Here is a 119,535-nt window from a genome sequence, read left to right on the forward strand (position 1 = left end):
CAACAGTAGGAAGCCAAACAAACATGCAAGAGAAGCTGAAAAGTGTGGTTCTTATTGCAAGCCATAGTGGATGCTCAGAAGCCACACTGCCGTTGTTCAGAAAGAGAACAGATATGGGCCTTGTCTCTTCATCTTGCTTGTTGATGGGGAAACGCTGCCTGGAACAGTGACATGCTGGGGACCCGTATCGTGCCTTTCACAGACACACAGAGGTTCCCTCCTGCCACTGCTGGTAGAAGGACCCCAGCTGAGCCCCATCCTTCTGTCCTGGGAGGGCTGTGCAACCCCAGTAGGCACCACACGTTAAGGGTTCTGAAAGGAAATTCATAGAAGATAAAATCTTCCTACACACAGTTTTGATAAAAGAACGACCTGAAAAAGTGAAACAAAGGGACTGAAATGTATAATTTTTCAGATTTTATTTCAATACATAAATGCTCAGGTGCAATTACACGAGAAGACGTGAAGAAGCGAGCAGAAGCCGGGAGGCAGAGAGAGAGAGAGAGAGAGAGAGAGAGGTCTTCCATCCGCTGGTTCACTCCCCAGATGGCCACAATGGCCGGAGCTGTGCTGATCCAAAGCCAGGAGCCAGGAGATTCCTCTGGGTCTCCCATGTGGGTGCAGGGGCCCAAGGACTTGGGCCATCCTCCACTGCTTTCCCAGGCCACAGCGCAGAGCTGGATTGGAAGTGGAGCAGCCGAGACTTGAACCGGCGCCCACATGGGATGCCGACACTGCCGGCAGCGGATTTACCCGCTACTCTACAGCACCGGTCCCAGGCAAATGTGGTTTTAAAGCTGTGCAAAGAACACCAAGTTTATGTGTAAGGCAGAGCCGGGTCCTGGGCACAGAGCGTTGTCGCCCCCGGGAATGCCCACTTCCGGGTGTCAGCGTGGGTTCCTTGGGCTTCCCTGCAGGGCCTTGTCCAACCTCCCTGCCCTTTTCTGTTCTGAGAATGAAGACACCCCTGGGTGGGGGGGGGGCACTGCCTTCGGGGAGAAGCAGACAGGGACGGACCTTGGTGAGACCATAAGGAATCCCAAGTGGCTGGAGGACGATGAGACCCCCGTCACCCTTGGTCACCGGGTGGCACCTGGGTGGACGAGGTCCGCTGGGGAGTTTTCAGCAGGGCAGGCACCTGGTCTGCCCTCGCTGCCGGGTGTGAGACTTGTTCATTCCCTGTCCCCCAGAACATGGCCTGGTCCCATGGCCAGCATGGGAGGAGGTGGGCCCGGGACATCGGTAATGGCTGTTGCATCGTCTGACGTGGGGGGGAATGGAAGCCCGCCTGGGGCCAGAGGGTCTGACTTCTCGCCTCCGGCACAGGCCAAGTGACACTGGTCATCCCCGCCTCCTCCCCTGTCCGACGGCCCCTTAACCCGCCTTGCCCCGCACACTGACCGTGGGGAAGCCCGGGGTTGTGGGCGGAGTGGGTTAAGTTCCAGGGCAAGGCGAGTTCCTCCTGGCGGGCAGCACTGGCACAGCCGTGGCTCTCCATAGGCAGGGGTCAGGGACGGGGCAGCCCGTGTCATCGTGCAGGAGGGCTGTGTGGACGTGCAGGAGGGCTGTGTGGACGGGGCTCCTGGGCGTGGAACGTGCTGCCACCTCCTCCCCCTCCCCAGCCTCCTTCTCCACTCCTGACCTCCCCACCTCCTGACTGCACCCCCTCCACCTGTCCTCTGTCTTCACTCACTTCCTCCCTAGCTACCTCAGCCGCTCTTTAAGAAAAGGGGAGGCAGAGAGGCACAGACCCTCCCTCTGCTGGCTCACTCCCCAGACTGCCGCTGCAGCCTGCGCTGGGCCAGGCCGGCGGAGCCAGGAGCCAGGAGCCGCATCCTGGTCTCCCATGGGGGTGGCAGGGCCCCGAGGCGCAGGAGCGGGAAGCTGGCTCAGAAGCGGAGCCAGGACTCCACGCCAGGCACTCCGATGTGGGGTGCGGGCGTCCCACGCAGCCGCTTAGCCACTGCCTTACGCACGGCCCTAACAGCTTCCCCCTTCCCCACACCTGCTCTCACGCCCCAGCTCGCTTCCCCCCTCCGTTCTCGCCCCCACCCCTCCTCTGGCTGCTCTGCCATCTCTCACCAACTCTTCCCCTTCCTCCCTACCTCTGACCCCACCACCTCCACGCTCAGGTGCTGCCAGCCCCTTCCGCCCTCACCTCCCACCCGCACCTCCACCTCCCTCTCTCTCCGGCTCCCCTCCCGCCCTCGCCCCGCCCTCGCCCCGCCCTCGCCCCGCCCCTGCTCGCCCACCTGGCCCCGCCCAGGCCCCGCCCCTGCGGGTCACGGGGTCGACGGACGTGCGGCGGCCGTAGCGGCCCTGCCAGTCACGTGGTCACGTGACGCGCTCCAACATGGCGGCGCCGTGGAGCCGCGGCGTCGCTTCCTGACGGGGCGGTGCGCACGGACGCGGCCAGTGCCGGCTGGGACGCCGGGCCCGTAGCTTCGCTTGCCCGTCCTCTCGCTCGTGCCGCGCGCCCGCGGGGCTGCCAGCCCCCGCCGGGCCGGGGCCATGCAGGAGAGCCAGACCAAGAGCATGTTCGTGTCCCGGGCCCTGGAGAAGATCCTAGCCGACAAGGAGGTGAAGCGGCCCCAGCACTCCCAGCTGCGCAGGGCCTGCCAGGTGGCGCTCGGTGGGTGAGCCGCCCCGCGCCGGCCTCCCTACGCCGGCCGTTACCCTGCCCGGCCTCCCGGCCTCCGCGTCCCCTGACCCCGAATCCCACCCTCCCGGGCTGCTCCTGGGGATCCCCCCGGGGGAGCTGACGCCGGGCTGCTCGGGACTGGCCCAAGGTCACCTGGCAAGTTGGTGACAGCCGAGCCTGCTTCTCCAGCCTCCCCGCTCAGGGCTCTTGCCACGACTCCGCGTCCTGCTTCCTGGTTCCTCCCCGCGCCACCTCCAAGCCCTCAGAGGCGGTGGCCCCTGCCCTGGGTGCTTGCTTTACCTGGGCTCTGCTGGTTGGGGTGCCCCCAGGTGAGCAGGGCAGGCGGGAGGAGCTGCTGGTGTCGGGAGACCCCCGAGGCTGGCTTTGGGAGAGGCTGACGGAGGACGTCTGCTTTTCCTTGGGGGCGTCCTGTCGCGCTCTCCGGCAAGGAAGGAATGCAGACGGCGATCCGGCTGCCCCGGGCGTCCCTAATGCCTTGTGGTGGACCTCTGCTTTTTCTGGGCTGTCCAATGGGCTACGGGGTCTACAGGCAAACGTACTCCTCTGATTCGTCCCCTGCCTTATCCCTTGTAACTGCAGCAGTGCCTGGCGCATAGCAGGTGTTCAGTAAATATTTGCTGGTTGAGCAGGACCCACGGATGACAGAGGAAGAGACGCCTGGCTTAGAGTTCGCCAAAGGCTTTGGTAGTGGACGCCAGCAGCAGTGCGCTGGCTCTCAGTTTTAACCATTCAACAAACGGGTCAGGCAGTGAGTTTGTGGAGAACAAGACGGACAAGAGCCTTCCCCCTGTGGAGTTTAAACTCTGCCAGAGGAGACGGCATAGGTAGCTAAGAAAATAAGTGAACACCAGTAAATCCTGGTGCGAAAACGGAAGGGCCCGAGGTGGTCAGGAAGGTGACCCCTTCTGCGGAGGTGACATTTCAGCTGAGTACTGAGAGGGAGGAGGTGGGCGGAGAGGGTCAGTTCGCTGGGCCAGAGGTGGCCCCAGGGCCTTTGCTTTGGAGTCAGTAAGAAGGCCCGATTCCCCTGACAGCGGAGCCTTGGGAAGTTTTTGAGATTGTCGTTCCCTGTCTCCCTGCTCTCGGGACCCAGCCGCGTGCTCGTGCGCTTTGCGCTGCCTTTCATCAGATCGAGGCTCGGCCGAGGGTCCGAGCTCATGATAAGAACGGAGTTGTTGCCTAGATAATCCGGAAACTGCTGCTAGTTCTGTGAAACTCAGGATTAGTGGAAGGAATTTACTGAGATTTGGATGTTGAAGGCTTTCCAGTGCAGATACCCAGGGCGAACTACTGCGTGTTGTGTTCTCAGGAATGTAGGCTGAGCGGTGCAGAGCTGTTTGTGAGCTACGCAAAAGCCGGCCACTTGCACGTCCACGCTCAAATCTGCCTAGATTCTGTCCTCTTGACGTCACGTTTAGGCTCGTTGTGGAAGTTTGAAAATAGCTATTTGCCAAAAAAGTTGTCGCTCTGCCCTTGAGGAAACTTCTTAATGTAAAATGTTCCCTGGATTGTATGAGGGTTCTTCAGATAGTTGATGGGGAATGCATATTATGAAAAGAGTACACATAATTTTCAAAAATGCTTTGCACCAAAATCAACTTTTAATTTCCTTTCCCATGGGTTTTTTGAAGTGCCCTCACATTGTTGGAACCCGCTTATAAGCTTGTCACAGAGGTCATAAAGAACCATCACGTCGAGAGCTTATTAGATAATATTTTTGGATCATCTCTTTATTGAGTTCAGATTTGTCCGTCCCAAGTTGTGGCATGCGCGTGTTAAGTGTGTAAGCGGTGAAGGGTAAGAAATGGCCTATGTAGGGAGGAGCTTGACAGCAGCTGTATGTAAGTGAGACTTATCATTAATGTGAGTCACCACCGCTGTGGGGTAATAGGAACTGACATAGGGACCCTGTTAACTGGCCATCGTCTTAAGAGAGCAATCATGTGTCACTTCTGCTTCACAGAAATGGCTGCTTTGCTTGTAACTGTAGGAGACCATGAAGTACCTGATGACATTCACTCCACATTTCCAGGGCCAGTTTGTGTCCAGTCGTCCCATTTAAGGAGAGAATTTTAACAAGCCAGTATAGGTGAAGTTTTGCAATGTGTTCAGTATTTTGGAGATTACTGTGTGTAGATTTCCATTAATTCTGATAAGAGAAACCATAAATGTCCGCTGGAAGTTGAAATGCTTGCATGACAGTGAGCACTTAGAGGCCAGAGCTTCCGTGATAAGATTCTACCAGCGGCAGCAGTTGTGGGGGGGGATCGGAGCTGCAAGGCTATCCCCGGATCCCCCGGATGTTAGAGGGTGGGAGCGCGACCCCAGCGACCTCGCGCTTCCTGTGTTCAGGTCCCCTGCCTCCCACCTGCTACCTTTGTCCTCATGGGCGGGTGCTGGATGTTGCACCTCCTCTTCGGTTCTTGGGAAGATCGAGCTGACGTGTTCAGAGCACTCGGTGTGTGCTGGGTGCTGAGATGATTACCGTTTTTTCATTAAGCTGCAACAACCAAATGAAGTTGCTTTCTCCTTCCGGAGTGGCTTACTGCTCTGGTTGGTAGGAGCAGTGAACACAACTAACTGCATAACTGAAAGGCTGCTGAGTGTTAACTTGCTACGCTCCGTGAGGGCACGACTTGTTTCCCATAAAGGCAGTGAGGACCAGAGTGGAACGGGCTTGGAGTAATCTGGTGACCGGCCTGCGCTGAATACCTGGTGCATGGATGGGGGTTGCCCAGTTATGGGATGGTGTCATTCCGGCCTCGTTGTGGAGAAATCGGGAGAGCCTGTTGTCCGTTGCTCCATGGACGTTGTTGCGTTAACTTGTTAGTGAAGCTTTGACCTATATTAATGATTGTCAACCCTTTAGCCCACTCTGAGGGGCGACTATTATGTTCTTAAAACCTCCCTTTTTAGGCCGGCGCCACGGCTCACTAGGCTAATCCTCCGCCTTGCGGTGCCAGCACACCGGGTTCTAGTCCCGGTCAGGGCACCAATCCTGTCCCGGTTGCCCCTCTTCCAGGCCAGCTCTCTGCTGTGGCCAGGGAGTGCAGTGGAGGATGGCCCAAGTGCTTGGGCCCTGCACCCCATGGGAGACCAGGAGGAAGCACCTGGCTCCTGCCATCGGATCAGCGCGGTGTGCCAGCCGCAGCGCGCCTACCGCAGCGGCCATTGGAGGGTGAACCAACGGCAAAAGGAAGACCTTTCTCTCTGTCTCTCTCTCACTGTCCACTCTGCCTGTCAAAAAACAAAACAAAACAAAAAACCCTCCCTTTTTATTGAGATTTATTTTATTTATTTGAAAGAGTTACAGAGAGAAGTAGAAACAGAGATCTTCCATCCGCTGGTTCTCTCCCAAATGGCCTTAATGGCCAGGGCTGTGCCAGGCGCAAGCCAGGAGCTTCTTCGGGGTCTCCTACGTGGGTGCAGGGGCCCAAGCACTTGGGCCATCTTTTGCTGCTTTTCCCAGGTGCATCAACAGGGAGCTGGTTAGGAAGTGGAGCATCTGGGACTCGGACCAGCGCCCATATGGGATGCCAGAGCTGCAGGCCAGGGCTTTAACCCACTACACCACAACGTCAGCCGCCTCCCTTTTTTTTTTTTTTTTTTTTTAAGATTTATTTATTTGAAAGGCAGACTTATGGCAGGGAAGTCGGGGGGAGATACAGAGAGAGAGAGAGAGATTGCAACCGTTGGTTTACTCCCCAAATGGCCACAATGACTGGGACTGGGCCAGGCCAAAGCCAGGAGCCTGGAGCCTCAAAAGGGTCTCTCATGTGGGTGCAGGGGCCCAAGCACTTGGGCCATCTTCTGCTGCTTTCCCAGGTACATTAGCAGGGAGCTAGAACAGAAGCAGAGCAGTGGGGGCTTGATGCTGGCATTGTAGGCAGCAGCTCAACCCATGATGCCACAACACTGGCCCCCAAACCTCCTTTTTATAATTGTCTTAAGACCATATGTTGCTTTAAATTATACTTCAACTTTTAAACTACATAGGGTTTGGAGACTTGACAAGATAATCTAAATGTTTTAAACTGGATATGCAAAAGTTTGGCTCCGGTATTCACTGACCTGCTCTAATAATCCTCTTAAAAAAATAAAGAAATTTATCTTTTTATTTGAAAGGCAGAGTTAGAGAGAGAGAGATGTCTTCTATCCGCTGGTTCAGTTCCCAAATGGCTGCAATGGCCGCAGCTGGGCCCATCTGGAGCCAGGAGCCTGGAGCTTCTTCTAGGCCTCCCACACAGTTACCTGGGCCATCATCTACTGCTTTTCCAGGCCATAACAGAGAGCTAGATCAGAAGTTTAGCAGCTGGGACTTGAACTGACACCCATATGGGATGCCTGCACTGCAGACCAGGGCTTTAACCCACTGCGCCACAGTGCTGGCCCCTAAAAATCCTCTTTTCACATATGTGTGAGATGTGGTATCGTATGTGCACAGAGTGCTAGGTGTGCTTTAATTGCTAGCTGTCATTCTCATGAAAATCCAAAAAGAACAGGAAACATGTATGTTTTTCATATGCAATAGAGAGGCTTTTAAGAATCGCATGTTGTGTGGTTTCTGCCATGTACTATGCACTTCTGAGTTCCACGCACAGCACTTGCTATTATCATCCCCGTTGAGGACCAGAGAAGTGAAGCTGCTGGGCTGGGGTCACTCAGCCAGGCGTTCTGATGGGACCAGGGTGTGAGCACAGGCCGTGTGGCCGCAGAGCCAGTCCAGCACCCTCACCGTGCTTGCTTGCGTCTCCACGTGGACGCTCTTGTATGTGAAATACTCTGTGAAGCCTTGAAAATGACCGTCCACTGCCGTTTCAGTACGGAGACTGCCTCCGGCGCAGCCGAATCGGGAGAGGTGCTGGGAGCCTCCATTCTGCAGCTCTGTGGCCTGTGTCCTCCGTTTGCTTTAGGGATGAGAAGGAGGAACCGGTGCAGAGCGAGCTTGGCATGAGCGCTGCTGAGTTCAGTTTTCCTGATCTGTGCGTCTCCTCAGCCACAGTGACTCCCTCTGAGCTGGAATGGTGTCTGTTGAGGGTGCAGCAGGCAGTGGGAGACCAAGGCTCTGAGAACAGATTCGCCCACGGCCGCCTGGCCTGGAGGGGAAGCAGTGGCAGCACACGCTCCGCCTACCGCATAGGCTGGAAAATCCGTGCTTGGATCTGCTGTACCAGCTCTTAGATTTATGGGATTTTGAGACATGCGGGTCTTTGGTGACCTTAGCTTGAGCACTTTGGGTGGCGTGCGGCAGGCGAAAGCCAGACCGGAGGGGGTTGGAGCAAGAGTGGAAGGTGAGGAACTAGACCGTGAGCTTAGACAGTGCTTTCCCCGGATTTGGCTGCGCTGGGAAGAGGCGGGAGATGTGCTCATGGGAGGCGCTTGCTTGCTTGCTTGTTTGTTTTTCTAAGAAACAACTTTGACTTGTTTAACTGACATTGGGAAGGGAGCCAGTGAAGGGAGTGTGTTCGTAAATCTTAGTTGTACATTAAACTGCATGAAACAGTCAATGTTTATGTGTCTATATGATATATGGCAAGTTGTTTTTTCTTCTCTATGATATTGTTCCTGTTCTACTAGTTTTGATGCGTTCGGAAAACAGTTTCTTTATGAAGAACCTTACAGGCAAAAATTGAGAAGTATTTTAAAAATTACCAACTCAATATAGCAAATAGAGTAAGGCTTTCAGTTGACATATGGAACAACTTTTAATTTTAGAAAATTCTGGGGCTGGCGCCACAGCTCACTTGGCTAATCCTCCACCTGCGGCGCCTGCACCCCGGGTTCTAGTCCTGGTTGGGGCGCTGGATTCTGTCCCTATTGCTCCTCTTCCAGTCCAGCTCTCTGCTGTGGCCCAGGAGTGCAGTGGAGGATGGCCCAGGTCGTTGGGCCCTGCACCCGCATGGGAGACCAGGAGGAAGCACCTGGCTCCTGGCTTCGGATTGGCACAGTGCGCCAGCCATAGCAGCCATTTGGGAGGTGAACCAACAGAAGAAAAACCTTTCTCTCTGTCTCTCTCTCTCTCACTGTCCAACTCTGCCTGTCAAAAAAATAAAATAAAATATTAAAAAAAAAGAAAATTCTGGTGTTGGGGTGAGACACTTGTTTACAAATGTTCCACATCAGAATAGCCTTGAAGATCATGGCAGATTACTCTTTGTTGAAAAGCTTCATGGTGAGACCTTAGGAGGAGGTCTTCATCATAGAAGCAGTGTCTGAAGACTGGTTTGTCATCAGTAATTGAAAAGCACTTATGGGGCTGCCACTGTCATGCAGCGGGTTAAGCTGCTGCGTGCTGCTCCGTATTAGCCACGCAGAGGAGCAGGTGCCAGCTGCTGCACTTAGGATCCAACTCCCTGCTAATGCACCTTGGAAATCCAAGTGCTTGGGCCCCTGTACCCATATGGAAGACCCAGATGGAGTTCCTGGCTCCTGGCTTCAGCCTTGCCCACATCTGGCTGTTGTGGCCATTTCAGAGGTGAACCAGAGGCTGGGAGAGTCATTCTCTCTCTCTCTCTAACTACCTTTAGAATAAATAAACAAGTAAATCTTTTTTTTAAAAAAAACTTTTGAAATAACAAAAGCATTTGTTTATCAGATAAGTGGGAAGTTTGTTGAAAGCTGAATTTGAAATTTTGCTTCTTGCTAGTGCTGTGATCCCCGGCTGACAGTGGAGAGGTGATGGGGGCGCTCCCCTCCGTGTCACAGGGTCATGGTGAGGGTTAAGTGAGCTAAGGCAGTGAATAACTGGCACCTACCAGCGTCTGTGTATTCACAGGAAGGCACTGAGGGCCCCTCCCTGCCCCCCCGGGGCTCGTTTATGGACCCTTTTGCAAGCCTGTGGTGAAGCCAGTGGTCGGATGAGTGAGTTTAGAGCTGGTGAGTCTGAGGGGTGACTGCCAGCGGCGCGAGGGACAACAGTGAGCCCATTCTTTGTGGGAAGGAGCGAACTTGTAAAAATGTGTCCTCCATCAGCAGGAACATGGCGTCTCCTGTAAAAATAGCGCGGCTCTGTTTGGTTCTCACTGTGCTCACCAGGCTTAGGGGGCTGCCAGGAAAATACTTGACTTTCTTTCCAGCGGGGTTGTCTTAGCGAACAGTCTCACATTTGCTGATTCATTCCTGGAATCTTCCTGCAAGAAGCCTGTTTGGGTTTACTGTCCTGGCTGAGTAAGTCTTTGAGCTTGGTAGTTTTTTAGGCTTTGCAGCTTTCTGAGGGAGAAGGGCCTTCGGTGCTAGGATGTAAAACTCAGAAAGTCTCCCTCAGTCCTCGGAGTGGTCCGCAGGGCTTGCGGGCCGTGTGGAGCCCTTTTGCTGCCGCTGTGCAGAAGATGTTCATGTGGCTGTCACTGTGGTGTCACAGTGCAGGGGGCAGAGTTCACTGGACCCTGTTCTGACGGGGAGAGGGGTGTGGCTCAGAGAGTGATACCTCTGGGTCAACCCCCCCTTTTTTAAGATTTATTTATTTATTTCTGAAAGGCAGAGTGACGAGAAAGAGAGAGAGAGAGAGAGATCTTTTATCTGCTGGTTCACTCCCCAAATGCCCACAACAGCCAGGGCTGGGCCAGGCGGAAGCTGGAAGCCCGGAACTCCATCCAGGTCTCTTGCGTGGTTGGCAGGGCCTCAAGACCTCGAGCCATCACCTGTTGCCTTCCCAGGCTCATTAGCAGGGAGCTGGATTGGAAGTTGGGTAGCTGGGACTCAGATCTGCATACTGTATCACAAATGGAGGCTTAACCCACAGTGCCAAATTGCCATCTCTCCCTACCCCCAAGGAAATGTTGACATCTGATTGAAGAATAAGAATTAAGTAGGTTGGGATGGAAGGTGGAGAGAACAGCCTAAGCAAAGGCCCTGTGGAGGAGAGGAGCACGACTGTTAGGGGAACTGGAAGAGGCCACTGTGTGTGTGGAATGTGGTGAGGGGGGAGAGAGGTGGGCCAGATCCCCCAACATGCGGGATCGTGGAAGTCACGATGAAGAGTGATTCTTTTAGGTCAAAAGCAGTGGATGACGTTGGAGGTTTGAACAGGGAAGCTGAGAGGATGGCCCAGTTTTTATTCTGGAAAAGTTTTGGGCTGCCATGTTCAGAGTATTTTAGAGGAAGACCAAAGAGAGTGCTGCGGCCTGGGAAGAGGCAGTTGCTGTCACACAGGGAAGAATTCTCCAGCCTGGGCTGGAGTGGTGACAGTAGAAGTAGAGCAAGGTTGGGGGTTGGCGCTGTTGCACAGCAAGTAAAGTCCTGGCCTGAAGCGCCAGCATCCCATATGGGTGCTAGTTCTAGTCCCAGCTGCTCCTCTTCCAATCCAGCTCTCTGCTATGGCCTGGGATAGCAGTAGAAGATGCCCCAAGTCCTTGGGCCCCTGCACCCACGTGGGTGGCTCTGGGTGCATTTCCGGCCGTTACGGCCATCTAGGGAGTGAACCAGTGGAGGGAAGACCTCTTTCTCTGTAACTCTGCCTTTCAAATAAATAAAATAAATCTTTAAAAAAAAAAAAAAAAGAGCCGGTGCCATGGCTTAACAGGCTAATCCTCCGCCTTGCGGCGCCGGCACCCCGGGTTCTAGTCCCGGTTGGGGCACTGGATTCTATCCCGGTTGCCCCTCTTCCAGGCCAGCTCTCTGCTATGGCCTGGGAAGGCAGTGGAGGATGGCCCAAGTGCTTGGGCCCTGCACCTGCATGGGAGACCAGGAGAAGCACCTGGCTCCTGGCTGCGGATCAGCAAGATGCGGATCAGCAGTGGCCATTGGAGGGTGAACCAACGGCAAAAAGGAAGACCTTTCTCTCTGTCTCTCTCTCTCTCACTATCCACTCTGCCTGTAAAAAAAATAATAAAATAAAAAAAAATAGAAAAAAGAAATAGAGCAAGGTGAGCAGATGCCCAACCTGGTTGGAAGGTAAAGCTAAGGAAATTTGGCAGTGGATGAGTAAGAGTGTGAGAAAGAATTGTTAAGGCTGACTTTTAGGTTTCTTTCTTTCTTTTTTTTTTAAGATTTACTTATTTATTTATTTGAAAGAGTTACGGAGAGCGCCTGGGAGAGAGCGCGCAAGTGAGCAAGCTCCCATCCGTTGGTTCATTCCCCAGATGGCCAGTGACTGGAGCTGGGCCAGGCTGAAGGCAGGAGACAGGAGCTACTTCCTGTCTCCTTGTGGGTGCCAGTACTTGGTCCATCTTCCTCTGCTTTTCGCACGCCATCAGCAGGAAGCTGGATCAGAACAGAGCAGCCGGGACACTTAGCGGCCCCGTATAGAATGCCTGCACTGCAGGTGGCGGCTTTCCCTGCTACACCACAGCACCAGTCCCCCACTTTCAGATTTCTTCCCACTGGGTAGGCCTATGGGAAGGTCAGGTGATCGGAATTGGGGTTTGGATCTGCCTTTTCAGCACCCAAAGGACACATGAAATAGGTAGTGGCTGCGTTTGTCAGCCGATGTTCTAAGAGAGACGTAAACTGAACACAGAAAGGGGCCAGCAGGATTTCCATCGGAATTGCAGGCCTCGGAAGAGAGAATACAGTTACTGGGGCCGGCTCTGTGGCGTAGCGGGTAAAGCCAACGCCTGCAGTGCCGGCATCCCATGTGGGCGCTGGTTCAAGTCTTGGCTGCTCCACTTCTGATCCAGCTCTCTGCTGTGGCCCGGGAGTGCAGTGGAAGATTGCCCAAGACCTTGGGCCCCTGCACCCACGTGGGAGGCCTGGTGGAAGCTCCTGGCTCCTGGCTTCGGATCGGCGCAGCTCCGGCCATTGGAGCCAGTTGGGGAGTGAACCAGCAGATGGAAGACCCCTCCCTCCCTCCCTTCCTCCCTCTCTCTCTCTCTCTCTGCCTCTCCTTCTCTGTCTGTGTGTAACCCTGACTTTCAAATAAATAAATAAATCTTTGCGAGAGAGAAAGGCAGGGCCTGGGCCTGAGGCCGCCACCTTCCTGGCTGACCAGAGAAGACTCAGTCTGCAGCGGAAACAGCAGATGGGCACCAAGCAGAGGGTGATGAGGAAGCCAGCGGTAGAGAGCACTGCAAGGTGGGGAGCTCATACCCGCGGAAGGCTGGACACAGGCCCACCAGGTTTGGAAGCAGTGGATCCTTGGTGGCACTAGCTTGGGCGGCTGTGGGGACGTGCTGCAGGTGAGAGGCAGACTGGGGAGGAGGGAATTAGACTGCAAGCGAGGACGCCCTCCCATCTCGGTGTGCTGTGAGGAGCAGCAGGGACCTGTGGCTTGTGCAGGTTTTGCATTGTGCCTTTTCTTTTTTGAAGTTAGAAGTTGAGCTGGTTTAAATACCCTTGGGAAGGGAGCCAGCTGAGGGAGAAGTCAAATAATTTAGGGAAGACAAAGGGCAGAGCATCCATTCAGTCAGCAGATTCATTCAGTAATGCCAGTGCTCTGGGCCAAGAATTCCAGGTGCCTGGGAATTCAGCGGGCAGCAGAGTCTGTTTTCCTAGGGTTGATAGTCTGCGGAGGCAGGCAGGTAGTGCAGGCACCAGTGTAAAGTGTGTCAAGGGTGATGAACACTGCGAGGGAAGATCAGAAAGGAAGTGAGCGTAAGATGAGAACATGGAGCAGGTGAGCACAGAGCCACGTGGAGGTGTGGGGATGGCAGTTTCTGGCTCTGAAGGGGATGCCAGCAGAGGGGGAGCAGGCAGTGCCGATGCAGAGATCCTGAGACAGGAGCACGCTTGCTGTGTGTGAGCACCCGGTGAGCGGAGTGAGGTGGGGGGAGGCCAGAGGCAGAGCCAAGGCCACCGTTTCTAATTGTACTCAGAGATGGGAGGCCACTGGGGATTTTGGAGCAAAAAAGAGTATGTGATCTGGTTTATGTGTGTGTGTGTGTGTGTGTAAACCATATACATAAATATATACATATCTTAAGATTTATTTATTTGAAAGGCATAGTGACAGAGAAAAAGAGAGAGTTTCCATTTGCTGGATCACTGCTCAAATGCACACTATGGCTGGGGCTGGGCCAGGCCGAAGCCAGGAGTCAGGAGCTCCATCTGGGTCTTCCATGCAGTTGGCAGGGATCCACGCACTTGAGCCATCTTCTGCTTTCACAGGCCCATCAGTAGGGAGCTGGATCGGAAGTGGAGCAGCTGGGACTCAAACCAGGGCTCCGATATGGGATGTTGGTGTTCCAGGTGGTGACGTAACCCACTGTGCCACCACAGTACCGGCTCCAGGTTTCCATGTTAAGGGAAGGCCTCTGAGAGCTGCTGTGTGGGGGAAGCTATGGTGGGAGGGAAGCTGAGGGCGGAAGCAGTGAGGCCAGTTAAGAGGCTCAGGGGGTGCAGGTGGGACGGTGGTGGTGGCTAGCGTGTGAGGTTCCAGTGCCGGTGGCATGAAGCTGCTGGGAAGCTGGAGGGGCAAGAGGCTCCTGAGGTGGAGGCGTGGGCCCAGCTCTCTCGTAGCCGGAGGGGTGGAGGCTGGGGACGAGGCTTGTGGGTAACAGGAGGTGAGCATCTCCTTGCGGCAGCTTCTGAGTTCTGGGTGCAGTAGGAGGCCACTGCCTCCTTGGCGGGGGTTGGAGGAAGGTGACACAGGGTGATGGGGGGAGGGAAGAGGTGTCTAGGGTGCAGGGTGATGAGGGGAGGAAGAGGTGTCTAGGGTGCAGGGTGATGGGGGGAGGAAGAGGTGTCTAGGGTATGGGGTGATGGGGGAGGAAGAGGTGTCTAGGGTGCAGGGTGATGAGGGGAGGAAGAGGTGTCTAGGGTGCAGGGTGATGGGGGGAGGAAGAGGTGTCAAGGGCGCGAGGTGATGGGGGAGGAAGAGGTGTCTAGGGTGTGGGGTGATGAGGGAGGAAGAGGTGTCTAGGGTACGGGGTGATGAGGGGAGGAAGAGGTGTCTAGGGTGCAGAGTGATGAGGGGAGGAAGAGGTGTCTAGGGTGCGGGGTAATGGGGAGAGGAAGAGGTGTCTAGGGTGCAGGGTGATGGGGTCGGAAGAGGTGTCTAGGGTGCATGGTGATAGAGGGAGGAAGAGGTGTCTAGGGTGCGGGGTGATGAGGGGAGGAAGAGGTGTCTAGGGTGTGGGGTGATGGGGGAGGAAGAGGTGTCTAGGGTGCAGGGTGATGAGGGGAGGGAAGAGGTGTCTAGGGTGCGGGGTAATGGGGGAGGAAGAGGTGTCTAGGGTGCAGGGTGATGAGGGAGGGAAGAGGTGTCTAGGGCGTGGGGTGATGGGGGAGGAAGAGGTGTCTAAGGTGCGGGGTGATGGGGGGAGGAAGAGGTGTCTAGGGTGCAGGGTGATGGGGGAGGAAGAGGTGTCTAGGGTGTGGGGTGATGGGGGGAGGAAGAGGTGTCTAGGGTGCGGGGTGATGAGGGGAGGAAGAGGTGTCTAGGGTGCGGGGTGATGGGGGAGGAAGAGGTGTCTAGGGTGCGGGGTGATGGGGGAGGAAGAGGTGTCTAGGGTGCGGGGTGATGGGGGAGGAAGAGGTGTCTAGGGTGCAGGGTGATGGGGGAGGAAGAGGTGTCTAGGGTGTGGGGTGATGGGGGAGGAAGAGGTGTCTAGGGTGCAGGGTGATGAGGGAGGGAAGAGGTGTCTAGGGAGATGGGGGAGGAAGAGGTGTCTAGGGTGCGGGGTGAGGAGGGGAGGGAAGAGGAGTCTAGGGTGCAGGGTGATGAGGGGAGGAAGAGGTGTCTAGGGTGCAGGGTGATGGGGGAGGAAGAGGTGTCTAGGGTGCAGAGTGATGGGGGAGGAAGAGGTGTCTAGGGTGCGGGGTGATGAGGGGAGGAAGAGGTGTCTAGGGTGCGGGGTGATGAGGGGAGGAAGAGGTGTCTAGGGTGCGGGGTGATGAGGGGAGGAAGAGGTGTCTAGGGTGTGGGGTGATGGGGGAGGAAGAGGTGTCTAGGGTGCAGGGTGATGAGGGAGGGAAGAGGTGTCTAGGGTGCGGGGTGATGGGGGAGGAAGAGGTTTCTAGGGTGCAGAGTGATGAGGGAGGGAAGAGGTGTCTAGGGTGATGAGGGGAGGAAGAGGTGTCTAGGGTGCGGGGTGATGAGGGGAGGAAGAGGTGTCTAGGGTGCCGGGTGATGAGGGAGGAAGAGGTGTCTAGTGTGCGGGGTGATGAGGGAGGAAGAGGTGTCTAGGGTGCGGGGTGATGAGGGGAGGAAGAGGTGTCTAGGGTGCGGGGTGATGAGGGGAGGAAGAGGTGTCTAGGGTGCGGGGTGATGAGGGGAGGAAGAGGTGTCTTGGGTGCAGGGTGATGGGGGAGGAAGAGGTGTCTAGGGTGATGGGGGGAGGAAGAGGTGTCTAGGGTGCGGGGTAATGGGGGAGGAAGAGGTGTCTAGGGTGCAGGGTGATGAGGGAGGGAAGAGGTGTCTAGGGTGTGGAGTGATGGGGGAGGAAGAGGTATCTAGGGCGCGGGGTGATGAGGAGGAAGAGGTGTCTAGGGTGCGGGGTGATGAGGGGAGGAAGAGGTGTCTAGGGTGCAGGGTGATGAGTGGAGGGAAGAGGTGTCTAGGGTGCAGGGTGATGGGGGCGGAAGAGGTATCTAGGGCGTGGGGTGATGAGGGAGGGAAGAGGTGTCTAGGGTGCGGGGTGATGGGGGAGGAAGAAGTGTCTAGGGTGCAGGGTGATGAGGGAGGGAAGAGGTGTCTAGGGTGCGGGGTGATGGGGGAGGAAGAGGTTTCTAGGGTGCAGAGTGATGAGGGAGGGAAGAGGTGTCTAGGGTGATGAGGGGAGGAAGAGGTGTCTAGGGTGCGGGGTGATGAGGGGAGGAAGAGGTGTCTAGGGTGCGGGGTGATGAGGGAGGAAGAGGTGTCTAGGGTGCGGGGTGATGAGGGGAGGAAGAGGTGTCTAGGGTGCGGGGTGATGAGGGGAGGAAGAGGTGTCTAGGGTGCGGGGTGATGAGGGAGGAAGAGGTGTCTAGTGTGCGGGGTGATGAGGGAGGAAGAGGTGTCTAGGGTGCAGGGTGATGGGGGAGGAAGAGGTGTCTAGGGTGCAGAGTGATGGGGGAGGAAGAGGTGTCTAGGGTGCGGGGTGATGAGGGGAGGAAGAGGTGTCTAGTGTGCGGGGTGATGAGGGAGGAAGAGGTGTCTAGGGTGCGGGGTGATGAGGGGAGGAAGAGGTGTCTAGGGTGCGGGGTGATGAGGGGAGGAAGAGGTGTCTAGGGTGCGGGGTGATGAGGGAGGAAGAGGTGTCTAGTGTGCGGGGTGATGAGGGAGGAAGAGGTGTCTAGGGTGCAGGGTGATGGGGGAGGAAGAGGTGTCTAGGGTGCAGAGTGATGGGGGAGGAAGAGGTGTCTAGGGTGCGGGGTGATGAGGGGAGGAAGAGGTGTCTAGGGTGCGGGGTGATGAGGGGAGGAAGAGGTGTCTAGGGTACGGGGTGATGAGGGGAGGAAGAGGTGTCTAGGGTGCAGGGTGATGAGGGAGGGAAGAGGTGTCTAGGGTGCGGGGTGATGGGGGAGGAAGAGGTGTCTAGGGTGCAGGGTGATGAGGGAGGGAAGAGGTGTCTAGGGTGCGGGGTGATGGGGGAGGAAGAGGTTTCTAGGGTGCAGAGTGATGAGGGAGGGAAGAGGTGTCTAGGGTGATGAGGGGAGGAAGAGGTGTCTAGGGTGCGGGGTGATGAGGGGAGGAAGAGGTGTCTAGGGTGCGGGGTGATGAGGGAGGAAGAGGTGTCTAGGGTGCGGGGTGATGAGGGAGGAAGAGGTGTCTAGGGTGCGGGGTGATGAGGGGAGGAAGAGGTGTCTAGGGTGCGGGGTGATGAGGGGAGGAAGAGGTGTCTAGGGTGCGGGGTGATGAGGGGAGGAAGAGGTGTCTTGGGTGCAGGGTGATGGGGGAGGAAGAGGTGTCTAGGGTGATGGGGGGAGGAAGAGGTGTCTAGGGTGCGGGGTAATGGGGGAGGAAGAGGTGTCTAGGGTGATGGGGGGAGGAAGAGGTGTCTAGGGTGCGGGGTGATGGGGGAGGAAGAGGTGTCTAGGGTACGGGGTGATGAGGGGAGGAAGAGGTGTCTAGGGTGCAGGGTGATGAGGGAGGGAAGAGGTGTCTAGGGTGCGGGGTGATGAGGGAGGAAGAGGTGTCTAGTGTGCGGGGTGATGAGGGAGGAAGAGGTGTCTAGGGTGCGGGGTGATGAGGGGAGGAAGAGGTGTCTAGGGTGCGGGGTGATGAGGGGAGGAAGAGGTGTCTAGGGTGCGGGGTGATGAGGGGAGGAAGAGGTGTCTTGGGTGCAGGGTGATGGGGGAGGAAGAGGTGTCTAGGGTGATGGGGGGAGGAAGAGGTGTCTAGGGTGCGGGGTAATGGGGGAGGAAGAGGTGTCTAGGGTGCAGGGTGATGAGGGAGGGAAGAGGTGTCTAGGGTGTGGAGTGATGGGGGAGGAAGAGGTATCTAGGGCGCGGGGTGATGAGGAGGAAGAGGTGTCTAGGGTGCGGGGTGATGAGGGGAGGAAGAGGTGTCTAGGGTGCAGGGTGATGAGTGGAGGGAAGAGGTGTCTAGGGTGCAGGGTGATGGGGGCGGAAGAGGTATCTAGGGCGTGGGGTGATGAGGGAGGGAAGAGGTGTCTAGGGTGCGGGGTGATGGGGGAGGAAGAGGTGTCTAGGGTGCAGGGTGATGAGGGAGGGAAGAGGTGTCTAGGGTGCGGGGTGATGGGGGAGGAAGAGGTTTCTAGGGTGCAGAGTGATGAGGGAGGGAAGAGGTGTCTAGGGTGATGAGGGGAGGAAGAGGTGTCTAGGGTGCGGGGTGATGAGGGGAGGAAGAGGTGTCTAGGGTGCGGGGTGATGAGGGAGGAAGAGGTGTCTAGTGTGCGGGGTGATGAGGGAGGAAGAGGTGTCTAGGGTGCGGGGTGATGAGGGGAGGAAGAGGTGTCTAGGGTGCGGGGTGATGAGGGGAGGAAGAGGTGTCTAGGGTGCGGGGTGATGAGGGAGGAAGAGGTGTCTAGTGTGCGGGGTGATGAGGGAGGAAGAGGTGTCTAGGGTGCAGGGTGATGGGGGAGGAAGAGGTGTCTAGGGTGCAGAGTGATGGGGGAGGAAGAGGTGTCTAGGGTGCGGGGTGATGAGGGGAGGAAGAGGTGTCTAGGGTGCGGGGTGATGAGGGGAGGAAGAGGTGTCTAGGGTACGGGGTGATGAGGGGAGGAAGAGGTGTCTAGGGTGCAGGGTGATGAGGGAGGGAAGAGGTGTCTAGGGTGCGGGGTGATGGGGGAGGAAGAGGTGTCTAGGGTGCAGGGTGATGAGGGAGGGAAGAGGTGTCTAGGGTGCGGGGTGATGGGGGAGGAAGAGGTTTCTAGGGTGCAGAGTGATGAGGGAGGGAAGAGGTGTCTAGGGTGATGAGGGGAGGAAGAGGTGTCTAGGGTGCGGGGTGATGAGGGGAGGAAGAGGTGTCTAGGGTGCGGGGTGATGAGGGAGGAAGAGGTGTCTAGGGTGCGGGGTGATGAGGGGAGGAAGAGGTGTCTAGGGTGCGGGGTGATGAGGGGAGGAAGAGGTGTCTTGGGTGCAGGGTGATGGGGGAGGAAGAGGTGTCTAGGGTGATGGGGGGAGGAAGAGGTGTCTAGGGTGCGGGGTGATGAGGGGAGGAAGAGGTGTCTAGGGTGCAGGGTGATGAGTGGAGGGAAGAGGTGTCTAGGGTGCAGGGTGATGGGGGCGGAAGAGGTATCTAGGGCGTGGGGTGATGAGGGAGGGAAGAGGTGTCTAGGGTGCGGGGTGATGGGGGAGGAAGAGGTGTCTAGGGCGCGCGGTGATGGGGGAGGATTAGGTGTCTAGGGTGCAGGGTGATGGGGGAGGAAGAGGTGTCTAGGGTGCAGGGTGATGGGGGAGGAAGAGGTGTCTAGGGTGCAGAGTGATGGGGGAGGAAGAGGTGTCTAGGGTGCGGGGTGATGAGGGGAGGAAGAGGTGTCTAGGGTGCGGGGTGATGAGGGGAGGAAGAGGTGTCTAGGGTACGGGGTGATGAGGGGAGGAAGAGGTGTCTAGGGTGCAGGGTGATGAGGGAGGGAAGAGGTGTCTAGGGTGCGGGGTGATGGGGGAGGAAGAGGTGTCTAGGGTGCAGGGTGATGAGGGAGGGAAGAGGTGTCTAGGGTGCGGGGTGATGGGGGAGGAAGAGGTTTCTAGGGTGCAGAGTGATGAGGGAGGGAAGAGGTGTCTAGGGTGATGAGGGGAGGAAGAGGTGTCTAGGGTGCGGGGTGATGAGGGGAGGAAGAGGTGTCTAGGGTGCGGGGTGATGAGGGGAGGAAGAGGTGTCTAGGGTGCGGGGTGATGAGGGGAGGAAGAGGTGTCTAGGGTGCGGAGTGATGAGGGGAGGAAGAGGTGTCTAGGGTGCGGGGTGATGAGGGGAGGAAGAGGTGTCTAGGGTGCGGGGTGATGAGGGGAGGAAGAGGTGTCTAGGGTGCGGGGTGATGAGGGGAGGAAGAGGTGTCTTGGGTGCAGGGTGATGGGGGAGGAAGAGGTGTCTAGGGTGATGGGGGGAGGAAGAGGTGTCTAGGGTGTGGGGTAATGGGGGAGGAAGAGGTGTCTAGGGTGCAGGGTGATGAGGGAGGGAAGAGGTGTCTAGGGTGCGGGGTGATGGGGGAGGAAGAGGTGTCTAGGGTGCAGGGTGATGAGGGAGGGAAGAGGTGTCTAGGGTGCGGGGTGATGGGGGAGGAAGAGGTGTCTAGGGTGCGGGGTGATGAGGGAGGGAAGAGGTGTCTAGGGTGCGGGGTGATGAGGGAGGGAAGAGGTGTCTAGGGTGATGGGGGAGGAAGAGGTGTCTAGGGTGCAGGGTGATGGAGGGGAGGGAAGAGGTGTCTAGGGTGCGGGGTGATGAGGGGAGGAAGAGGTGTCTAGGGTGCGGGGTGAGGAGGGGAGGGAAGAGGTGTCTAGGGTGCAGGGTGATGGGGGAGGAAGAGGTGTCTAGGGTGCTGGTGATGAGGAGGAAGAGGTGTCTAGGGTGTGGGGTGATGGGGGGAGGAAGAGGTGTCTAGGGTGCGGGGTGATGAGGGAGGGAAGAGGTGTCTAGGGTGCGGGGTGATGAGGGAGGGAAGAGGTGTCTAGGGTGATGGGGGAGGAAGAGGTGTCTAGGGTGCAGGGTGATGGAGGGGAGGGAAGAGGTGTCTAGGGTGCGGGGTGATGGGGGAGGAAGAGGTGTCTAGGGTGCGGGGTGATGGAGGGAGGGAAGAGGTGTCTAGGGTGCAGGGTGATGGGGGGAGGAAGAGGTATCTAGGGCGAGTGAGGGCTGTGCAGCAGTCCTGTGGAGAGGTGAGAAGCTGGCTTTGCTGGCCGTGTCAGGGTTCCTTCTGGTTTGTGACGATGGCTTTCTGGGCAGAAGTCCGCTTGGACAGGTGAGACGAGGATGGTGGTCTAATCTCCTGGAGGTTAAGACTAAAGGGCAAAGGTGAGGCTGTTGACTGCCTGATAAGAGTCTGCCAAGGGGACTGGTCCTGGGGCGTGAACAGGGGAAAGCTGGCGTGTTGGCCACGTCACAGGCTGGCAGAGGAAGGTCCCTTGGGGATAGTCAGGGCGGGCGGCAGAGAACAGGAAGGAGCTGGAGGTGCCAGCTCCCCAGGGACAAGATTCTGAGTGTGACCAGCACCCCCAGGCTGGCCCGGCCTGGGGAAGGAGGAGGAGTTGAGGGACAGTGTGGTCTGCAGCACGGGGCTGGGCGTGGCGGATGAAATGTGTGCAGGGTCCAGAGGCGGAAAGGAGACTGGGCTTTGGCGAGCGCTGATCACTGCTGGACTTGCTGGGGCAGGGCTAGGTGTGAGCTTTGGTGGTGGTCGTTGTCGACTTCGTTTGGGAGTGGGAGGGGGAAAGTGATCTGGTGCCCAAGGTGCCGGTTACTGCAGGCCCCGCCCCTCTCCGGTCTCCCTCCTTTGCAGACTGCCGTATTGCTGTGGATGGCCCCATTGGCGGGGAGGGGGTGGGGAGCAGGGAGCGGGGTGCCCCACAGGCGCTCCTCTTTCCACACAGCCTCCTCTCATCCTGGAGCAGTTCAGAAGTCTGGCTCCAGAGCAGGCAGGGCAGCCTGCGTGTGATTCCTGACCACAGTCGCCACCTCCTGGCTGTGTGACCCTGGGCGGGAGGCTTGACCTCTCTGGGCTCTGATTCACCGGTGTGATGGTTAAAGATGAGTATGGTGTTCTCTCTGGTGTGAGGACTGGGGAAGCATGGCCACTTGTGAGCAGTGAGTGTCCCGCTGCTTCTGCCTGTGTCAAGGCTCCTCTCGGTTTCTCTCTCCCCTTGGCTTTACTTGGTTCCCCTGGTGGCACCAGAGCCTCTGCACTACGGCTCATTCCTGCTGAAAGATCAGAGCAAGAGGACTGGCGTCTACTGAGCGCCTGCTGTGTGCCAGCCAGTGCTTTGGTCATGACTCTGTCGCGCTGCCTTTGTGGGGTGGTCGTGAGAATCGTGTTCCCCAAGCACGAGTTCTGGGGAGGAGGGGCTGCTTTCTCTCCACGCCTTCTGTAGGCCTCAGGGAGGGGTGGTAGCCCCGGCACCCCGCCTGGACTCGAACCAGCGCTGTCTGAATCTCCAGTTGCTTCTCTGCACCATGCCGGGCTGAGCCACGCTATCTGTGACTCCCTCTGCCACACACTTTTTCCTTGTTCCTTTTTCTTCCTCTTTTTAGTAGAGAAAAAAAATATTATCCAAATATATCCAGAACTCAGCCATAGGCTGGACTACATGACGCTGGTACCGCTGACTGAACATTTCCCGGCTGTAACAGTGGCGCCCTCACCCGCCTGTGTACCTCCTCGGTGTCCTCCCTGCCCCACGCCCCCCTGCTGGCAGCCTCCTGATTGGCATCCCTGCTTCTCCCCTGGCCGCCGCCGCCTCAGACTCCCAGCAGCAGCTGGAGTGCTCCATCTGGTCGTGGGGTCCTCCGTCTCCCGGCCCCTCGAGCGCCTCCTCCCTCCCAGCCCTTGCTGTGCTCAGTGAAGAGGAGAGAGATTTTTTTTCTTCGACAAAGGGTACTTAGAAGGTGCCACTGTCCCTGCCCCTTGTGGGAATACTGAGGGGTAAATTAGGCAGAACTGCAGGGAATCTGACCACAGGAGTTGTGACAGGTTCTTGGACTTGGGCAGCTGCTCTCCCCAGAGCGGAAGCGTGCTTTCTCCTCCCCACTCAGGGGACAGCGCTGCTCTCCGCTGTCACTATGCCCTGTGCCACTGCTGCCGTAGGTGCAATAGCCCTTGCTCATTTCCCATTTTTTTTTTTTAAAAAGGTTTATATTTATTCACTTGAAAGTCGGAAAAAGAAACATAGATCTCCCATCTGCTGGTTCACTCCCCAGATGGCTGCAACAGCCAAGGCTGGGCCAGGCCAAAGCAAACATTCGGGCCCTCTTCCACTGCTTTTCCCAGGCCATTAGCAAGGAGCTGGATTAGAACAGCAGCCGGGGGCCAGCTCTGAAGCCATGGCTCACTTGGTTAATCCTCCGCTTGCGGCCCCGGCATCCTATATGGGCGCTGGGTTCTAGTCCTGGTTGCTCCTCTTCCAGGCCAGCTCTCTGCTGTGGCCCGGGAAGGCAGTGGAGGATGGCCCAAGTCCTTGGGCCCTGCACCCGTGTGGGAGACCAGGAGGAAGCACCTTGCTCCTGGCTTCGGATCGGCGCAGTGCCGGCCATGGGCCATTTGGGGAGTGAACCAACGGAAGGAAGACCTTTCTCTCTCTCTCTCTCTCTCACTGTCTATAACTCTACCTGCCAAAAAAAAAAAAAAAGTAGAGCAGCCGGGACATGGACCGGTGCCCACATGGAAGCCTGCGTTGTGGGCAGCAGCTTTACCCGCCACGCCAGAATGCCAGCCCCCTTCACTCCCTTTTGAAAATCATGCACCTTCACTGTGGTCAGGACGCAGCAGGCCGGACAAGGGCCGGGAGACTCCAGAGCTGTGCCGGCTGGGTGGGGCTCACAGGGCAGTAGAACACCTGGGCTCTAACCTGCGGCTGCGGCACTCCTGGTTTGTATTAGTGATAGCAAAACCATACGTTTGTGTTGTTCTGCATTTGCAGTTTACAGAGTGAGTCTGAGTGTTTGAGAGTCAAAGATGCAGAAGTTACGAGCACAGGGCGCAGAGCCCGACTTGCCTAGCTGGGAACCTCTGTGGGTCTTGTCTCTTCATCTGTAAAAGTCACAGCAGAGTTTGGCCCTGAACTCTGGGCCTCTGGCTTCTGAGCTGCTCTTTAGCTGAGCCGTGTTTAGCTTTTGTCTGTGTCGTGCTGATCACAGCCTTCGGGAGCCGTCTGTCTGCAGCCCGGAAGCTCTTGCTCCTGGTTCTTCTCCGTCCCTTAAAACAAAGGTTGCCAGGGCAGCCTTTACGTCAGTCTTCCTTGACCATGGTATTTTTAAATAGTTGGAGTTGCTTTGAATTGCAATCTGAGCTTTTACTTAAAGTCTGGATTTTTTTTTTTTTTTTTTTTTGACAGGCAGAGTGGATAGTGAGAGAGAGAGACAGAGAGAAAGGTCTTCCTTTTTGCCGTTGGTTCACCCTCCAATGGCCGCTGCAGCCGGCGCATCACGCTGATCCGAAGCCAGGAGCCAGGTGCTTCTCCTGGTCTCCCATGGGGGTGCAGGGCCCAAGGACTTGGGCCATCCTCCACTGCCTTCCCGGGCCATAGCAGAGAGCTGGCCTGGAAGAGGGGCAACCGGGATAGAATCCGGCGCCCCAACCGGGACTAGAACCTGGTGTGCCGGCGCCGCAAGGTGGAGGATTAGCCTGTTAAGCCACGGCGCCGGCTAAAGTCTGGATTTTTTATCTCTAGAAAAATCCGAACCACCGGGCCCAGGGTCTCTAGAGGTGTCAGTCAGCAGGGGCTGAGAGGCTGCTGCCCCTCCTGCCCTGTCTATTGGGTGGGGAGGGGGCTGCCCTGCCACTAATACCTCACACCTACCATGTTTCTCCTTGATGTTTTATTTTTTATTTTCATCTACTTGAAAGGCGAGCAAGAGAGAGAGACTGAGACACACACATGTACATAGGCACACACATACGTGGGTGGTAGGAGAGGGGGAGACAGAGAGAGAGAGATTGGGATTGAGATTTTCCATCTGTTTGTTTACTCCCCGAATGCCTACAACAGCTAGAGCTGGGACCAGACTGAAGCCAGGAGCCGAGAACTCCACCCAAGTCTCCCATGTGGGTGGCAGGGGTCCAAGCGTTTGAACCATCATCTGCTGTCTCCCAGGATGCATTAGCAGGGAGCTGGATCGGAGGTGGAAGTGCCAGAAGCCTAACTGGCATTGCCATATGGAACATGGGCATCCCAAGTGGCAGTTTAACGCACTGCCTCACAGCACCTGCCCCTCTGTGGGCCTTTGAATGTGTAACCTCTGCGTTTGGTTTGCTGCCCACCGTGCTTCTGTGAATAGCCGTCTGGTGATTGGTTGGTTGGTGGTGGACTGCTGTCAGTGGCATTCCAAATAGAGATGATGTTAGAGCTCGGAGGCTAGCAGGGACTCTCACAAAAGCTCATTGCTTCAGGTGCGTTAACACTTAAGCTGGTCCCTAGCACCGTGACGTGATTGGAAGGAAAGTTTATGTCGTGGGGGCAGCACTGGCCAGTGTGGTGTGTCACGGAACAAGTGATCTTGTCGCCCCCGCAGGTGTAGGTTTCTAGGGCTTGGTCATCAGCCTCGTGGACTGAGGCTCCTTGGCCGTTCCCCAGCCGTGTGGGCCTCTGCCAGGGAAGGGGAAGCTGCTGCTTGTCCCTGGAGGGCAGCATCCGTGCCACACAGCTCCCCGGACAGACCGGCTGTACTCCGGGCCTCTGGTCCAGGAGCGAGATGCGTGTGGGCACTTCTCTCCTGTTTGCTTATGCCTGTAATATGACAGTGACACACCAGTGGGAGGTTAGACACTGCCACTGTTTACTTGACTTTCACATCCTCAAGTTCAGTCTAGAATAGAGTTGCCTCCCTTGAACCATGTCCTGGGCTTGCCAGGGTAGCCTCTGGTTCTCAAGAGGCTGTCCTGAGGGAGGTGAGCTGCGTGTGTGGTGTTCAGGGCCCGCGTCCCTCCCCTGCCTGCTCTGGTAGCACCGGCACATTCAGCAGAGTGGGTGTGAGGGTTGTGTGTACAGACAGTGAGACCTGGTGGTCACCCCACAAAACCATGTTCCTCTGGAAGGAAGACTGTCTCCGAGATGGCGGTTTCTGAATAGTGACACTTGATTCTCAGAACTTCGCCTCTGTAGTTACTGTAACCTCCATGGCAAAGATTTTTAAATTAATTGTAGCTCATCAAGATTACACATGCCTAACACCACTGAACTATACACACGTTTTATGATTAAGGTGGTAAATTTTATTACGTATACTTTACCACAGTAGTCTTGAAAAGTGCTGTATAAAGTCTACACGTTTATTATAGAGAATGTGAAAAAATAAAAAGATCATCATCCCAGCACTTAGTTTTCTTCACTGTTTTGTTCTGTTCATTCCCAGTCTTCTGTGCACGTTTTTGCACAGTGGAGATGTTACCACTTTGCAGGTTGAGTATCCCTTACCCGAGATGTTTGGAAACAAGAATGTTTTGAATTTTGCATTTTTCCAGGTTTTGGAATATCTGCATATACATAATGAGATATCTTGGGTATGGGACCCAAGTCTAAGCATGAAATTGATTTGTGTTTCGTATATGCCTTACACACGTAGGCGGATGATGGTTTTATACAGTAATAGCGTTTTCTGTTTGTAGCACACCTGTGTCAGGACAGCGCTTTGAAGCCGTGTGTGGCATTTGCCCCTTACAGCATCATGCCAGCACTTTGGAAGTGTCAGGTTTCGGAGCATTTCAGAGTTTGGATTTTTGGATTGGGTTGCTCAGCCTGTGCCATGAGATTGTGGGACAGGGACTGCAGAACCCAGGTGCCCAGGTTTGGATTCTGTGGCCTGGTTCCTGAGGTGGAACAGTGGGAAGGCTGCCTGACCTTCTGTGCCCTTGGCTTCCCCGTGGAAATTACTGGTTCTCGTCAAGGGCAGTTTTGCTCCTGGGACGCCTGGCAGTGGCTGGAGACACTGTTTGGTTTCTGAGACTTTGGGAGGGTGAGGGAATCTACTGACACCCAGTGGGTAGAGGCCAGGGGTGCTGCTAAGCCCCCACAACGCACAGAACAGCCTCACGACGGGGTCACCCACCCCTCACGTCACTCAGCTGAAGTCAGGCAGCCCTGCTCTGTATGAGACGGAGATGGTGGCAGTGCCCCCCTGGTACGGCTGTTGTGCAGAGTGAATGAGAGAACGTGTTTGTAGAGTGATACCCCACACGCAGGAGTTCCCAGTGTTAGGTGATGCTCCTGCTCTTACCATTGTTTATTTCGCGTCATGTCAGTATTTCTGTATTTAAATTTCTCATCAACATTCTTTTTAATGATTTCCATGTATCTTGTAGCAAAGTTTTCTTTTAGTAAATGCTGCCTGCTCCTAACACACTTTTCCTTCTTCCCTACCAGATGAAATTAAAGCGGAAATAGAGAAGCAGAGGTAAGCTACAGCGCTGTGTCCTTAAAGAAAGACTGCACTGGGAGTGGTGTCGGGGGACCCCTTTCTCTGGGTGTGTCCTGCTGTTTCGTTTCATTTCTTTTTTTTTAAAGATTAATTTATTTGAGAGGCAGAGTTATAAGCAGACACACACACACAGAGGAAGAGAGAGAGAGAGAGAGAGGTTTTCCATCCACTGGTTTACTCCCCAAATGGCCACAATGGCCAGAGCTGAACCAATCTAAGCCAGGAGCCAGGAGCTTCTTTCTGGTTCCCCCACATGGGTGCAGGGGCCCAAGCACTTAGACCATCTTCTGCTGCTTTCCCAGGCCATAATAGAGAGCTGGATTGGAAATGGAGCAGCCAGGACACGAACCAGTGCCTGTATGGGATGCCGACGCCATGGGTAGAGGCGTAACTTACTGTGCCGCAGCGCCGTCCCCATCTGCTGTTTCTAACCCGGGGGCAGCGCACGCTCTCCTAACGCCGTACAGGGCACAGAGCAGGGTGTGGTGTGTTTGAACCAGTGCTAGGTTAGCACTTTACTGCCGTAGCACTTGAAGGAGTGTTAGCCAGCTTTTCTTAGATAGAATACTTGAGAGGAGCTGCCTGGTAAAGAATCAGGTTTGTTTTGGCTCACAGTTGTGGGGGTTCACAGTCTAAGATCTGGTGGCCTCATTGGTCTGGCCTCTGACAGAGGTGGTGGGAGGCAGAACGTGTGTGGGGTGAGGGTCACATGGAGGGACGGGAGCACTCTCATGTACCCAGCCCTTTCATGAGAGCCACCTTCAAGGATGCACCCCAGGGACCTAAAGACCTCTCTCTGGGCCTGTCTCCCAAATGCCATAACCATGTCAATCTCCACCCTCCATCTTTCAACCATTAACTAAAACGTTAACCGTGAATGTGAGACTTTGGGGTTTAAATGTCTGTGTGTTTGGCTCTCCAGGAGCCAGATCCTGGGTCAAGGTGAAGTAGAAGGGGTTGTCCCATCTCACTTGAGAGCTGTGCCATCAGGAAGGGGTCATGACGTTTCAGAACTGAAGCTGTGGCACGGCTGCTGCCAGCCTTCAGCCCACTGAGCAGGGAACTCTCTCTGTGTGGCGCCCTCGTGGCTTTCTCTGGCTTGGAGCCGTCTGGCCGGGAGGTGCGGTTTGCCTGCTGTTTAATTAAGTGGTTGCCATTGGGAAGGTGAGTTAGAGTCGGGTGTAGGATACGCAGCCTCTCTTTTTCGGTTCCCTCCCTCAGCCCTCTCCTGCTTTTTCCTAGGCTTGGCGCTGCTGCGCCACCGAAGGCTAACTTCATTGAAGCTGACAAGTATTTCCTTCCGTTCGAGCTGGCTTGCCAGTCCAAGTCCCCCCGGGTGGTCAGCACGTCCCTCGACTGCTTGCAGGTACTGCGTTCAAACTTGGCGTAAAGGATTCTGTCCCAGCCCCAGGTGCCTTCGCGCAGAGCCATGCTGGTGACTGCCTGGCACTCGGAGTGCACGCGGCGGCCGTGGTGAGAGGAGCAGTTCAGCCAGCCCTTGGCTTGGTCTCCTGAGGCCGGCGGAGCAGGGGCTAAGCTCCTTACCGAAACAAGAATTTGTTTCCCTGGTGATATCTTCCTCATTGATCCACATACACATGTTTTTCTAAATGAAACTTTCAGCATTAATTGGAGTATTTGGTTTACATGGGCACAAACAGCATTTGCTTTGTCTTTTAGAGATTGATTTATTTGAAAGGGAGAGCATCAGAGGGACAGGGAGAGACAGAGAAAGATCCTCCGTCTACTGCTTCATCCACCAAGGGACTGTAACAGCCAGGTCCGGGCCAGATCAAAGGCAGCCACCTGCACCTCCACCCAGGGCTCCCACAACGGTGTCAGGGGCCCAAATACTGGGGCAATAGATTTGTAATTAATTAATCAAAATTAAACAAAAAAAGCCTAGAGACAGAGCTCCCATCTGCTGGTTCACTCCCCAAATGGCCACAACAGCCTGGGCTAGGCTGGGGCTGGAGCCAGGAGCTGGGAACATAATCTAGGTTTCCCACATGGGAGGCAGGCACCCAGTTACTTGAGCCATCATCACTGCCTCCAAGGATTTCCATGAGTGGGAAGCTGGAATGAGGAACCAGAGTCAGGAATTGAAGAATTCCTGAGCCAGGTTCCCTGATGTGGGACATAGGCACCCTAACTGCTAGGCTGAATGCCTGCTGCTATGACTTGGGTCTCTTCATTCCTGGTCCAATATTTTTTTTTCTCAAGACCTATTCCTGACATTTCCTTTTTTTTTAAAAAAAGATTTATTTATGTATTTGAAAGAGTTACACAGAGAGAGGAGAGGCAGAGAGAAAGAGAAGTCTTCCATCTGCTGGTTCACTCCCCAGTTGGTGGTAACGGCTGGAGCTGTGCTGATCTGAAACCAGGAGCCAGGAGCTTCTTCCAGGTCTCTCATGTGGGTGCAGAAGCCCAAGGACTTGGGCCATCCTCTACTGCTTTCCCAGGCCACAGCAGAGAGCTGTATCGGAATTGGAGCAGCCGGGACTCAAACCGGCGCCCATATGGGATGCTGGCACTGCAGACGGCAACTTTACCCGCTACACCACAGCTGCGGCCCCGCTGAGATTTCTGATTACCTTAAAGGACCTTATTCTTGACCTCCGTGGGGAACTCATAACAGTGAGAAGAGTTCAGTAAATGTTAAAAATGTGTTGAAGAGAAGCACAGTTTGCCAGTGTTCTGCAGACCTGGCGTGGTGACTAGGTTCTCCATGACAGCGCTTAGGGGGCTCTGCTGGAAATGTGTCTGAACCCCTGTGGTCTTCAGAAGGAGCCTCGTGGCTGACGGATGTGCCTGCCGAGGCACACCTGCGAGGCGGCCGTCCCGTCTAACACTGACTCTCACCTCTCTTCTTTGACACGTGTATCTGACAGTTGAGGAGTTTTTTCACAGGAGCAGCTCTTCTAATTGAAAATCCATTTTCTCATTCAAGATAATCCATGCAGATTGTCCCACGTGAAACATGCAGTGTGCCACCGTTCTTGAATGGTAGGAGCAAATCCTCCTCTCCTGAAATAGTTGTTGCTGAAATGTCTTCCGAGGAAGTCTGGCCCAAGCTGAACTTGAGTTGTTTCCTCCCGTGTTGGGGTTGGTTTGGGAGCTGGGGCTGGGAACGCTGGCTGACTGTTAGCCTGGGATGAGCCCTGTCCGGGTGTTTCCTCCACGTAACAGAGAGCTGCTTGCTTTCCTCCTCATTTTAGAGTTGAGGAAACTAAGCATAGACACTGGTCCAAAGTCCCACTGCCAAGAAGCGTTGAAACGGGGTGGGGATCAAGGACTTTCTCACCCCACATCTATATTCTTACTCAGTTCTAAATAAAGTTTGATTGGGACACAGCTGTCTTAGTCTGCTTGCGCTGCTAATAGAGAATCCTGTGGACTGGGGGCTTAGACAGCAGGCATTTATTTCTCACTTCTGCAGGCTGGGGAGTCCAGGAACAGAGTCCTCTTTGTGGCTTACTGACGGCTGCATTCCACTGTGTCCTCACTTACCAGAGAGCGCGAGCGAGCTCTGGTCTCCCTCTATGGGGCACCGATCCCATCCTGAGGACCCTGCCCTCATGACTTCATCTAGGCCTGGTTGTCTCCCAGAGCCCTGAAGTCATCACCTTGGGGCTAGAGCTTCAGCATACGCATCCGGGGACACGTAGTCACCGAGTCCTTGGCAGCAACTGGGCCGTCCACTTACGTGGTACCTGTGGCTGCTTCCTGCTGCCGCAGTGGCGTTGAGGAGTTGGGGTAGAGACCGCGTCACTCCCAGCGCCCAAGGGTTAAGTGCCTGCTGTTATGGAAGGAATCACCGGCCCCTGCTCTCAGCCGTGACCTGGCAGTTCAGGCCCCTTGCCTCATGGACCAGTCCTTAGCTGGAGCCGTGTGTGTGAGTGGCTTCAGATGGAAACACTGACAGCCCACGGAGAGTCTTGGCTAATGGCCCAAGTTCTTTTCTTTTTTAGAAGAAGTTCTGTGGAATTGAATAGGCACTCCAGGACTTCTTCATTGAGCCTACAAAATACAAAGTATGTCCTTACGACATTAGGAAGAGATTCGGTGCTCCCTGGACTGTTGGAAAAGCTTCCCCGTGGTTGCTGCCCCGGGTAAGCTGATGGACTGGCTTTCCCAGAGCCGGTGAGGAAGCTTCTGTCTTGGCAGTAGAGGGCCCGCATCTAGGGAGAGAGCCCGGTTTTGTGAGAATTGAAGCCAGCTGCAGACGAGTGATGGTGCTGTGTCTGTCATTGCTGAGCTTGGGGAAGAGATGGGGCGAAGTGCTTCGGTGGGGCTTGGTTTGCCCTGAACACTGCTGGCTCCGCTTCCTTTTCCCCACGGAGAGAAGCTGCAGCTCCCCTTGATCAGGGGAGCTCAGGGCTGGCTCTGGCGGGAGGGTTCGCATCTCCTTCTCTGAGCTAATAAGTGGTTTTCTTTTCTTTCTTTGTTTTTTCTCTTAACAATTTAGTTAATTGAATGGCAGAGTGACAGAGAGAAAGGGAGAGAGAGATCTTCCATCTGCTGATTCACTCCCCAAATGGATGCAACAGCCAGGGCTGGGACAGGCCGGAGCCCGGAGCCTGGAGCTCCATCTCGGTCTCCCACATGAGTGGCAGGGGCCCAAGCACTTGGGACATCTTCCACTGCCTTCCCAGCTAGCGCTGCTTGCATTAGCAGGGAGCTAGATTGGAAGTGGAGCAGCCAGGATTCAAACCAGTGCTCCAATATGGGAAGCCGGCATTGCAGGCTGTGGCTTTACCCACTGTGTCACAACACTGGCTCCTAATGAGTGGTTTTCAGATTTTTCAACACAGAATCAGTAATTTTAAAAAATTTCTTTGAGGATATCCTCCCAATATATTAATATTTTTTATTTAAAAATTATATACATGTACTAGTGTTATTAAAGTACAAACATTATAAAACACAAAAATAGAACTTTAAAAGAACAAGATAGAAGATAGAAGTAACTCCAGTGTGTTCTTCCTGCTTCCCAGTGAAGGCTGGGGGAAGCCATTGGTCTGACCAGCCCTGTCCATACCACAGGCATCCACTGTAGTTCTTATTACTAGGAAACTGGATTTTTAGCACATGTTTAAAAGTTAATTTGTAATTATATGAGTTGTACATGACTGTGAGGGGTTTGTTGTTGTTGTTGTTATTGTTGTTTTCAAAATTTGTTTATCTGAAAGGCAGTGTTAGAGAGAGAGATCATCCATCTGCTGGTTCATTCCCCAAATGGCCACAATGGCCAGGGCTGGGCCAGCGAAGCCAGGAGCCAGGAACTCCATCTGGATCTCCCACGTGGGTGACTGGGGCCCAAATACTTGGGCCATCTTCTGTAGATGCCCAGGTGCGTTAGCAGGAAGCTGGTTTGAAAACGGGGCAGCTGGTACCTGAACCAGCTCTCACATAGGATGCCAGCATCACGAGCTGTGGTTTAATCTGCTGTGCTGTAATGACAGGTCCTGGTAAAACTTTTTTTTTTTTTTTAAAGATTTATTTATTTATTTGAAAAGCAGAGTTACAGAGAGAAAGAGTTCTTCCATCTGCTGGGTCACTCCCCAAATGGCCGCAGTGGCCAGAGCTAGGCCAACCCAAAGCCAGGAGCCAGGAGCTGCTTCCGGTCTCCCATGTGGGTACAGGGGCCCATGCTTGGGCCCTCTTCTGCTTTTCCCAGGTACATTAGCAGGGGGTTGGATTGGAAGTAGAGCAGCCAGGACTTGAACCGGCGCCCATTCGGGATGCCGGCGCTGCAGGTGGTAGCTTTACCTGCTATCACAGCACTGGCCCCATTAAAATGTTTTTAAAACTGCAGAGAACTACTTGAGCTACTGGCCCCAGACCCAATCGCTGGTTTAGGTGTGTATTTTATTTTTTCCCTTTTTAAAGACACAGTATCTCTTGTGCAGCTTCCTTCTGACATTCAGCAGTGTTTCTGAGGTCAGCTGGATTGCTACGTGCAGACCCAGTACGTCCCTCTTGACTGGTGCGCCCTGGTCTACGTGACGTTGTCTTTGTCCCCAGCCCTCTTGAGAGGCACATACACACGGAGTTCCAGTGAGCAGTGCTGTACAACAGAGCTAGGAAGGCCTGTTGGAGTGCTGTGTTTCCTCATCTTCCCCTCCGGGCCAGAACACCCCTGCGTAATCCCCTGGGTCACGTGTTATTGGGCCAGCTGCCCACAGGCTCTGCCCTGTCCCCCACCCTCTCATTGCATCAGCAAAAAGACAGGCGGGAACATGAAGCTGTGGGAGATGGGGACTGGAAGGAGAGCCTGCAAACCTTACAAGTGCCTCAAGGATCCCTTAGGGGTTTCTGGCTCTATTGTGGCCTTCCACTGCCCACCCCCACCCTGAGAAGAGAAACTAGGAGAAGCAGAATCGTGTCCATGGCACTTGCCATTTTATCACCAGCACCCAGGACGGTGCCTGGCACAGGGAAGGTGAGCAACAGCAGAGCCAGGAAGCCCCCCAGGGCACGGAGCTCTGCTGTCTTCCTGGCCCCTCTCACCTCAGGTGGGAGGGAGATGAGGCTGGGAGCCTGCTGCTCCGTGGGGTCTTGCTGCAGAGGGGCCTTTCTCATGCTTCACTTAAACTCCCAGCCATTTGTCTCTGTCTTGGCCTTGTAGCTTCAGTATTGGAGCTTGCTTTTATTTTTCTTATGTTGTTTGTCTGAAAGGCAGAGAGACAGAGTGCTCCCCTCCTCTGGTTCACCCCCAAAATGTCCCGACCACTAGAACTGGGCTGGGCCAAAGCCAGGAGCTGGAAACTCCTCCGGGTCGCCCATGTGGGTGACAGGGACCCAATTACTGCCACCTCCCAGCATCTGCATTGGCAGCAAGCCGGGGTCAGGAGCCAGAAATGGGCTTTGAGGCCAGGCACTCTGATGTGGGAGGCCCACGCCCTCGCGCCCAGTCTTAGTGCCCCAGGAGCTTGCTTTCAGCATTCACGTCTTAGAAGTTGTTTGAGCATCGCTTCTCGGCCTTTTGGCTAAGATCAAGTGTAGAAGTTGGTTGAGCGTCCCCCTCGTAACCCAGCGTTCAGACCAGCCTGAGTCTGTCAGGAGTGAGGGGAAGCAAGCAGCCGGGCTGCTTCTCTGAGAGCTGCATCCGCAGCAGCTGGGAGAGGGGTGGGCGAGGCACCTGGACTTGCTCCCCGTCTGGAGGTCCCTGGGGCTGGACATGAGCTGCACGGTGTGCACGCCTCACTCTGCTCTCAGGCGCTTGGTCCAGCAGTATCGTGTTTCTGTTCTCAGCCTCTCTGTCTTGATCTGTTTTTCTTTCTGCTTATTGAATGGCTGTGCTTTTGTAGCTAAGGATGGGGAAGAGCTATTGGGAAACTGCAGTGCCGGGCTCTGCGGGGTGGCTGGTCGTCTTCCCATCGCAGGAGGAAGCCTCAGGAGCTCCGGTCTGCTGCTTACGGGCGGAGGCCAGACGTCACAGCCGAGCTTACCGAGATAAAGCACTGCCTGGCGTTTTGCTGAGTGCTTGCCAGCCCACTTGAAGCAGAGTGCCTTAGACTCGCTTATCTTTCGGTCTACCACGCACATGACCCGGAGAGCCAGGAGCAAAACCCTGATTCCTGGGCTCTGCTCCTGACGCTCTGCTTCAGCGGGTCTGGGTGGTGGTCCAGGAATCTGTAATGTTAATGAACTCTCTCAGGTAATTCTGGAGCTGAGCTACGCTTGGAAAACATCTTGACCTTTGCGGCTCCTTCCGCTCTCAGATTCTCCACGCTGCGATCCAGGTCACAGGTGAGGTGGTGCAAGCAGCCACCTGACAGGTCACAGCTAAGCAGCCCTGCAGCCATGTGGGTGATGCAGTTTGAAACGGGTATGGAGTGCAGTTATTATTTTTGGAATAGAAAATATACTGATATGACTCAACATTGAAAAAGAATGGAAAAAAAAAAGAAAAAGAATGAAGGGGCCAGTGCTATGGCATAGTGGGTAAAGCTGCCGCCTGCAGTGCCAGCATCCCGTATGGGTGTGGGCACTGGTTCAAGACCTGGCTGCTCCTGTTCCAGTCCAGCTCTGCTATGGCCTGGGAAAGCAGTGGAGGATGGCCCAAGTCCTTGGGGCCCCTACACCCATGAGGGAGGCCTGAAAGAAGCTGGCTTCTGGCTTCGGATTGGCCCAGCTCCAACCATTGCAGCCATTTGGGGAGTGGACCAGAGGATGGAAGACCTCTCTCTCCCTGCCTCTGCCTCTGCCTCTCTGTAGCTCTGCCTTTCAAATAAACAAACAAATATTTCAGAAAGAAAGAATGAAGGATGTGTATTGGCCCGGTGGTTAAGATGCTGATTGAGACCCCAGCATCCCATGTCGCAGTGCCTGGGTTCAGTTCCTGGCTCCAGCTGTCAATTTCAGCTCCTTGACTGACACATACCCTAGGAGGTAGCACGTGATCCTCGGGCGATGGGGTCTCCCGTGTGGGAGACCTGGATTGAGTTCCAGCTCCTGGTTTCAGCCAGATTCAGTCTTGACCTAGGGAGTGAACCAACAGATGGGAACATATTCCCTCCCACCGCCACCTCTTGAACACATTTTTTTTTAAAGTTTTCAAAACAGAATGAAGACATGAACTTGCCATAAAGTGCCTGCCCACGCTGCTCAGTTCTCTTCTCCTCAAGTAAAGCATGTTGTCATTAGTTCTAAGTATTTGAATATTTAAATTTAAAAAGTATACTTATGATATTTTTCAAATTAGCATACATGTATTTTACTTTAAAAATTTACTTGAGAGGTGCGCAGTGTTTTTATCCACTCTGCTCCCCGGGTGCCATTGCAGAATGGCCAGGACCTGGGCCAGGCCAGGCCAGAGCCAGAAGCTGGGGACTCAGTCCAGGTCTCTCGTGTGGGTTGGTGGCAGGAGCCCAGTCAGCTGAGCTGTCACCATTGTGTCCCAGGGTGTGCACTAGCAAGAAGCTAGAGTTAGGAATTGGAGCCGGGGTTTGACCTGGGTACTGTGGTGTGGGGTGTGGATATCTTAACCTGGGTCTTAATCACTGGGCTCACTACTTGCCCAGTTCACCCGTACCTTAAGTAGATTCCATGATTTGTACAATAGTGACACTTGTGCAGCCGTCACTACAATCTGATTTTAGAATAGTTTGTAATCACCGTGGGATGAAGCACTGAACACATCTCTGGTCACCATCCTTGTCTCTCTAACTACCTCCCCTTGGGCTCTGGACAATCCCTGATCACTTTCTGTCTAGCAGGTATGGTTTTTAATCCCTCAAGCTTTTGCACAAGCCGTTGTCTACTGGCAGTGTTCTGTACCCTGCTTTTTTCATCAGACATTGCATTAGCATCACAGGGAGCGTTTGCCATCAGGAGACCAGGCGGAAAGCACTCCCACGGGCTGGCTGTGCCTGCCTGGCTCCTGGGAGCAGGGGCAGCTGTAGGAGCAGGAAGTTAAAGGCCATGCTAACTGCCTTTCTTTTGCTTCTGTGGGCGGCCTCCATCCTGGCCAGGCAGAAACATCTCATCTGTGTTCTCTCTGTGTCTAGAAACTCATCGCATATGGGCACATCACTGGCAATGCCCCCGACAGCGGAGCCCCAGGGAAGCGGCTGATCGACAGGATCGTTGAAACCATTTGCAATTGTTTCCAGGGCCCTCAGACTGACGAAGGGGTTCAGTTACAAATAATTAAGGTATTTCTGTTTGTTCCCTTGGTCTGGCTTTTAAATTAGAAAGTCGGCCTCCTTTGGGAATGTAGAGTTCTGATTTACCATGCGTGCGTGTCCCAGGTGGTGCTGGGCTGGGACAGGACAAGTTAAGCCTCACTTAGATCTTCGGTTAAGTGTCAGAATTTATTAGTGTAGATGGAGACAAGAAGAATAGAACCAGGTGTGTTTTCAGAGTCAACGGTTCCACTAATAACAATGTCAATTGCTTGTGAATTAAATGGACTTGAAACCCTTTGCTTTTTCCTCCTTGGAATTCTGGGTTCTCGGCCTGTCACTTACCAGGCTGTCTTCACGGTTGCCCCCTATTTCACTTCCTTGTGCCCTGTTGCTGTCCGGAATGGCTTGGCAAAGGATGGCATCACCTGCTGGTCAGCAGCCACAGGATGGGTGTGGCCTTGTTTTGAATACATTATCTCTGAGCGGTGATTCCGTGTGTTAGCTTCACCTGTCTTTCTCCTTTGGTAAAACTTTTTATATTTTATTTATTTGAGAGAGAGAAATAAGGACAGAGAGCTCTCATCTGTTAGTTTCACCCCCCAAATGCCTTCAACAGAGGGGCCCGAGTCAGGAGTCAGGGAGCTCAGTCCAGGTCCCCACGTGGGTGGCAGGGACCCAAGGACTTGAGCCGTCGCCTGTGTCTCCCAGGGTGCGCATTAGCAGGAAGCCGGAGTCAGGAGCCAGACTGAGGACCAGATTCAGAGGTTTTGATGTGTGTCAGCAGCTGCTGCTGTTACTTTGTTGCTGTTGTTGGGGGATGGTATTTATTTTTTAATTTTTCATCTCTTTGACAGGCAAAGTGATAGTGAAATAGAAAACAAGTGCACTCGTTAGAACTGGTCCACTTGCCCATAGCACAGAAGGCCAGTCCTGGGATGGTGGAAGAAAGCAGGCATTTATTGCCATGCGTGGAGCAAGGAGCTGGGCAGCTGTCGCCCAATTCCCGGGCTCCCTGGGCGGTGGGGTGAAGCTTAGAGGCTGAAATTGGGATGAGAGGCCGGGTTCTTTTTTTTTTTTTTTTTAAGGAATTTTCATGATGGAGAAATGGGTTTTTGTCCGTGGAGTTTACATGAAGAGGGTCGTTACCTTCTGCCTGGGACCTAGAATTCCCCCTGAAAAGAAAGCCCTTGAGACATCATGGTGTTGAAGCAAATAACCTCAGGCTCCAGGGACTGGGACCTGGTAGGGCCCATGTGCACTCCCTCAGTGTAGTGAGTTAGTGAAGTGGTTGATTTGCTTTCAAAAAACAGAGCAAGGACATTTTCAGCTCAGGGAGGGAGGCTGGGAGACTGGGCCTGATGAGTTTAGTATCTACGTTCAAGGCACTATAAGGGGCTCAGTTTCTGGAGAGAGAGAGAGTTCTCCCATCCACTGGTTCATCTGGGCTGGGTCAAACTGAAGCTAGGAGCCAGACTCCCTCTGGGTCTCTCACGTAGTGGCAGGGGCCCAAGCACTGGAGCCATCGTCTGTTGTGGGATGGGAAGCAGAGTAGACAGCTCTCTGACTGGCGTTCCTGCAGGGGATTCAGGCACGGCAGGTGGTGGCCACAAGTCCTGACCCATGGTTGCCGACTCCTTAACCAGGAGCCCAAACACCTGCCCCCAGCTGCGCCTTTCCTAAGCACTCCTGAAGCCCTGCCAGGGCACTGGAAGGAGCTGCTGTAAGTGTGTGTGTTCTCTGATCGCTGTGGAAGTGATCAAGCTGTAGCACGCTCCCTCCTGAGAGAAGCGTTCTTTTGTTGTAGGGTTTTCAGTTAGTGTTAATATTTGGAAGCTTGGCTTTTTACAAAACGAGCCAGCGGGAAGCCTAATTCAACATCACTTACTTCAAATGATTTGGGTTTTGTGGAGTTAGTAATTGTTTTTAAACACGGAGCAATAGGAAGTTGGCTGTTGGGACTAGTCCTCCAGTTTGGTTTGCAGGGCAAAACCAAACCCCCCAGGAGAGACTGGCTAGGGGAGGAGCGAAGGGAGGAGGGTGTTTATGGAGGTGAAGGTTTCTGGTTTCTGTTTTAGGCCCTTCTGACAGCAGTGACTTCCCCACACATCGAAATTCATGAGGGCACCATCCTGCAAACGGTGCGGACGTGCTACAACATCTATCTGGCCAGCAAAAATCTCATCAATCAAACCACCGCCAAGGCCACCCTCACCCAGATGCTGAACGTCATCTTCACCCGCATGGAAAACCAAGTGGTGAGTGGTGGCACTTCCGGCCGCTGGGGTCAGACACCGTCTCGGCCCTGAGCTCTGTGATGTGTGGCCCTGGTGCCCTGAGAAGATTTGCTAGCACTTCCGAGTTAACCCTTCTGCCTGCGGGTTCTCGGTGCTGTGCTTTGTTCTTACTTTAAAAGCAGAGGCAGCATCAGGCATGCGTTTTCAGCATTTGTGTTTGGAATTTTCTTTGAGTTTCTCAAAGGAATTGCTTTCCTTCTTAAAATTTTATCCTTTGGTTGGAATATTTTAAACAATAGGCTGGCATGTTTTTTTTTTCTTTGCCGAAGTGCTGGGACTATTTAGGTTGAATCCCTTCCTTGTTGCCTTTTAGTTGCAGGAGGCTAGAGAATTGGAAAAACCGATCCAGTCGAAACCCCAGTCCCCCGTGATCCAGGCTGCGGCAGGGTCCCCAAAGTTCAATCGTTGGAAGCAGAATCAGGCACAAAGCAAACCGACCACTCCTGAAAGAGCAGACTTAACCAACGGTGAACACACCAGGGGCGGTCCTGGGAGAGTGAGCTCGGAAAACGGAGATGCACCCAGAGACAGAGGCTCGTCACTCTCAGGTACCGGAGTCTGCGCTGGGAGCCGCTGGGTCTGTGGCTTGGGGACAAGTGAAGGAGGTGTCTGGTAACATCTCAGGGAGGCCCTGGGGGCGCTTGGCTGCTCCTGGGCTTTCCCCTTGTCCTCCCTTCTGCTTTTCTTACGGAGCACCACCAGCAAGGCACGACATCTGCCGTCCTGGGCTCTGCCCTGGGTGTCCACTAAGTGGTGCCTGGCGTGGATCTAGCAATTGTGCCCTCGGGTTGGCCTCAGTGCCAGGGGCTCAGCTTGGGGCACTCGCTTTGGTCATCGGTCACGCAGTGTCAGTCTTACCTGTGCACAGCAGGACGGGGTCTCGTCTATCATTTTTTTGTCCAGTACCTGACATCTGGGAGCCACTCAGACATCTGTGGGGGAATCAGAAGGTGGGTGGGTAGGTAGACAGATGGCAGAGAGACAGATGGTTTTGTTTTCTTCTTCTGGTGACCAAGTGTGTCACTATTTTTAAAGCATAGAATGTCCCACACCCGATTATAGTCTTGAAGTAAAAAGAAATTGAGATCGTGGGTGCTTTCATGACAGTGAGGTTATTTCTGAATGTTTGTCCCTCTTCCTGAGCAATCTGTATAAACCAGATCTTAAATTCTTATTTTTCTGGAATTTGCATTTCCTGAGGTTTAATAATTTAATTAATTCTTTTTTTGAAATAGGTGTATTTATTTATGTAGAGGCAGAATCAGAGGGCCAGAGTGTAAATGTGACAAGTAACCCTTCACTCACGCTGGTTGTCTGAGCTGCCGTCATGGTTTTTCTCGTCGCTGCCTCGCTCATGCTCCTGCCAGCGACTCCTGTTCAGAGTCAGTTCTGTGCTCGAGCGCACGCGTTGGAGCAGCTTTTGCCCTGTTCGGCATGCCTGGGAGCAGACCGGGCGTAGTTACCGGAATGCTGTTCTCTGTTTACTCCAGGACAGGACATAGAGAGAGCTGCCCCCTAGGGGCGCGTGTGTCTCTGGGCAGGCACAGGTGGCCCTGTGCTCACTCACCTGAATCACGTTGTGCCTTGGAGAGAGCAAGAGAGGCGATGTGCTCACCCCACCAAGATGCGCCTGTGTCACAGGTGCAGGTGTTTGTGGCCATGTGCTCGGTCCCACTGAGAGTCGGGGGGAGTGTGGGTGGCGCGTGCTGCTCCTGCTGTCTGCGTCCTCAGGAGGGTGTGCAGAAGCTGCTGCCCTACTTGCACATCTGTCCTCATCTTTGCCTGCTTGACTGTAGGGCAAGGACCAGGTTTTTACTGCAACCCTCATCAAGCTGTGGGCAACCAATAAACATTAATAGTTAAGCACACGGTAGTGGGCAAAGCTGGGCAGGTAGGAAAGCAAGTCTCTGAACTGCACGTGAGCGCTTCTGTTCTAGCCCATTTCCTGTACAGCAGCCAGAGTGATCTCTTAAAAGCATGAATTATGTCACGCTCTTCCCCTGCTCAGACCACTCTGGTGTTTCCCCATTCTGCCCCATTCAGAGTGAAACCCATGTGCACCCCACCCCACAGCTTTCAAGACTCCTTTTTAAAGATTTATTTATTTATTTGAGAGGCTGAGTTACAGGAAGAAAGGGAGAGACACAGAGAAAAGTCTTCCATCCACTGGTTCACTCCTCAAATGGCCACAATGGCCAGAGCTGGGCCAATCTGAAGCCAGGAGCCAGGAGCTTCTTCCGGGTTTCCCAACAGGGTGCAGGGACCCAAGCACTTGGGCCGTCTTCCACTGCTTTCCCAGGCCATTAGTAGGGAGCTGCGTTGGATGTGAAGCAGCTGGGACTCAAACCGGTGCCCATATTGGGATGCCAACATTGCAGGTGGTGGCTTAACCTGCTGCACCACAATGCTGGCCCCACCTATCGGTTACCAGTGCCCAAAATGACACAAGTGGTTTTGGTCCTGGTCTGAGCCCTGGATCTTCCGGTTCACCCTGTATTCCTAGCACCTAGAAGTACATTTCCAGCAAGCAACACATTTTTTGAATGAACAGAGGGAAAAAACATGATCTCTAAGTATAGTCTTTCAGAAGCACAGTAACTTGAAGTTCCACACTAATAAAAGAATGATTTATAGTTGGTATATTGCTGTGAATTTTATTTCTCACACTTGATGCACCTCTGGAGACTTATCCCTGACCATGCAAGAATCAAACTGCAAACCTACAAATAGTCGCTCTGAATGGCATCTGCCATTCCCTTTGGAGAAGAGTGGATGGGACAGTGTTTGGCTCGATGGTTGTGTCCCGTATGAGAGTGCCGGTGTCCTTACCCGCCTCTGGCTCCCAGCTCCAGCTTCCTGCTGTTGTGGACCCTGGGAAGACAGTGGTGATGGCTTCACCAGTTGGGGCCCTGCCACCCAGGTGGAAGACTGGATTGAGTTCCTGGTTTCTGGCTCCTGGCTTTGGCTTGGCCCTGCCCCAGCTGTTGTGGGCATTTGGACAATGAACCAGCAGACAGGAGCTCTCTCTGTCTCTCTGTCTCTCAAATATATAAATAAAAAATAGATGGGGTGGTGCTGTGCCATAGTAGGCTAAGCCTCTGCCTGTGGTGCCAGCATCTCATATGAGTGCTGGTTCATTTCCTAGCTGTTCCAATTCTGATCCAGCTCTCTGCTATGGCCTGGGAAAGCAGTAGAAGATGGCCCAAGTGCTTGGGCCCCTGCACCCACGAGGGAGACCTGGATGGAAATCTAGGATCCTGACTTGGGCCTGGCCCAGCCCTGGCCATTGAAGCCATTTGGGGAGTGAAGGAGTGAATCTGTGGATGAAAGCTCGCTCTCTCTCTCTCTCTCTCTCTCTCTCTCCCTATCCCTATCTCTCCCTCCTCTGTAATTCTGCCTTTCAAACAAATCTAAGAAAAAAAAAGAAGAAGAAGAAGAAGAAGGATGCTGCTTGGGATGCTGGCTTCCTGTCCGGAGCCTGGCTCCCTTCCTGCTCCAGCTTCCTGCTGACCCACGCCCCGGGGGTGATGGTCCAAGTGAGAGGCCCAGGTCAGGTTCCTGCCCTCTAGCTAGGGCCTGACCCAGCCCTCCTCCTCCTCCTGACTTGCTCCTGACAGTCTGACTTGCAGGGAGTAAGGCGCACTGGCTTTTCAGCTCATTGGTTCGCAGTGTTTTGATTAGCTGTGTAATGGACATGCATTTGGGGATAGCCTAATGTGTTTCTTCTCGACAGGGCAATGTTTTCTTGTCAAAGAGCCATGTCAGTTGATGGCTTGTATGTGACCACAAAAAGCTCCGCTCTCTTGTTTTTCCCTTTAGCATTCTTATGTGTGACTGAGTGCTTTGGGCTTTGGACACAACCAAACCTGTTACTGGGAGACAAGCATGTCACACCTTTTTGTCGCCACCTCTGCTCCAGATCTCTCTTCCCTCACTGTTAGTCCCTGACCCTGTAAGCATATAATAGGATTTACTCACTTATCATCCCAGCCAGGGCATTAGCACCCCAAAGATAAGGGTCTTTGTTTTAGACAGCCATGTGTTCCAAATCCTGGACAGTGCCAGACACCCAGGCACTCAGTGTGTTGATTGAATTGCGTGGGAGTGCTTCTCGCCCCTCATCTGCCCCATCTCCTGTGGTCCCTGCTCCACTGGACAGGCACCTGGGAAGGCATTGTCTCAGGCTCCTGTTTTTCCAAATTACTCTTAGTGTGTGACTTCCATCCCAGGGCCACCTTTGCTTGTGTTCCAGGCAGGAAGGAGGAAGAGGGTGGGGTCCGAAGGAGTCCTGACAGCTCAGTCACTCCCTTTCCTAATGAGGCTTCTTCCTGGAGGCTGCAGCCATGCCAGGAGCTTACCTTACCCCTGATTAGCTGGAACTTGATCGTGTGATCCCTCTTTCTGCAAGGAGGGCTGGGAACTGTAGGCACTGTACCTTCCAACAGGAAGTTCGTGACCCTCGCGCAGGGAGGAAAGCCCTGAGTTAGGTAACTGGGCACACCTACTACTGAGGGGAGCGGCTCCAGCTGTCTGGAGAGGCAAGGGCAGCAGGGGCTTCTCTCTGGACCTGTTCTAGGTGACTGTCTTATTTTGCATGGAGACAGAATCCGTGACACTGGTCGGGTCTGGGGACCCTGCAGCGGGACCAGTGCTTTCTAAACGTGCTTTACTGCACCTTTCAAGTGTGTGCTGCGACTCGGCTGGCACGTTCACAGCTGCATGGAGCTCCGGCACAGCAGACGTGTCAGCGGTTACTGCAGCACCCGGAAGAGCCTCTCCTGAGCCCTGCTCGAGGCTGTAGTCAGCAGGAGCGGCTGTCCAGGGCTGTGGGCGGAGTCGGCTTCTGCCCCACTGGCATTTTTGGGGGGCTGCAGCAGCTCCCTCCACAGGAGCCTTCTGTGAGAATCCGGGCTTTCTGGCCTGCCCCATCTCTTCCTGAGAATGTTTGGTTTTGCACAGGTGCTGTTGTGGTTGCAGCCTGTGTCCTGAGAGCCTGTTAAGGAAAGTGAGGTACACCTTGTGCTCCCTGCAGGAAACAGCGTCCTGATGCTGCGACAAGGGAAACCCCTGCTGAAGAAATTTTCTTATTCTCAGGAACAACAGAGAGTGACAGTTTTAACTAACTGAAACTACCTTGTGTTGCTAGTTGGGAGATTTCATTATGGGCTTCGTCACCAGGGCCAGGCCCATGACAGAAGTGAGCAGGCTTCTCTCACGACCGCCTCGCAGATGTCGTCACACAGGGGCACGCTGCACTAAGCCCCATGAGCCTCGCCTGTAACGACTTACTCTTTCCAGGCACTGGCTGAAGTGTTTTCTGCGTGTGAGGACTTCAGAAAGCTATGGAAATGCAACTGGAATATAAGCTTATTTGGGGGCCAGTGTTGTGGCATAGTGGGTAAAGCTGCAGCCTATGATGCCAGCATCCCATTTGGATACCGACTTTTGTCTCAGGTGCTCCACTTCCTGTCCAGCTCCCTGCTGATGGCCTGGGGAAAGCGATAGAGGATGGCCCAAGTGCTTGGGCCCCTGCCACCCACATGGGGAACCTAGAAGAAGCTCCTAGCTCCTGGCTTTGGCCTGGTCCAGTCCCAGCCATTGCAGCCATCTGGGGAGTGAACCAACAGGTGGAAGTTCCATCTCCCTCTCCAGCTGTGACTTCTGAAATAAATAATCTTTTTTTTTTTTTTTAAAAACTTGTTTTGTTGCAGAAGTTTTTGCAAGAGATCTTTGAAAAGGTCATGGAAAATGTGCTATGATAAAACTGCACAGATTTCAAAACTTCATTAAAATAAGTATCTTTGAATTCCATCTTTCCAGTTTTTAAAGGACCCTTGCACAAGACTCTTGTGTGCCGGTGAGGGGCCTGAGGGTGGGGGAGGCAAAATTACTCAGATCCCACACTAGGAGTGGAAAACAGGGGCCTGGAGACTCGAGCCCGCGTGCTAACGACTGTGATGAGTTCACTTCCACAGGGAATATGGGCTGTCGCTGAGGCGTAGAGAGTAAAGCCACCTCCTGCAGTGCCGGCATCCCGTATGGGCACCGATCAAATCCCCGCTTCTCCACTTCTGATCCAGCTCTCTCTGTGGCCTAGGAAAGCAGTCCTTGGGCCCCTGCCCCCATGTGGGAGACCCAGAAGAAGCTCCTGGCTCCTGGCTTCAGATAGGTGTAGTTCCAACCATTGTGGCCATCTGGGGAGTGAACCAGCAAATGGAAGACCTCCCTCCCTCCCTCCATCTCTCTCTCTCTCTCTCTCTCTGCCTCTGCTTTTCAAATAAAATAAAGAAAATTTTTTTAAAAAAAGATTTATTTAATTTGAAAGACAGTTACAGAGAGAGGTGGAGAAAGGAGAGGTCTTCCATTGTTGGTTCACTTCCCAAATGGCCACAAAAGCTGAGCTGAGCCAATCTGAAGCCAGGAGCTTCTTCTGGGTCTCCCATGTGGATGTAGGGGCCCAAGGACTTGGGCCATCCTCCACTGCTTTCCTAGACACATTAACAGGGAGCTGGATCGGAAGTGGAGCAGCCAGGACTTGAATCAGTGCCCGTATGGGATACCGGCCTTACAAGCCAGGGCTATAACCTGTTATGCCACAATACCAGCCCCTGATTTCTTTCTTTCTTTTTTTTTTTAAGATTTATTTTTGTTTACTTGAAAAGCAGAGTAAGAGAGAGAGATTGATTTTTCATCTGCTGGCTCACTCCCCAAATGGCTGAAACAGCCAGGACTGGGCCAGGCCAAAGCCAGGAGTCCAGCGCTTCCTCCGGGTCTCCCATGTCTGTGCGGGGGCCCCAAGCACCTGGGCCATCTTCCACTGCTTTCCCAGGAGCATTAGCAGAGAGCTGGATGGCAAGTAGAGCAGCCTGATCTCGAACCAGCTCCCAAATGGGATGCTGACACTGCAGGCAGTGGCTTACCCTGCAGCCATAGTGGTGGCCCCCTAAATCACCCTTTTAGATGAAGAAACATGCTTAGGAGACCGTGGTGGTAGCTAAGGTGTTTTCCATTTTCCGTTCAAATCTGTTTTGCCCTGTGAGAAAAGCACATGACATGGTGATCTCCCGCATAATTTGCTTAGCCATCGAGATCATTGCAGTGTGCTAAGTGCTCACTGGAGACAAAGAATCCTAGAGCTGCTCTCCAAGACATTGTAGACCAAGCACTGCAGGACTGTGGCTTTAATGTTCTATTTAAGGCAGAGTTATAGGGCTGTGTTGCTTTATTTAAGGTGATCAATGTGATGTTTCATAAGTAGTTTTACATCCAAAAGCCTAGTCAAGAGCTGTTTATACTGTTTTCCAGAACTGGTATTACTACTATTACTTTTTTAAAAGGATGTATTTATTTATTTGAAACGCAGGGTTACATAGAAAGAAGGAGAGATAGAGAGAGAGAACCTCCATCCTCTGGTTCACTCCTCAAATGGCCACAATGGCCAGATCTGGGCTGGACCAAAGCCAGGAGCTTCTTCAGGATTACCCACATGAGTGACAGGGGCCCAAGTACTCAGGCCATCCCTTCATTGCTTTCCCAGGCCATCAGCAGGGAGCTGAATTGGAAGTGGAGCAACTGGGATGCAAACCCACGTCCATATGGGATGCTGGTGTTACGGTCGATGGTCAACCTGCTGAACCACAAAGCCAGCCCCTCAGAACCAGTAGTCCTCCAAAAAATAGTGATAAGTGCTGGGCTTCTTCTACTTCAACAGTTAGCGTTTTAGAGAGTAATCTCATTGGAAATTGAGCACATCCTCAGGTATCCCACGAGACGTCCTGGGCTGAGTTCCGGGCTCACCGTGTGGGGAGTGAGGCAATAGAGAGCACGTTGCTTACCGTGGCACCTGAGGAAGCGCCGTCTTCTGTTGGTGCCAGAAACCACGGCAGGAGAACATCCGCTCCTCCCCCCAAGTTAGGAATCGCGGGGCGGCCCTGGGCCAAGCAACTTGGGGAGGAAGCGGTACAAACCAGGGGGCTGTTGTGGGCGCAGGGAGCCCTTGAAAGCAGGCGCTGCGCGAGGTTTTGCAGACTGTGCGGGTGTCACCCACTGGCAGCCTTGGGGGAGCACTGCTGTAATCTGCTCCTTCCTTTCCTTTGTCTTCCCTGGAAACGCCCCGTGTGTCCGCGTGCCGGCCTGTGCGTGTAGGGACTGACGACGGAGCCCAGGAGGTCGTGAAAGACATCTTAGAGGACGTGGTCGCCTCAGCTGTCAAAGGTAAGAGCTGAGACAGCCCAGCCCTCCTCCTGCCTCGTTCCTCCGCGCGGTCTTCAGCCAATACGTCCCCGCTTCACTGCCCAGCAAGCTTGGGGAAACGAGGCTGCTCAGCCCCCCGTCTTTCACGAATTCGAAAGGAACTTGTGTTTTCTTGTCATCTGGGCTGAGTTTTGGGGAACATGGCCTGGGTGGTCCATAGGAACAGAGGGCCACTCGTATGCCCCTAGACCAGGGGCATCCAGATTTTTCCTGGGCCCTGAGGTCCAGACCACAGCTGATTTTTTTTTTTTTTTTTTTTTTTAATTTGAGAGTTACAGACAGTGAGAGGGAGAAACAGAGAGAAAGGTCTTCCATCTGCTGGTTCACTCCCAAATGGCCGCAACAGCTGGAGCTGAGCTGAGCTGAGCTGAAGCCAGGAATCAGCAGTTTCTTCCAGATCTCCCACGCGAGTGCAGGGGCCCAAACACTTGGGCCATCTCCTAGTGTTTTCCCAGGCCATAGCAAAGAGCTGGATTGGAAAAGGAGCAGCCGGGACTAGAACCAGCGCCCATGTGGGATGCCGGCGCTGCAGACAGAGGATTAACCTGCTGTGCCACAATACCAGCCCTGGCTGATGAATTTTTATGGCCAGCCCTTGATGTGTTGAGGGGGTAGTGCACACAGCAGCAGGTGTCAGGTGCACAGGGACGCTGTCCATTCTGTCAGACATCCGGCATAGATCTCTCAGTTTCATGTTATGGTTTCAGTGGATTTAAAATTGGATGGTTCAGAGTGACTATTAGATGTTTGTTGATTTGTTTGCGGGCCACAACTAGACTAGTCATTGTGTATTGAACACTTAGTTCCGGTGCCAATAAACCATTAATTGGATGAAAAAAAGAAAGTTTCGTGAGCTGTAGCCAACATCTTTTTAAAATGAAAGAATAAAACAAGAGTATAAATGCACTGCATGATCTGACTGCATCACATACAGTAACGTTAAGTATGTGACTGCTAATTACTAATGTAAGTAAGGTTCAGAATGTTAATGTAAAATGTGTTTCAGTTTTTTAGCGCACGCATCTGTAGTGGGGCACAGTTTTAAAATTAATTTCTTGGGGCTGGCACTGTGGCATAGCGGTGTTGGCATCACATATGGGCGCCGGTTCAAGTCCTGGCTGCTCCACTTCGATCCAGCTCTCTGCTACGGCCTGGGAAAGCAGTAGAAGATGGCCCAAGGCCGGTGCCGTGGCTCACTAGGCTAATCCTCCGCCTGCAGCGCCAGCACCCCAGGTGCTAGTCCCGGTTGGGGCGCCAGATTCTGTCCCAGTTGCTCTTCTTCCAGGCCAGCTCTCTGCTGTGGCCAGGGAGTGCAGTGGAGGATGGCCCAAGTGCTTGGGCCCTGCACGCGCATGGGAGACCAGGAGAAGCACCTGGCTCCTGGCTTCGGATCAGCACAGTGCGCTGGCCGCAGAGGCCACGGGGGAGTGAACCAAGGGAAAAGGAAGACCTTTCTCTCTGTCTCTCTCTCACTGTCCACTCTGCCTGTCAAAACAAAACAAAAAAAAGAAGATGGCCCAAGTCCTTGGACCCCTGCACCCACGTGGGAGACCCGGAGGAAGCACCTGGCTTCAAATTAGCACAGCTCCAGCCACTGCGGCCAATTAAGGAGTGAACCAGCAGATGGAAGACTTATCTCTGCTTCTCCTCTCTCTGTGTAACTCTGACTTTCAAATAAATAAATAAATCTTTAAAAAAATAATTTCTTGGCCGGCGCCGCGGCTCACTGGGCTAATCCTCCGCCTTGCGGCGCCGGCACACCGGGTTCTAGTCCCGGTTGGGGCGCCGGATTCTGTCCTGGTTGCCCCTCTTCCAGGCCAGCTCTCTGCTGTGGCCCGGGAGTGCAGTGGAGGATGGCCCAAGTCCTTGGGCCCTGCACCCCATGGGAGACCAGGAGAAGCACCTGGCTCCTGCCACCGGATCAGCACGGTGCGCCAGCCGCAGTGCGCCAGCTGTGGCAGCCATTGGAGGGTGAACCAACGGCAAAGGAAGACCTTTCTCTCTGTCTCTCTCTCACTGTCCACTCTACCTGTCAAAAAATTAAAAATAAATAAATAAATAAATAATTTCTTACTGAAGTGATTCAAAAACCACTTCTCTAAGCTCTATTGCTTCTTCAAGTTCTGGTACCACAAACTGTAGATTTTTATTTTTTTTATTCCCTGTAGAAATATGTGTAAAATAGAATAATTCTATTTCGTAGCTTTAGACCTGTTTCTAGAGTCTTTACAAGTAGTTATCTCCTAGAGAAAGTTTGTCCTTTCACTATCATAGAGCCTAGTACATAGTAGGCACTTGATGCATACTTGTTGAATGAGCAGTGCTTTGTAAAACTTACCACAGATTGTGCTCATTAAAATTCTTGAAGCTCTTTATGTCTATAAAGATCCACATAATAATTGCCACTTCGTTTCATTGTTCTGCTAATCAGCAAATATACTTTTCTTTATTAAATGATGAAATCTAAGGAATTATTTTTAGAGTTCTTTACCATTTTCATGTGGCTGCCAGGAGGTTCAGGTCTACATATTTCTCTGTGACTGAGGATTTTCATCATAACTGGCTCTTCTTCAAGTCCTATAATAATGATCCTTTTAAAAAATCTATGCATGTTTAGTGATTTCTAATCTTTTTCAAAACTGGACAGAGTGTGTAGGGCTGGAGCAACGCACAGTTCTGGGGGCACCGTTGACATGGATTGCAATAAGAATGAAGGCCCTGGAGCAGGTTGTGCGTTGCTGTGGCCCCAGGAGACACAGAACACTTAAGCTCCCCTTTGGCCAAGCCTTTCCCCGGGTTGGTCGGTCGTGGGCTGATGGTGGCAGCAGCTGGGGGGTCGTGTGAGCACTTCCTTTCTGGCGTCGGGCAGCCCCCAGGGTATGCGCCCACTGGCTGATGGCTTTTGCACTTACGTTTTCAGAAGCAGCAGAAAAGCGCGGTGTGACAGAACACGAGAGGAGCTTGGGCGAACTGGAGTGCCAGCAAAGTGCCGGTCCCCCTGGAGCTGATGAGAACTCACAGACCAACGGCATAGCAGACGACAGGCAGTCCTTGTCCTCGGCAGACAACCTGGTACGTTGACAATGATCCTGTCCAGACTCATTTCCGTTTTAACCTTTTTAGAAGTGCGGAATTGAATCCCTAAGAAAAGAAGTGAGTGAAAGGAGAAAGCCCTGTTCAGTCCTTGGGCGAGCAGTCCTGGCCGGGTGGTCTGTCTCAGCAGGTCACTTCTTGGAATACACTGATGTGGGCTGTGTATCGCGCTGTTATTAAATGCTGTTTACCCGGACTTGGTAAAACGTAAATTTCTGTCCATTTTCTTCTCTCACAACGACATGCATTTGTAATTGGAAAGCAGGAGAATCCGGAGAAGGACAGATAGCTGTCTGTGTCCCCCTGTGTTGGGAAGTCAGTGTCTCAGAAAAGGCCCTCCATGATCTCAAAACCCAGGGATCACGCTTGGTAACTTTTTACTTACATCCTTCTAGATGTTTCTGCACTTAAATGGAATAACAGTATACATACTGTGTTGTAACCTGCTATGTAAGTTTGATGTATACTGTGAACATCCTTTCAGACCCATGGGTATGTCTGCCACATTATTTTTATAAAATAGCTTTATTCTACTCTTGAAAATTGTATATATTAACATTTAGAACATGGACTAATGTGACTTGAATATCCACCCAGGTCCTGCTTTCTGCGTCTCCTACCCAGTGTTTCTCAACCTTTTCTTTTTTTTTTTTTTTTTTTTAAAGATTTATTTATTTATTTGAAAAAGAGGCCAGTGTTGGCGTAGCAGGTAAAGCAACTGCCTGCAATGCCAGCATCCCATATGGGCACCAGTTCATGTCCTGCCTGCTCCATTTCCCATCCAGCTCCCTGCTAATGGCCTGGGAAAGCAACAGAAAATGGCCTAAATGCTCAGGCCCCTGCCACCCATGTAGGAGACCTGGATTGCGTTCCATGCTCCTGGCTGCAGGCAGGCCCAACCCCAGTGGTTGGAAGTATTTGGCGAGTCAAGGAATGCATGGAAAAGCTCTCTCTGCCTATCTGTCTCTGTCTCTCTGTTTGCCTTTCAAATAAAATGGAAATAAATGAGAGTTGGGAAAAAAAAGATGCGCTTCGAGAGTTGTACTTCAGTCCATACAAGGAACTTGTGTCTGTGCAGTGGCTGGGATTGCCTTGTTCCTCAACACCACGTCACAGACGTGCTTCCAGTCAGAACATGGAGAACTAGCTGAACTCTGCGTGACGGCCTTGTAAAGTTCTCTGTGGATTACCAAAGTCTGTTTAACCAGTTGCCTAACAGGTTCTCAGATTCTTTCCCTTTTATCATCGTGAACATTCTATGAATAAATCTTCTATACATCCTTTATTCCTTTATTTATTTATTTATTTGAGACACAGAGTTAGAAAGGGAGAGACAGAGAGGTCTTCCATCCACTGGTTCACTCCCCAGTTGGCTGCAGCAGCAGAGGGAGGCTGATCCGAAGCCAGGAGCCAGGACCTTCTTCCGGGTCTCCCACTTGAGTGCAGGGCCCCAACCGCTTGGGCCGTCTTCCACTGGTTTCCCAGGCCATTAGCAGGGAGCTTGATCAGAAGTGGAACAGCCAGGAGTAAAACTGGCGCCTATGTGGGATGCCGGTGCCGCAGGAGAGGTTTAACCTACCCCACCACAGCACCGGCCCCACGACCTTCCTTCTTTCCTCAGAGTAAGTCCTGCAGGTGGTGCAGCAGGGTCAGGAGGCAGAAGCGTTACGCTCTTCCTGCCTGACGCTGAGACAGCCGTCAGGAGCCTGGGATGGCAGCTCCAGCCTGCCTTTACGGATATCAGTCCCGCTTCGCTGTTGCCCGGGTGCAGTGGGGCAGGAGCACCGCCCAGGCTTTGCTGGGCTGAGAGGACAAAGATCCTGCCTTAGGTAATTGGTAGTAAAAGCATTTAGAAATAAGTCTCCAGAAAGTCCATGGAAAATATGTATTGTGAAAAAACTATCCATGGATTTCAAAAATTCTTTGTATGAAAATAGATTTAGTTGAATTTTCCACAGACTTTTTGAAGTCCTCTCCTATTTGTTTCCTTTTAAGTTTTATAGTTTACCCTGGGTCATTTGTCGTTTTAAACCGTCCGTGCCAGCTTTTTCAGGGACAAGGAACAGGGTTTGGGAGCTGCGGCAGTGGCTCCCCCAGAGCTCCTGCTTCAGCCGACCCCCTCCCCCACATCCCCCGCCTCCCTGTTGACGAATTTCCGTGAGATTCTATTTCCCGTTTTTGAAGCGTTCTCTTTTTGTGTTGTGCCTGTGCTCTCTCAGGAATCGGATGTGCAAGGACATCAGGTGGCGGCCAGGTTCTCGCACATTCTGCAGAAGGATGCCTTCCTCGTGTTCCGCTCCCTGTGCAAGCTGTCCATGAAGCCCCTCGGGGAAGGCCCCCCAGATCCCAAGTAAGCAGACCGCCTAGCCCAGTGATCCTGAAGCACATGGTGCTGTGCCCCCTCTCCCCTCGCTTCAAGAAGTCCCGCGCCTTGGCCCCTTGTTAGTGTGGAAAGGCGTGCAGCTTTCCATCCCCTGTGGTCCCTACAGTCCGTTCATGCTCCGTTGTCTCTACCCCCGCTCACCGAGATTTTACCCAGTTTTGCTTTTATGCTAGAAATAATCAGTGTATTCAGCACGTACCGTCTTCAGTCTCCTGTGTGGGGCTGGGAGGGGCTGGATGCCTGCAGGCTCAGTTCCCTGCCCTGCTTCCTGGGTACAGATTTAAGGCGGAATTCAACCCCGGGAACCCGAGTGATTCTTTGTAGCAGACATGGTGCTGCAAGGAGGCGGGCGCTGCAGGGTGAAGAAGGTAGAGGCTTCGCAGGCAGAGCTGTGTTCCGACCCTGGCTCCTCCACTTGGCTCTGTGGCTGTCTGCGTTGCTGAACTGCGTCTGCAGAACGGGAGTAAGACAGTCACCATACAGGAAGAGTACTGAGCTGGAGTACTGACACTGGGCCTTGGACTTCGTAAATAGCTGCATTGCTCCTGTAATTATTAGTTACTCATCAGTACCTTCAAGTCTGCTAGTGAAAAGGCTGCAAACAGTTCTTTGGGGGAAAAAAAAAGACTACATAAGAAATCTTTATCCAGTAAATAAAAGTGTTTTCTGCTATAATTTTCAAAAGAGAAAAGAAGATGCTGCCATTTGGAAAATGGTTGAGGAGAGCTTTCCGTGTCTTACCAGCCCTGAACGTGGGGGTGGGGCAGACAGTAAAGGGCACCATCTTCCCAGCGTGTACAGGTAGGGCAAGCCGCAGTCAGCCTCACCTTTGCTCCTGCTACGTTCTCTGCTTGTGATGGGCAGGGTTAAATGAAGTAGAAGCCAGCAGTGCTTGTTCGCGAAGGGCCTGTAGATTCTAGGAGGGCCTGTCTCATTCCTAGAGCCCTTACTGCGAACTCTCAGCTCACGGGCTCTTCAGAAAACCGTGTGCTGGTAGAGGAACGAGGCCGTCTCCACACTGACCCACGGGAGTGCTTCTCACCCAGCGCTCTTGCTGTTTTCTGCTCCTCACCAGGTCCCATGAGCTGCGCTCCAAGGTGGTCTCACTGCAGCTGCTCCTCTCTGTGTTGCAAAACGCCGGCCCCGTCTTCAGGACTCACGAGATGTTCATCAATGCGATCAAGCAATATCTCTGCGTGGCCTTGTCCAAAAATGGCGTCTCTTCAGTGCCTGATGTCTTCGAGCTCTCTCTTGCCATTTTTCTTACTCTTCTTTCAAACTTTAAAATGCACTTGAAAATGCAGATAGAGGTATAAACTCTGTTTTTTTTTAAACTTTCATACCAGATGAGTTAACTGTCGGTGGCACAGTCGCCAGGGCTGGTATTGCACCATTTAGTAATCCTGATGCGTGATGAGAGAGCACCTTTTCATGAAAAGTTCCTGCCCCCAAATCTACACTGTTATAGTTTATGCAAAGCTTTAAACGTATGTTCTGTATAGTAAACATACTTGTTTGGTCTGTTAATTGTTTGAAATCATTTAGATTAGTGGCCAAATCTGGAAATAATATTTCAACTGAAAAGCCAGATTTGCCATTCCTTTTGAAAAATGGTGACATACATCCTGTCACCATGTGGCTGGACTAGTTGGGAGCAGGAGGCCACTGCCCGCCATGGGGCCATACACAATCATCCCCTCCTGAGGACAGCTTCGAGGCTCCCCGGCTGACCTGGGTGCTACTCTTTTCCTTCTGCCCCGGCCACTTTGCTGGCTGGTTTCTAAGGGCTGTGGAGTGTCTGAGCCCTGATTGACACTCGAGTTGTCCTCTTCCTGTCATACAGGTCTTCTTCAAAGAGATTTTCCTGAACATTTTAGAAACATCGACGAGTTCTTTCGAGCACAGGTGGATGGTCATTCAGACTCTGACGAGGATCTGTGCAGGTAGGTGCACCTGAAGGCGCCCGTCCACTGGACTCGCTCAGCGTGGGTCTGTCATTTGTCAGGGCCCAGATTAAGACCTTCAGCTTCCTTGTAGAGTTTTAATGAAGTGTTGGGAAAAATCGCCTCCCAAAAGGCTCATTCGAACCAGTTCAGGCTGGTTTGTCCAGGACTTTCTGGGTTTTGGATTAAAAACCCTGCATCTCAGAAACCCCCTGATTCTGGCAAACTGGGACACTTGGTCACCCTAGCTGCAAGCCAAGTGCTGGGGGGGTTTATTTTTTATTTTTATTTTTATTTATTTTTAAATTTTATTTATTTGAAAGAGTTACAGAGAGAGGTAGAGACAGAGAGGTCTTCCATCTGATGGTTCACTCCCCAGATGGTTGAAATGCCGGAGCTGTGCCCATCCAAAGCCAGGAGCCAGGAGCTTCTTCCAGGTCCCCAATGCGGGCGCAGGGGCCCAAAGACTTGGGCCATCTTCTACTGCTTTCCCAGGCCACAGCAGAGAGCTGGATTGGAAGAGAAGCAGCCGGGACTAGAAGGCGGCGCCCATGTGGGATGCCAGTGCTTCAGGCCAGGGCTTTAACCCACTGCGCCACAACGCTGGCCCCACTTTATTTGTTTTTTAAAGATTTATTTATTTATTTTTGAAAGAGTTACAGAGAGAAGAGACACAGAGAGAGATCTTCCATCCACTGGTGGCCGGGGCCCAAACACTTGGGCCATCCTCCACTGCTTTCTCAGGCCATCAGCAGGGAGCTAGTTTGGAGGTGGAGCAGGCGGGCTGTGAACCAGCGCCCATACAGGATGCTGGTGTTGCAGGTAGCAGCCTTACCCACTACACCACAGTGCCAGCCCCAGGCACCGTTTATTACAGGATCCACAGCATTGGTGCCTCCCACCTCTGACTGGGTGCTGAGCTAAATCTGCATTTACCTTATGCCGTGCAGTCGTAGGCTTCAAACGAAGCATCCACTTGTCTGTCTGCCAGAGCTGTTTCACAAGAGTGACACAACTTGAGGAGGTGGGTTGGGTAATCACTGGCCCCCTTCTTGATGAGGAAAGTGAGCTGTGCAGGGGTGGAGTGAACTGCCTGAGATTAGTTAGTGCGGAGGCAGGCCTAGAAGCAGGGCTTCCGACATACAACGTTCCTGAAAGGGGTGTGGCCACCTGATTTTTGGGGGCAGAGAAGGCTCATTTAATGAGAACATATAATTGCTGTTTGTCTTGGATCATAGCTTCTAACCCATGCTGTATCGTTTTCCCAGATGCCCAGTGTGTTGTGGATATTTATGTCAACTATGACTGCGATTTAAATGCTGCTAACATTTTCGAGCGTCTTGTAAATGATTTGTCCAAAATCGCTCAGGGAAGAAGTGGCCATGAGCTGGGAATGACACCACTACAGGTAAAACACTGAGGACGTTGGCTTCTGTTTAAAGTTCATTCATCCCAGTGAGCATGGATTGAGCGCCACGGTGTGCCAGGCCCCGTCCTCCGTGCTGCAGACACGGCAGGGCACCCGTGCATGCACGAAGCAGCAGCAGAGAACGGAGCTGTCAGGACAGGAGGGCTGTGGAGGGGACTAGGACAGGGACGACAGAAGAAGAGTGCTGGCGCTGGGGACTTGCCACCTCACAGCGGTCATCAGGGTAGTTCCCTGAGAAGGTGACATTTGAGCCAGGACCGCCATAGGAAGCAAATTCATTCCATCACCTTTCCAAAGCTAGTGTGGAAAACAGGATCCCACCTCCGGGACAGGCAGAGTGCTGACAAAGAAAATAGGACCTTAAACCAAAGATCTCTGCATGAGCTGGTCAGACGGAGGAGGCCCCTGGAGTTCATTGTGGGGTTTTGGCGCATGGACATTTTTCTTAGAAGAAGTTCGTAGTTCTCAGATATTCACACAGGGATCTGTGCTGCCTGAGATGCTATTTTTAGATTATCTGCAACTCAATCTATTATTTAAAAAATGCCACTTTTTAAAATTGTTATTTTTATTATAGAGTAAGCCTTAAAATGCAATGCATTATATTTGTGGGTGTTTAGAGGATAAACTGTATCCAAAATCATTCATTTGCTGCATAATTCAAGGTGTTTTTTTTTTCAGTCACTGTTTAAGACCCTGTTATTTGAAAAAAATTGTTAATTTTTTTATTATTATTACACAAGCCATGAATGGGAACGCTTTTTAAAAACTCCCACTCCCATCCCCTCCTCCAGACTGTAGGCAGCGATCCTCTTCAGCAACACCCAGACTCTCGATGTGCCCTTGATAGTTATGTCACCTGTGAGCGCCTCCTTGGGGTCATCGCTGGTATCGCTGTTAGCGGTGGTCTCACATCCTCCTGGGTGCTCAAGAGCCCTCTAGCTGTGTGCTCCTGCCTTTTCTGCCAACTTTCCGTGCTGTGCCTGTTGTGTCCCAACAGGAGCTCAGTCTGAGGAAGAAAGGCCTGGAGTGCCTCGTGTCCATCCTCAAGTGCATGGTGGAGTGGAGCAAAGACCTGTATGTGAATCCCAACCACCAGACCAGCCTGGGTGAGAGCAGCGTCGCGCCGTTCATGAGGGGCCACTGATGGGCAGAGCCGTCTAGCTTTAGTTATCTCGGAACTGGGCAAAACCTCGCTTGCTAACCTAGTGTCTTGAGGCTTCTGTGTTTTGCTCTGTTTGTACGTCTTAGAGGACTAGTGAGAAGTGATGCTATCTCTGCTTTTTTCCAAGTGGAAGGCCAGGCATCGGTGATTCAGTGGCAGAGTTCTCGTCTGCAAGTGGAAGGCCGTTGTCCCAGCGTTTTCCTAGTGCTCTCTTCCCTTACTAGCCTGAAGCATCACTTAGTGACATAGTGAACTCTCCTGTGTCCATATGTCGGCTTCTGGAGTTCTGCCCTGCTCTCTTGAACACTTTTCAAATTATTGAAGTTGTAGCAAGAGTGTGTTTATGTATTTCCCAGAAAGACAGGGCAGCGACTGGCGTTGTGGTACAGTGGGTCAAGCTGCCACCAACGTCTCTGTCCCATATAGGAGTGCCAGTGTGAGTCCCAGCTCTTCACTTCCAATTCAGCTTCCTACTAATACCTGGGAAATCAGTGGATGATGACCCAAGTACTTGTGGGAGACCTGGATGGGATTCCTGGCTCCCGACTTCAGCCTGGCCCAGCTCTGAATGTTGTGGGCATTTGGGGAAAGAACCAGCAGATGGAAGATCAGTCTCTCTCTGTCACTACCTCTCTCTTTGTTACTCTGCCTTTCAAATAAATAAATAGCTATTTAAAAGAGAAAAAGAGCACTCCCATCAACTCAGTTTGAGTCTCCCACATGGGTGACAGGGACCCAGCACTTAAGCCATCTGTCTCCCAGGGTGCACAAAAGGAGGGAGCTAGAATTGAGGGTGGAGCTGGGACTCAAACCTCCTCTGCTGTGGGAGGTCTGGCAGAGAGGCCTGCGAAGCCAGACCCAGCTCCCCCGTCTCTGTGTCTCCACGTCTTTGATTGCCTTTGCTTTTGGGTCACTGCAGGTCAGGAGAGACTCCTGGATCAGGATATGGGGGATGGGAAAGGCCTGGACTTGGCCAGACGGAGCAGCGTGACATCCATGGAGTCCACAGTATCCTCCGGGACCCAGACAGCCGTTCAGGATGACCCGGAGCAGTTTGAGGTCATCAAGCAGCAGAAAGAAATCATCGAACACGGCATCGAGCTGTGAGTGTGGCTGCTGGTGCAGCGCGATCTCCTGGGGCCTCTGGTAAAACCACGTCTCTGGGATCTCAGGGCCGATTCCAGCAGGGGGAGCGAGCGCCTGACACAGGAGGCTGTGCCGGCCCTTGCAGCCGGGCTTGCGGGAGCCAGGCCGAGTGAGAGAACCGGCGTGTGGATTCGAGCACGGAAACTTGAGTGCCTTGTGTGGTTGTGGGGCCTTTTTCCCTTTCTGATGAAAAAGAGTAGACCAGTTTAGAGAGAAAAGGGTAAAGCAAGAATGTCAGAGGCACTCATGAAATTATTACCTGGAAGAAATTGTCAATGATGACATTGTTTTCAATTATATATTATGAAAAACTCCAACATACAGAAGTTAGTATTTGTCATTTTTTAAGATCTCTGTATTTTCTAAACATTTGAAAGTGATTTGTAGCCATCATGAGATTTTAACTGGATATCTTCGAAAAATAAGAACATTGTCCCATATAACCATAGAATCATCATCACAATTATTGGTCAGTCTTTGCATGTTTCTTTCTAGTCTTTTCCACACATGAGCGCGCACATGTGTGTGCACGCACACACACACAGTCTGACATCCTGCCCGACCTTCGAGTCCTTGGGCAGCTTAGTAAGCTCAGTTTGTGTGCAGCTTCGTCACCGTACCCACTCGTCCACTGCAGGGCCGAGCCCCTCATTTCTGCTTTCACCACCCCTCCTCCCCCACGGCAGCTGAAGTCATTTTTTCCCCCAATAAACTGGATTTTTAAAAAAGCTATCTTCATGTATTACTTGAAAAGCCAGAGTAACAGAGAGAGGTAAGGTATCCCTTCCTCTGAAGAGGCATTCTGTAACTGTTGTCTGAACAGGTCCCGCGTAACTGTCATACCCTGTTATCTAACAGGACAGCTCTTGTCCCAGCAGTGCCTAAACTACACAGTTCTCTCGAGTAAAGGCAGTCCGGGTGTGGACAGCCTGCGGCTGGCACAGTGACGCTCATGCATGTCAGGGAGCCGGGCTTCCTGGATCTGTCTGCTCCACCATCCTTAGCACGTAACTTTCATCTTCAGGGTTGTTGTGGTTTCAGATGACTGAGGGACACCGGGCAGCACACAGCTGTCCTGGAGAGGAAGGAGCCAGCTTTGTTTAAAGGTCCTTCCTAGAAGCACAGCCAGAACTTGGCATGACCCAGGGGAGGCAGGGAAGTGTAGTTTTTATTCCAGGCGGTTATGTGCCCGGCTTCTCATCAGCTCGGCTCTGTTAGTGGTGGTAAGGGGGGAAATGGGTGACACCCGGCACTCTGCTGTAGCTGGCTCGGAAACTGAGGGTGGCATTCAGAAAAGCAAGCAGGACCCACAGGACCTTTCTGATTTACATGTGAGGGCTTGTTCATGGGGCTCACATACCAGCTCTTCCTGCCTTCTGGATTTTGAAATCTGCAACCTGTGTCCCATCTCTTCTTGAAACAGATTCAACAAGAAACCTAAGAGGGGAATCCAGTTTCTCCAGGAGCAGGGCATGCTGGGAACATCCGTTGATGACATTGCCCAGTTCCTACACCAGGAGGAGCGCCTTGATTCTGTAAGGCTGGGCTTTCGTGTTCACCATGGGTTCTGGCGGGCGTCTGAGCTGTCACCATGAGATTGGGGGCTCTGTGTACAGTGTCTGCTGTGCATCCCTGGCTCCAGCAGTCCTGCTTAGCCCTCTGGCTGGTGTAGCAAGAAGTTCCTTGAGGGGAATAAGCAAGGCTGCTGACAGGGAGCTGCATGCTCTTCTTTGGTGAGACGTTGTCAGAGCTGGAAGTGTCGCCTGAGTGCTAGACACTGGTCCGCTGGCACCCTCCTCACCATGCCCGCCGTACCCTCCGTGTTTAAGTCTCTCACACCGCCGCCTCTTCCTCTGTCCGAGGCAGGACAGCCTGAATCTGGAGGGTGGGGGGGCGGCTCAGGGAACCCTGTGCTTCTCCAGCTGTCCAGTCTGTTGGCATCTGGAGTCGGTCTGGGTCGGAGGGTGACAGTTTCTGGATGGGAGTGTGTGTGTTTCAGACCCAGGTGGGTGATTTTCTGGGAGAAAGCACGAGGTTCAACAAGGAAGTGATGTATGCCTACGTGGACCAGCTCAACTTCTGCGAGAAGGAATTTGTCTCAGCTCTGCGGACGTTCCTGGAAGGTTTCCGTCTACCTGGGGAAGCCCAGAAGATTGACCGGTTAATGGAGAAGTTTGCCGCAAGATACATAGAGTGCAACCAAGGGTGAGCACCTCGTGGAAGTCCTTTCCCTGGCATTGTCGGTCGTGGTGTTTGCCGGTCGGTGGAGATTTGAGTTTGGTCTTCCTCCGTCGGCAAGCTTCTGTTCACGTGTGCCCGTGCCGTGCTGAGGGACTGTCGCACAGAAGACCTCACAGCAACCTTGTTTGTGTGCCGTCTGCAGACAAGGAGATTGAGGATGAGAAGGGTTAAGTAATCACCAAGGATCACACAGCTGAAACCCATGCAGTTTACTTCTGTGAAGGAGTAGTCTTCGGAGTTGAGAGGAGGCAGTAGGGCCCCTCTTCCCAAATCAAGGAGAACTCCTTGGGTTAATCTATGGGGTGGATCTCAAGAATTTTGATTTTTCTCTGTCTGTGTACTGCTGAGCAGGTTACAGAAGTGGCTGTGTCACTAATAAAACCGCCCAAGGACGTGATTATATCTTTTGATGGGTAGTTCGTATTTTTTTTTTTGGATAGGCAGAGTGGATAGAGAGAGAGAGACAGAGAGAAAGGTCTTCCTTTTTGCCGTTGGTTCACCCTCCAATGGCCACTGCGGCCAGCACATCTCGCTGATCTTTGGATCTAATCTGAAGCCAGGAGCCAGGTGCTTCTCCTGGTCTCCCATGCGGGTGCAGGGCCCAAGCACTTGGGCCATCCTCCATTGCCTTCCCGGGCCATAGCAGAGAGCTGGCCTGGAAGAGGGGCAACCGGGATAGAATCCGGCGCCCCAACCGGGACTAGAACCCGGTGTGCCGGCGCCGCAAGGCAGAGGATTAGCCTGTTAAGCCACAGCACCGGCCGGGTAGTTCGAATTTTTGTGGAGTTGGAAAGAGAGAAGGGAACTAATGACTGTTAGACCACTCCTGTGTGTCAGCCATGCCGTGGGTGCTGCATGCGTTTCATTTCATTAATGGTAAGCCTGGGAGCAGTGCCCCTGGTTTGCTTTAAAAAAAACAGACTCTGGAAGATTGAGCATGCTGACCAAAATCCACGAGCTAGTAAGTAGCAGAGCCAGGCTCGAATGTGAATGTATCCTCACCCAAAAGCTCCTGCCTTTTCCACTGAACCGGAAGTGAAGTGTGTGAAAGCTCTGTGAGCATAAGGTGGGAAGTATCTAGTGGAAACATTGTCACCATAGTTTGGCCTCATGCAGTTTAGTTTTCTTATTAATTGGTCCCTGTCCTCCAAATGTGTGGCAAGCTATCCCCAGGAGCTGGCCTGGTCTGCACAGACAGCCCCGGTTATTAGAACCACATGGACATTAGAGTTCTCTGTGAAGACAGAATTAGGTGTTGCTTATTTTAAGCATGTCTGCTGTGTGGGCCTGGAGGCCTTGGTCTGCTGTCCTACTCAGTCCATGATCCAGTTCAGTCTCCCGGCAGAGCAGGGACCTTTCCCTGTAATTTTTCACAGTTTTCCTGTTGCCTGTTAAGGCCAACTGAGACACACCCTACAGCTGCTGGCTTCAGCCTCACACATTTCAGGGCTGTCATGCACGTGCCTCTGTCTCTCTCTCCTGGCCTACAGCAGCAGAAGTCACACTCCACCGGCGTGTCTACAACACGTTTGTTTTCCCTGGCCTTTCTACAAATTGGGATTAAAAAGGCTGCTATGAACTGTCAGTAGCCAGTGCCAGCAGGTTCAGCCGTCTCTGCATCTGGCGTAGGACACGTAGGTGGTACGGGGCGGCTGCTGTCAGGAATGGGCCATCGCAGCAGTGCAGGAGTGCTCGCCATCGGGGCCAGCGCCAAGAGGGAGCGTGCTGACACCCTGTGCTCACTTGCCTCACTCTGCCTCAAGGGTCTTTTTAAAAAATTGACTTGAAATTGCTTTATTCAGAGATACCTAGGACCCAGCACGTGCTTTAGTTAGCTGCTCCTAAACCGTGGTTCATTTCTGTCACTCAGTGATGGGGAAAGTATGCAGACTTGCGCCCTGGGCCCTGCATGGAGCACTTGCTGCTTTGAGTGCAGGTGCCCCTGCCAGCGTTGTCCTCCAGCCACAGCACCATGCCTGCTGATTACGTGTGGCTCTTCTCTTGCAGGCAGACGCTCTTTGCCAGTGCCGACACTGCCTATGTGCTAGCATATTCCATTATTATGCTGACGACAGACTTGCACAGTCCTCAGGTAAAACGTCTTTGTGATTTATACACTGTCATAGTTAAGTAAGTAGCTTTATTTGGGCTCTTGGATGTCTTAAATGGATCTTGATTTTTGAAACTTCCAGGTAAAAAACAAAATGACAAAAGAGCAATATATTAAGATGAATCGAGGTATCAATGACAGTAAAGATCTACCGGAAGAATATCTCTCCAGCATCTATGAAGAGATAGAAGGCAAGAAAATTGCAATGAAAGAAACAAAGGAGCACACGATTGCGTCCAAATCTACTAAGCAGAGTAAGGTCTAATGGCAAATTATTTCTTTTTTTTTTTTTCCTTTGGATAGGCAGAGTGGACAGTGAGAGAGAGACAGACAGAAAGGTCTTCCTTTTTGCCGTTGTTGGTTCACTCTCCAATGGCCGCTGCTGCCGGCGCATCATGCTGATCCGAAGCCAGGAACCAGGTGCTTCTCCTGGTCTCCCATGGGGTGCAGGGCCTAAGGACTTGGGCCATCCTCCACTGCCTTCCTGGGCCATAGCAGAGGGCTGGCCTGGAAGAGGGGCAACCGGGATAGAGTCTGGTGCCCCAAGCAAATTATTTCTACTAACTCTAGGTTTTGAGTGTCAGAATGCCTGATTAAGTACTCTGGTGATGAATTTCATTTGCATGTCTGGATACCCAAATAGGAGACATGATTAAGTTAATCATTATAATTATGTTGGTGTTCTCTTGATATCACTGTCTTGCTAGATTTGTGATTAGGAGCTGAAGATCTGAGAGCTAACTTACCCAAAAAAGAGTGCTCCTTAAAATGTGGTTTTAATTCCAGCGTGCCTGTGCTTACCTTGATTAGAGCTCTGTACTGAAGGCCCCGTGGAGCTATCAGTTTCTGTGTTTGAGATGAGGCAGAGTATAGTGGGGTAGAACCCAGGCTCTGGAGGGTGCTACCTTGGACTTGGTCCCAGCTCTGCTACTTACTAGCTGTGTGACCGTGGGCAAGTTCTTAGCCTCTGCCTCATTCTCCCCACCTGCAAAATGGTGATAGTATTTGTGACAGACGCGTGGGAGGGCTGGGAGGCTCTCAGTCAATCACCGTCTCTGTGCCTGGCATATAGCAAGCACTCAGTGAGAGTCCCTGCTGTGTCCTGCTCTTCCTTGCAGGTGTAGCTAGTGAAAAGCAGCGACGGCTGCTGTACAACCTGGAGATGGAGCAAATGGCTAAAACGGCCAAGGCGCTGATGGAGGCTGTGAGCCACGCCAAAGCCCCATTTACAAGTGCCACTCATCTGGACCACGTCCGGCCGATGTTCAAGGTGAGTATCGTGGGAAGGGAGAGAGCAAGTGGCCGGACCTGGTTGCGGAGGTGGCCGGCTGATGGCTGTGGTGATGAGACTGAGAAGAGGAAGGGCGCGGTCTGGTGTTTCTGGGCAGTGGCTAAGCAAGCCCGTCCTGCACTGCCTTTGCAGCTGCTGGGAAGCACTGGCCCCAGCCCCGGGGATCTGCCGCCAGAAGGTGTTGGTCTGAGTCCTGGCTTGGCCCTCTGTTCACCCCTGTAAAATGGGGACAAATGCAGGGCTGCAGAGGACACTGAATGGGTCGTGCATTCAGAGGTGCGGGGACATGGCAGTCGGGACAGCCTGCGGCAGTGGCCACAGGGTACTTCATCAGGTGAGACTGGGTGGAGGAAAAAGACAAGTTCCTGCGGTCTCTGGTTTTAAAATGCTAAGAAACGGTCCATGAGCTACATCTGTAGCACTTCACTGCTTCCTAAGAAGTCTTTATAAGTAACTTACTATGCCATTAGGTGGTCGCGGCTAGATTTTACTTCCCAGGAAATCAGGGAGATTGGAAGAAAAGTAAATGCAACTGATGAGGATCAGGAGCCTTTCCGTGTAGAGCCAAAGGCGCTCATGGCTTTTGCTTTACAGGCTGGCCTCTGATTGATGGTGGCCTCTGCACAGGGTGCCCGTGCCCCCTGTGGCTTCAGCAGGGGTGGGCAGATGCAGTGGGGCACAGTAGCCACGTACTGACCAGTCTGTCTTTTGAACTGTGTGTAGTAACCTGCATGTCTGGAATGATGGCTTTAGCCATAGTTGCAGGGATGGGGGGGGGGGGTTCTGGCCCAGGGGCTGTATAAAGCCAGTGAAATCCTTTAGTCTGGCGCTACCAAGGCAATTGCAGGAGGGACTCAAAATTCAGTAAATCCATGGTGGGCTACTTTTTAAGTTAATTTTGTGTGGCCTGTAAATGAGGTTATAAATACCTAACTGGCCCTTGGCAGAAATTGATTCGCCACGCCTGGTATAGGGGAACTGCTTAATGTTGTGAATAGAATAGATTAAAATCCAGGAACACTGAACTGGGATCCTGCCCATTCTCCGACAGCGTGGCCTCCCCATTGCCCTTCCCATGCTGAGACTCTAGGGTCACTGAAAATGTTCTTCCTTGGTAGCTGGTGTGGACACCACTGTTGGCGGCCTACAGCATTGGACTGCAGAACTGTGATGACACAGAAGTGGCCTCGCTGTGCCTGGAGGGCATCCGATGTGCAATCAGAATCGCCTGCATCTTCGGAATGCAGGTGGGTGGACGTCAGCAAGGTGGCAGCGATGCTGGGGGCTGTGTCTTTTAGACGTGGCAGAACCCAGGGGCTAGCAGAAAGTGCTGGTTAACGGTTAACCAAGTGCCTCAGCAGATTACTCATGCCCACTGAGGAGAGCCAGTAACTTTGTGCTGGGACTACTAGCCTTGCAGAGGGAAAAAATGCTGATTTAGATTGAAACCCTCTGTAAAGAGGGGTAGGGTCCAAGCCACTTCACTGAATTTCACCGAGCAGTCCAACTGTTCGTCGCCTACCTTGCCTGCCTGCCTGCTTAGAATTGTTCTCTCCTGCTTGAGTCAGTTTCTTCTTTTCTTCTTTTTTTATTTTTATATATAATATTGAGTTATTTATTATTAATTTAATTATATTAATTTATTATTAATGTGCCAGGGAAAGGCAGAGTAAGAGAGAGAGGTCTTCTACCCACTGGTTTACATTCTAAAAGGTTACAAGGGTTAGGACTGGGTCAGGCTGAAGCCAGGAGCCTAGAACTCTATCCGGGTCTCCCACATGAATGTCAGGAGCCCAAGCACTTGGACCATCTTCCCCTGCCTTTTCCTGGCACATTAGCAGGGAGCTGGATCAGAAGTGGAGCAGCCACAACTCAAACTGGCACCTATATGGCATACTGGTGTTAATAGGTGGTGTCTTAACCCACTGGCCCCCTCAAATCAGTTTTTATTATTATTTCTCTTATTTCCCATTCTTGTCTGGGGAAACAAGTAGTTGAATGTAGACATACATGTGAAATCCTGAAAAATTCAAGCAAATAAATGAAATAGAGTTCCTAAATTCACAAGAACAGAAGGTTGTTACCAGTCCTGTGTGTTGCTTTTTTTAAGTCAGAATTTGCCTGCATTCATTTTGAAAAATTCAGCCTTTGTTCCTTACCCAGACCACCACAGGCTTTGATTTATTTTATTTATTTATTTGAGAGGCAGAGTTACAAAGAGAGGTAGAGAGGTAAAGAGGTTTTCCATCTGCTGGTTCACTCCCCAAATGACCACAAAGGCAGAGCTGGGCCAATCCGATATGGATGCAGGGACCCAAGTATTTGGGCCATCGTCACTGCTTTCCCAGGCCATTAGCAGGGAGCTGGATCAGGATTGGAGCAGCAGGGACTTGAACCAGTGCCCACATGGGATCCAGCATTGCAGGTGGAGGCTCAACCCACTACACGACAGCACTGGCTCATTTTTGTTTTGTTTTGTTTTTTGGTTTTTTTAAATTTTATTTACTTGAGAGGCAGTTATAGATAGAGGGAGAGACAGAGAGAGAGAGGGGTCCTCCATCCGCTGGTTCACTCCTCAGATGGCCGCAGTGGCCAGAGCTGAACTGATCTGAAGCCAGGAGCCAGGAGCCAGGAGCTTCTTCCAGATCTCCCACGTAGGTGCAGGGCCCCAGGCACTGGGACCATCTTCTACTGCTTTCCCAGGCCATAAGCAGGGAGCTGGATTGGAAGTGGAGCAGCCGGGACTCAAATTGGCACCCATATGGGATGCCGGTGCCATGTGTGGAGGCTTAGACCACTATGCCTCAGTGTGGGCCCCCATTTTTGTTTATTTAAATATGGAACACTCGGTGAACGTTCATGTCAGTCTTGTGCAGGGGCCGCCGTGGTAATCTTTTCTGCATTCGGTTTTAGTGTATGTGCTGCTGGCGCAAGAACAGCCATGCGCTTTGATTTCAGATCCCAGCTCTGCTCCCTCTCCAGCCACATGACTTTCACCCAGCTTGCCTGTCCAAAAGCCCTTTCACTTCCTTGCTGATGAACTAGAGAGCATGACCCACCTTGCAGGACTGCATGAGCAGGTTGAGCATTTTAGAAAATCCCAAATCCGGGCCGGCGCTGTGGCTTAACAGGCTAATCCTCCACCTTGCGGTGCCAGCACACCGGGTTCTAGTCCCGGTTGGGGCGCCGGATTCTATCCCGGTTGCCCCTCTTCCAGGCCAGCTCTCTGCTATGGCCCGGGAAGGCAGTGGAGGATGGCCCAAGTGCTTGGGCCCTGCAACCCATGGGAGACCAGGAGAAGCACCTGGCTCCTGGCTTCGGATCAGCACGATGCACCGGCCACAGCGGCCATTGGAGGGTGAACCAACGGAAAAAGGAAGACCTTTCTCTCTGTCTCTCTCTCTCACTATCCACTCTGCCTGTCAAAAAAAAAAAAGAAAAGAAAAGAAAAGAAAATCCCAAATCCAGAATGCTGCCAAATCCAAACCATTCTAAGCACGCAGCTCATTCCACATATGGCGTCAGCCCAGGTGTCCATCAGCTGAAGCCTGGATGAAGAAATTATCACATTTGTGCACCGTGGAATACTATGCAGCGATTAGAAAAACGAAATCCTGTCCTTTGCAACAAAATAGGTACAACTGGAAACCGTGGTGCTTAGTGAAATAAGGCAGTCCCAAAGGACAAACACTGTATGCTCTCCCTGATCTGTGGTAACTACTAGAGCCCCAGAAGGTAATCTGTGCAAGGGAAATTGACACTGTGAGATGCAGTGACTTTGAGCAGCCCTTGTCTCTACCATTGAGGAACAGCTTATTTATTTTTTCATACTATTTGTCGAACTCTTTACTTAGTGTATGGGTAATCTTACGAGTATAAAGACCTTTGTAGAAAATAAGGGGAAAGAGGGAGGACGAAGAAGGGGGGAAGGCAGGGTGGGAGGAATCACCGTATTGCTAAATTTGTGTATATGAAACACATGAAGTTTGTGTATCTTAAAAGAAGTTTCTAGGAAAAAAAATTCAGCAGACATGACACCTCAAATGGTAAATTCCACACTTGACCTCATGTGACAGGTCACAGTCAAAATGCAAGCATGCTCAAAATGTGGTATAACATTGCTACAGGCTATGTGTATAAGATGTATGTAAAACATAAATGGATTTCATGTTTACACTTGGTTCTCATTTCCAACATAACTCACGTATATGCAAATATTCAGATATATGAAAAGAATCCAAAACAATAGCTTTTTGGTTAAGGGATATTCAACCTTTGTTAGAATTTATGCCATGGTCCTACTGTTCTGCAGAGAGAAAGGAACACAGGACATTTGTTCAGGCTGCTTGGAAAGGAAAGGGCTAGGGGCCTAGGGGCCTCCGCGGGGTGGTCCACAGATGAGACAACCCCAGCAGGGGGAAGCTGTCGCGTGGATGTGCAGAAAGCCAGCCTGGGCCTGTGGGGAAAGTGTCGGAGAAGCCCAGGGCTCAACACCACAGGTGTGAAAATGGCCGTGCTGAGGGTGGAGTCAGTGTGCTCTCTCGCTCTTCTGTTGCAGCTGGAACGTGATGCCTACGTTCAGGCTCTTGCGCGCTTCTCCCTGCTGACGGCCAGCTCCAGCATCACCGAGATGAAGCAGAAGAACATCGACACCATAAAGACGCTCATCACAGTAGCTCACACTGACGGCAACTACCTGGGCAATTCCTGGCACGAGGTGTGTGTCTCTGAACCGGCTTTTCTCAGGGTGACTCCTGGCATCTCCTCCCCAAACCCGTTTTTTTAGATTTGCTTTTATTTTTTTGAAAGACTAAGTTACAGAGAGAGGGAGAGAGAGAAAAAGAGAGATCTTCCACCCACTGGTGCACACCCAAATGGCTGCCACAGCTAGGGCTGGGCCAAGCCGAAGCCAGGAACAGGAGCTTCTTCCAGGTCTCCCACAGAGGTACAGGGGCCCAAGGACTTGGGCCATCTTCTACTGCTTTCCCAGGCCGCAGCAGAGAGCTGGATTGGAAGTGAGCATCTGGGACTTGAACCTGCGCCCATGTGGATCCGGTGCTGCAGGCTGAAACTTGACCCACGACACCAGTGTCAATCAGTCTCTCTCAGTCGCTTCCATTTTTCTTAAAGCTCGACTTTACTTCTGGGCTGCAAAGGCAAGACAAGTTCAGATGCACTTCAACTTGTGAACCCCATACCCAGTGGCCAGTGTCCCCACAGGAGTGCACTTTTGTTGTGGTTTCTTCCCATGTTACTGCCTTGTTTCCCGAGCCCTTACACAGTCCCAGGGGGCTCTCACAGTTACTACATACGTGCACAAAGCCAGGAGCTCAGTTTCTAATTATATCTTCAAATAAATGGTCAGTCTTCACAAAGAGCTGTCTGTAAGGGAGAGTGCCAGTGAATATTTTAAGATTCTCACCTGAGGCAGTAGGTAATTAAGTGTACAAAGACGTGCTTAACAGGACATTCATTAGGGCTGGCATTGTGGTGTAGTGGATAAAACCAGCGTCTGCCACCCTGGCACCCAATATGGGCCTGGTTTGAGACCCAACTGCCCCACTTGTGGTCCGACTCACTGCTGATGGCCTGGGAAAAGCAGTGGAAGGTGGGCCAAGTCCTGGGCCCCTGCCACCCACGTTACAGGGGGTGGCAACCATCTGGGGAGTGAACCAGCAGATGGATCTCCCTCCCTCCCTCCTTCTCTCTCTCTCTGTAACTCTGACTTTCAAATAAATAAATCTTTTTTTTTCTTTTTCTTTTTCTTTTTTTTTTTGACAGGCAGAGTGGACAGTGAGAGAGAGAGAGAGAGAGAGAGAAAGGTCTTCCTTTTGCCGTTGGTTCACCCTCCAATGGCCGCTGGTGCACCGCGCTGATCCGAAGGCAGGAGCCAGGTGCTTCTCCTGGTCTCCCATGGGTTGCAGGGCCCAAGCACTTGGGCCATCCTCCACTGCACTCCCGGGCCACAGCAGAGAGCTGCCTGAAAGAGGGGCAACTGGGACAGAATCCGGCGCCCAGACCGGGACTAGAACCTGGTGTGCCGGTGCCGCAGGTAGAGGATTAGCCTATTGAGCTGCAGTGCCGGCCCAAATAAATAAATCTTTAAGAAAAAGGGTTGATGGGGGAAGGATATCATCAGTTTTAGTTGTTCGAGGGGAAAGATTGGATTTACAAAAGCTTAATACACCAAGAGATTCTTTTTAAAAACAATTATGGTGCAGCATTCCCATAGACCATTTTAGGGCTATTTTAAATAATGTTGACAAGGGCTTGTGCTGTGGTTTAGCGGGTAAAGCTGCCACCTGCAGTGCAGCACCCAATGTGGTCACCGGTTCAAGTCCCAGCTGCTCCACTTCTGATCCAGCTCTCTGCTATGGCCTGGGAAAGCAGTAGAAGATGGCCCAAGTCCTTGGGCTCCTGCACCCGCGTGGGAGACCCAGAAGAAGCTCCTGGTTCCTGGCTTTGGATCAGCCCAGCTTGGGCCATTGCAGCCATCTGGGGAGTGAACCAGCAATGAAAGACTTTCTGTCTTTGCCTCTCTGTAACTCTCTGCCTTTCAAATAAAAATAAATAAAAAACAAACAAGAGACTAGAATTTGATAAAGTTAGATATAAAAACAAAAAACCTAGTTTTAAAAAAAATGGAAGAGGAATGGATACTTCAGAAAAAAAAAATTGTGTTGACAGGATACAGGCAGGCATTGGGCACTCCCAAATGGACGTGTAGAGCCGGCTGAGCGACCCTCGTCCCAGAGGCCTGCCTGAGTCAGGGCAAGCCTCCCTGTGAGTTCTCAGGCAATGGGAGGGACACGGCAGCATGGTGGTGGGAGTCTGAGAACGCAGCCTCAAAGTCTAGGCTGTAGGAGGCCCAGGAGCTGGTGACCAGGCCTTCAGCAGGTAAACTGCAGAAAAGTAACGTAAGCGTACCTCAGCAGGTTCGTGGAAAGTAGAACTAAAAGATAATTTTGGAGGAAAAAATTTTGAAATCCATGCATACAAGGACACTTCAGAAAGCTCATGGACAATGCGTATGGAGAAGAAACTGTATGGATTTCCAAAGTGTTTTGCCCCAAAATAAATTTACCTTCCTTTTACTTCTGTTGTCTATGACTTTCTGACAAGGGGCCTGTGGATGAAGAGAGAGCACAGGAGGGGCGGACAGGCGTCTGGCCAGCGGTGAGACCCTGTGTCTCCTTTCAGAGTTCCTGGGTCTACTCCTAATTCCAGCTGTCCTCCAGTGTAGACCCTAAAAGGTAGCAGGTAATGGCTCAAGTGGTTGGGTCCCTGCCACCCATGTGGGAGACCTGGATAGAGCTCCTGGCTCCGCCTCCAGCCACTGTGGACAATGAGGAGTGAATCAGTAGAGAGTATTCTCGTCTCTCTGTCTCTCTCTCTCTCTCTGCCTCTCAAACATATAAATAAATAACAGATACGGAAGAAGAAGGATGTTGTGGAAGGCTCTGTTGTGGGAAGGTGGTCACGGCACAAAAAGTAAAAAGTAAAAGTACTGCGGCATTGTGAACCATCATCCCTTGTGGCACACGTACAGAGCGAGGGTTCTGAAAGGGTGTTCGTGTCCTGTCTGCGTGGTGGCATTGTAGAGACTATTTTCTTCTTCTTTTCCCTTAATTTCTAATTTTTCTCCTATCTGCTGAGAGAGAAAACTGTGAAAGAGTAGAGATGAGCCATGGACCGTGGCGGGGACTGTGTGACCCAGACAGAATCCTGCTGTCGGCTGCTTGCCTGCTCGTGGATCCAGTGGTCCAGCATACAGGCTTGGGAGCCAGGCTGCCGGGGTCCAGTGCGTGGCCTCGGCTCTTCCTGCCTGTGTGATGTGGGCAGGTCACATTCGTCTGCACAACCTTTGTAGGTGGTTACAAGGGTGGAGGGCTTAGGGCCGTATTTGACACAGCGTAAGAATTCAGCAGTGTTGGTGTTATCATTGTCATCGAGGCACAAATCTCTGTCCCTCTTAAGATTTATTTATTTGAAAGGCAGAGTTACAGAGAGGGAGAGACAGAAGGGAGAGAGATCTTCCATCTGCTGGTTCACTCCCCAAATGGCTACATCAGCCAGGCTGGGCCAGGCAAAAGCCAAGAGCCTGGAACTCCAGCTGGGTCTCCCATGTTGGTGTCAGAGGCCCAAGTACTCGGGCTATCTTCTGCTGCTTTCGCAGGCATGTTAGCAGAGAGTGGACCAGAAGTGGAGCAGCCGAGACTTGAACTGGAGCTCACATGGGATGCTGGTACTGCAGGCAGTGCTGAGGCCGCTGAGCCACCGCGCCAGCCCCCATCTCTGTCCCTCTTGGCCCTGCCTTTCCTTTCTCTGTGTCAGCTCTGGAGAACGTCAAGAACTTTTTTTCCAGCCTGGGAGGTGTGGACCTGTGGGGCTTCTGCTGATTTCCCCAAATATGTCACCACCTGGCAGCCTTAAAACATGAGTTAGCCATGTAGGCGGCCGGAAACCTTGAGACATCAGCTTAGAGTCACCAAGTCCTTGGCCTTGCAGTGCTATTGACGTCCTGAGGTTCTGGCCACCGCAGGCTTCTGGAAGAGGGAGGACATTGATAGTGATAATTCAAGACCATAGCCAGAGCAGAGCAGGCAGGAGAGTCCCTCTGCTGCAATTAAATACATTTCTCAGTCAAAAAGAGGGTGATTTACAGGTAAGACTACTTGGCCACTACCCAGTGGTGTCCTGGAAGCCGGGACGTGGGATGGACTAAGGGCAGCACATAGTCGCAGTTGGTGGGGGAAGGGTTTTCCTGAGAGCCCTGTGCTGCCAGCGTTTCCGTGGTAGAAGCTGGGATGGGTTTCTGTTAAGCCGTCACGCCTCAGGTGAGACAGGGCATGTGTGCAGGTGCACCAGAGCCCCCAGGGCTGGGAGATCGCCTGGCTCCCAGCACTCACCTGCTCCAGGGCGCGGGCCCATTCGCTCAGTGAACCATGTCGTACTGCCAAGCACTTCAAGGGCTGGAGATTCAGCTTGAGCAAGAGAGAACAAACCAATAAATCCGTGGTGATAATGCCAGAGAGTAGGAAGTGCTGAGGAAGAAAGTGACAGCAGGTGGTGCTGGGGGTGCCATTATCTCAGAACGGTCAAGGAAGGGCTCTCTGAGGGGAGCACGTGTGTCTGTGCTAGGAACTGAGGGAGTCTCGGGGAAGCAGCAACCAGAACAGCGAGTGCAAAGGCCCTGGGGTGGGACCAGAGGTCGCAGCAGTGCCACTGCTGTGTTACATCTGAGGGGAGAGAGTGACAGGGAACCTGGGGGACCTAGATCAGACTGGACGGTGGCATGGTGGGTAGAGTCCCCTGCTCCAGTCACATACTTTTTTACTCTACATTTGCATGAGCATCGTTAATGGCTTGACTCCTTTGTACCAGCTTTTCCTGTGCTCGTTTGCTCTTTGCCTTTTTTGTTTCTTTAAATTTCCATTGATCTTATTTGGGAGACAGACACACAGGGAGAAGGCTCCAATCCACTGGTTCCCTCTCCAAATGCTATAGTGGCCAGGATTGGGCAGGGCCAAAGCCGCTGGCCAGGATCTCAATCCAGGTCTCCCTTGGAGTTGGCAGGAACCTCACTACCTGAGCCATCACTCCTGCTTCCCAGGGTCTGCATTAGGGGGAAGCTAGAGCAGCGTATGGTACCCAGGGAACATAGATGTTTTAGCCGCTAGGCCCAACATCTGCCCTTTTCCCTTTTTAATAGTTAAAAATCATAAATGGTGGAATCTGTCTTCAAGACCCACACTTGAAGGGCTGTGTCACCAGGACTCTTGGTACCGCCTGCTGAGTGCTGTAGGGAAGCCGTCCTAAGACCCCCGATGCTGTGTCCCCCTTGAGACACTGCTGGCCTGGAAGAACAGCTGCGTGGCTGACTTAGGACGGCAGCGACCTGTACAAGCGTAAAGTGGAGACACGATTCTTTTTTCCTTAGATCCTGAAATGCATCAGCCAGCTAGAGCTCGCTCAGCTGATAGGAACTGGCGTGAAGACTCGCTACCTGTCCGGGTCCGGCCGAGAGAGAGAAGGGAGCCTGAAGGGCCACACGCTGGCGGGAGAAGAGTTCATGGGCCTTGGCCTGGGTAAGTCAGCTGGCCCCAGGGCTGGCCATTGTGGATTCCCGGATTAACCAGGATAAAACTCCTCTCGGCAGGACCGGCTTGTAAACCACTTGGTGGCTGGCCGGCAGGGCCTTCATTTATGTAAGTGAACACGCTGCCTCAGCTCTCTGAATTGTGTTTCCGCTGCTGAGTAAACTCTCTGTGTTCCCCATATCAGCAGAATGCCTTACTTTTCTTTCTGTCCTTAGAACCGTACCAGAGCAGGGAGAGCCGTTTGCTTTAAAAGGCTACAGCTTTAGTTCCTGAGAGTAGAGGGTATGTGTGTGTGTCTGGAATCAAAGGGTAGATCCGGCACCTCCTGAGTTCACCTGGGGAGCTTTCAGGAAGTGGGGCGAGCAGGTGTGCCAGGCCACATTCTGGGCGCTGTGACCTCAATCGTCCTCAACAGTCCAGTGTCACTGTTCTTCCCACTTGGCAATGGAGAACACTGAGGCATGGGGTGAAGTGCATTGAGCAAGGCCACACCGCAAGAAGCGGGATTCAAACCCAGACCATCCGCTTGCAGAGAAGGCTGCTGGGTCCCGTGCAGTGGGAAGGTGAAAGGCGGGGACTCCGGCTGCCAAGGGAGGCTCCTGAGGACGACCCGGATGAGACTGAGAAGTCCGCCAGGCGTCCGATGCTGTGAGCCGCGACATGCTTTTCTAAAGACAGGCTCCTCGTAGTATAAAACCTAAAGACTAGGGAGAGGGAGCCCGCACGACGAGAGCGTCTGAATACGGATGTAGTTTAAACGCCAGCACGGACATTTAACCTCGTGTCGCCAGTGGGGTTCTGCCGTTTTACCTGTGCACCGTTCCCATGTACGTCCCTGTCTCTGCCCATCGATGCACGGGACACTTGGTTCTGAGTACGTGACCGTTTTCCAGCGCTCTGATTTTGCGCCTCCTGTTTCAGGTAATTTGGTGAGTGGTGGAGTGGACAGAAGACAGATGGCCAGCTTCCAGGAATCAGTCGGGGAGACCAGCTCTCAGAGTGTGGTTGTGGCTGTGGACAGGTAATGGTTTCATCCTGCAGTGAGGCTAGACTGTCCATCCAGTGGCTTGACATCCTCTGTGTCGCTACTAGGCATGAATGATTCCTAATTTCACAGCTGTGATGTTGTCAGCTCCAGATTACTCAAGCTAAGAAAGATTAAAGATAGGGGACAGTGCTGTGGCAGGTAAAACTGCTGGCTTCAGCACCGGCATCCCATATGGTCAAGGCCCAGCTGTTCCACTTCTGATCCAGCTGTCTGCTATGGCCTGGGAAAGCAGCGGAAGATGGCCCAAGTCCTTGGGCCCCTGCACCCACGTTGGGGACCCAGAAGAGGCTCTTGGCTTCAGATCGGCCCAGGTCCAGCCGTTGCGGGCATCTGGGGAGTGAACCAGCGGATGGAAAACCTTTCTGCCTCTGCCTCTCTCTGTAACTCTGCCTCTCAAATAAATAAATAAATCCTAAAAAAAAGATGAAATATAGTGTGCGTGATCCACAACAACTTTCACATTCCTTTGAATTTCGACGTTTAAAAAAATGTGACTTTATATAAACAACATTGTGACAAAGTATGTCAAAAGGAAGAAGCTTTGCTTGTGCTGATTTTTTTTTTTATATTTATTTTATGTATTTGAAAGACAGAGTTACAGAGAGAGGCAGAGGCAGAGAGAGAGGTCTTCCATCCGCTGGTTCACTCCCTAGATTGTCGCAACGGCTGGAGCTGTGCTAATCTGAAGCCAGGAGCCAGAAGCTTCTTCCGGGTCTCCCACGTGGGTGCAGGGGCCCAAGGACTTGGGTCATCTTCTGCTGCTCTCCCAGGCCATAGCAGAGAGCTGGATCAGAAGCCGTGCAGCTGGGACCCAAACCGGTGCCCATATGGGATGCCAGCACTGCAGGCAGTGGCTTTACCTGCTTCGCCACAGCGCCAGCCCCAGCAGTATCTTAATTGTGAATATTCTAGTTGAGCTAATTTCAATAGAATAGAAAACCTTGCCTCTCATGTCACTGCATTTCCTCCCCTGATATGTGCTGTCACATTATATTTATAAATATTTGCCCACCAATACATCTTTGAAGTCTCTACATTTCCCATCGAATGGACTTTAAAGAGAGTTGCAAGCAAAGTACATAACCATACCTTTTGTTTTTCCCTCTGTAGTCACCCTCATTAGTGTTCTTTATTTCTTTGTGTTGTTCTGAGTGACTGTTAAGTTTCCTTTCATTTCAACTTGAGGGACTTCCTTTAGTATGTTTTTATAGGCCCGATCTACCAGTGGTGAATTCTGTTAATTCTTGCTTACCTACGGATCTCTTGTTTCTCCTTCCTTTTTGAAAGATAGTTTTACTGGGTATAGAATTTTTGGTTGCTAATCTGTGAGTGCCCCAATGCCTCCCAGATTCTGTGATTTCATTAACCTCTCGTTGTCTTTGGCTTTCAGCAGTTTAACCGTGGCATGTCTGGGTATGGTCCTCTTTGACTCCCGTCCACTAGGAGTTTATTGAGATCCTTGGCTGTGTTGTCTTCCATCAGCTTGAGAGATGTTCAGCCACTGTTTCTTTAAGTGTTTGTTCAGCCTCATTCTTCCCCTCTCCGTCAGGGGCGTTCTTGATGGTGTCCCACAGGTCTGCAAGGCTCTGTTCATTTTTTTAAATTCTTTTTGATTTTTTAAGAAATATAGATCAGACAGATAACTTTAAGTTCACGTGTCTATTTTATTTTTTTTAGTTTATTTGAAAAGCAGAGTGATAAACAGATATTTTCCATTTGCTGGTTCATTCTCCCAAATGCTTGCAAACAACCTGAGCTGGGCCAGGCCAAAGCCAGAATTTCCCTTACGGATGGCAGGGACCCAACTGTTTCAGCTGACACCTGCTGCTTCCCAGGGTGTGCATTTAGCAGGAAGCTGGATTGGAAGCAGAATGGGGACTCAGACTATACACTCCAGCATGGGATGCAAGCATCCTGAGTGGACCTAACCACTGTGCCAGTGTCCATCTCTCTCTCTCTCTCATTTTTGTTCAGCACGTTAGACCAGCTCATTCAACTTATCTTCATGTCCGCTGGGTTTTTCCTTCTGCCAGCTCAAAACTCGCTGTGAAGCCCTCCAGTGAATTTTTCATTTCAGCTTTATCATTTCAACTCCAGAATTTCCGTTTGATTTTTAAAAATTATTTCTTTCTATTAAAATTCTCTGTTTGGTAACACATTGTGTTCATACTTTTCTTTAGTTATTTAAACATGATTTCCTTTAGTTTTTGAGTGTATTTTAAGTAACTTAAATCGTTGGTACACTCAAGCACCCAGGCTTTCTTGGCAACAGTCTGTGTTGACTGGTTCTTTTTGTTAATAACTCATCTCTTCTTGTTTCCTTGCTTGGCTCCAATGTTTTTTTTAAATTCATAACTGGACATTTAAAATAACATAAGGGAGCAGGTGTTTGGCCAGCAGTTGATACCTGCATCCCACATCAGAGGGCCTGGACTGGACACCAGGCTCCAGCTCCTGCTGGGCTCCTGCTGATGCAGGCCTGCAGGCAGCACTGATGCTCCAGTGCCCGGGTCCCTGACACCCGTGTGGGAGGCCTGGGTTGAATTCCAGTTTCCCCAGCTTTGACCCCTAGACCAACCCAGAGCCATTACAGCATGTGGGGAGTGAACCAGCAGATGGGATCGCCCTGTGTCTCTGCTGCTCAAATAGGTAAACTTTTTAAGCTGTTTTTAAAATAATAATATGGTGAAGCAGCATTGGGTGGCCAGCTCCCCCTCCTGGGCTGTTTGTTATTCTCGCTGTTTCTCTCCTGGCTTTCCTGAACTGTGTTAAGTCTGTGTGCTTTCTGGCACGTGGCCATTCAAGTCTCTGCTTTGTTAGTCGCTGTGGTCAGAGGTTTCCTTAAGTGCCTGGAACCTTTGCTAAGTGTCCAGCCTTGCTTGCGAGGGACCTTGCACGAGTGAGCAGGGCTCCTTCAGCTCCCAGGCAGGCAGCTCACAACACGGCCTCGCCCCAAGGGCAGCCAGCGGTGAGAGCTTGCCCTCGAGTCTGCCTGCCGGGCACACAGCCTGCGTGTGGGCAGCTGTCCAGATTCCCAGAACCCCTGGAGCTTCTCAAAGCCTCCTGCGTTCTGAGATCTTCCTGGTGATTATTTTTGATAAAAACTTCCATAGGAAAGGCCATTGGCGCTGAGTGAGTTCTGAGTTGGGTCAAATAATGTCAGCTCTGAGAATGGTAGTTTTGGGGAACGTATGACCATCCTTCCCCGCGGTGGCTGCTGGTTGGCTGGTTTCACAATTACCATTTTGTGTTGATGCTGTTGGGTTTTTAAGGCTTCCTGTGGAACTAGGTAGAAGATAATGGAAATGGACCACGCTAAAATGTCGCAGTTCTCACTCTTCAAACCAAGATTCAACCACTTTTCTTAAATATATACTCCTTGGATTTTTGTATGCCTTTGGTTAATTTCAGGAGTTCAGTTCTAAGAAAGAAGATTTTGGTCATTTTTGCCAGCATTCTTGTTCTTATGGAAGAGCAGCTTTTTTTTAAGTGGAGCAGTTCTCACTCCATCAGTTCCCATCAGCCACGTGTCCTGTGCCCCACTCTGGATGCACGTCTTCCTCTTTCTCTCCGTATAGGTTTTTCTGCTCTCAGCTCATTGACCAGTGTGTCTTTGTGGTGCCTCATCATTTATTACTGTGGAGATGCCAGACCTAAAATGTTTCATGCTCTGCCTTTTCTGAGTGCTTAAAGAACTTCAGCTCCTAGAATCTAATTTTTATGCTATATGTCTGAAATTGTCTTCCTAGGATTTTCACTGGATCTACCAGACTGGACGGGAATGCAATAGGTACGTATGTGCCTCGCCTGTGACACCTGCAGAAGCCTCCCGCTGTGGCTGTCTGACTGTTACTAACGAGGCCTCACGTGTGTTGTCGGGTCTGGCCTGCAGTTGACTTTGTCCGCTGGCTGTGTGCTGTGTCCATGGATGAACTGGCTTCCCCCCACCACCCTCGCATGTTCAGCTTGCAGAAGATCGTGGAGATCTCCTACTACAACATGAACCGCATCCGGCTGCAGTGGTCTCGCATATGGCACGTGGTCGGAGACCACTTCAATAAGGTAACCTGGCATCAGGGAAAATGGGAAAACGTGTAGGCAACTAAGTCCAAAACAGAGAGAAGCCAGAAAGAACTGGCCCTGTTTTCAGTGCCTAGGATTAATGTTTCCTGTGGAGCTAGGACATCCACCGGAGGAGTGATAAAACTCACACGGAATTAACTTTTTTCTCTTCTAGAGGTTTCATTTTTGTAGAGTCAGCTGTCTACTCACATATATATTTTTTTTATTTTTTATTTTTATTTTATTTTATTTTATTTTATTTTATTTTATTTTATTTTATTTTGACAGGCAGAGTGGACAGTGAGAGAGAGAGAGAAAGGTCTTCCTTTTGCCGTTGGTTCACCCTCCAATGGCCGCCGTGGCTGGCGCGCTGTGGCCAGCGCACTGCGCTGATCCGATGGCAGGAGCCAGGTGCTTCTCCTGGTCTCCCATGGGGTGCAGGGCCCAAGCACTTGGGCCACCCTCCACTGCACTCCCTGGCCACAGCAGAGAGCTGGCCTGGAAGAGGGGCAACCGGGACAGATTCCGGTGCCCAGACCGGGACTAGAACCCGGTGTGCTGGCACTGCAAGGCAGAGGATTAGCCTAGTGAGCCGTGGCGCCGGCCTCTACTCACATATATTGAATAAATTAAAAATGAGGCATGCATTTTACCACAACTTTATGAATTTGAAGAAAAAGCAATCAGAATATACGTGTGTATGTATCTGTGATGTCATCTGCTGCTTGAGGGAAATTCATTAGCTTGACGACACCGTTGCCTACCAAAACACATTGCACGATCTCAGAAAATCCCTCCGACCTGGAGACGACAAGTTATAATACAGACATTTAAAAACAGTGTTCGTGAGGGGCCAGTATTGTGGCGTAGTGGGTTAAGCCACCACTGGGTGATGCTGATAGCCCATATCAGAGTGCCAGTTCAAGACCCGGCTGCTCTGTTCCCAGTCCAGCTCCCTGCTAATGTGCCTGGGAAAGCAGCAGATGATGGCCAAAGTCCTTGAGCCCCGGCCATCCACATGGGAGACCTGGAGTTCCCAACTCCTGGCTTCAGCTTGGACCAACCTTGGCCATTGCTGCCATGTGGGGAGTTAGCTAGCAGCTGAAAGTTATCTATGTCTTTCTCTTGCTCTCTTTGTATCTCCCTCCCTTTTCTATCACTTGCCTTTCAAATTAATAAATGCATATTTTTAAAAAATACAGTGCTAGTATAAAGCAGTTAATCCCAAAGAGAACAGATCTTTTACACTGAAGAGAAGGAGAGAGGTAGCCCGCCCTTGGTGTGCTCTTAGGATACTCAGTGGGGTGCTGGTCATTGACTTTGTGGCATCTGCCAGTTTCTGTGGGGAAATACCCCACCATGGCCATTTTCAAGCTAGCTTTATGATATCACCAGATACGGAGTAGGGAAGTTGGGTCCCGTTGGCTCTCACAGGCAGGTGCTAGCACCGTGAAGTGGAGCACCCACTGAGAAGGGGCGTTGTCAAAACGTGCTCTTACCCACTCATGAAGGCACACCGTCTGCTGAACCAAGCCCCTGAGCGCCTGTGTCAGGCGGTGGATGGATGAGGCCCCCACCTGTGGGCGTCACCCACATTTTCTGATCAAGTAGCTGCCGGGAAGGGGTCCAGCCATGGAGTGTGCACGGTCAGGGAGGCTTCCCTCGGATGGGAGCCGTCAGAGAGGAGCGAGAGCCACGGGAGCCCGAGCTGTCTGTTGAGCGAATGGTAGCGCTCTCCCTTGCGGTCGCCAGGCCCACTTGGCATCATCTTCCCCCGTTCTAGGTACGTGGCGTCTTAGTGGACAGTTGAAATAACTGAGGTGAATTTGCCCAAGAAAACGTGAACCCTTCCCGTTACCAAAGCTTGTTTTCTTGTCCACACCTCTGACAGCGGAGCTAGAACAGTATTACGCATCTGCTCCTCAAAGATTCTTTCAGGAATGACAATCCAAACGTGCTTTTCCAAATTTTGTATCAACTCTTCCAAATCCAGCTCCCAGGTTCGGCGGGACTGCTGTCTTGGGAGGGGACGCATCAGTTTGTACAAATTGCTTTTCTCACCTGCCGTCGTCTTGTCCAGAGCCACTTACAGGCCAGCTTGGGCCAGAGCCTGGCTGGCAGAGATTAGGCAATTCGAGGTTGTCAGCTTGTGCTACTAACGTCCATTCCATCGAATCAGGGCAGTTAAAATCTAGTTGCTCGCTCTGGGACTCTCCCGTTGTTCCATCATTGTGGGTGATCTTCTGCCTCCCCTTGTAAACTGGTGCGTGTGAGATTCCCATGGGTTTGGAGTACAGCTGTAAGTTTGTGCCCGTTTGCAGGCTGGGTCATGTGACCACCCCCAGGATGCTCTTCTGACCCAGAGCACAGGTGCTGTGGCCTGGGTTGAGCAGAGCAGCAGTCCGTGGGGTGCATGTGCCTGAAGCATGTTTCACCGGAGTGTTGGGAGGGGAAACTCTCCCTATTAATGTCTAGTTACATGAGTATTACATGGACACACTCCCTTTTAAAGAAATTGTAGCTAAAAGGCCTTTGAGCGCCTCCCTGCACACAGCTGGCCCTGCCCAAAGCTATGTTCCCATCCGCTTGGTGCACATCCTCCCACGCATTTTTTTCTGCACCTACGTACGTATGTACTCACAGAAATACAGACGATACTGTCTTGGTTTGTTTCACAGATTATTAATTATGATAGATACACACAGCGTGACGTTTACCAGCATGGCCATTATTTTTAAAGATTTTATTTGTTTATTTGAAAGTCAGAGTTACACAGAGGAGAGGCAGAGAGGAGAGAGAGAGAGAGAGAGAGAGGTCTTCCATCCAATGGTTCACTCCCCAGTTGGCTGCAATGGCCGGAGCTGTGCAGATCCGAAGCCAGGAGCCAGGAGCTTCCTCCAGGTCTCCCACACTGGTGCAGGGGCACAAGGACTTGGGCCATCTTCCACTGCTTTCCCAGGCCACAGCAGAGAGCTGGATCAGAAGAGGAGCAGCCGGGACTAGAACCCGCGCCTATATGGGATGCTGACGCTTCAGTCGGGGCATTAACCCACTGTGCCACAATGCCAGCCCCCAGCATGGCCATATTTAAGTGTGTGGTCCAGTAGTGTTAAGTACATTCACGTTGCTAGGCAGCAGATCTGTGGGACTGTTTGGTTTTGTGGGGGGTTTTCTTTTTTTTAAGATTTATTTATTGTTTTATTTGAAAGGCAGAAACCAGCATCTCATGTGGGCACCGGTTCAAGTCCTGGCTGCTCTACTTCTGATCCAGTTCCCTGCTCACGTGCCTAGGAAAACAGCAAAAGATGGCCCAAGTGCTTGGGCACCTGCACCCACATGGGAGACCCAGAAGAAGCTCTAGGCTCCTGGCTTTGGCCTGGCCCAGCCTCAGCCATTGTGGCCATTTGAGAAGTGAACCAGCAGATGGAGAATCTCTCTCTCTGCCTCTCTTCTCTCTCTCTCTCTCTCTGCCTTTCAAACAGATAAAAAATAAATCTTTTTTTTTTTAAGGGAAAGACAAAAAGGTAGAGTTACAGAGCGAGCTTCCATTCACTGGTTCATTCTCCAAATGGTCACGGAGGCTGGAGCTAGGCTGATGTGAAGCCAGGAGCTAGGAGCTTTTCCCAGGTCTCCCACATGGGTGCAGAGGCCCAAGCACTTCGGCCATCTCCCACTGCTTTCCAGGGGCTAATGCAAGGAGCTGGATCAGAAGTGGGCAGCCAACTAAGCCAGCACTCATATGGGATGTTGGCACATGGCCTTACCCGGTACGCCGCAGTGCTGGCCGAGACCATTTTCATCTTGCAAAACCATAACTCCCCACCCCTGGCCACCAATCCCTGTGACCTTAACTACAGTATGTCATGACTGCTTCACTCAGCAACAGCTGGGACTGAGCCAGGCTGAAACCAAGAGCCAGACACGCCATCCAGGTCTCCCCTGCGGCTGGTAGGGGCCCATGCACTTGGGCTGTCCTCCACTGCTTTCCCAGGCTCATTAGCAGGGAGCTGGATCAGAGTGAAGCATCTGGGACTTGAACGTTACCCCATTTTAGGACTGTGTTTTCACTGGAGGCTGTCTAAGCCACTATGCCACAATACTGTGTCTCCCATGTGGGTGGACCCACGCACCTGAGCCATCATGCACTGCCTCCCAGGGTGCACATTAACAGGAAGCTGGACTGGAAGCGGAGCAGCCAGGACTTGAACCAGACACTCTGATGTTGGATGTGGCCTCCTGAGCAGCTTAACCTGCTGTGCCACGACGCTTACCCCAGAAAGGAGACCGAAGAGCCTCAGTGCTTCTCCGGAATCGTTCAAGGCTGGCAATACCTCGTTTGTAATGAGTGACAGGCATTGGGAAAGGCTGGAAAGGCTTTCTGTAGACTGGAGGCTTTTGCCCCTCCTGTGCAGTTGGATCGTATTCAGTGGCACCTGCAGAGGAGTTGGATGGGTGTAGACTTTGAGTTTTGCAAGATGAGAAGAGTTCTGAAGATGGGTTGCACAGCCGTGTGAATATGCTTAACACCACTAAACTGTGTACTCAAAAATGACGGAGGTGGTAAGTTTTGTGTTGTGTTTTATAATTTTTTGAAAACTAAATGTCACATTTTGTGAAAGTATTTCTCCATAAATGTGCAATCCTGTCCTTTCATCATTACCCATAAGTGAAACCGGGCAGATCACCACCAAGAACCGACGTTTCCTTTCCCCCGGGTGTGTTCCCCAGGCCGCCTGTTTCAGCCGCGGGCTGTCCACCCTTCTGCGGAGGGCTGCGCTTGTCACCTGTGCCTGTCTCACCTCACGTCTCTTCTTGCTCAGGTTGGCTGTAACCCCAATGAAGATGTGGCTATTTTTGCTGTGGACTCGTTAAGGCAGCTCTCCATGAAGTTCCTTGAAAAGGGTGAATTAGCCAACTTCCGTTTCCAGAAAGACTTCCTGAGGCCCTTTGAGCACATCATGAAGAAGAACAGGTGTGTGCGCTGCTCTGGAAAACCCCTGGTCAGGTTCCCCTTGGGGGCCTCAGAGGCCCTGTGGCCGCTGACCCTGCTGTGCTGTGGGTGGAAACCAGCAGCAAGAACAGACTGCAATGCCCCTCGGCCTCCTTATGAGGGTGTGTGTGTAAGCCTTCCCAGAGGACAGGTGACGCCGCTGTGACCCACAGCCATCTGCCAGGGCCCTCACTGGGGCTGGTGCCAGGGGAGCTTGGAAAAGAACCGCTACGGCAGCTTCCTCCAGCAAGGACAGGAGTGATGCCGCCCGCGTTAACTGCCCCCGGGAAGTGACAAGAGGTCCAGTCTCTGAAGTAGGCAGCCTGACCGTGTGCTCACCTGCCTGTGTTTCTGGAGGCCTTGTATCCACTAGGTTCTGTTGTAAGTGTAGAGAACTTAGAAATCCCTGATCTTGTTGGGCCTTGAGTTGATCTTGGTTGCAGCTGGGTCTGGGTGTGCGGAGTTCCTCACGCTGTCTTCAGACACTGTGGCGCTGTGCCACTCCGTGTGTTTGAATTTCTCTCCATGATAAAATGAGACATGCGCCCTGTGTGCTCTGCTGGAATGGGCAGGGTATCGGTGACAGGTGCTCTGAAGAGTGTCGCACTGCAGGGAAGGGGCAGCAACGGGAGCTGTCCTTCATACAGAGTAGTCAGCCACAGTGGGTCTGGTCGGGTGACCCCTAGGTGAGACCTGAGCCACGTATGGAGCAAGCCCAGAGTGGCCGGCCATTTGCTGTCTTGGCAGGAATGTGATGATAGGGGGACAAACGAGAACAAAAGTCCTGTGACAGCAGGTGAGTGGCTTGGTTAAGGGGCCTGAGGAGGCCAGTCTGGCAGGGGTGGTGTGAACAAGGCTGGACGTCCAAGATGAAGTCTCTCCCACTGGTAGGAGACTCCCAGTCCACTGTGGAACCATCAGCTATTGTGAGCGAGCACCTTGGTTTGCCCTCTGTGGGACGCGAGCTGTTGGAAGATTTTTTTTTTTTTTTTTTTTTTTTTGACAAACAGAGTGGACAGTGAGAGAGAGAGAGACAGAGAGAAAGGTCTTCCTTTTTCCGTTGGTTCATCCTCCAATGGCCGCCGCGGCTGGCGCACCGCGCTGATCCAAAGGCAGGAGCCAGGTGCTTCTCCTGGTCTCCCATGCGGGTGCAGGGCCCAAGGACTTGGGCCATCCTCCACTGCCTTCCCAGGCCATAGCAGAGAGCTGGCCTGGAAGAGGGGCAACCGGGATAGAATCCAGCGCCCCGACCGGGACTAGAACCTGGTGTGCCGGTGCTGCAAGGTGGAGGATTAGCCTATTGAGCCGTGGCACTGGCCGGAAGATTTTTTAAAAGATTTATTTATTTATTTGAAAGTCTGAGCTACTGGCGCCAGCACTGTGGTGCACTGCATTAAGCCGCCGCCTGCAGTGCCAGCATCCCATATGGTCACTGGTCGGAGTCCCAGCTGCTGCACTCATCTCCCTGCTAATGCACCTGGGAAAGCAGCGGAGGATGGCTCCAGTACTTGGGCCTCTGCACCCACATAGAAGACCTGGATGAAGCTCCTGGCTTCGGCCTGGCCCTGCCCTGGCTATTATGGCTATCTGGGGCGAGAACCAGCAGATGGAAGAGTAATGTCTGTCTCTTTCTTTCTTCTCTCTTTCTCTGTCTCTCTGCCTTTCCCTCTCTAACTCTGTCTTTGAAATAAATAAATAAATCTTAAAAAAAAAAAAGGTACAGATGTAGAGACCTTCCATCTGCTAGTTCATTCCCTAGATGGCCACAACAGCCTGGGCTGGGCCAGGCTGAAGCCAGGAGCCAGGAGCTTCTTCTGGGTCTCCCATGTGAGTTGCAGGGGTCCAAGTATTTGGGCCATTAGCTGGGAGCTAAATCAGAAGTGGAACAGCCAGAGCACGGATTGGCGCCCATAGGGGATGCTGGCATAGCAGGTGGTGTGGCTTTACCCACTAAGCCACAACGCCAGCCTGCTGTTGGAAGATTTTAAGCTGAGAAGTGAAATGGGCTGACATATTTTCAAGGCTCATCCTGCATTAAGCCATGGGAAATGAGAAGTACCTGATGAGATGGGGCCGTCGTCGTTGTCCAGGTTTGGACGTGAGTGGCAGTGGTGGCTTGGATTCTGTGCACGCTTGAAGAAGCCAGCAGCATCTGCCAGTGAGTTGGCAGGGTAAGGGGGGGACTCTCACTCTCGGGCTTGACCCTCAGTGTCTGCTTCCTGATGGCAAAGCAAAGGAAAGCCCACGAGCTGGAAGGCCCTGAGCCGCAGTGCACCACTGGAGCAGTGAACAGAAAGGCAACACAGGGCCAGCGCCATGGCTCACTTGGTTAACCCTCCGCCTGCGGCTCCGGCATCCCATATGGGCGCCAGGTTCTAGTCCTAGTTGCTCCTCTTCCAGTCCAGCTCTCTGCCGTGGCCTGGGAAGACAGTGGAGGATGGCCCAAGTGCTTGGGCCTCTGCACCCACAAGGGAGACCAGGAGGAAGCACCTGGCTTCAGATTAGCGTAGTTCCAGCCATAGCGGCCATTATTTGGGGGGTGAACCAATGGAAGGAAGACCTTTCTGTCTCTCTCTCTCTAACTCTATCTGTCAAATAAAAAAAAAAAAAAAAAAAAAAAACAGAGAAGTCTGTGTGACATTGTCACTCTTCTCTTGGAGCCTTTGTTCTTTGCCTTCTTGCTTATTTTAAGAGAGCCAAGATAAGCCCATTCCAATCTGCGTCACCCCTGATTTTAGCAAATGCACCTTTGGGAGCTCCCTGCAGAGTGCCGGAGGAGGCCAAGGGCCCCGTGGCCAAGCAGTTGCCCACAGCTAATGAAGGCTGCAGACCCTCAGCCCCGGCCCCAAGCCCTTCCCTGTCTGTCCTGCTGCAGCCCACCCGGCATTTGGATTGAATTTCCAGTCATGCGTTGCCGCCCTCTCAGACTCTGTCAGCAGAGCTGTATTTCAGTGATATTCTTTCCAAAAGAACCTTTTGTGTCCTTTGGTTTAGTAATTCCACACTCATATAAACTTCCCAAGTAGGTTCATTTGAAATAGAACAGAATGATGGGAGTGCCACAAAATAGCTTTTACAAAAACTTTACCCCCCTCCATTTCCAAATGTTTAAATGCTGGTACAGCCACAAAGGGAATGTTGTACGACTGTTAAAAGTGTTCTCGAAGTTCACAACATGGGTAATGCTTAATAGTGAGGTAAAAAGGGCAGATGATGGAATTGGACAGTGTACCATGATGAGACACATACCACACCGTCAGGCCTGAGCCACCTCTGCACCGGACATCCTGTCCTGCAAGGTACCTGTGCGCAGGACATCCATCAGACTCGAGACGCACCTCTGCACATGACGTGTTGTGTCTTCGGGCCCCTGACGCACCTCTGCACAGGACGTGTTGTGTCTTCAGGCCCCTGACGCACCTCTGCACAGGATGTGCATACCGTCAGGCAAAGGAAAACTTTTATTATGTCTCCTCTGCATTTTCCCAAACTTTTACTGTCATCATATATACTTTTGTCAGGCAACACCCACTTTATAGAGTTGTGCAAAAGTGTTGCGCATTCCCCATGGGGAGGGGACTGTACAGTCCGTCATTCCGTATATTGAGATAACCTAGGTCTGTTGTCAGTCCTGTGTTATCTGCAGGTGGTGTATTTGCGTCATGGACTTTAGCTGATTTTTAACTCTGTGTTTGACCTTTTCCTCACCTTCTCTGAGTGGCCTTCCTTTCCTGTTTTCAGTTAGTTTGGGACCAGCAGACAGACACACATGCTATGCTAAGCCAGATGAAATTGGAAAGTCACGTGTGCAAAGCCAGGAGCACTCAGATGACTTCCACAGGAGTGCTGTAGAAGCAGTAGGTGATTCACACACACACTTATTGCTGTTTGTGAGATGGTAATTCCCCTGTAATCGTGTATGTCTTAAAAGATTGCCAAAGGCCGGCGCCGCGGCTCAATAGGCTAATCCTCCACCTATGGCGCCAGCACACTGGGTGCTAGTCCCGGTCGGGGTGCCGGATTTCTGTCCCGGTTGCCCCTCTTCCAGGCCAGCTCTCTGCTGTGGCCCGGGAAGGCAGTGGAGGATGGCCCACGTGCTTGGGCCCTGCGCCCGCATGGGAGACCAGAAGAAGCACCTGGCTCCTGCCTTCAGATCAGCACGGTGCGCCGGCCACAGTGTGCTGGCCGCAGCAGCCATTGGAGGGTGAACCAATGGCAAAGGAAGACCTTTCTCTCTGTCTCTCTCTCTCATTGTCCACTCTGCCTGTCAAAAAAAAAAAGGTTGCCAACATGTACGCTAATCTGTTGCATATATTCAAGTGATAACTGTGTTCCACCTCGCAGCTCTTTCAGAAAATAGGGCATTTTTTGTATCGTCAGGCTTTGTGTTGTAATAATTAAATTTAAAATATTAAATCTTTTTTTTTTTTTTTTTTTGACAGGCAGAGTTAGACAGTGAGAGAGAAACAGAGAGAAAGGTCTTCCTTTCCATTGGTTCACCCTCCAAATAGTTGCTGCGGCCGGCGCACTGCGCCAATCTGAAGCCAGAAGCCAGGTGCTTCCTCCTGGTCTCCCATGCGGGTGCAGGGCCCAAGGACCTGGGCCATCCTCCACTGCCTTCCCGGGCCACAGCAGAGAGCTGGACTGGAAGAGGAGCAACTGGGACTAGAACCCAGGGTGCCGGCGCCACAGGCAGAGGATTAGCCTAGTGAGCCGTGGCGCCGGCCCATATTATATCTTTTTTTAAGATTTATTTCTTGTTTACTTGAAAAGCAGAGTTACACAGAGAGGAGGAGAAACAGAGAGAAATATCTGCCAACCACTGGTTCATTCCCCAAATGGCTGCAGTGATTGTAGGGGGCCAGGCTGAAGCTAGGAACCGAGAGCTGCTTCTGGGTCTCCCATGTCGGTGCAGGGGCCCAAGCACTTGAGCCATCTTCCACTGCTTTCCCAGGTGCATTAACAGGGAGCTGGAGCAGAAGTAGAGCAAGCAGGTCTTGAATTGGTGTTCATATGGGATTCTGGCATGTAAGCAAAGGTTTAACCTGCTATTCTACAACACCTGTCCCAAAATATCATATCTTAAGTTATGTATGTATTCTCCAATCCATGTATATATTCCTGCTCAAAAAATCTAAAAGGATACATGCTAAGAATTTAATAACAGTTATCTCTGGATGTTAGAATTATGAGTGTGCTAGTCAAAATGTTTTGGCCCAGAAAAACTGACCAATGACTTAAACCAAAAGGCTACTGTGCCTTTTTTTTTTGTTTTCTTTTCTTTTTGAAGATTTATTTTATTGGAGCCGACTTTGTGACACAGTTGGTTGAGCTACTGCCTGCAATGCAAGCATTCCATAAAAGCACCTGTTTAGAGTCCTAAATGTTCCACTTCCGATCCAACTTCCTGCTAATGTTCCTGGAACAGCAGTGGAAGATAGCCCAGAGGGAGAGAGAGAGAGAATCTTACCTCCACTGGTTCACTCCCCAGGTGGTCACAGTGTCCATTGCTGAGCTAAGCCATACTAGGGATCTGGATCTCCATCTGGTGTCCCACATGGTGACAGGGTCCCCCATGGTGACAGCACCTTCTGCTGCTTCCCAAGCACGTTAATAGGGAACTGGATTGGAAGTGGAGCAGTCAGGACACAAGCTGGCACTCACATGGGGTTTTGGCTTAACCCACCACACCACAGTGCCAGCCCCTACTGTGCCAAAGCCAGATGTGGACAGTCCCAACTTTGGCCCTGGGGTCCACATTGTGACAGCAGGCGCAGGCTCTTTCCAGCCTTCTGTTCTGCTGTCCACGGGGCCAGATTTTTTTTTTTTTTTAAGATTTATTTATTTATTTGAAAGAGTTACAGAGAGGCAGAGACAGAAAGAGAGAGAGGTCTTCCATCCTCTGGTTCACTCCCCAGATGGCCACAATGGCCGGAGCTGCACTGATCCGTAGCCAGGACCCAGGAGCTTCTTCCAGGTCTCCCACGCAGGCACAGGGGCCCAAGGACTGGGGCCATCTTCCACTGCTTTCTCAGGCCATAACAGAAAGCTGAATGGGAAGGAGGGCATCTGGAACTCAAAGCAGTGCCCATATGGGATGCCGGTGCTGCAGGCCAGGGTGTTAACCCGCTGTGCCGCAGTGTCAGCCACATACTTTTCTTCTTAAAACACTGCTTCGAGGGGATGAGCTGTGTCCACTTCTCTCCCACCCTCTGGCACAGATGACCGAGCTGTCCCATTCCTTCTCAGATCCCCGACCATCCGGGACATGGTGATCCGCTGCATCGCCCAGATGGTGAACTCGCAGGCTGCCAACATCCGCTCTGGCTGGAAAAACATCTTTGCCGTGTTCCACCAGGCAGCCTCCGATCATGACGGGAACATCGTGGAGCTGGCCTTCCAGACCACGGGCCACATCGTCAGTAAGTGCCTCTGTTGTGCCGGGCCTGGGGTCCCACCAGCACGTCTGCCAGACCGACGGCGCCTCTGCTAGGTCTGTTTCACTGCCTCCAGGGTCTTCCTCGCTGCGGCTCTGCTGTCACGGAGCCAGCCGTGTCCTAATCACGTGCCAGTATTAGTCCCACAGAAGCCCACAAAGGAACCGCAGTCCACCCTCATTGATGAATTCTGTGTTTGCGAGGTCACTACCGACTAGAGTGCCGTTACCCCAAGCCAGTACTCGTGGTGCTTTCGTGATTATTTGCCAACACATGCACGCACAAAGCAGCAAAAAACTGGAGCCCCGCGAGGCGCACGTTCCCAGCCGAGGCGGAGCCTGTCAGGTGCTGGGCTGCCATTTCTGCTGTTTGACGTTGTTCTGCGTTTGGTGGAGACTTTGCCGTGACGTCACGGGCCCTGAGCCCAGTGCGTGTGCTAGCCAGGCTGTGATGGGTGTCACGGAGAAGATGCCTGTGCTCGATGGACTTCCTTCAGCAGCAGCCAGAGCGCTGTTGGCCGTGACTTCTGTTTGGTGCCTTAGCCAAGTGTATTAAACTCGGTGTCTTGTTTTATTAAGAATTTGTGTATTTTGAAAGAGTTAGAGAGAGACAGAGAAGATCTTCCATCTGCTGGTTCACTCCCAGCTGGCTGCAATGGCCAGGGCTGAGCCAGGCTGAAGCCCAGGAGCTTCCTCTGGGTCTCCCACATGGGTGACAAGGACCCAAACACTTGGGCCCTATTCTGGTGGTCTTCACAGTTCAGTCTTTAAAGAGAAACACGTGTACTACAAGGTTATTTATTGATTTAATGGGGAAAGTTATGACCAGAGTTTCGCAGAAGCCTAATCCTAGAAGGTCAGCAGTGGTTTCGTTTTCTCTGATTCACTGTTCACAGCAACTTTATGGAACATGAGTGCCGTGAATAACGAGAACTGACTACCACCCTCCCCCATTTTACCAGAGAGGAAGCTGAGGCGCAGAAAAGTAAAGGAGAACAGCTTGCCTGGGTCACACAGCTACAAGTGGTAGAGCCAGAACACGTTCCAGGCAGCCTAGTCCAGAGAGTGCGCAGTGCCCTGGGCTGAGCAGGAGAGCCTGGGCCCACCTGTGATTGTGTAACAGGGTGTTGGTGTGATCCCCGGGAGATCCTGTTAGCACTCCATAGATGTTGAGTGGGTGGACGCCTGGGTCTTTACATCATTCCTGTAGCTCAGGAAAGCCGCTTGACCCAAAGTGTAGTCAGTGTTTCCCTCCTGGAATAATTTATTGAGAAAAGCTGTCTTCTACAGATGCTAACATGCTTACATTTCCACAAAGATAACCGTCTCTTTGAGGGGGATGTAGCCCCATTCTGAATCTATTTCTTATCAGATATGTGCCATGTATGTGTCTCGGTCCCCTTACTGAATATCAAATATGTGCCATGTCTCTGTGTGTGCATGGGTCTCATTCCCCATTCCGAATCCAAGTGTTAATCAAACATGTGCTCTGTGTTTATGTGTATCTCTCAATCCCCATTCTGAACCAAGGTCTTTCCAAACATGTGCCATGTATGTGTGTGCATGTGTCTCAGTTCCCATTTGAATCCGGCTCTCACCAAACATGCACCGTGTGTGTGTCTCAGTTCCCATTTGAATCCGGCTCTCACCAAACATGCGCCATGTGTTTCCGCAGCAAACATCTTCCAGCACCACTTCCCTGCAGCCATCGACTCCTTCCAGGACGCGGTGAAGTGCTTGTCGGAGTTTGCCTGCAACGCTGCTTTCCCCGACACCAGCATGGAAGCCATCCGGCTTATCCGCTTCTGTGGCAAATACGTCTCCGAGAGGCCTCGGGTGCGTTTTTCATCTCTTGCCCATGTGAGCGGTGAACAGAAAATGAGTCGTGGGGCAAAAAACCCCAACCACAAGCTTTCCAGCTACACTTTGAGAAATGTGTGTCTGCCCCGAACCAGGTGTTTGCCTCAGAATTCTGCCTTTAAAAAAAAAAAAGGCTATTTCTTACTGTTTATTTCTCTCTTTTTAAGATTTTATTCATTTTTTTTGAAAGGTAAAGTTACAGACAGAGAGAGGGAGAGACAGAGAAAAAGGTCTTCCACCTACTGATTCACTCCCCGAATGGTCACAGTGGCCAGAGTTCTGCCCATCTGAAGCTGGGAACCAGCAGCTACTTCCAGGTCTCCCACGTGGATGCAGGGGCCCAGCACCTAGGCCAAATTGCCCTGCTTTCCTGGGCCATAGCAGAGAGCTGGATTGGAAGTGGAGCAGCTGGAACATGAACTGGTGCCCATATGAGATGCCAGTGCCACAGGTGGAGGCTTAGCCTACTACATCACAGCACTGGCCCAGAATGCTACCTTTGCAGGGATTATACCTCTTCATTTTTTTGTGTATAGGAAATTACTGATTTTTATTCACACTGAACTTTTTTTATATAAAGATTTATTTATTTATTTATTTGAAAGAATTACAGAGAGGGGGAAAGACACAGAGAGAGATCTTGCATCCACTGATTTCATTCTCTAGATGGTCACAAAGGCCAGGGCTGGGCCAGGCCAAAACCAGGAGCTTCATCTAGATCTCCCATGTGGGTCTCAGAGCCCCAGTCACTTGGGCCATCTGCCACTGCTTTCCCCAGGCCGTTAGCAGAGAGCTGGATCAGAAGTGGAGCAGCTGGGACTTGAACCAGCACCCGTGCGGGACACCAGCATTCTAAAACTGCAGCTTGACCTGCTGTGCTGCGATGCAGCCCCATACTGAACTTTATCTGATTGTTCCACAGATCGTTTTTGTGGACGGTAATCACACTTTAGATCTTGTGTTTTGGCAGAGCTCAGAGAGCTAAACGGTTTTTTTTTTGTTTTGTTTTGCTTTGTTTTGTTTTGTCTTTTGACAGGCAGAGTGGACAGTGAGAGAGACAGAGAGAAAGGTCTTCCTTTTTGCCGTTGGTTCACCCTCCAATGGCCGCCGCGGTAGGCATGCTGCGGCCAGCACATCGTGCTGATCCGAAGGCAGGAGCCAGGTGCTTCTCCTGGTCTCCCATGGGGTGCAGGGCCCAAGCACTTGGGCCATCCTCCACTGCACTCCCGGGCCACAGCAGAGAGCTGGCCTGGAAGAGGGGCAACCAGGACAGAATCCGGTGCCCCGACCAGGACTAGAACCCAGTGTGCCGGCGCCGCAAGGCGGAGGATTAGCCTATTGAGCCACGGCGCTGGCCTAAACATTTCTATTTGAAAGAAAACAATCCTCCCTCTTAGGAACTCACGTTATGCCATTGTCATGCACCTAAGAATTCATATTTAGAAATTACCTTTAGTTTCTTCTGCAAATGCCTGGGCTTCTGTTGTGTCTGCTCTTTCTAAAGACATACTGTTGGCCCAGATGACAGAGTTGCACAGCGGTCACGTTGGGTTGGGTACAGGTGTGTATGTTGTAGCCACGCAGATCCCTCCTGAGATACTTGTTGGAGAACCGTGCACCTCTGAGATGACAGTGCAGTCCCTGTGCCAGCTGCTGGGCCGGGTGCTGGCAGCCAGCACTGACCGAGCACGTAGAGCTCGCCCGGCACCGCTCGCTGCAGGTGTTTCCCTGTGTTCGTGTGCTTACTCCCACGTCAGACCTGCGGCATGGGTAATTGCATCCAGTTGTACAGGGGAGGTAACTGGATCAGAGAGGTTGCCTAATGTTTGCTAACCTGAGCTAAAGAAACTTCAGTACCACTTCTAGTGAGGTTACAGAACAGACAGGTGGAAATGCTAGAGATAAGGCAGAGAGAAGAGCTTCACGTCCATACTGAAAAGACTGCTCCTCCCTGGCTGCATGGCCTTGGGCAGCTTACTGTAGCTCTTAGTTACCTCAGTTTACTCATTTGTAAAATGGGATCATGTCTGGCTGCCACTGGAGACTGCTGTGAGAACTTTTAACGGTTCCTGGCCCGTCACAGGCACCCAGTAAGTAGTGACTGCTACTGTTCCTAGTGTTTGAGTAACGTGTACTATAGTAACGTCCAGAAAGACCTAAGATGCTGAGTCACCCTGGGTGTTTGACCTTCCTTGCCTTTCTCAGTTTGTGATCTGCCTAACCACTTGTTCTGAAGCTCACATCCTCAAGCTCTTGCAGGGAGACTGCCCTGTGCCCTTGGCCAGGGGACTGCCTGTCCCGTTGGCACTCTCTGTTGTTCCCTTGCTAACCAGAGATCTTTGAGAGGAAGTGTGTGGGGCCTTAATCCCTGTACAGTTCCTGCCTCCTGCTTGCTTGGTCGACATCCAAGATGTGACTGTCATCGTAGGTGCTACAAGAATACACGAGTGACGACATGAACGTGGCCCCTGGCGACCGAGTCTGGGTTCGAGGCTGGTTCCCCATCTTGTTTGAGCTCTCCTGCATCATTAATAGGTGCAAGTTGGATGTGCGGACAAGGTAACGTGGCCCTGGCTGGTGGCCTCTTCCCCACAGACGCCCGGCACCTGCTCACCGCCCTGCCATTCTCTCCACCCTCTTCTCTGTTGTCCCCCACACCCCCCACTCTCTGTACCGTGTCTGCCCATGTTTCTTGCAGGGGACTCACGGTCATGTTTGAGATCATGAAGAGCTACGGCCACACGTTTGAGAAGCACTGGTGGCAGGACCTGTTCAGAATCGTGTTTCGGATTTTTGACAACATGAAACTCCCTGAGCAACAGTCGGAGGTGAGCGATGCCTGCGGCACCTCCTGGACACCACCACGGAGGAGCGCCAGGGTGCCTGCGTCTGCCTCTAAGGGTTGTGTCATCAGCTACCCGGAGAATTAAATAGTGAGCACGCAAGATACGTTTTGATCACAGGGACAGGCGTTTGGCCTGTGGTTGTATCAGAGGGCCTGGGTTCAGAGCCTGCCTTTGGCTCCTGACTGCAGCCTTCTGCTAATGCAGCCCCAGGAGGCAGCTGAGGTTCCTGTGTCCTGCGTGAGGTCTGGATTGAGTCCCCGGTTCCTGTTTTGGGCCTCAGCATAAGCCTCATTGTTGCTGATATTTGAGGAGTGAACCAGTGCATGGCAGCTCTCTGTCTCTCTGCCTCTCAATTAATTTAAATTAATTTATAATTTGAAATTAATTGACTAATTTAAAAAATAGAAACATCCTTTCCCTCTTCCACTGGTACCAGCTGGTCCTAAGAAACCCCCTGCCAGGGAAAGAGTGAGACCCGGTGCCACCACGGCCTGCCCCTGGCTCCGGGCGTTGTGCTGCCAGTTCAGCAAGGCTGGGGTGGTCACCCGAGCTGCTCTGTTCACACTGCATGTCGTCAGCCACCAGAAGTGAGCTGTCTGCCCCACTAGGATTTTTAGTGAGGTCGACCTTGGAGACAATGCTGGCAAATATTAGTCCCCCAACACACACTTTTTTTTTTAGAGATTTATTATTTGAAAGGCAGAGAGCTCATGTCTGCTAATTCACTTCCCAAATGCCCAAAACAGCCGAGGCTGGCCCAGGCCAAAGCTAGGATCCAGAACTCGCTCCAAGTGTTCTAGATGGGCAGCAAGGACCTAAACGCTCTCCTCCTCTGCTGCCTTCCCAGGCACATTAGCAGGGAACTGGAGCGGAGGTGGAGCAGCCGGACGTGAACCAGCGCCCGTATGGGAGACCAGTCTTGCAGGCGGCTCTCTGAACCCCCTGCCACCAACAACTGTGCCTTCCATGTAAATAAATACATAACTCATTGTTTTGTTTTTAGTAGGGCCTACTGTTTGCCAGCATCGTCTCCATTCACCAGATGAAAGACCTCGGTCTGTATCACTCTGCCTGTCAAGTGGATGCAATAAGATAGGAAGCATTTAAAATAAAATGTGCTAGCGAGGTTGCAGGTTTTACTCCTGGCCTTAGTCACTTTGTTTCTCATCTGTGCGTTGACCTGAGCCTACTATTGAGTTTTTCATCTTTTTGTATTGACTTATGAGTTTTTAAGTATAGAAAGAATGTGGCATATCCTTACATAAATTACAGATTATTTTACCCACTTTGTTATTTTTCTTTCTTTTTTGGGGGAAATTTTTAGCTTTCTTTTTCAAGGATTTATTTATTTGAAAAGCAGAGTTATATATAGAGAGAGAGACACGGAAAGAAAGGTTGAGAGAGAGGTCTTCCGTCTGCTGGTTCGTTCCCCAAATGGCTGCAATGGCTGGAGCTGAGCCCAGCTGAAGGCAGGAGCCCAGAACTCCACCTGGGTCTCCCACGTGGGTGGCAGGGGCCCAGGTACTTAAGCCATCTTCCACTGCTTTGCAGGCACATTAGCAGGGAGCTGGATCAGAAACAGAGCAGCCCATACTCAAACCTGTGTTCCAGTATGGAAATTTTTAGCTTTTAAGTAACTGAGCCTATTAATTTTTTTCCTTTCTGGTTTCCACTTTTGGAATATGCCTAGCAGTCCTTTCCTTTTCCCTGATTTTATAAGTATCTTTATACATGTTTTCTCTGGTAATTTCATAGCATGTTTAATATTAAGCTCTTAGTGTAAGGTGTATTTAGCATTATCTCGTATTCATTTTTTCCAGATCATTAAAACATAAGTATCATTTCAGTGGCTCTTTCATATTTTATCATATGGATAGACTTAATTTAATTTTCATTTACTTACTTTATTTGAGAGAGAGAAGTCTCCCATCTGCTGGTTCATTCCCCAAATGCCCATAACAGCCAGGGCTGAACAGACCAGTCAGGAGGCAGGAACTCAATTTGTGTCTCATGTGGATGGCAGGGACCCAATACTTGCGCCATCCCATGGTTCCTCCCGGTACCGCATCAGCAGGAAGCTGGAATCCGGAACAGAGCCAGGATTTGGACCAGGCACTCGAGCGTGGGATGCCGGAACCCCGAGTGGCCTCTCAATGGCTGAGTGCTCACCCTGGATGTACTTAATTTAATGTACACGTTGGATGGCATTAAGTTGTGTCTGTTTTCAGTTTTTTGTGGTAAACATCTTTATTCATACATTCTATTTTAATTTTTTTTGTTCGAGAGGTAGAGAGAGACAGAGAGAGCTCCCATCTGTTGGTTCACTCCTTAAATGGCCACAAGAGCTGGAGCTGGGCCCGGAGGAAGCTGGGAGATGGGGCCATCATCCACATCTCCCACGTAGTGGCAGGGACTCTGCTGCTCCCAGAGCCCTCGTTAGCAGGAGGCAGGAGCAGAGACAAGCGTCAGCCCAGGTGCTCAAATATGAGAAACCGGCATCTTAATTGGTAGACCAGACGCCACCCTGTTCGTAAACCTGTGCCCACAAATCTTTGGGTATTTTAGGATCGATTCTTTGAAGTGGTACTGCGCAGTCAGTGAGTGTGAAATTTTAAAAACTACTGATGTGGACCACCAGGTTGCCTGCCAGAACAGTTTGCCAGAAGTGTTCCCTGTGGGGTGAGTGGCTAACTTTAAACATTATCTTTTTACTGTTTCTCCAGAAATCTGAGTGGATGACAACAACCTGCAATCACGCACTTTATGCTATTTGTGACGTCTTTACCCAGTTTTATGAAGCTTTGAATGAAGTCCTTCTTTCTGATGTCTTTGCACAATTGCAGTGGTGTGTAAAGCAAGGTATTCTCTCAGTCTCCAGGTGTCATTGTTCCTACCCAGTCTTAGCAGAACATAAAAAGATTCATATGGTGCCAGGGAGTACAGCGAGTGATGTAACTGGTGAAGATGTGTATTTTTAATTTTATTTTATTTTATTATTTTTTTTTGTAAGGGAAAGAGTTTATTGGGGGAAACCCAACAGACTGGAGGGAAAAAGCAAAGAAGGAAAAGAGAAGGAGAGAGTAAGAGAGAGCTCAAGAGACAGAGAGGTCAGGAGATGGAGAAAAAGCGTATTTTTAAATTTAATTAGAACATAGGAACAGTTCTCTCAAGTCAGTTTATAAAGCATTTCTTTTTTTTTTTTTTAATTAATTTATTTGTGTGATTGAAAGGCAGAGTTACCGAGAGGCAGAGGCAGGGAGAGAGAGAGAAGTGTTTCATCCACTGGTTCACTCCTCAAATGGCCGCAACAGCTGGAGCTGGGCCGATCCGAAGCCAGGAGCCAGGTGCTTCCTCCCTGTCTCCCATGCAGGTGCAGGGACCCAAGGACTTGGGCCATCCTCGCTGCCCTCCTGGGCCACAGCAAAGAGCTGGACTGGAAGAGGAGCAACCGGGACTAGTACCCGGCGCCCCAACCGGGACTAGAACCCGGGTTACCGGTGCCGCAGGCAGAGGATTAGCCTAGTGAGCCACGGTGCTGGCCATAGTAAAATGTTTTTAAAATGTACTGTTGGAGTCAAAATCAACAGCTGCTTTAAAGGACTTTTTTTTTTTTAATAGATACATATTTATTTTACTGTGTCAGGAAATCAGACCTGGATTCCGTGAATAATGTTGGCCTGGGGCTAGGCTGAGTTTAATTAAGTTTGTCAAAAAATGACACGGTTTAAAAATGACTACAGTCACTACTGTTTAGGTGCAAAAATTGGAAACAGTCTTTGACTACACTGTTCTAGTATTTTCCCTGTCCTTTTGCGATTTCTCCCATATGAGCCACTTAATTAAAGTAGCAAAATACTGACCTCCTTCCATCCCTGGCAATAGAACTGTGAGCAGTAATTCTACCTCCTTCAGCTGTAAAGGTTTTAGCACTGTTTTTGTAGCATTGTCCCCTTAACTAAAAGCCTGCAAACCCACAGTGTGTGGGGGCGGGGCAGGCCTGCCTCACAGCATAAAGCTTCTGGGACCTGGTTAGCATCCGGCAGCACTGGAGGCTTCCTGATGGGCACTGCCGGATTTTGCAGATAATGAACAGTTGGCTCGGTCTGGTACAAATTGCTTAGAGAACTTGGTGATCTCCAACGGAGAGAAGTTCAGCCCCGCCGTGTGGGATGAGACCTGCAGCTGCATGCTGGACATCTTCCAGACAACCATCCCACACGTGTAAGTGTCTGAGCCGCGCAGCTCGCCCCGCACCCACAGGCTGCCCTCGACACTCACGCTTGTCCCTTCTCTCCGTTCCCTTCAGGCTGCTGACCTGGAGGCCTGCGGGAATGGAGGACGACTCATCAGAGAGACACTGGGTAGGGCTGGCTTTTCTGTTGTCTTTCCTCTCTCGTGTCTGAGTGAAAGACGAATCGGTCTGTACTGCTTGTCGTTATTAGGTGGGAGGTGAGTAAAAAAGGTGTAGATCTAAAATAATCTGTGTTCATTAATGTATGTTTTGTAAAGCACGAGGAATGATTAAGAAAAATACGTCAGCTCACAGGTAAAGCGCTGTTTGCATTCCTAGGTTTTGTTGTGTGCCTGCACTCCCCTAGTGGATCCACACACACATGAATGAGGGCTGACTTGGCACATACTATGTTAACAACTCTATGAGTGTTGTTCCAAGGCTTTTTTAAAAAATGTTTTATTTTTATTTATTTATTTTATTTTTTGACAGGCGGAGTGGATAGTGAGAGAGAGAGACAGAGAGAAAGGTCTTCCCTTTTGTCGTTGGTTCACCCTCCAATGGCTGCCGCGGCTGGCGCACTGCGGCCGGTGCATCGCTCTGATCTGAAGCCAGGAGCCAGGTGCTTATCCTGGTCTCCCATGTGGGTGCAGGACCCAAGGACTTGGGCCATCCTCTACTGCACTCCTGGGCCATAGCAGAGAGCTGGCCTGGAAGAGAGGCGCCCCGACCGGGACTAGAACCCGGTATGCTGGCCTATTGAGCCACGGCGCCGGCCTCCAAGGCTTTGACCAGTCATTGAGACAGTCTTTTCAGTGGCTGCACAGTATTATACTTTTTAAAAATTATTTTTAAAAAAATTTTAAAGTCACAAAGGGACAGAGAGAGAGATCTTCCTTCCACTGGTTCATTCTTCAGATGGCTAAAACAGCCAGGCCTGGTCAGGCCAAAACTAGAAGCCAGGAGCTTCATCCAGGTCTCCCGAGTGAGTGGCAGGGGCCTGAATACTTGCTGCTTTCCCCAGCCGTTAGCTGGGAGCTCGATCCAAAGTGGTGCAGCCAGGACACGATCAGCACCTACTGCCACCATTCCAGTGGCAGCTTTACCCGCTGCACCACCATGCCTGCCCCTACAATCTTTTTTAATTAATTAATTAACTAATTAATTTGAAAGGCAGAGCCAGAGAGAGACAGTTTGATTGAGATTGAGAGAGGATATATCTCCTATTTGCTGGTTCACTCTCCAAATGACCACAAGAGCCAGGGCTGGGCCAGGCTGAAGCCAGGAAACTGGAAATCCGTCTAGGTCTCCCACATAGGTGGTAGGGACCCAAGCACTTGAGCCATCATTTGCTGCTTTCCCACGCACCTTAGCAGGAAGCTGGATCAGAAAGGTAATAGCCGGGACTTGAACTGGTGCTCTGATGTGGGATACAGGCTTAACCCACTGTACCACAATGCCTACCCCATAGTTACTTTTCTTTTTTTTTTTTTTAAGAATTTATTTATTATTTATTTGAGAGGTCAAGTTACAGACAAAGAGAGCAAGAGACAGAAAGGTCTTCCATTCGCTAGTTCACTCCCCAAATGGCTGCAACAGATGGGGCTAGGCTGATCCGAAGCCAGGTGCCAGGAGCTTCTTTTAGGTCTCCCACACAGGTGCAGGGGCCCAAGCACCTAGGCCATCTTCTGCTTTCCCAGGCCTTTAGCATAGCAGAAACCTGGACCGAAAGAGCAGCCGGCACATGAACCGGTGCCCTTATGGGATGCCAGTGCCGCAGGTAGAGGCCAAGCCTATCACGCCACAGTGCCGGCCCCCACCCCATAGTTTCTTGAACTGATTCTTTCTGAGGCTCTCAGGACAAGTCCAGGGTGGCATTGCTATAAATACTGCTTGGGTGTGACTTCCTGTGTGTTGCTCTCCAGAACAAATAGTGCTGTCCTCTTCTCCAGAGAAGGGGATGTCCTATGTTACGTATGCCGTATACAAACATTCGAATTCAGGTCTCACGGGTACCATGTGTGCCGTATACAACATTCGAATTCAGGTCTCGTGGATACTTTGGTTTAATTGGGGAGAGGAGTGTGAATTATTAATTTCTATTTCCAAGTAATTCTGAGGCCTTTAGATTTTAAAAGGTAATTGAGGCACAGCAACTTAAACTGAAGCGCTGAGGTCGGATTTTGGCCTAGCAGTTAGATTCCCAAGCCTCCATCAGAGTGCCTAGGCTTGGTACCTCGTTCCGCTCCTGTCTCCAGCTTCTTGCTAAGGCAGGTCTTGGGAGGCAGTGGCTCGGGAGAGTGGGGCCCTGCCACACACGTGGGAGAGCGGAGTCGCAGGCATTTGTGGAGTGAGCCAGTGGAAGAGAGCTTCCTTTCTGTCTCTGTGTGTCTCTCAAATAAGTTTTAAAAATTTTAACAAAAATGAAGCATATTATTTAAACATTTTGATTTTTAGCCCTGTCTTCTGCTGTCACAACAAAAACTAGCTACTATACTAGTGATTTATTTTTTAACTTGATTTCATGAAAAATTTGTCATACTCATTTATAAATCATAATATGTAAAGAAATGTTGCCTAAGTTGGAATAGAAAATTGTAAAACTTTAGTGGGGGTGGGACATATTGAAATTCCCCAGCTCTCCAGTGCTACATAAAGTGTAGTTTTACTTTAAACTGAACAAGGCACTGACATTCCAGCTGAGCCAGCAGTGTTAACAGGCACATCTCTGCCCAGGTGCAGAGTTCTGGTGAAGACAAGTGAGCTCTGTGTTTTTCTCTGGTTTATTCTCAGGATGTGGATCTGGACCACCAGTCTGTAAGCAGTGTAGACAAAAATGCCTCTGAGAGAGGCCAGAGCCAGCTCTCCAACCCCACCGACGACAGCTGGAAGGGTAGACCATACGCAAGTAAGGCCACATGTCTTTTTTAATTTGTCTTTTTTAAGATTGATTTATTTATTTGAAGGTCAGAGTTACAGAGAGAGAAAGAAATCTTCCATCCACTGGTTCCCTCCCCAAATGGCTGCAATAGCCAGGGCTGGGCCAGATCAGAGCCAGGAGCCCAGAGCTTCTTCTAGGTCTCCCACGTGGGTGCAGGGGCCCAGGACTTGAGCCATCTTGCACTGCTTTCCCAAGCCTCAGCAGGGAGCTGGATCATACTTGAGCGGCTGGGACTCAAACCAGCACCCATATGGGAAGCTGGCACTACAGGCCGGCTTTGCCTGCTACACCACCACACCAGCCCCAGTAAGGCAACTTTGTTTGTTTGCATTTGTTTTTTATTTATTCGTTTTAAACAGGGAGCACACGTGTATGTCATTCAGATGTTCAGAAAGCACAAACCAGTAACCAGAGTGAACCTTTCTTCCTCCCCAGGCCTCAGTTCCCTCTGGCAAGAGAAGGGACTGGCTTCTTGTGTGCCTTTCCTCGGATTGAATCCGTGTGCCAGCAGATCCGAGCAGAAACACCTTTACAGACGTTCACAGACATGCACCTACACCTAGGAATTCTCCTCTCCTATTTATGCAGTCACTACTTATGCATACACTATGCATTATTCTTTTCTCATTTAACATATATTAGAGGTCATTCAGCATCAATTCATGAAGTACTTTCACATTGTTTGATACTATAATCTCTTGCCCCGGTATGTAGATGTACTTACTATTGTTTAATCAGTCTGCTGCTGTATGACTTCTAATCTTATATGTGTCATTTGTGAGTCTATGTATTAAATTCCTAGAAATAGCATGTAGGGTCCATGGATAGATACACTTGCCAATTGGACATATTTGCAGGGGCCAGCACTGTAGCGTAGCAGGTTAGGCTGCTGCCAGCAGTGCCAGCATCCCATGTGGATGCTGGTTTGAGTCCCAGCTGGTCCACTTCTGATCCAGCTCCCTGCCAATACACCTAGGAAAGCAGCAGAACATGGCCCAAGGGCCTGGGCCTCTGCACTCGTGTGGGAGACTCGGATGAACCTCCTAGCTCCTGGCTTCAACCTGGCCTGGCCCTGGCCGTTGTGGCCATTTGGGGAGTGAACCAGCTGATGGATTCTCTCTCTCTTTCATTCTCTCTCTCTCTGTGTATTTGTGCCTTTCAAATAAATAAATTTTAAAGAAGGGGGGGAAAAAAGAACATATTCGCAGATTGCCATCTGTTGGCGGTTGTGCCTGTTTACATGTTCTTTGGCAGCACCTAAATGGAATTTGATGTCTTTAACTGCAATTTGTGCTTTGCTGTGAGTGAAACTGAGCCGTGTTCCATGTGTTTAAGAAGCACTTCTGTGTTCTTTTCCATGAACTCCCCGTTGGTAATCCTCGCTCATGCTGTGCTGTCTCTGGGTGCTTTGTCTTGCTGTTTGGAGGAGCTGCTGAAGGATCAGAGATCCTTTCACTAGATACAGGTTTCAAATTACTTTCACCAGTTTGTCTCTCAATGTTGCTTTCCTTGTGTTTGCCTGCCTGTCAATCATTTGTGCCAGGCGCTGCACTGTGTTTCCTGGGTGTGAGCTTACTGAACCCCAGCACGAGCTTGTGAAGAGTACTGTTGTACATGTGACCTACCTGGGGCTTGGATAAATGAAGGGACTTGCTAGTGGGTAGTGGAGTTGGGGGTTCAGGCACATTTTTGGCAGACTGAGGAATGGGCACGTTTAAAGCATTATTCTGTCTTTTTAGAGTTGTGTGTCTTCGTAGTAGTCCCACCCTGTCTTCAAGATGCCATGTGCAGGTGTCAACATTGCACTTCTCGGGGCCAGGGTTGTGGCATAGTGGCCAAAAGTGGCCACCTGTGACACTGGCATCCTATATGGGTGCCAGTTCATGTCCTGGCTACTCCACTTCTGATCCAGCTCCCTGCCAAGGGTCTGGAAAAAGCAGTAGATGATGGACCAAGTGCTGGGGCCCCTGCCACCCACATGGGGGACCTGAATGAGGCTCCTGGCTTCAGCCTGGCCCAGCTTTGGCTGTTGCAGGCATCTGGGGAGTGAGCCAGCAGATGGAAGATCTCTGTCTCTCCTCTTTGTCTCTGTAACTCTTATAAATATTTAAAAAAAAAAATAAATTGAACTTCTTAAGCAGCACATTCAATAAAAGCAACATATGTGACCATTATCTTTTTTTCACTATTCAAAGATTTATTTATTTGAGAGGCAGAATCACAGACAGAGAGAGGGAGAGACAGAGAGAGAGGTCTTCCATCCACTGGTTCATGTCCCAAAGGGCTGCAATGGCCAGAGCTGGGCTGATCCAAAGCCAGGAACCAGGAGCTTCTTCCGGGTCTCTCACACAGATGCAGGGGCCCAATTCACAATTATAAAATCAGAAAGTCTTAAATGCCAGTTTTATTTATTTATTTATTTTGGACAGGCAGAGTGCACAGTGAAAGAGACAGACAGAGAGAAAGGTCTTCCTTTTTGCCGTTGGTTCACCCTCCAATGGCCGCTGCGGCCGGCGCATCTCGCTGATCTGAAGCCAGGAGCCAGGTGCTTCTCCTGGTCTCCCATGCGGGTGTAGGGCCCAAGGACTTGGGCCATCCTCCACTGCCTTCCCGGGCCAAAGCAGAGAGCTGGCCTGGAAGAGGGGCAACCAGGATAGAATCCAGTGCCCCAACTGGGACTAGAACCCGGTGTGCTGGCGCTGCAAGGCGGAGGATTAGCCTGTTGAGCCATGGCGCCGGCTGCCAGTTTTATTTTCCATTTTGTGTGAAAGGCAGAGAGACACAGGTGTGGAGCTGTGGCCCAGAAAGTTAAGCCACCACCCATGATGCTGGCATCCTGTATGAGCGCCAGTTCATATGTCCTGGCTTCTACGCTTCCGAGCCAGCCGCCTACTAATGTAACTGGGAAAGCAGTGGAAAATGGCCCAAGTGTCTGGGCCCCTGACACCCATATGGAAGATTCAGTAGAGTCCTCGCTCCTGGCTTTGGCCTGGCTAAGCCCTGGCCACTGGGGCCATTTAGGGAGTGAAACAGTAGATGGAAGGTCTTTCTCTGTCTCTCTACTCTCTGTCTTTGTAACTTGGCCTTTCAAATAAACAAAATATTTTTTAAAAAAAAAAGAGAGAGAGATGGAGACAGCTCTCCAATCCACTAATTCAGTTCCCAAATGTCTGTAACGGTTGGAACTTTGCCAGGCCAAACCCAGGAGCCTGGAACTCCATCTGGGTCTCCCATGAGTAGCAGGGACCCAAGTACTTAAGCCTTCATCTGCTGCCTCCCATGGTGCGCATTAGCAGGGAGCTGGAATCAGAAGTGGTGCAGGGACTCTACTGTGTTCTGTTTTTGTTTGTTTGTTTTTTATGTATTTGAAGGAAAGGTAGACAGGGATCTCTATCCACTGGTTCATCCCTCTAAATACCTGCAACAGGGCCAGGCCAGAGCCTGGAGCCAGGAACTTCACTCCAGTTGGTCGTGTGGGTGGCAGGGACACAGCACTGGAGCCGTCACCTGCTGCCTCGCAGGTGCACAGCAGCAGGAAGCCAGGTTAGGAGTCTGTGCTTTGTATGCAGTCATTAACCAGGGTCACGAAGTGCTTGACCAGGGCCACCTCTGAGCCCGCGGGGATGGAGACGGAGTCAGCCATAGGGAAACAGCATAAAGAACTGGGAACGCGCCCGAGGTTACTCAGCTGCAAAGTAGGAAATGCAGAAGGCAGCTGCTGCCTCTGAGGATGATGGAGAGTGGTCCATAAACTAAGAACCACGAGGAGCCGCTCCCCCCCACACACACACACTGAGATGCTGGCCTCTTCAGGGGCTGTTGCCCGGGGACCTGCCTGCTCCTGTGGGTGGGGGTGCAGAGCTGCCCTGTAGGAGCAGCCCACAGGTGGCAGAGAAACCCGCTGGAGGACACAGGACCTGCGTGGGAGACCCCTTCGCCTTTTTTGACGTCTTTGCTTAGCACATCTGCAGAGTCCTTCCCTGACCGGCATATTTAAGCTCAGCTTCCCAGCCGGTCTCTGCTGGTCCTCGCCTGACGGTCTCTGTTCACGCCTGGAGCAGGGGTTTGAGTCCAGTACATTCGTGGCTGTGCCGCACTGTCAAGCCTGCCTGGCACGTAGTAGAGTGGCTGACTGTTTACTCAGCAGCATCGGCTGAGTCATTGTCAGGGTTCATCTCTGTCGTCTAATACAGATCAGAAGCTGTTTGCCAGCCTCCTCATCAAGTGTGTGGTCCAGCTGGAGCTGATCCAGACCATCGACAACATCGTGTTCTACCCTGCCACGAGCAAAAAGGAAGACGCCGAGCACATGGTTGCTGCCCAGGTACGACAGCAGGCCTCACCTTGGGCACCCTTGCCCGCAGGGAGGTGGCTCCGCATCAGCGGCCTGCTGGAGCCGGCTGGGACTGGCTTTCCCAGGCCTGTTGAGTCCGTGACTTCCCAGACCTGCAGTCAGGGATGTTGAATCGGTGGCCACAGTGGGAGTTACCCCTCAGAAACAGGCAGAGCAGACAGGAGAATTGGGCTTCTACCCTTCTTCCAGCATTTCAGACACCCCCACCTGGGTGCTTCCTAAAATGTGCTGCCGATCCCACAGTTGGTGTGTGTGTTGTCACCATGAACAACTGAAGGGGAAAATCTATCTCTAAAGATCCTAGTTTTTCCTTCAGAAAATTCACTTTTTTGTTTGTGTATAATAAATATTCTTGAAAACAGAGACCTGAGTGTCCCGAACTTGGACAGTTGCCTTGCACCATGGGTTACAAACTGAAGGCCTCGGGGGCCTAGCAGACCCACTGGAATGAGGGTGGCTGACGGGTGGGGCCTGCAGCCAGTCGGAGCTCTCAGGCCCAGAGCTGGGTGGTGGTTCCTGTTTCTCAAGGAGAGCCAGAACCAGAGTTTTCTTCACATAGGAAATTGCCCGTTTTTTTAAATACTGGCTGCTACTGTCAGTTGTCTCATCACTGCTGAGCAGCAGGGGCCAGATCCTGCTCGAAGGCCGCCACTTCTCTGTGTGTGCAGTCAGTGATTTTCACAGATTGTAGGCTTGTGCCTACATCGCCCCTGTCAGATTGGGGAATATCTTTATCACTGTACAAGGAAATGCAGGAAACCATGAGCTGGGACTTCCCACTCCCCCTCCTTCTGGCCCCAGGCAGCCACTAATCTGCGTTTTGTCCCTGTGGATTTGCCTGTTCTGGGTATTTCCTATAAATGGACTCAAAATGTGTGACCTTGTGTGTCTGCCTTCCAGACTCACCCAGGTTAGAGCATGTGGCAGCACTGACTTCTTGTTACGTATGGCCAACTCACCTTCCGCTGTACGGGGGGAGATGTGGGGCAGACCTAGTCCAGAGAGTCTGAATCTGGGCTCTGAAATCTAAAATGTTCTGAGCACGGACGAGACGCCACAGTGGAACGTTCCTCTCTTGACCTCACGTGATAGTTACAGGCAGAGTGCAGGTACGCTGCACACTGTGGAATTCACCTTCAGGTTGTGAGTGTAAGGCATAGATGAAACACAAGGGGATCGCTTGTGTAGACTTGGGCCCCATCCCCAGCAGGTCTCATTGTATATATGCAAACGTTCGAAAATCCAAAACACGTGTGGTCCTAAGCATTTTGGATAAGGGATGCTCAGCTTGTACTACACTTTGTACCCAGTCATCTGTTGATGGATGTTTAGATTAGTTCCGTTGTTATGAATAATGCTGCTGTGAACATTTGGATATAACTTATGTGGCCGTATGTTTCCTGGGTGTGTACCAGGGAGTAACTGGATTTTTACCTTTCTGAGAGATTGCCAGCCCGATTCCCACAGTGGCGGCACAGTCGTATGTTCTCAGCAGCAGTGTGTGAAGTGTCCACACCTCACCAGCGGTTAGCACTGCCCTTTTTAAATTACAGCCATCTCATGGATGTGAAGTGGCATCTCATTGTGGTTTTCATTTGCATTTCTCTAGTGACTAATGATATTAAGCATCTTTTGTATATATTGGTCATTTGTGTGTCTTTGGAAATGACTGCTCGAATCCTTTGCCTGTTTTTAAATTGTGGATTTTTTTATTGTTTAACATTTTTATTCTACATATATAATTTCATATCAGATATATGACTTTGGACCTATTATCTCTCATTCTGTGTGGTGTCTTTTGAAGCCCAAAAGTTCTAATTTTTTTTAAGATTTATTTTATTTATTTGAAAGTCTGAGTTACAGAGTTCTTCGGTCCGGTGGTTCACTTTCCAGATGACCGTAATGGCCAGGGCTGGGGCAGGCGGGAGCCAGGAGCTTCATTCAGGTCTCCCACATGGGTGGCAGGGCTCAAACACGTGGGCCGTCTTCTACTGCTTTTCCTACATCATTAGTAGGAAGCTGGATTGCAAATGGATCAGCCAAAGCACAAACTGACACCCATGTGGGATGCTGGCATTGCAAGTGGCAGCTTTACCCACTATGCCAAAGCACTAGCCCATCAAAGATTTATTTTGTTTACTTGGAAGGCAGAGTTACAGAGAGAAAGAGAGAGCTATCTTCTGTTGGCTGGTTTACATTCCAAATGGCTGCAACAGCTGGGGCTGGGCCAGGCCAAAGCCAGTAGCCAGGAATGCCGTCCAGATCTCCCATGTGGGTGGCAAGGACCCGAGCACTTGGGCCATCTTCTGCCTTCCCAGGTGGATTAGCAGGGCACTGAATCAGAAGTAGAACAGCTGGAACTGGAACCAGTGCTCATATGGGATGCTGGTATCAAAGGTGGCGGCTTAACCCACTGCACTACAGCATCTGTACCAAAAGTTCTAAATTTTGATGAAGTCCAAGTTACCTATGTTCTTTTTGTTTTGTTTTGTTTTGTTTTTTAAGATTTATTTATTTGTTTGTTTGAATGTCAGAGTTATAGAGAGGAAGAGACGGAAGAGAAATCTTCCACCCTCTGGTTCCCTCCCCAAATGGCCGCAACGACCGAGTGACCAGGGATGGACCAGGCTAAAGCCAGGAGCCAGGAGCTTCTTCAGGGCTCAGGCCCAAGCACTTGAGCCATTCTCCACTGCTTTCCCAGGCGCATCAGCAGGGAGCTGGAACGGAAGTGGAGCAGCCGGGACTAGTACTGTGCCCAGCTATGTCACAGCACCGGCCCCACCTGTCGTTCTGTAGTCATTTGTACTTGAGTGTCAAGGCTAGGAAAACATTGCCTGATTCAGAGTCATTTAGATTTAGGCCTGGCTTTTTGTTTCATAATTGTGGCTCTGACTTTTAGGTGTCTGATCCATTCTTTTGCCCGCCCCTTAGTCCGTTCCTGTCTAAGGCGGGGATGGGGAACCCGGTGTCTTTCCCACGCGTGTGATGCCGTCTCCCCAGCACACTTGCTGTGAAGTCCGTTTCCCCCGTGAGTTTTGCTGAGCCTGTGTTGGAAATCCCTTGACCACGAATCTAAGGGTTCTTTTCCAGACTCTCCATGAGTGCACAAGGGGCCTTCAGGGCCATCATGGACAATGAGGATCATGAAAAACCTAGCTATGGGTTTCAGATACTTTGTACCAGATTCAGCTTCCGTTTTCCTGCGAATGCTTTGAAGCCCCTGGGGTGCCTGTCCTCATGCCAGCACCCGCCATCTTGATTGCTGTGGCTGTCTAGGGAGAGCCTGAGTCCCCGCCTTTGTGTCATTCGTGCTTCTGCGTGGGTTTTAGGATTAGCTTGTCAGTTTCTGCCAGGAAATGAGCAGGGGTTTTGAGAAGGCCGCAGTGACTGTAGAATCACAGGGAAAGCACTGGACGCTGTGGCCTGTTGTGGCCTCCGGCTCTGAGGTGGATGGTCCACCCCTGAAAGTCTCAAGGAATACAAGACCCCTAAGTAGGTCCCAGATGCAGGGCAGTGCGTGCAACAGTTTCCCAGCATTCCACAGGTGCCGCGGGTTTGTTTTTCAGTCGTTGAGCCTCAGCTCAGTAATTACCTGACTGAGGTCCATGACGCACGCAGGCCTTGTTTGCCGGTTTGCACCTTCCAGTTAACGTGCTCACACCTTTGTCACATACATTGCATTGTGGTTTTTTTCTCCTTTTCCAATTCCTGGACAAAATGAATGCAGCCCTTTAGTGAATCGAGGGGAGACACATAACTCACGTTCATACAGCCGATGCAGCTGGCTCGCGTACCCAGCTGGAGAGCAGGGCCTGGGTGGGTGAAGATGGCAAGGAGTGTGCTGGGTTTCATGGGGACAGGACTGCCTTTGCCTGCTATCAGGGTGTCCAGAACCAGTCCATCCTCTCCACTCTGTGCTCTGTCCTCTAGCAAGACACGCTGGACGCGGACATCCACATAGAGACGGAGGATCAGGGCATGTACAAATACATGTCCTCCCAGCACCTCTTCAAGCTGCTGGACTGCTTGCAGGAGTCCCACTCCTTCTCGAAGGCTTTCAACTCCAATTACGAGCAGCGGACCGTCCTGTGGCGAGCAGGTATGGCCACCCAGCGGGTAGACCAGGTGGCCACGTGGTCACCGACCTGAAACGTGAAGGCCTTGGGAAACCCCTGATGTTCTAAATGTAGCTGGAATAACTTCCCTGGTGTTTTCCTGCCTGATGCTGGCACATTTCATCCTCGTACCAGATATACTGCCTGACACTTGGTAGCTTCTCAGAGCAAGTCAGGAAGTTCTGCCGTAAAATATCTAAAAAGGCGTGATAGTCTAGGAGGAACAGAAAGTATTCGATTCCTGAGATTTAAGGGGTTTTCTCTCCTGCCTCCAAAAATAAATACTAAATCCCAGCAGTAAATATATTTTATAATGGGGTGGGGTGGGGTGGAGATTTTTGTCATTTTAGACTATGCACAAAAGTTGTACTTTTCTCTAACTTTTTTAAAAAAGATTTATTTATGCATTTATTTGACAGGGTGATAAAGACATCCTCCATCCACTGATTCACTCTCCAAATGGCCACAGCAGCCAGGTCTGGGCCGTGCTGAAGCCAGCAGCCAGGAGTGCCATCTGGGTCTCCCACGTGGGTGCAGGGGCCCAAGCACTTGGGCTATCATCTGCCGCCTTCCAAGGCACATCAGCAGGGAGCTGAATCGGAAGCGGAGCAGCCAGGACTTGGACTGGCGCTCTAGGATGTGCTGGCCACTTAATGTGCTGCACAACACCAGCCCCTTTTTATATAACTATTGTGTTGATATCATTGCTTTAATTTTTCTCCCAAAATGCCCATTTTTACCCACAAAGCATTATTTTTCTCCATTGCTTTAAAATATTCAGATGTTTTATATCTTTGCCTATGATAAGATTTAGCTTGAGAATGATTTGCATCCTGTGTGGCTGAATGATACTCCTTTGTTTTTCAAAACTGTGTTCTTATATGTGCTTTATGGGGAAAAAAATATCTTGCAACTTAGAGAAGTGCTCTTGGGGCAGGTGTTGCAGCCCAGCGGCTTGGCCACCATTTGGTTTTGCTCATACCCCAAATCAGAGTGCTAGTCTGAGTCCCAGCAACTCTGCTGAGCCAGCTCCCTGCTGATGTGCCTGGGAAGGCAGCAGATGATGGCCCAAGTGTTTGGGTCCCTGCTGCCCATATGGGAAATCCAGATGGAGTTCCTGTTTCCTGGCTTTGGACTGGCCCAGTCCTAGCTGTTGTGCGCATTTGGGAAGTGAACCAGTAGATAGGAGACCTCTCCCTGTCTTTCCCTCTCTCTATCACTCTGCCTGTTTTAAAAAAATAAATAAATCTTGCAAAGAAAAGTGCTAGAATTCAAGAGCTATTAATTTGAGAAGACGGAAGTAATGGCTCCCCAGCCAATGAGCAAATCCAAGAGGTGGAATGAATGTCTGTAATACAGAGGATGACTGGAGACTGCCTCTGGCTGATGCTCAGCTGAGCCGTGTTTCAGGATTTCCTAAAGCAGCCAGAGCACACATGTCTCAGCCTCATCGTGGTGCTCTGCACTGTTCACATGACTGTCTGATCTCTAGGTTTCAAGGGCAAGTCTAAACCCAATCTTCTAAAACAAGAAACCAGCAGCCTGGCCTGTTGTTTGAGGATCCTGTTTCGGATGTATGTGGATGAGAACCGCCGGGATTCCTGGGAAGAAATACAGCAGCGACTTCTAACGTAAGAAGGCTGAAGGTCGATTAACGAGAACTGCATGAATGCGGACACAGGGACAGCAGAGAGCGGCCCCAGAGAAGCAGAGCCCTCTCGCCCAGCTTCCCAACTTGCTGGACATCGGCACGATGCCGGGTCTGAGCAACCTTCTACTCCAAAGACTTAAACACTGTAACACATGGCGCTGGTCAGACAGGCGTCCTCCTGCAGGGCTGGTGGGGGGTGTACAGTGACCGGTCTGTAGCACACACCGTGAGCCCTAAAATGTTCCTTGTGTTTGACAGCAATTCCACTCTTAAAGAATCAGCTTCAGAAAACGTAGAAATCGCAGGACTTCTAGCGAAATATTCAGTGCAAACTTGCAATAGAAAAGTTTAAACAGCTCAGCTCTGGAGTGAGTGAATTGTGGTCCAGCCTATGCTGGTGTAGCTATAGCCATTAAAAATGGAGTTGACAAATTAATTTTCCTAAGACTAAGTTTCACCCCCATTAAAAAAAAGCAACATGCAAAATTATATTTCCTGGCCAATTTCAGCAATAGTTTTTAAGAGTAGAAAAAAGACCTAGAAGGAAATAGGCCAAAGTATTGTCGTATTCTTTAGGATGATGGGATTATGCTTTTCTCCTTTATAATTCTGTGTGTGTCTGGTTGTCTTACAATGAGAATATAGGACAGACAAGTCAAACTGAAAGAAGAGCTCATCATAGCTCATGGCGCATTTCTAAAGGAGGTGCCCAGCTGTCAGATTTTTAGCGTAGCGTGTTAAAAGCCATTGAGTTTTGAGAGGTGAGAAAGGCAGTTACGGGACTGTGGACAGTAGCTCTTGGTGTGCTGTGAGCGGGGCCTGGCCAGGCCGGAGTGAATCTGTCCCTCAGCATCCTCACTTCGTTGCGTCTTCCGCACAGCCCCTTGAGTTTGGTGCGATTGCGCGTCCCTTTTATGGCTGGAGGAGCTGAGGCGTGGTGACGTGCCGGAGCGGTGCTGAGTGGGCAGTCCCTCTGGGGCTGGGTGGCGCCTGACTGTGGGTGCTAACGTGCCTGCTCTCGGCCCTTCAGGGTGTGCGGCGACGCTCTCGCCTATTTCATCACTGTGAATTCTGAAAGTCATCGGGAGGCCTGGACAAGTCTCCTGTTGCTGCTTCTCACCAAAACCCTCAAGATAAACGACGAGAAGGTAGGATCGGCTTTCCACCTTTCCCTCCGTTCTCCGAGGTGCTTGCCTAACAGGCCCATCCGGGTTCTTTGGAGAGAAGCTCGTTCACTCGAGCAGCGGGTGCCTTTTCTGTGGAGGAACCTCGGCTGAGGAAGGCTGGCGTTTAAACACGTGTGCTGCTGCTGGAACGGGGTGGGGACTCAGTGCAGGAGAGGGCTGGGGAACACTGGCGTAGACCTGGGAACTTAGAAAATGCCAGGGCTGGGTGGGCATCCGGCCGAGCAGTTAAGATGTCCAAGTCTCACATCAGAGTACCTGGAATTGAGTCCTATCTCCGGCTCCTGAGCCCAGTGTCCTGCAGACCAGGGGATGCAGCCATGCTGACTCAAGTAGTGGGTTCCCACTCCCGACGTGGGAGCTCCTGGCTCCAGCTCCCAGCTCCAGCCCCAGCCCGGCTGTTACAGCATCTCAGGAATGAACTCCCTGATGAATAGGAGTTTGCTCACTGTCTGTCTCTGCCTCTCAGATCTTTTAAAAGAGGAAGGAGGAGTTACTTTTGGTAGAAAGGCTATCCTAGTATCTCTCTCTCCTTTTTTTTTTTTTTTTTTTTTTTGACAGGCAGAGTGGATAGTGAGAGAGAGAAGACAGAGAGAAAGGTCTTCCTTTGCCGTTGGTTCACCCTCCAATGGCCGCTGTGGCTGGCGTGCTGTGGCCAGCATACCGCGCTGATCCGAAGGCAGAAGCCAGGTGCTTCTCCTGGTCTCCCATGCGGGTGCAGGGCCCAAGCACTTGGGCCATCCTCCACTGCACTCCCTGGCCACAGCAGAGAGCTGGCCTGGAAGAGGGGCAACCAGGACTAGAACCCAGTGTGCCGGAGCTGCAGGAGGAGGATTAGCCTATTGAGCTGTGGCACCGGCCCCTAATATCTCTTTTTAAATATATTTTATTTAAGATAACTTTTTTTTAAGATTTATCTATCTGAAAGGCAGAGATAGAGAGAGATAGAGACATCTTCCACCTGCTGGTTCACTCCCCAAATGGCCACCAACGGCTGGGGCCGAGACTGGGCCAGGCCAAAGCCAGGAGCCAGGAGTCATCTCTGTCTTCCACTTGAGTGCAGGGGCCCAGGAACTTCGGCCAACTTCCGCTGCTTTCCCAGGTGCATTAGCAGGGAGCCGGATCAGAACTGGAACAGCTAGGACTTCAACTGGCACCCATATGGGATGCCAGCACTGCAGGTGGAGGCTTAACCTTCTGTGCCACAGTGCCGGCCCCTATCCGAATATACTTTTTTTTTATAACATTTATTTATTTATTTGAAAATAAATAAATGCCTATATAGGATACTGGCACTGCAGGTGCTGGCCCCAAGTGCCTTTTCTTGTGATTAGAAAGTCGCTGCAAAAATCTTGCAAAGTGAAGTGTCTTTTAAGTAGATTTAACTTATTTTGTTAAAAATACATTAGGGGGCCAGTGCTGTGGTGTAGCAGGTAAAACTGCCACCAACAGTGCCAGCATCCCATATGGGCACCAGTTCAAGTCCCAGCTGCTCCACTTCCAATCCAGCTCTCTGCTGTGGCCTGGGAAAGCAGTGGAGAATGGCCCAAGTCTTCGGGCCCCTGCACCCACCTGGAGACCTGGAAGAAGCTCCTGGATCCTGGCTTTGGATTGGCCCAGCTCCAGCCGTTGTGGCCATTTGGGGAGTGAAGCAGCAGGCGGAAGATCGCTCTCTGCATTTGCCTCTCTGTTACTCTGCCTTTCAGATAAATCAATCAATCGTGAAAGGGGGGAGGGGCATTTTAAGAAGTTCCAGGGTGAGATGAGTACTTTTCAAAAACTGCTGTAAAAAGAAGCTGTTGCATGTCTGACTTTGTCTCTGTTTCTTTCCCATCTCAAGTTCAAAGCACACGCTTCGAGGTACTACCCCTACTTGTGTGAAATTATGCAGTTTGACCTGATCCCCGAGCTGCGAGCAGTGCTGCGGAAGTTCTTCCTACGGATAGGTGTTGTGTATAAGATATGGATTCCAGAAGAGCCACCACGGGTGCCAGCCACACTGTCCCCAGGGTGGTAGCCCTGGCCCCTGCGGTCCACTGCCGCAGCTCGCGGAACACTCATCAGGCCGTGTCAGAGGGGCGCATCGCGTGAAAGGTCCCACGGAACCCAGGAGGCAGCATCTCCTCGGCTCTCAGGATGGCCTGGATAAGGATGACCTCTGCGCTGGCCTCGTCCACGTCCCTGACTCTCAGGTGGGGAACCGCACGCTGCTCTGCCGCTCCAGGTCACCGACGGATCGGTCAGATCTGCGCCCGCACAGGCCGCCATTTCCTAGCAGGGCCCCGTCCTCGGCCGCCAGTGTTTTGTCGGAGGAAGTCACTCTCCTGGCAAACAGTGACCACAGCTGTACAGTTCGTGACTACTAGAGAGTGTTAATAAAGTTTCTTGTCACGGCTATCCGCCACCTCCATTGGGCTGGGCTTTTTGTTGTCTGAGTGTCTCTGTCAGGAGTCAGCCCGAGTTAGTCCCGGGGGAGGTAGCAAAAAGAAGGGTCGTTTTTGTGCTTTGTTCCCGTCTGAGTGATTTTTACAAAGTGTTTGACAAAGACATTACTGAAGATTTGATTGAAGACAGAATTTAGAATTTAGTAATTAACTTAGTGCAATTAAAGAGCTTGCAAGGCTAAAAAATAATGCAGTGCCTCACGGCTCTCGCTGTCTTAGTGACTTGGGGAGAAAAAGTCCGTAGGAGAAGCCGGCAGCGGAAGGAAGGTGGTGACCTTCCTCAGAGTGAGTACCTGTGGATGGGTGCTCGAATCCCCGAGCAGTGTCCGTCAGGCACGCTCCTAGGGCGAGTAGATGCAACAGTAATGAAGTAGTGACTTAACCAGACTTGATGTGTCTTTGAGTAAACCTTTTTATTTTTACCTCTGCAGAGTGAGTGTACTGACGGTTAGTGTCACTGTGCGTGAACCCCCTCAACCAGGAGGCGTGGGTGGAGCCAGGGCTGTCCTGGGGCAGCAGTGGGGAGGGCCCACGCTCAGCACTCACGTTCATCTGCACCTAGGAGCTGATTTTTTGGGCAAAGTTGGATTCTGGGGTCTTTCTTATGTTCATGTTGGTGCAATACCCTGAGCTGCAGCAGAACCGGGTGCCAGTGCAGCTCGCATACACGCGGGCAAGACGCACGTGCGGCCCAAGCCTGCGAGTTTGATTCAGTCCACGTCTGGGAGAAAGAGAACACTCGCCTCACCGTCTGCCCTCGTCCACTGCTCACGGAGAGCACATGTGAGCGCTGGGAACAGCCTTGGAAACCGGGCTGTTTGCTGTCGACGCTGGTGCCTTGGACGTTCGTTATCTGGGAGCCTGGCTGTCCCATCAGATCTCTCTTGTGTTCCGGAGGAGGCTTTCCGGTGCTTTCGCTCACCAAGAGACCCATTTCCCAAGTTCTTGTCTCGTTTTATTTTGAGCAGCCTCGAGAAGTGGCTGGATGTAGCCGGCAGTATTCTTGTCTACTCGTTTCTTTCCCAAAAAGTGTTTTCATTTTTTTAACCAAAGAGAAACAAGAGCAGGTGTCAGGTTTTCCGTCGTTGACCTACAGTGGAGAAAGGGAGCTGTGTGGGTTCGCAGGAGGGGACGCTGGGGGATGTGACTGAGCGAGGCTGGCACCGCGTGTCCCGGGGCCCCTTGTGGCTTTCACAGCTCGCCGCAGCCTCCCCAGGCCAGACGCCTGCACTGACACCTGGACTGGAGGCGTGAACGGGGACTCGCAGGTCTGCGCTGACGTCCGACCTGCCCACGCCACGTCCCTGGTCCCTGGCTGCGCCCTCCCTCCCCAGGTTTCAGCTGGAATTCTCCTGACCCGCGTTTTCCCAGCGTCTCTGACTCCCCTGTAGATCCTTGCCTCTGGCAGGGTGGGTACACGTCAGTGCATTTTGTCACTTCCCGAAACATTCAGGCTTGGATTTCTTTCTGTCGTTCAGAAGATTTCATTTTCTGAGTGAGGCATGCGAATTGTACCAGCAGTGGACTTTGTAAAAACTGGACGTAAACCCGTTTTTCTCGCCAGTGGCCAGCGGGGGACATCGCCTCCCGTAATAAGCCAAGCAGCTGTGATCCTTTTGTCGGTGTGATTCTGTGCTGCTTCGTCACGGCGAGCACGCGTGACGCGGACATGTTGGCTGCACAGCGTGGGCCTGGGGTGCCGCTCACCCGGCTCCATGAAGGGCAGCGCGGCGTTTACCGAGGTCTGAGTTCTTGCTCAGAAAGCTCTCGGTGTTGGTTCTGCGCTCCAGGTGTCGGTTCTGCGCTCCAGGTGTCCAGGAGTTTCCCTTGCAATCCTGCTGCTTTGAGCCTGCACCCTCACTGTCAGGAAACCACCAGCTTTGGCCTCTTGGCCCACGGTGGACGGGAAAGCTCTCTCCTAATGCGCATCTTTGCCCTGCTCTCCCCATGCACAACCAAAGAACACGCGCGTTATGGAAATCGTATGATAGGATCTGGAAATAGCACTTTCCTCTGACACGTGACTCTTGTACAAAATAAAAATTAAAACTTCTTTTGTTCTTTTATGGAGATGGCGAAACGTTTAGTAGTCTTTCTAGTGGTTAAGGGAGCCTGCTACAAATGCTACAGATGCCAGCGCGACCATCCCATTCAGACGTGTCCTCTTGGGATGCAGACAGACACCTGTTCCAGAGGAGCTGGGCCCCCACCCTGCAGCTCTCAGGTGTCTCAGGGTCTGTGTTAAGGGAGACGACGACCTCGCACAAAGTCCTGGGTTTTGCTGTCAGCAGCTTTGTAGTTCGGGGAACAGAGAAACCAAAGCTGAATGTTTTAAAGGATGCATCTACCTGGGAATCCTTGCTCTTCAAGAAGGACACTCGTCAAAGGTGTAGTTCTTCTCAGTGTTCTAATTTTTACAAAATTTTATGTGCATATTTGCATCAAATATTTCTTTATGTGCAAAATGTATGTTTTACCTCCTTCAAATGCCTAAAAGTTAGTAGTTACTTTGATTAAATCTACACACAATGATTAAGTGCATTTAATATTGGTAATTTAATGAAAAGCATCCCCTGCCCAATGGATGTAAACATTTTTGAAAGAATAAGCAGAATTATATAATATGAAATGCTGTGTAAAGTTTTCTATGTAAAAAATTATGTATAATACTGTTAAAATATCCCATGCTTTGATCAGGTGGTAAATCAATAAAGTTTTAAAAAGTAAATGTGTTTCTTTATTTTAAAACCCTTGTTTTTTTTTAAGATTTATTGATTTATTTGAAAGGCAGAGCAACAGAGAGAGATCTTCCATCTGCTAGTTCACTCCCCAAATGCCTGCAAGAGGCAGGGCTGGGCCAGGCTGAAGCCAGGAGCCAGGAGCTCCGTTCTGGTCACCCACATGTGTGGCAGGAACCCAAGTCCCGGGGCCATTTTCTAGTGCCTTCTAGGTGCATTAGCAGGAAACTGGATCAGAAGCAAAGCAGCATTGCAAGCGGCTGCTTAACCTGCTGCACCACACCAGCCCCTAAAACTTTTTTTTAAGAGATCTGTTTATTTATTTGAAAGCCATAGTGGCAGAAAGAGCAGGAGAGACAGAGGCAGATCTTCCATCCAGTGGTTCACTCCCCAAATGTCTGCATGAGCCGGGGCTGCGCAAGACTGGCGCTCCCAGCCGGCGCCGCGGCTCAATAGGCTAATCCTCCGCCTTGTGGCTCCGGCACACCTGGTTCTAGGCCCAGTCAGGGCG

At 51.6% G+C, this 119,535-nt stretch overlaps 1 protein-coding gene and 1 long non-coding RNA gene across 4 annotated transcripts; one reads left to right on the forward strand and one right to left on the reverse strand.

Moving 5' to 3' along the window:
* Window positions 1–443: 443 nt before the first annotated feature.
* On the reverse strand, window positions 444–2,350 carry LOC133769121 (uncharacterized). 2 transcript variants are annotated; one of them, XR_009867103.1, is made up of 3 exons: window positions 2,253–2,350; window positions 1,402–1,544; window positions 444–797 (listed from the first exon to the last, which is right to left on the reverse strand). It is a non-coding gene; the product is annotated as an uncharacterized LOC133769121 (long non-coding RNA). The 2 variants fall into 2 exon arrangements; XR_009867104.1 differs by lacking the exon at window positions 2,253–2,350 and adding an exon at window positions 2,106–2,152.
* Window positions 2,351–2,396: 46 nt separating this feature from the next.
* ARFGEF2 (ADP ribosylation factor guanine nucleotide exchange factor 2) lies at window positions 2,397–118,982 on the forward strand. 2 transcript variants are annotated; one of them, XM_062204325.1, is made up of 40 exons: window positions 2,397–2,632; window positions 26,987–27,017; window positions 28,284–28,407; window positions 36,557–36,703; window positions 38,752–38,931; window positions 39,284–39,518; window positions 47,116–47,184; window positions 50,144–50,295; window positions 52,536–52,666; window positions 53,775–54,009; window positions 54,543–54,642; window positions 55,911–56,050; window positions 57,072–57,180; window positions 58,156–58,339; window positions 59,806–59,917; window positions 60,382–60,587; window positions 62,631–62,715; window positions 62,816–62,987; window positions 63,852–64,003; window positions 65,143–65,271; window positions 68,583–68,741; window positions 73,965–74,112; window positions 75,046–75,145; window positions 78,922–78,962; window positions 79,065–79,234; window positions 84,055–84,206; window positions 90,474–90,646; window positions 92,336–92,496; window positions 94,949–95,079; window positions 95,219–95,348; window positions 98,090–98,225; window positions 99,449–99,587; window positions 99,673–99,727; window positions 102,391–102,505; window positions 103,965–104,003; window positions 106,732–106,862; window positions 110,823–110,991; window positions 112,500–112,638; window positions 113,689–113,806; window positions 115,683–118,982. In XM_062204325.1, exons 1-40 carry the CDS (start codon window positions 2,512–2,514, stop codon window positions 115,857–115,859), a joined length of 5,397 nt encoding a protein of 1,798 aa, XP_062060309.1. In that variant the 5' UTR covers window positions 2,397–2,511; the 3' UTR covers window positions 115,860–118,982. The 2 variants fall into 2 exon arrangements, with proteins under 2 accessions (XP_062060309.1, XP_062060310.1); XM_062204326.1 differs by lacking the exon at window positions 103,965–104,003.
* The last annotated feature ends 553 nt before the right edge of the window (window positions 118,983–119,535 follow it).

Source organism: Lepus europaeus, chromosome 10 (genome assembly GCF_033115175.1).
Source record: "Lepus europaeus isolate LE1 chromosome 10, mLepTim1.pri, whole genome shotgun sequence".
NCBI classification, from domain to species: Eukaryota; Metazoa; Chordata; class Mammalia; order Lagomorpha; family Leporidae; genus Lepus; species Lepus europaeus.

Bases quoted from the DNA above. Each gene is read 5' to 3' on its own strand.
- ARFGEF2 (XM_062204325.1), top strand. From the start codon at position 2,512: ATGCAGGAGAGCCAGACCAAGAGCATGTTCGTGTCCCGGGCCCTGGAG. The intron at 39,519-47,115 runs GTACCGGAGTCT...CTGTGCGTGTAG, and splicing joins CAGAGGCTCGTCACTCTCAG to GGACTGACGACGGAGCCCAG. The intron at 113,807-115,682 runs GTAGGATCGGCT...TCCCATCTCAAG, and splicing joins TCAAGATAAACGACGAGAAG to TTCAAAGCACACGCTTCGAG.